Source organism: Plectropomus leopardus, chromosome 18 (genome assembly GCF_008729295.1).
Source record: "Plectropomus leopardus isolate mb chromosome 18, YSFRI_Pleo_2.0, whole genome shotgun sequence".
Taxonomy (NCBI): domain Eukaryota; kingdom Metazoa; phylum Chordata; class Actinopteri; order Perciformes; family Serranidae; genus Plectropomus; species Plectropomus leopardus.
Genome location: NC_056480.1, coordinates 29,188,279 through 29,298,370, shown reverse-complemented (window position 1 = coordinate 29,298,370; position 110,092 = coordinate 29,188,279). Strand labels below are relative to the sequence as shown.

At 40.1% G+C, this 110,092-nt stretch overlaps 2 protein-coding genes across 4 annotated transcripts in view; one reads left to right on the top strand and one right to left on the bottom strand.

Moving 5' to 3' along the window:
- The first annotated feature begins 21,923 nt into the window (after positions 1-21,923).
- kiaa1522 (KIAA1522 ortholog) lies at positions 21,924-87,208 on the top strand. Of its 3 annotated transcripts, none has more exons than XM_042506545.1 (10): positions 21,924-21,991; positions 23,472-23,865; positions 78,059-78,217; positions 78,611-78,654; positions 78,794-78,932; positions 79,854-79,961; positions 80,054-80,214; positions 80,304-80,501; positions 80,633-84,086; positions 86,377-87,208. In XM_042506545.1, the coding sequence occupies exons 2-10, from the start codon at positions 23,634-23,636 to the stop codon at positions 86,415-86,417; spliced, it is 4,536 nt and encodes a 1,511-aa protein (XP_042362479.1). In that variant the 5' UTR covers positions 21,924-21,991; positions 23,472-23,633; the 3' UTR covers positions 86,418-87,208. The 3 variants fall into 3 exon arrangements, with proteins under 3 accessions (XP_042362479.1, XP_042362478.1, XP_042362480.1); XM_042506544.1 differs by having other exon boundaries at positions 80,301-80,501; XM_042506546.1 differs by lacking the exon at positions 86,377-87,208 and adding an exon at positions 84,532-84,746 and having other exon boundaries at positions 80,301-80,501.
- Positions 87,209-102,220: 15,012 nt separating this feature from the next.
- yars1 (tyrosyl-tRNA synthetase 1) overlaps positions 102,221-110,092 on the bottom strand; it is a 10,971-nt gene continuing 3,099 nt past the window's right edge. Inside the window, exons 3-14 of the mRNA XM_042506866.1 lie at positions 109,947-110,092; positions 109,685-109,860; positions 109,443-109,572; positions 107,910-107,990; positions 107,483-107,575; positions 107,268-107,403; positions 107,078-107,163; positions 106,860-106,995; positions 106,590-106,714; positions 105,581-105,774; positions 105,343-105,484; positions 102,221-103,011 (exon numbers count right to left, since the gene is read on the bottom strand). The exon at positions 109,947-110,092 is cut by the window's right edge and continues 1 nt beyond it. Coding sequence (XP_042362800.1) covers positions 102,901-103,011; positions 105,343-105,484; positions 105,581-105,774; positions 106,590-106,714; positions 106,860-106,995; positions 107,078-107,163; positions 107,268-107,403; positions 107,483-107,575; positions 107,910-107,990; positions 109,443-109,572; positions 109,685-109,860; positions 109,947-110,092 — 1,556 coding nt within the window. The 3' untranslated portion in view covers positions 102,221-102,900. The remainder of the gene's footprint in view (positions 103,012-105,342; positions 105,485-105,580; positions 105,775-106,589; positions 106,715-106,859; positions 106,996-107,077; positions 107,164-107,267; positions 107,404-107,482; positions 107,576-107,909; positions 107,991-109,442; positions 109,573-109,684; positions 109,861-109,946) is intronic.

Genomic DNA, 110,092 nt, shown 5'->3' with positions numbered 1-110,092 from the left:
ATTCTTTCAAAGTATCACATTAGTTTCAGTTTAAGATGAATGTGAAACTGCATGCGAAATAACAAGTGAGTAATTAAATGGACAAAAGATAGATGTTACAGGACTTGTGGTAACATCAGCTCTATCTGCTAAACTAAGCTAAACTATAGCTCCCTGCTAAGCTAAGCAGACTAAAAGGTAGCTTCCTTACAAATGTGTTTTGGGGTTGGGGAATTATATGTATATAACCTTTGTGGATTGTATTTTGTGGGAACTAAATATGTGAGAAAAACAGATGTTTTTCACCATTCTTGATAGTTACTCCAAAAGATGTAGCAGGATCAAGGACAAATGTAATTTTGTTTTTTAAACTTTGTTTTGAACCTTCTTACAGGACTTGTGATAATGTTAGCTCTACCTGCAAAGCCAACCTAAGCTAAGCAGGCCAAAAGAGAAGAAAGAAAAAATAGAGGGGTTATCTAGGCATAGTTATCATGGGCCGTCATTAAGTGTTAGTCCAGGACCACCACCAAGTCACATTCACTCTGGGCCATCGTTAAGTATTTGCCCAGGACTACCACCAAGTCACACTTGCCCTGGTCGTTAAGCCCTAGTTTTTGTCACAGTCATCCTGGATACCCTTCTTATTTTCACAATTGATTGCATTAGCAATTTTATGCACGTGAATTGAAAAATAGAAGGGTTAAAGCACACATTGCTGAAGTGCGGGTATGGTCGTTCAGACACAGGCTTGGCTTCCATACAAAACATATCAGCAGTAAGCTGCCTGCCTGCTTAGCTTAGCTTAGCTTAGCAGGTAGACCTAAGAAATTTACCTGCTAAAAGGAAAAATCTAACTGCATGTGCGGCTTAGGGTTCTTATTTCAGAGCCAGTCTTGCAGCCTTTACAACATTATCGAAATGAGCTAAATATTCAGCCAAGATATTAAAAATCTTTTAGATAACATTAGACAAGGCAAGTTTATTTCATCATCACATTTCAGTGACCAGGTACAAGGTACATAAAGCATCAAAAGCGTTGAGACAGTGCATAAGAAACACATTTTAAAATGACATATAAATGCAATTAAAAGCTTAATTAATTCAAGATTTAGGGAATAGAAAATAAAAACAAACAAAAAGAAATACTAAGGTATCAGTACAAGCATAAGAGTTACAGTCCAAGTGAGAGAAATGAAGAAAATATTTAATTTAATAAAAGGCAGCAGCAAAGAGAAAAATCTTCAGCCTTGATGTAAAAGAACACAGAGTTTCAGCAGACCTGCAGTTTTCTGGGAGTTTGTTCCAGATATGTAGTGCAAAAAAACTTAACACAGGTCCCCCATGTTTAGTCTTGACTCTGGCCAAGAAGTCCTGAGAGTTCTGGATGGTTCAGACTGTAGCAGAAGGTCAGAAATGTATTTGGGTCTTAAAGCATGCAGTGTTTTATAAACTAACAATAGTATTTTGAAATTTGAGCAGCAGTCATCTGCAGCTGTCTGATCATTTTTTATTGAGAACTGAGCAGACAAAAGTCATTTTATCCTTGATACTGTATGTTCTTAAGGTGGTTGTAGGCTGACTTTGTAACTGTCTAAATGTGGCTGTTGAAATTCAGGTCTGAGTGCTTGACCAAACCAAGATGTCTGGCTTGGTATGTCATTTTATACATTGCTAATTGAAGCTGAGCGCTGACTTTAAATGGTTCCTCCTTGGCTCCAAAAAGAATTACTGTACTGTACTTCAGTTTTGTCTTTTTTTTTGTTTAGTTGAAGAAAATTGTGGCACATCCAGTTGTTGATTTGTTCAATGCAATCAGTCAGAGCTTGTATTGGACAGTAGTCCCTTCAACTATGGTAACATTGTTTTGTTAATTTTTGTAATCTGAGCCAATGAAAGCATGTAGATGTCAAATGAAAGAGGCCCCAATATGGAGACTTGGGGAAGTCTGCATGTCATATTTGTCTGCCCAGACGTATAATTAACTATAGACAGAAGAGTCAAACACTTTGATTCACAGTCTAAGTCACTGGTAAAAACAAACTTCTAATGAACGTAAATTGGCGCTAGACTATTTCATTTCATTTATTTTATCTATAAGGACAGCACACATTACTCAGCATTATTGTAAATGTGCCAGTGTTAGACATCTGGCTAATTTTAAACTGTAGTCCTTTGGCAAGATGTTTTGAAACCTGTGAAATTATAAAAATTCACATAGCAATACCAGCAGAACATCATGAAGACATAAATGGCCATGCATGCAGCATGAAGCCATGACATACAACTATGCATATCATGCAGACATGCAGAGCAGCAATAGCAAAAAGTTATGGTGTGAGTGTTGATGATTAAAGAGAACATGGCTCCAGGATTCCACCCGTGCCTCCTCATTATCACAGAGTCTTTAAATAGCACCCCTCACTTTTCTGCAAGCTTCCCACGGGAGGATAGGTTTTCGCCTAAACTTCTGACCCCAGCAATGGAGCACAGGTGCTCCTCTGTAGTCTAAGGAGAGGGCAGAGAGGATGAGACAGGGCTGAAAAACATGAAAAGATGTGGCAGATATTGACAAAAGGGAGAGGGATCCAGGGATAAAGGAGGAGACGATGGATATATCAGTTGAAAGATTTCTTGTATCTTGATTGACATCAGACCTAGATTTTATTCCACAAGCAGACTTTCTTGTGGGTAATGAGAGTTTATCACTAATTTTGACATCTCTCTGATAGCATATAATTAGGTTTTGTACCTTACTATGCATTAATCATACCTCTGATTTTACACTATTTTGAATATTTTTCATATATATGAAGAAATATAACAGCCAGACACCACTAGGTGGCCTCATAGCTTAATTTTAACACCACTCATCTAGAGGGGTAAGGTAAGAAGTGTGTTGACTGTCTAACTTTGAACAACCAGTTTAGTTAAGAAACCTGAGGCAACATCTCTTTTCCTGTGCTGCTTTTCAAAAGTATTTTAGCCTTTGAACCCTGAGCAATTGGTGTGATTTCTTTCAAAAACATGAGGAAAAAGGCAATAAGCAGCTTGGTAAGAAATGTTCCTCAAATTATGATTAATAAGTAGATTTTTTAAGATTGTTTTTGTTGTTGTTGTTTTGTTTTGGTTTTAGATTGTTGTTTTTTTTTTTAAGCTAGGGAAAAATTTCTAAGGAAAAAAACCAAAAAAGCCAGGGGAATAATCTATTTAATAATTATAATTACATATTAAAAATTATGTTACCACATTATTATACCTTTTTAACCACTAAAAAGGCAGTCTTGTCTGCCTTTTTTACTTTTTAAATTGTATTTATCCTAAAGGGTTAAGACATAGTTTTAACCTCTAAACCCAGTCTACAGCAATTACATCACAGATATTACCTTAAAGTGATGAGTTCATGATTTTTGAAGTAGGACTGTATGAGATATCAGTGTATAGACAATGTAAGACACACAGTAGCTTGCGGTCAGCATGCTCCCGGTTTACCACTCTAAGTGGACACTGTATTTAGAGTATTTTCTCCACTTTACCATGCCTTTTCCTTTGGCCCCACATTTCTCATCCGCCACTGCTCAGCTGTTTGGGTCAGAAAGTGCTGTTAGCGGCTGTTGCGTGACCCGACTGAAGAGAAACTTCATGTTAAAAACACTGAATACAGCGTCACCTTAGAGGGATATTGTATTTTTTAAGTAGGCTCTTTTTAAAGTGCCTAAAACGTTTTGATATTAATCCCTCTATACAGCCGGGCAATGCTGAGCCGTGGGGTGTGCACATCCAATACAGCCCCACTTCAAAAATCCAGAACTATCCCTTTAACACTGTCTATCTTAGACGTTATTTTTCTCTAATTTGTTATTGATCGCTGCTTCCTGCCTTACAAAGGGTTCCAGAGGTGGAGGGAGAATGATGGATTCCTGTTTAGTCTGTGTGTACTCTAAACTGAACAAAACTATCTCAGATTATTTACTGCAAAGCCTCCTTCAGAGTACTTGCAGGACCCTTTTTACTAAATATACTTTTATTAGCAGTTAACACCCTATGAAATAATGACAGTTATTCCCTTTAGATTCTGATTCAGTATTTCCATGATAAGATTTTGTCCCTTGTGCACAAGATGTAATGTTTATCTCACTCACTGATGTCAACCAGTGTGACTCTGTGTTTTGGCAAGTCTAAGCTTTGGGAGAGAGACAGTGATTTACAAGTTATGTCCAGGAATGAACTGGTTCAACACATTGATGTGCTGATGCACACCTACACATCCACTGGGGTCTAGAGAGAGACTTTCAGACTTGCCTACCATAAAAACCGTCATCTTTTCAGTCTTTTTGCAATCATTCCCTTCGTAGTGAATGGAGAGATCATCAGTTTGTGTGTGGGTGTAGAGCAGGACAAGGGGGAAACCAAATATTTCAGGGGGCGTTGTGGTTGAGGACTGAATGTCCCACTGAGACAGGCCATATGCTGGACATTGATTTGGACCGGTCTGTTAGCGTCTGCTCCAATCTGCAGCACTGTCCAAACTCACCGGAACATCCTGTCAGTGTGTCCTCCTCTACCTCCTGTTTCTCTTCTCTTCTCTCCATCCTTTAATCTCAGTCACACATCAACTCATTAGTGCTTTCTTTTTTTAAGATGTATTTTTATTTATGTCAGTAGTTTCCTTTGGAATAATGTAGATGTGAAACATAAAGGGTTTCTTAATAACATATTGACTTTTTTAAGATCAGTCTTTAGAGTGAAGGGGGCAAAAAGAGGGGATGATATGCAGTAAAGCACTAAGGTTGGGTTCGAACGCGCAGCCACTGTGGCAAGGACATAGTCTTTGTACATGGGGTGGCTGCTGGGCGCCCTTTACATTCATACTGTTCAAATTTCAAACAGGGATGAACAATAGAATGGTCATGTCATCTGTATTTGTATTTGCTTTAACCCTTAGGGCCCGCTTCCATTATTACACGGACTTGTATCGCTCTGCACACAAAATGGGCTTTTCAAAATCAAGCTTTAAAAAATATTATACACCAAAATTATTTTCTTCTGTCATTGAGTTAATTTTTAACCAACATCAGTCCTAATCAAAAATATCAAATATTCATTAATTTTTAGAATTTTAACCCTTTAAATGCCAGATTTTTGTCATGATGCCACTATGTTTTTCAATTAAAAAAACAACAGCAAAAATGAATTATTGTCAGTATACTACGTGCTGAGTAGATTTCTTTTATCATCACAGTCTAGGATATGTCAGTGATTAGCAGCAGCAATGATTTTTATACATTATCTTTTTTTTTGTGCAATGTCAGATATTCGCACTTACATCGCTCTGCACACAAAATGTACCTTTCAAAATCAGGCAATGGAAATGTTATACATTCATATGGTTTTCTGCTTTCATTGAGGTTATTTCTTTAATAGTCTTCAGTGGTGCATATTTTGCAGTTAACAGTATGAATGTAACAATTTAGTTTCCACAGTGCATTTTAGACACAGCCAAACCTATCAAATGAAAAATGAAAAGTGGGTGCCAAACAGTCCCTAAAGGTTATTTAAAAATTGAAGGATTTTTTCCCTTACAGGTTAGAGGGGAAGGATTACAGTGTGCACTAGCCGCTTTTGGGCACTCACACATCTGATGAGCAGAATCACCCGGTCATTGCCAGCATTCAGCTACCCAACGATGATGCCCAGTTTGAAGCCTCACATTATGACAGTGAGAAAGGAGGTAGGTGATCAGTACTGGCACATGCTGAGGAAGTGTGAATATTCAGTTAATCTGTCTAAAATTTATGCCATATGCATGAACACAGCCAAAATGATAAAAAAAAAAAATGGAAAGCTCATAAAATGCACTAAACGGTCTCTAAAGGTCAGTGACATTTCGGAATCAGCCAACATGCTTATTTCTGCCATTACGACAAACTGACTAAGTTAACATGTAAAAAACATCAACCTTTTCTTGAAGTATTTATGCATATTTTATGCAGAATATAATGTTTATGACACTACAGAAGAGACTTGATGATCACTAAAATTAGGTGAAGAAAAAAAGTGAATTTATTGCTATTGGTATTGGTTACCAACAAAATTAATTGGGATATACTGGCACACTGGATATTGGCAAACAAAATCAAATGTAATGCATCCCTGATTTCAAACCTTTTTTGCAACTCAGGTCTGCTAACACAGTAATTTGTGGCTTAAAATTGGATTTTGGCAGACGACCATCTTTGCAGAACACTGTAGAGTGTTCTATTCACATAAATTGGCTCAGGGATCATTAGCTACCTGACTGGTGGACACAATAAGTGCATTTTCATAAGACACATCCCATTCAAAACAAAAATGTGCATATGGTATACTGTCTGCTCTAAAATGTTTTGTCCAGGAGTAGTTTGAGGAAAGGAACCCTTGTGTTTCATCTGAATGTGTCCCTTATGGGTGGTTCCATTCTGGTTGCACTCATGCTTTTGTTCAGTTTAGGTGGTCTCACCACATTTTGCCAGCAGAGATTTTCATTTTTTTCCTTGTGTGATTTCGAATTAAAGGGTAAGACACTGACATAAAATGGTAGCAATAAAAAATAATGTAGTACACATCTAACAGCATAACAAACTACTGTAGTTACACCAGAAGCTCAACTGGTCTTTTACTTAGAAAATGATTTAATTAAGAAGACAATGAGGTGGTAAAAGTTTTTGTTGTGTGTTTTTGAGACAAAAATGGTTGTACATAATATATGGCCTAAAATATGAACTACCTGCCCACATGTAAATCAAAAATACAAGCAGCCATCGTTTTTGACTTCATACAACATGCATTCACAATGCTCACAATCTCAATTTCACGCAGGTTTTTCTCATACAACCAGTGTTTAACTGCTGATTTAAAAAAAAAAAGTATTGCTCAATGGCTCACTGACAGCTTATTGTGGTACAACAAAACAATCCCTCAATTCACCCAGGAACATTCTGTCAGCAGGTCTGTGAATTTGAATCACAGAGAATCCCAGTAATGAGTCCTAAAACCTGGAGATAAGTTAGCATTTTAGCACTTCTGGTTACCTCATCCTAAGTTAATGTTTTTTGAATGTGTTTTTGGTTAGAAGCCTGAAATAAGGTTTGAAGACACTTTCATGTTTTGTTCTATGACATAAAATATGTCAGTAAATACTTTATTATGAACTTTTAAGCTTCTATGTGTCTTAAAAAAGGTGGTTGCTAACAAGTGGCTATATGAGACTACAGAACATCATCATGTTGAACAGGGCTTTACAGCCTCGTAGATGGTGGCGATTTTTAATCATGCGACTGTGGTGTAGTTTGTTTGTGGCCTAACATTAGCTTTTTACCTCTGGCAATTGCATTTGGGCCTCATATTCTAAAAATGGCATTTATTTGTGGAGATTATCTTGCTAAACAAAATATGCAAGTATCATATATGTTTGTTTATCTATTTCTGACATAATCCAAAATCCAATGGAAAAATACCGTAAGCTTTTTGACGTGGGAACTAGGTTTAAGCTAACTTCCGTGTCGGCCTACAGAAAAACACAGGCCCCGGAGCACTTTTCTAACAAACACACTTTTCCAAACTCAACATCTGTTGTCTCCCTTTGTTGTTCCCTACCGCCTGTCATAATGAGCATCATACAGCATTGTCTCACCAAGGCTAAGTGTGTTTTAATGACAGTGACCTTATCGGGTGTTTATTTTAAGGAGAGTGCCTCTGCCACATAATTGTCAGCCGCCATCTTCTTACTGTCATCAGCCACCTTGTGTTTTTACCAGCTGGCTTTTCATGGTCTTAAGGGATCACTTAATATAATGAATAAGGGGGCCCGATGTCCTTCCTCAGTGTGCTTTTCCACCGTTCTGGATTAAGAATGTCCTCTATTTAAAGATGACAGACACGCTTGTCCTTAAAAAGATAGAGCAGCTTTGGCTTGTTCTCATAGCGCTTTGATTAGATTTTTTATCTCACCCAATACTCCTTTCAAATTAGGCTACTTCTCCACAAAATTTAGTCTTTGTTTGGAAAGTTTCACAGCATTGGGACAGGACCCAGGTTTGTTAGCTGATGTAGAGAGAGATGAGATGAGCTGATAGAAATGAGATCACATGTTCAGTCTGTGAAGATCATACTTTGGCTTCAGTCATGGCTGACAGACTTCACCTACAGAGTGAACTGTGTCAACAATGAAATCATTAGGTGATAGTCACTGTTTATCTGTCAATCTTTAACCGTGGAGACTTGTTTTGCACCGGTGTATTGCCACTTATGTGCTGAAAGGGCTGTTTGTGTCTTTGCATGTGTGGAAATAAATCCTCCTACTTCAAGAAGTTTCTTGGAACCGACCTACATCAGTTGGGGTGGGAGGATTCATTGACTGCAGAGTCAGTGTGGCAAGAGCCAGATGCATTGTTCACTTGTTTGAGGAAATGTTTTTAAATTTTTAGCCAGCTGGTGGTTTTGCTCTAGTCCTATTCCTTTGTCCAGACTGAAATGTCTCAGCAACTGATGGATGGATTAAGACGAACGTTTGAAAATTCCTGATTCCTAGAGGACCAAGCTCTCTGACTTTAGTGATCTCCTTACTTCTCCTCCTGACTTCTCCTTCTGACTTTTCTTCCACCATGACTTTGACAGTGTTTGTTTTATGCACAATATCTTGCTCAGAAATTTGATACAGATATCCATAATGTGCAAAGAAAAAATTCTAATAACTTTGGTGACCTGCTGATTTATCCTCTAGCCAAGTATTATTAAACTTCTCCAATCAAATGATAGCTGTGTTCAATTAAGCAATATCACAAGAGAGGGAGTGATGTTGTGCTAAATCATCAGGGCTGTGATTCGGTCACAAGCTCGCAGGCCGAGTGCCGAAGATAATTACAGTCGTGATGATATACAGCACAACACATGACCATACAACATTTTTACAAGTGTCTTTTATTTGTTAATATTAAAAAGCGACAACAGATTATGATTTGTTTGTTTAATTAATGTTTTTTCTGGCTCTGCCGACACAAGTAGTTCCGCAACTGCTGGACGTAAACATTTTCCTGCATGCTGCTTGCTAATCTGTGTTAGCTCAGTCTTCATGTTATGCACAGACCAGATGCTTAGTATCATAAACATTTATCTCTGTGTTTTCAGTGAAATCAGAATCTGTTAACAGACACTTTGGCGGCCTGTGAGATTCAGATGAGTTAGTTTGATCTGACAGTTCGTCTCTGCAGTGTGTGTCCGCTCACTACTGTGATCTCCGTCACCTCGAGTCTCTTATCAGACAGTGTGTGTGTGTGTCAGTGTCTCTCAGGCTGCGGTTAGTATCAGACAAGTCTGTCCCTGTCTCACTGCACATCCTTGTAACATCTGTAACAGCTGGCTTACTTCCAGTTAACAAACATTTACCACAACCCGTCAAAACTGCCTCCTCCGGGGCTTCCTCATAACTTTTAGTAACTCCAATGCATGTACAGTCAGCTCAACACACACTTAAAAATTCTCATCCTTTCTCGCCCCAAACTCCTCTCTCTCTCTCTTTCTCTCTCTCCTCTCTTCTTCTCCTCCCTCAACCTGACCAACTGACAGCTACATGAACTGCGGCAACTAGCTGTTTGAGCCTGTGCTTACACCGTACTATAAACATATACTTCTTTTAAAACATATCCCACTTTCACTCTTACACTAATAAACAGATTTTGAACAGCCGTTAAGCAGAGTGATACATGCAGAGTTAAAAGTTTACGGTCCCAGTGATGTTGTACTCCTATATGAGTACTCATGGAATGCCTCCCCACCAATCAAATTACTTGGTCGGAACTAACTGTTGTATAATCCTTTTTGTACCCAGCTCTAGAAAAAAATGACGATTGCATTGCGTCGCTCACAGCCAATCATGGCAGATTCTCTTCAGTTTAATGTTGCATTAAACATTAAATGAAATGTCTTGACAACTATTGAGTGAATTGCCATGAATTTTGGCACAAACATTCATGTATTGCTCTCTGGATGAATTGTACTTCATCATCTAGAGTCGTCATCACTTAAAATGAAAAACTAGAGACCATCTTGAGATGGACCCAACTTAAACTAAATGTCTGTCAGGGGTGTAAAGTGGGGAGGGCAATGGCCAATGTTCACGCTGTAGGATGTCGATACCACGATGTCAACAAATGCACACGGTGGGATGACGCAGCATTGTCCTTATGTTTACACAGCAGCACATGGCAACGAACCGGCGGACTGTCACAATGGTTAGGAGAAGGCGCAAAGTCACAGACTGTTAGGTTTAGGCCAAAGAGCCACATGGCAAGGTGTAGGGAAAAAACTACACATCCATACAGGACATAAACTCCAGACTTCCATACGAAAGTCAGTTGTTTGTGGGACCCGTCCACCCGCCCAACCACACTATAAGTGCACTCACACACCTTATATTACATCGTTTGTTATATTATTTCCTGACATGTCCTTCAGCGTTTCATACATGTGACCGGTTCCGTCCGTCCGCACTCTTAAGTGGTGACGCCCTTGTCCGTTGCATGTGGATGCACCCGGTGCCGCCCAGCGCTTGATAACAGCGTCACAGATTCTGTCTGAGCGTGTTCTCATCCATTTGTGTTACGGTTGGTAGTGGAAGGGGCTTTTGGCGTCACACTCGTACGCTGAATGCACTGACAAATCAGACGTATTTAACTTGTTCTGAGTGAGAACAGGTTGAAACTAGACAACTGCTAAGTTTTGTCACTGCAGTCCTGCAATGTTGCATCATTATCATGCAGGCTGTTCTCATAAACTGTTGGTACTTTTTCTAAAAAAAAGTAATGCACCCAAATTTGTACATATCCCACGTAATCATGAGCCAGTAATTCTTGTTTGTGTTTAAGTTGTGTTTAACCGACATATTTTGGAGGGCTATGATCATGGAACTAATGCACTGACGGAGGAAAACAAGGACGGTGTCCCTTGTAAAGAGGCACGGGTTGTGAATGGGTCTCAAAACCAGACTTTCCCACAGAGATGCATTTTAGGAACCATGTGACCTTTGAGTCATTGTAAGTTATGCCCACACCATGTTTCTTTTCCTTAACCTTACCTCAGTGTCTTTACGTAAATCATGTAACTGTACATTAAGGATGCAACGTCATTTGTGGGGTGCTAATTCAAAGGATATCATACGAACTGTTGTCCGTGCATTTTTTGATATATATCATGCAAACCGTTTTATGAGGATACATTGTATGGTGTTAACAAAAATCTGTCCACAGACAGACACATATAAAAACACGTCAAAATATTTAAAACAGCATCTGCTGTAGTTCCTGCTACAGTTGGTGCCTGCGGGACCACATTTTGGTCACATTCTTCTAACATTTTGCACAAATTTCTGGACACACACACATATGCACACGTACAAAGTGAAAACAATACGTCCCAATGTCATCGCGGCTTTAGTAGACTACTAATTATTGTACCACATGTTACCATTTTCACACACCAAGCAGAGTTGTTTCAGCATTTAGCTCAAAGCACCACAGTAACTCAGTCCAGCCTGACTGAGCTGCTAGCATGGCTGCACACTCATAGCCTTGTTTCAACATTAGTATGCATGGATCTCACTTGGGTCCAGTAAGTACACCAACTTGTTATCCACCACACTAGTCAGTATGAATTTTAACATTCCTCTGGTCTTACTCACGCATCTCGAGTAAAGGCTCACCCAGCTCTTATTGGTGCCACTTTTAGCACATCATTATGGCTCTAAGAGGACACCCTGTTCATCTGAGGCTCGCTGTCAACCCAAACACATAAAGCTTCCATGTCAAGTTAATGTTGTTACTGCTAGGAATCACTGGCTTGTGTGTGTGTGTGTGTGTGTGTGTGTGTGTGTGTGTGTGTGTGTGTGGGAGCCTGTTGTTGTGATGTGCAGTTGGGTGACAAATTAAAGAAAGAACTAACATCAAGTGCTCTTTGCCAAGTCTGTGAAACTGTTGAAGTGATTAAAACTACTTCTTGAAACCTGGAGTGACATCACTTTTCTTGTGTTGTTTTTCACAGGCTTTCACAAGTATTTAAACCATTTGAAGGAGCAAATTAGTTTGCTTTATTCTGAAAACTGGGGGACAACGGCAATGAGCAGCTTGGCAAGAAAAATTCCACAAATTGCAAGAAATTAGTGGAAAATTATATTTAGTTTTTAATTTTATATATATATATATCTTTAAAATCTAGGGTGTATGAATTTTTTTTAATATTATTTCTATCATAAATATATATAGTTATTCTACAGATTTTTTTAATTTCTAAGATTTTAAGGTAATTTCTTCTTAAGTCTCTCTTTGCCTTCTTCCCAAGTGAAGGGAAGAAAATCAAGCATATATGCTTAGGTTTCAAGGGTTAAATTAATCAGGTAATCTCACTGAGATCAAAATCTCTTTTGCATGAGAGAGCCGAGTACAGCAGATAGAGAGAAAAACAAACACAGCCAAACATAGCCAAAGAATATACAGCACCAGAGATAGTGACAGAGATAGATTGGAAAAAAAAGTTTTTATTAAATATCATTTGATGTTGTGATGATGGTGGTGGAGAGCATCATCTTACAGGTTTGTCCAAAATCTTTCATAGGTGATTAACTGGGTTGAGAAATGATGACTTTAAAGGCTGCAGCTTTTTATTCACATTATTTTCATACTCATCAAATCATTCATTAAGCCCTGCTGCATGGAACCATCTGCATTTTGTATGTTTCTCCACTCCATTTTTTAGGTTTTTCCTTTAATTCGTCTCACGTCTGTAAATGTTGTTTGAGGCACAACAGTAAATATTAAGATTGCTTTTTTACAGTACAGCACCTTTTATGACTTTTCAAAAGTTTACAGATTTGTTCTTACACACTCCCAAAAGCCTTAAAGTTAAACTGCACAAATATGTTCCTAATCCATGTTGTTTGCACAAACTGTTTCACCAGAGAATCCCCACTCTGCTTTCAGCTCTCTTAATTAGATGTTGTGTGAGTGCCAATCTTGTTATTTTAATAAAGATTCGACAGAGGTCACCTCAGGTTTCCTGGCTGTGACGTCAGTGGATCGTTTAAACGACCCCCCTGAGATAGTGAAAACAGGCAGATAGTTCCTCTGCAAATGGAGAGAGAGAGAGAGAGACAAAGGAAGAAAGTAAGAAAGAGCGATGGTTGGATGGTTGGATGGAAACTTGTGGCCTGTTTTTGTCCAGTCCCAAACAAACCAGCAGCAACCACACCCTCTCTGGAATTCCTGCTGCAAAAATATTTCATGTCATGTTTTTAAAGGAGTAGTTCACCCTTACCATAACAAGTAATGTGCTTGCATAAAGCTTTGAAATAGCCACCATGTTGCATGAAAAGGGTATATGTGGAACTTATTGTATCGGTAAATTTTACTTTAGCGGTAAAGATTGTTTATGTAATTGTCTCTTTGACTGAACATATGTGCAGAGTAGTTATAGTGTTAAAGGGCTCTGTAAAAGGTACATCACAAGATGAATAAATGAGAATGGCAAGTTAAGTTTAGGTGACAAAGTCATTGATGGTTAGGTTTAGGACAAAAAGGCCCATGGTATGGTGTAGAAAAAACATCACATTCAGACAGGAAACACAAACACCAGACTCCCCCATCAAAGTCCAGCTCTGTTGGATCAATTCACCTCCTCTCCTGCCCGCCACCCTCGTACTCCTTATATTACGTCATTACTGGCAGCGGTCCAACCTAACGCCATCCCGACGCGTTTAATGCGTATGCGACAGGTTCCCTCTGGCTGCGTTCTCAAGTGATGCCTCCACTGCACATATCGCCGTGCACGGGAGGCTGTCCACCAGTGAATAATAATCATCCCCAGTTCTACCTGGTAATGTTCTCACCCGATCTGCTGGCATCCCATGCACACACGAAAGGTGCCTTTTAGTGTCACACACTTATGCCAAAAGCACAGACAGAGGCTCCATGGTGGCTTTGACGAGAGTATGGATGGGGAACTGAAGCAGTTAATGGCTTTCTCATCAAAGCAGGCTATCTGATGGAAAGTTAAAGCATTTAAAATATCATAAATATAGCACATCTTACACTGATATTGATGTCTTTAGGTGCGACTTTAGATGGCTAAGACATATTTTGTTGCTGACTCCTCCACAGCAGTACATTGCTTTTCTTCCATGTCAGACTCCAGCCTGCTTCTCCAAATCGGAGGTATGTCGACTTACATCTGCTATAGGTAATGACCACACTGACCATGGATAAGTCCACCATACAACCCCACTCCCTTTCCCTTTGAGATCAAAAAACATGCTACCAACCAAAGGTCAAAGGGAAGAATAGCTCAAAAGAAAATGAAACAATAGCCGACTGTAGGCCAAGAAAAAGCAAAAACAAGGTTGTTGTTGAGAAACACTATCTTGTATGTAGGTCCAAATATTTCTGCGTGGTTTCTATTTGAGTAAATAGCGTGTATCAGTCTGTGTTTGTATCTTCATGTGCGTATGAATTGCCTGCCAGATGGCTCTGCACACAGCCAGTGTGTTTTGGCTCTCGGCACTCCTGGATTCTGAGAAATACTTCACTGTCCGCTGTGCAGACAGTTTCACTGTGAACACTGGACACATAGGGCTTTATATGTTTGATCTCACTTGCGTTTTATTATTTCATGTTTTAAGAAAAACACAAGACCCAGTGGAACTGTTCATGGACCATTTATTACGTTTACCGTTCCCTTGATCTAATTTATGTGTGTGTATGTATTTCCAAGAAGGGTCATGTCAACTTAAAGAAAGAACCACCAACAGGCCAGCTTCAACATGTAACAGCAGAAGCAAACACTGATTGGCTAATAAAATGTGATGGATGGCTTAAGGGTCACAGAGCTGATCTACGACGGGGTTACACACGCAAGGAGGTCCCACCTGGCTCCTCTTCTCTAGATACTATCAGACAGATAGAAACTGATCTGGGGTCAGCATTACATTCCAGTTTCTTCATTCCAACACAGCTTTAAAGTTTAGAGCACTACAGATGATAATAATGTGTGTTTAGATGCAGCTTCAAAGCAGTGAACATTATTTATAGTATGGCAGTGTGCACAGCATCGTTTTTTGACCACATGGATGGTTAGGAATAGGCAGCAAAGTCACAGATGGTTTGGATTAGGCGGAGGAGGCACATGGTAAGATGTAGAAAAGTGAAACGAACACTGAACTCCCGTAGTAAAGTCCGGGGTTTGTTGGACCCATCCACTGCCCCTGCTGCCTGACCTATAGGCGCCCTTGCACTCCTTATATTACGTTGTTACCGACAGCATTTCAACTTGACGCTGTTCTGTGGTGTATCTTGTGCATGCAAATATAAAATGAGACACAATGCGCTCACTTTCGATCAAACTTTTTGAGAATGGGTACTGAATCACTTAAAGTAGATATTAATGAAGTTAAGATCAGGACAGCAAACGGATTATAATTTTTTACTGATTGCCACACAAATGTTTTGAGCCAGATGCCCTTCCTCAGCATTTAGATCGCAACTTCCAATTAATCATAATCGGAGTGCTGTCTTCATCTTTACTTCATTAATATATCGCACATGCGACAGGTTCGGTCCAGCTGTAATCTCAGGTGATGCCCCCTTCTGCTATCAGGCTGACACGGCAAGTCCCCTCGCCCATCAAGTGGTGTATAACAACAACGCGACTGGCTCTGTCTAGCCGCATATTCAACTGATGCTGTACACGTACATATCATGCACACACAAAAGGTTCCTTTTGGCATCAGAATCGTACACCAAAAGCACTGTCAAAGCAGCTGTATCTGAAGAGTTTGGAATGATAATGGGCTGAATTAGCGCATTGTTGTGTTTCCTTCAATGCTGCCGCCAGATGAGCCAGATGTGAATGCCAATAGTACACATTGCATTAAAAACCCAGATGTTAGCAGGTGTTAGTGGGTTTTCTTTGCAGTGGGAATAAGGCTTAAGAGCTGTTAACTGCAGTGTTTCAGTGCTATTCTTTGTTTTAGGGTAGAACTAACAGCTAGTCAGGAGATGACCCTCCTTTAGCCTTATTGTCTCCGTCGTCTGGCTCTTGGACAAAATTGCTCCCCAGAGGCACCACAAAAAAAGAAAACAGCTAGGTCTTCCAGCTCCATTTTCAGCAGGTTCAGCCCATGTTTTCTCTTTCCTGTCCTCCTTATCTCACACTTATTAGTGATGACTCAACAATATCTCCTTTACTTTCCCCCTTGTCTAGTGAAGGTAATGAAATGCACACCTTATCCCAGTCTTATAACCATATAACCTCATCTTTTGGTGACTCTATTAAAGGCAGATCAGAGGAATGTGGTGGGGACGGTGAGCAGCTGCCCCTACCACCAGGGGCAACAACATGTCTGGACAGGGAAAAGTTGAGTGCAGTGGGATAGGACAGTAGTTTTTTACCTCTTTCTTTTTCTTTTACCTTACACTTTTTGAACTACTTTGGTTTATATTTTAGTTCATTCCTCTTTCCATACCCCTTTTTCAACCAGAGCTCTCTGCCAACAGAGACTGTACATCTATTCTAGTCGTATGCTGGTGAGACAAAGCTGTCTCTGTTGCACAGAGGAATCCCCTCTGTGTGTTTTACAGCTGAGTATCAACCTGGAACCTCTCCCTCTTCTCTCTAAAACTATTATTACATGCCTCAATTCTCTGTCTGTCCTCATTTCTCTTTCTCTCACCTCTCTTTCCACCCCTCCCATCCTCGCTGTTATAAATAGTAGACTGTGGAATGCAACTTTGGAGAGTTTTGTTCTTTTTCAGAGCTTTCAGTGACTCTTAGTTCTCAGAAATGCGTTTCTAGAGGAAAAACATGAACACACTTGTTTTAAAGGTAACTAAATATAACAATAGAGAAGTATTGTTGCAACCTGTGTTAGTGTTTTTTGATGTAGTTTCAATATTGCTTGCTGTTGTTAGAGGAACACACAGAGAGAAGCAGTCGGTGCAGAAAGAATGTGTCTGTGGCCGGACAAAGGCAGGTCGGGAATGATAATACTGGTCCGAGAGAGCTGGGCTTATCCCAACCGGCAGTATGGATTTCCTGCCTGCAGCCTCCTTTCAGTCACATTCACCACAGCCACACACACACACACACACACACACACACACACACACACACACACTCAGGTCATTGACAGAAAGTTCATGTTGCTGTCATGACTTGATATCTGTTTTCTGTGTGATTTGTGGGTCTCAAGGCCTCAAATTGCTTTGAGCAGGGTGCCCAACTGCTCCAGTGGATTATTTGAGTTCAAGACGTTATCTAATTCAGTTGACCCTTTGCTAAACCCTGCCCCTTTGCGATGGCCCGTCAAGCTGCAGTGGCGAGCATAGAGCTCACACTGTAACTAATGGCACTCCCTGAAGAAATATTTTCTGATTTTGTGGAGAATGACAAAGGGATTTTACAGAGACACAGACAGAGGGGTCTGCAATATGTGTTCGAAGGATATATCCAGTATGTCAACCTCACACAGTAGCAAAAACAGATCAAACAAAGATAGAAGCTAAAGCCTAATGTACAGATCACAGTGTAAAAGTGAACCACCACAGCGCCTGTTTCTGTTTTGTTGACTATTTGAACATGTTTTGGAAAGTGGCTATAACTGATTTATATGCACGCAGTATTCCACATACTGCCTTATCATTCTGTGAAAATACAATGTTCTGCTGGGAAATCTTTGGTCCTCACAATCATTCGGATGCCTCTTGACATGTACCATCCAACACCGTTGTGGAACAAGTACCCCCCCCCTTAATGCACCATGCCTCATCATAAAAACTGTGCAGGTATGGCCTGAAGAATGTGTTGAAGTGCTCAAGGTGTCCACCTTGCCTTTGAATTCCCCTAATCCTAATTTGCTTAAGCATTCATAGAACATGCTGGTACACCATTTTACAGATAGGACTCAGAGGATCTACGGCCAACATCCCTGTGCCAAACACCTCAGGGTGCCCCTCAGAAGTCCTGCGTCCATTCCTTTACAGTTCAAAGACAAGTCCAATCCAAAAAGGCCCCACACTGGATTTGGGGTACCTCTGGGGTACTGACACATCCTACAAAAGCTCAAACAGATTGGTATATGGGAAATTTAGAGGCCAGGTGGATGCTTTGAGCTCTTTATCATGTTTCTTGAGCCATTCCTGAACAGTTTTTACAGTGTGGCATGGTGCATTATCCTAGGGACCTTTGCTATGATGTAGCGGTACTTGGTTTGTAGTAATGTTTGGGTGGGTGGTGCATGTCAAGTGGCATCCTCATGAATGCCAGGATTCAAGGTCTCCCAGCACAGCATGGCATTGTTACGAGAGGATTAATGTTAATCACCTCTCCCGCCAAGTGGTTTTAATGTTTTGGCTGGTGGGTGTACAGAATCAAGTTCAGAAACCGAAGGCTTATGGTCTGACAAAGATAAACCTCAGGGAATACAATGAAGCCACGGATGGATTACTATATGGCCCTGCAGGGCACAGGGGCCCAAAGTGTAAGGGGGCCTGACTGGCCTTTACATACAAAGCATCATTTAAATTAACATGTACCAACCACGAAAAGACTCAAAATGACCAGAAAACAGAAAGAAAATGACCATAAAGAGTTGTAAAGGAACTACAAAGAAACCCAAAATATCTACAAAAATGGAAGGATAACAACAATGCAACACAAAACCATAAAAAAAGACACAAAATGATCTCAAAGAGACACAAAAAATCCATCCATCCATTTTCATCTGCTTCTTAGTGGCCAAATTGTGGGCCAGCAGAGCAAGCAAAGTACTCCAGACATCCCTCTACCTAGCAACACTTTCCAGCTCCCTCTGGGATATCCCAGTGAGTTCCCAGATTGCATTTCAGTCACTGTGTTCTGCCTCAGACTGTTTACCTGCCATTCAAACATGATTGGTCAATACTACTTGGACTACAAATGGAAACCAGAAAGATACCATAATCTTGCTCCGTTGCTTACAGATTCTGTATACATATGTAGCTGTTTAGATAGATTACGTCTGGTTTGAATAAACAGAAAAATGCTGGATCTAAAATGTGTGCAGTAGTCCTATTCCCTTATAACTTATTTCACAACTATCTTTTATTGTTTGCATGGCGATCTGTCTTCCAAACAAAAGTATGACCATAGATTCAGTTAATCTTTTCTGTGGCAGGACTATGGTCATAGACATATGACTGCATGTAAACGCAGTGTAAATGTAGCAAGCAAATGAAGCTAACCATTGAGCTTGAAAAGTCGAGATGGAGACAAACAGGAAACAGAGGAAAACAGAGTTGGGGAGGATTGGTGATACATTCCCCAGTAGGCTCATAGTGTTCTGGCGGTTAATGATTTTGAGCCTCTCACTGCAAACATTCAGACACTCGCAGACATAGACAGAGTGGCTGTTTTCGATTGTATCGCCATGGAAACATTAAAACATTTCAATCTGTTAGGCATGAGTGAACTAAACCATGACTCATTTTAACCCCTCCCATCACACCAGAGCACACACACAGTATGGATTCACCCAGCACTCACACACACACACACACACGCACACACACACACACACACACACACACACACACACACACACACACACACACAAAACCTCATCTCACACACACAGAAATCATGAATCAGTACTTACTGAAAATAAGCAACAGGTCAGACTTTAGGAAGAAAAGAAAATTCCTTTTTGCCATTTTTTAAAAAGTGAATCTGCCACCTGATCTTCATTTTCTCCTTTTGATTCTCCATAACGTTTGCTCATGAGATATAGCAAGAGAATGCCAACCAGCACTGACAGTATGTGATCTAGTTGAGGAATGAAGGCCATTAAAGTTGCAGCATATGAGAACCAAACTGACAGTGACATCCTTGGGTCTTGTGCCAGAATTAGCTGAAGAATCTCAGTGGACAGGTAATTTAGGAACTAAATAAAGACAGTGACCTACAGCTTGCTGATAATGGATGAAGCCGACATGAATCCGTTCGGTATTATCACATATTCTATCACAAATATAAAGACTTATTTGTTCTTTTGATAGGCTTGCTGCAAGTGTACACAAAGCAGGGTATGCTATTTCATGAAGTTGTCACAAATTCGATACATATTCATCCTGAATACCTTAAACAGTTTCAAAACATTTTCTGCAATATTGATACATTTGTTTCAGCTGCACTTTCTTGCTTTCTTTAACTACAGTTAGCCGTTCTCTGCTACTAACCAGGAAAGGAACAGTCATTGTTGTCATGTTATAGCCTTCTTGTATTTATCTTTAATTTAAAAAAAAAATACATTGAAAAAAATACATTGTATGCCCTCAATGTCACTTTTCCCCATGGTAAAAAAAAATGTATTGAATATCAATATTTTCCAGCTATTGTACATTTCTGTACCATGATAACACAGAAATGCTCTCTTTAGATAAAGATATTACAAATATTTTGTTATTACAACGAGATAGCCTACTGTGCTGTTGCATTAGCATAGATTATTGGCACTCAACTTACAGTCCATGCAGATAGTGTGCCAGGTGGCACCCCTGAACATTTTCTAATTCACAATAAAAATAAAATGATTTACACTGGGAATTTCTTTTGTACTTTTAGTATACATAAGGTGCCAGAAAACTAACACCTAACCCTAAATAGATCCAATGGAGGATCCTGCACACCACCTGACATAGGTCCTAGCTAAGACCCTAATGTCCTAAAATCCAAGAAATATCCTAAAATTCTAGAAAAATCCTTTAATTCTAGAAATGCCCTAAAATCCTAGAAACATCTTAAAATCCTTGAACTGTCCTAAATCCGGCCAATGTCCTAAAATCCTATGTCTTAACATTTTGCAACTGGCCTCCTGTAGATCCCAAGCAAAGCAGGTTGAGTATCCCTGTCATAGATAAAACCATACATTTATTGAAGACTCTTGTTGGTAACTGACAGATTCCTCCAGCTCCTGATCCCCCTCCCTACCCCAGTGGGTTTCCTCCACATCCAAACCAGATGAGCCAGTCCTACGACACACGTGCACTCCACCCACTTCTGACAAGTGTCCCCCCCCCCCCCCACACACCCACATACAGTGATGTCAGCGTGTTTCGTCCCACCACAGAGCAATTAGCAACTCACTTCAAAATGTAGTGGCAAAGCTTGTATGGTGAGTACAAGTGGACAAAATTTAACAGTGACTGACCTCACCTGTCTGTCTGACTGTGTGTGTCATGTTTAACAAGGGGTTTCGGGTTTCCACCTGATAGGACAGAGCCACTCCCTCCTAACTGCACAGAAACTACTGAACCTCCTCACCTTTGCCAGGCCACCTTCCAACACTGGTCTGCTTCAGAGGGAAATCTGTCATTAGATTTCCCTTTTTTTAATTTTTTTTTTTTTTTAAATTTTGCTTCAAGAGACCTCATCTCAGTGAAAGCTACACCTGGCTCTCTGTTTTATATTTGGTTTATTAGGCGAATCCATTGATTCATTGGTCCATGCTGTGTGTTTTTCACTCCTAGCTGCCGTGATGCTTCCTCACCCAGGGGTTCCCGTCCTGAGGGACACTGGGATCACTGCACCTGATCCCCGGAAAGGAGGCTAGGAGGAAAGACAATAGGAAAGCTAACAGCAGGACTAGAAAATACTAATGAGCCGTGCAGCTGCTATGGTGGACTGTACTGAAGCTAACATGCTAAATGTCAGCTGTTTGGAAAATGAGGAGAAGCAGCCAGAGCTGGAATGGTGCTGCAAACTGCTCACAGCCCAGTGAGAGGTGGGAGGAGAGGCTGGCTCTCACACAGAGGGAGGGACTCAGAGAGCATGGAGCTTCATTCACTCTGCTAAACACACACACACACACACACACACACACACACACACATGCTCTGCAAAGCTGTTCTCAGGCTGAGAGGAACGAGGGTAGCAGGGGAGAGGACTGCACGCTCGCTCTGTAAGTTGAACACTGTTCTATTCTGTCCGACTGTTTTATAGCAAATATTTTCATGGTCTGCTAATGTGACAGCATGTAGCAAAGTGCATGGGTTCATGTGTGTTCTTTAACCCTTTGAAACCTCACCTAATTGGCTTGGTTTCTTTTAAAAACATGGAAACGAGGCAATGAGGAAAGAAGAAATGACCAAAAAATGAGAAAAAAGTACAAGAAAATCACCCGAAAATTAGTTTAAATAAAGTCAAAAAGTTTTAAATTATAATAATCATGTACCATAAGTATAAATACCTAATTATTATAATTATATATATATATATCCCTAGACATTTTCCCATGCTTTTTTCAAACACATTTTCCAAATCGACTTATTTCTTGCAATTTGTGAAACATTTCTTACCGAGTTACTCATTGTCTTTTTTCCCCATGTTTTTGGAACAAAAAAAAAAACATCAATTTGCTCAAGGTTCAGAGGGTTAAATACTTGTGAAACACACCTGACAGAAAAGTGATGTGGCTCCAGGTTTCAAAGGGTTAAATGTGTCTTTATAAAGTAAAAAGTCTGCTTTGTATTTGCCCACCACTAGTCTTATTGAACTGAACTTCTCTCTCGACTCTAACGCAGCCATACACACTTTTCTGCTGATGTGAACCACATGTCAAACATGCATGCGCACACACACAGACTGTGCAGAGGTCCAGCTCTGCTCCCCGGGGCTTCTCCTCTACATACACAAAAATGAGAGAATAGAAAAAGAGGCAGTGGGGGCGGGCGAGTAGAGGGAAAACTTTAGTAAGACAATGTGGGAATACTCATGTTTACAGTGAGGCTGGTATGTTTTCCTGTTTTATCTTTCTTTAGTTTTGAAATAACCTGATGAGTTTGATTTATTCCAGTTAACCCTTTAAAAACTGGATCGACATCACTTTTCTTAAGCTGGTTGTCACATGTTTTTAAACCTTTGGACCCTGAGCAAAGCGGTGTAATTTCTTTTCAGATAAAATGTAGAAAAAGGCAAAAAGAAACTTGACAAGAAATGTTTTTAAAAAAGTAGACTTAGAAAATTAAATTAAAAAGGATAAAAGTCCAGGAAATTATATTTAAAATGATTTATTATAATATAGTTCAATTTTTAAAAAAATGCTACAATATTATGATTATTTTTATTTTTATTATTTTTAAGCATTCAGGTCATTTCCTTGTTTGTTTTGTTGACCTTCCTTTTTTCCCCCCTATTTTTTATGTACATTTCTTGAACTTTTTTTTTTTACTAATTTCTTGCTAATTTCATTATTAGTTGCTCATTGCCTTCTTGCCATTTCTTTAAGCTAACTTGCTGAGGTTTCAAACAGTTAGTGTTCATATTCTAATAAATCTGATATTTTTGTTTTCTCTTTTTGCTTCATCACGTCTGTCTGGGTTTCATTTGGACCCTTTTTTTCTGTCTTTCATTCCATCCTGCTGATCTCACTGTTGTCCCAGGTGGTGACAGACAGGAAAAACAGAGACACTGAACGAGGCCAGAGAGGGACAGAGGGGTTCATGACACCCTGGAGAGCAGGAAGGTTTCACTTGTTCCCAACAGAAGACACACAGTTCTGGGTGGAGGTCCAGGGGCCATAGCTCCCAGGACCAACCTCCAGGATGTCCCGGAGGAGGTCTACAGGTGACCTGGTGCCCAGGGACATCACTGAGATCTTAGCCCGGGAGGCGAGGGCTCAGCGTGGGCAGAAGAAGCCGGGTAGCTCCCTTGGACAGGCCTTCAGCTGGTTGAAGGGGAGCCGGAAGAAGAAGAACCTTGGAAACGGGCTGAACCGAACTGGTGCTGGTGCGACAGATACCAAAGTGGGACTTCAGAACCATGAAACTGCAAAAGGTGAGTGAGCCAAGACATTATGCTTCACTGTTTTTCTTAATTCTCTGTGTTCAGCTGATTACAGAAAATGACATTCTATCAGACATGGAGCTTGTTTAAACCTGGTATTAGCATGTGTTTTGGTGTTGCGAAATCAAGTGGACAGATCAAACTCATCACTATTCACACCTCTGTCATGTGTCTCCTACTGATCTTCTGAGTTCTAATTTCGTTATTGCCTACGTGACTGACGTTAAAAGGTTGAAGGGCCCGGAGCATAGTTATTATGTCCACACTCTCACTAGCTGCTCGCTAGCATCATGTTAGCAGTTATGTCAGTACAGCTGGAGACACCACTGTCAACAGAATTCAACACGTTTCCTTCTATTGGACAAAACAATGTTTAGTCACACCTGGGCAAGTTACAGAGTATCACCACGCTGTCATCAAAACAATCACCATGCCTTGCACTGATGACATAGTCCTTGTTAGGGACACATTTGTGTTCGCACTGCAAGAGGTAGGTGGCGACATGTGTCCCAGAGCACCTCAGCAAGTGGTTTGAGTGATAGGATCACAATGCGTCTTGATAGTTTGGGTCTGGTCTTTATTGTTAATTAATGGTGTCATTATGAAGTCAGATTGGTCTGTTCTTTCTTGTTAGTGAGAACAATAATTAACAGTCCTATTTTTTGTCTGAAGTGCAGTTTTCAGGCAGCAGTTATTATGTTGTATTATTATTTTAATGTATTATCTAATACTACTCATTCTCTTTTTTAATTCATTTATCTTTCTATAAATTTGTGTATTGATTTGTATTTGTGCACTCATTAAATCATTGATTTACTCATATATTTATTTGTTTATGTATTTATTTTATCATTTAGATATGATTAACTGACAGTTAAATGAATGCAATTCACAGAACAAAGCTTTTATTTTGAAGTCGGTTCTTTGATGCTCTTACTGTAATACCTATCATATATATACGATCCACTAAACAAGGTGGTGGCTGGTTAGACCGTCTTTTATGGAGTGGAGGTTGGCTTGACTGCAGTAAAAGACACTTACATTTTAGGTAATTTTCCAGCACCAACAATGGATAGCTGACTCCAGAAATATAAGTCACAAACCACAGGAAAAACAGGCATGTCCAGGTGTGTGCTTCACGGTTAAATGTCCTCTGGAAACACTTGTTTTAAAGTATTGTAGCATGTTTTCTTAATGTGTTGTGTTGTGGTATTTGCAGCATGTTCTAGAAATGCTGTGCATGTGTCTTGAAATTAATGTTTTCATAATTTACTTCTGTTTTGTCTATTTGCATGTGTTGCTGTAAAGCCTCTGGAAATGTGGCTTGAAACAGTAAGAATGCACATTTGATTGACACCTTCTTGGATCCCCTCTTTGTCAACTGTCTCTCATCTCCATGACGACAGCCATGGAGCAAAGCAGAGTCGTCGTGGTACAGCTCTATCTGTTCCAGCTCTCTGACTTTGGCTGCGTTCCTAAATCCAGAGAGCTGCTGTTGGAGTGTTCTGTTTCTCCATGAATTAAAGAAGGGTTAAGTTCATTACACATTCACTTCACTCTGCATTTTGCTGCTCCTTCTCCCCAGACAGTGTGCCCAGAGTGCACTCTGACACACCCTGAGTGCACTGCTCTGGATAACTGAACGGTACATTCCAACAGCGCTCCGCCTTTACCAACAGTCCAGTTTGTGCCACAGTGCGCTCTAACACTCAGAGTTAGCGTTTCTGATCGCACCCTATTGAAAGGAGCTTTGAGGGATTTCAGTTTGGCATGTTAAATTAGTATCAACTTACAGCTGACTTCAAATTTTTCATTGTCTTTATCCACATTAGGTAAGGTAAAGTAAGGTAGATTTATTGGACCAAGGTGATATGGATCAGGGATAACCATGCCCAAATCAACACAGCTTCAGGACACTGTGAAAAAAACTAAAATGACAAGATTTCAAATTTGGATTGAGGCTAATGTCTGACCATTTTGATGCTTTTTATTATGCATGTAAGACCCCAAATGACATATTTAAAAAAAAGTTTTTGGTGATTTGGGTTCCTAGAGGCTTTAAATTCCCCCTGACGACCACTGTAGTAAGGTTATAAACATGATGTTAATGTTGTGTTTACAGCTTGTCACACTGCCCCCTACTGGCCAAAAAAAACCACGAAAGCAGGCTCAAGGGAAAAAAAACTCAGATGTGACAGACACATAAAAACAATTTCAGTAAACAACCTGCAGTTAGTATGGTTTTGATTCTCTGTCAGTCCAGTTGCTCTCAAGTTATTATGAAAGGATGATCTGCAGGAAGACAGTGGGATATCAGTGAGAGAAGACTCTGACTCTAATCAGAGATGCATACAAATCTTAGTGGCATGGATATTCTTGTCAGGGTTCAGTTTAGGTGAGGATCAGAGTTTTGGAGCCATGCTTTGCTTGTTTGGCAGCTTTGCTGTATAAATATGTTTTGTTTTGTCTGTAACGATCAGACTGTCTGTACAGTCATGAGGTTTCAGGGAAATATGCTGACTTTTGGATTAAGATGGAAAGGTAACAGGGATTTTGTTATCATCAGGACATCAGTCGGTACATTTATAACTTGGCAGAAGTGACACACATACACACACACACACTCAGACTGTCAGACTGGACTGACAGGAGTCTAATCCCCCTTTCTGTTTACTGATGCGTTTGCTTGGTCGGCAGCACAGAGATTACCCACAGTCCCCATTCCCTGTTTTTGTTTCACCTCCAAAGCCATCCTTTTCTCTTCTGTTACTGTGTGTGTGTCAGTGTGTGAGTGTGTGTGTTACTCTAGCAACTATCCAGCAACTCTTAGAAATCCTGATTCACAGTCTGTCTGACCTTGTTTGGTCTTTGTGGGTTTTGTGCTCATTCTGCCTTAGAAGAACCTCCATGATACCTCATTATGCCGAACATTGTGGTTGTGTAAGGTCTATGGAGAACCATGAATGCTGGATGGCTAACAGACAGTGGCTCCATTTGAAACCAAAGATTAACTAGTAGTAAGGCTAATAATTCCCCAGAATAGGATGTGGTCAAAGGCTGATGGTAAGAATGTGTGGGAACCTTAGTTTTTGGCTTGTTGTCTCAGAGATTTTATGATTTTAAAACTAAAGGGGACGACTGTCAAACATGTCCAACAAACAGATCGCACATCATAATGAACATTCAGGCGTTTTTCATAGTGATAGTGTGACTGAGTTGTTTGTTTTTTTTCTTTTAAACTTTACTCCCTTATTGCTTCACAGCATCGTGAGTTATGTTTGCGGCAAGATAATGACGTTTTTTTAAGAATTCTTTCTGTGTTGTTCTAGTTTGTTAACTGATTGTTCTTGGGCAGGTGGGTCCTAATCAAACTTCATTTATTTGTTTATAGGAGAGAAAATCAGTATATCTAAGCTACTTCTTTTTTTTTCCAGAGGATGGATGTCATTTCAATGTTTGAGAGGATAAACGAATAATTAAATACATCTTAAATCTTAGTATGCTCTGCTTCTGTGTCACAGGGCTTTGTCAGGTTATTATGAGGAGTTTTTGGGTCTGAAGTTATTTATCTATGATAATAAAAATTGTCACAAGCTGTGTAATGTCATGAAAGTGCTTCAAAAGGTCATTGAACATTGAACATCTCGATAGTTTGGAATGCCTTTAATCAGCCCCTCCAGTATTTCACAATGTTGCGATCACAACAATTCATGTGGAATCAGGCAATCCCTGTGAATTCGGCATGACCTTGCAATTTTGTCATCACCTCAACTTTACCCCGACTTTGACTTATTTCATTGCACAGCTGTGCACAGTATATTGATCCGCTCAGTCCCTCTCTCTCTGTTTATCATGAGACTGCTGCTGCACCTGTCACAGACGCTGACGGGAATAATAATAAATATAATAATAATATCTTAATTTATATAGCACCTTTAAAAACACAGTTTACAAAGTGCTTTGACAAACAAGGCAAAGCCGGCTGTAAGCAGGAATGATCATTTTACCCAACGGTTATTAACAGGTTTAATGACTGTGGCGACCCATTTCAAGGTACAAGGTAGATTTATGTAGATTTATTGTAATTAAATGAATCCCGCTACATCTTTTTGGCGTAAAAAGGAGGAGTTGAGGAGTCTTACAGTCTGGGGAAAGAAGCTGCTCTGTACTCTGGTGGTTCTGCAGCAGATACTTCTGTATCTTTTTCCAGATGGCAGCAGGGTGAACAGACTGTGGTGGCTGCTGTCTTTCAGTATCCTGTGGGTTTTGTGCAGACACCTCACTTCACCGAAGTCACTGATGATCTGTATATGGGAACCAGTGATGTTCTGGGCAGTTTAATCACCCGCTGTAGAGCCTTCCTGTCCTGGGCCGTGCACGAACCATGCCATCTCATCATGTTTCCAGTCAGTATGCTTTCTATTGCTCCTCCTTAGGAGTTAACCAGGATCTTGCTCTGGAATTTAGCCTTCCAAAGTTTCTCTAGGGCGTAGAGCCTTTTCTGTGCTTTTTTAACCTGGGTGGTGATGTGTGATGACAGAAATAGGTTCTCAGTAATTCCAAGGAACCTATAGCTGTTCACCTGCTCCACCTCAGCTCCACTGATGTAGATAGGGGTGTAGACATTTTGGTATTGAGCAGCACTGAACTCACAACTTGCTTGAGCCCCCCCACAGCTCATCTTGAGTGGAGCAATAGTAGCATCTGTTTCTACTATTGCTGTGCCTCTCTCCCCCTCTCTCAACCCCTCTCCCCCTCCCCCCTCTCTCTTTCTCTTTTTCTTTTTTGCCATAATTGTATTTCATTTGTTATTTACGACATCTATTGCACGTCTGTCCATCCCGGAAGAGGGATCCCTCATCATCCTCTACCGCTCTTCCTGAGGTTTCTTCCTTTTTTTCCCCCCGTTACAGGGGTTCTTTTTCGGGAGTTTTTCCTTGGGTGATGTGAGGGTCTAAGGGCAGAGGGATGTCGTAAACTGTACAGCCCACTGAGGCAAACCATGTTTTGTGATAATGGGCTCTATAAATAAAATTGACTTGACTTGACTTGACTTGACTTGCAGCATAGAGCAGATCTGTCTTCCATAGTGAATAGTTCCTTAGTGAAGAGACTTATTTAGAATGCTAGAAACAGATTTTTGTATTGCGTAATGGAGTTGGAGTTTTTAAGCTTTACAAACTATAAAGTGTCACAGCTGCTGTCAAGCTGTTCGAGGCACACTGGGCTCTCCCTCACCTGACACTGGAGCTCCGGGTTGCACTGTGTCTTTCTCTCACCTGACGCTAAAACTGACGGGGGTTGGGATCCCAGGCGAGATCCCCACACATCCCGCCCACCAACTGAAGCTTCAAATAATTGCTGTTGATAAATGCTGAAGCTACAGAGCCCAGAAAATGGTATTCAAGACAGCCCTGCTTTACTCCCTTACTGTTTAGAGCATTTTAAGATGTCGTTACTGTAAGATATCGTTGTTATTCAGAAATCATCCTTTGTTGACTGATTGTGATTGAGCAGATGGGTCCTAATGTAACAGCAGATATGTTTCCTATTGGCTAAAAGTTTTACTTTGGTGAGAAAATCAGTATAATCAGTAAAAGCAGGAAGCTGAAGGTGTTTTGTGTTTTGTGTTTCGCACAATTCTCACAATCTTTCAGAATGCAGCCATGAATCTTTGACTGGATCATTTCAAAACTTTTTTAAGTTTAGTTTTCGGGGACTAGTATTGTTTTTTTTATAGATAGAGCAGCTGGAGATGTAAAGGAAAGGGGGAGAGAGGTTATGACATGCAGCAAAGGGCCACAGGTACTTTAGCTAGCGGTCATATCTCGTTAAAGTTAAGCTGGTGTCAGCAAACACAGGTGCTCTACTTCACCAACATGAACAGCTGGTGCTTTCTGTCTCACCTGTTGTGTGTGTGTGTGTGTGTGTGTGTGTGTGTGTGTGTGTGTGTGTGTCATTTAATTGTTATGTTTGGATTGTTTTCTTTGGCACTTTTTTCCTTCAAAGATAATGAGCAAAGCCTTTTTTCCCACCAGTAAATACTAAGTGGTGTTTTGCACCTTTATATTCCTCTTGCTGCAGTTCAGTCTCTCTGAACCTGTTGAGTGACTTTACCAGCCTGATGAGATTAATGTTCGAAGACAACTGTCACACGTACACATACTGTAAGTATGTTGTCCTCACACACTACTTGGTCTCTCTGACTATACTGGTTTGGTTACCAGACACACATTTTGACAATTTGCGGAGACAAAGGATCGCTCACTAATGCAAATTTTCTATTTGACATCAGCTGTTTCAGCAGTGAGCACCTATCCTGTCCTGTCATGACACAGGTTTCAATAAAATGTCCTGAACCAGAGATTTCACACTGCCTATCAGTGACCGCCCTCAAAATCACCCACCCACAAGAGCATTTCCCTCAAAAGCAAAGCATTTTTTTTAAGTAACTGCTGCCACTACAGACCACAGCTGTGATGATGGGCAGGTTCTCCGGTGAACACTAGCCGAAGTGAAAGTTAGCTTGTAGCTGCATACTGTAGCAAGGCAACAGATATCACTGAAATAATGAAGGATTTCTACATATTTGGACAATTTACCAGCCATCTGAAGCTTGGTAGAAATGTTGGCCCAGTTTTTCTTCTGGTTGTCCTAACAAGTTACTGCCACCGTAATTCCAGGTACTAAGACAAGTGTTGATTTTAGTTGATGAAAACTATGACGAAAATCAGTCATCAATGATCTTTTTCTCCATGAAGAAAATGAGATGTTGAGTTTAAAAAAGTAATCAATAATAACAACTATGACAAAATAGAACTACTACTACTAACAACAGTCATATTTGCAATTATTCTCTCACACAGTATGAGCCATATGAGATCGGAGCTCCGACTAACTATAAAGTCCAGGACATAGCAGACTGAGAAGGACTTTTGGCTGAAATTAAATTATTTTTCTGCTACTGAACAGTGAGATCAGTTAGAGTTTACAGGTAACCTGGGCACAAAACCCACTTGTCTCATATTATTTATTAGTGGTGTCAAAGCATCTGAGACCATAAATAGAGATTTTGAGCTTTTGTAATTATGATCAGCTCTTGTGTACATGTAAATTATCAGTTAAGCCTGCCAAATATTAGTCCAACTGGATATATTTAACAGAAAACATCTTGAGGAAAAGTTGACTAAAATGTCATGAAATGACTAAAATGTGACTAAAACTTATAAGCCTTTTTGTCTCAAGATTGAGACTGAAGCTAAAATGGCAGCAGAAATTAACACTGATTCAGAAACCAACATTATCAATTCCTACATGCTGTCTTTTTTCCATTACATGTGATACCGGCTGTTTAATTGGTAAAAGCCAGGCGGTGATAGCCAGAGGTTCAAATCTGTGTGCGTACCCCAGCACCTTACCGCCATGTAGGAAACCGCTTCCCCTCTGCTGCTTTCCCCTCATTGAAATGACTGTAGGCGACAAATTACTGCTCAACGGTGTGAAAGCAGCTGTAGAAACAAGAGGAATCAAATCATTCAGTAGACATAAGATACACCTGAAATCAGCCCTGAAGGGGAAATGGTGTTTTCAGCCTTAACTATATTTTCCAAGGTTTTTGTGTTTAAGTGACTCATTGAGACAACAATTTTTGAATTGGTCCAGTATTGCGAGAGAGCACTGCAGCCATGGTAACAAAACAAGCTGCAATATAATCCCTACAGGCAGTTGTGCAGCAACAATTTAAGTCTGCTAAAAGTGTTTTATTAGTCACTTAGACATAAAAACATTTGAAAATAGGGCCCAGGTTGAAAAATACAGAGGTTTCCCACTAACTGCCACTTAGATGAAATGGTAGAGACTAAATGTCGTGCACTAAGTGTGTGTAACTGTAACATTTCTGCAACATGTAGTGCCCTCAAAAATTCCAGAGCAAAAAAAAAACAACAAAAAAAAGATGTATATCCTTTACCAGCCTGTTCTCATTCTTGAGTTGTTTAATACCGCCGCTTTTGTATTGATTTTGGCATAAGATCTGACACCAAAAGCCACCTCTCGTGGCTGTATGATACACTGAGAATAGGATTGACAGAACCAGTTTCATTGCTATATTTTGCCAATGGACAGCCATATGGCTCCTACTGTGGCAGCCTCATATGCGGATGGGCGGCGTCACTTGAAAAAGGACGGAACCTATCTCGTCTACATGATACGCTACCAGACAGCATCAGGTTGAAACACTACTGGTACCGACACAATGTAAGGAGCACAAAGGTTGGGGTGGGTTGAGTGTTGATGGGTGGATCAACAAACAAGCCAGAATGTGTTGTGTTTTTGTCTAGACATTACCATGTTCCCTTTTAGCCTAATCCTAAGCATGCACCTTTGCAACACGTTCTCATCCCAACTTGTCACATGGTGTCTCTCTGTCAATGACCATCTTTGTCTTCTTATGGCATTTTAGGTATCCTTCTGTTTCAGCAGTTTACGCTCTGGGATGCCATTACCGTGACGTTAACAATTACACATGGTGGAATGACACATCCTTGTTCACACAACAGCACATGGCAACCTGCTTAGGCAAAAGAGGCACATGTTAAGGTGCAGAAAAAAAACAGCACACATCCACACGAGAAGCAAACTCCAGACTCCCACTCAAAAGTCAGTTGTATGTAGGACCCATCCACCTCCCCTCCCTCCCACCCTATAAGTGCACTCAAGCTCCTTACATTATGTCATAACCTGCAGCATTATTACCTGCCGCCGTCCTTCTGCATTTAAAGCGCACGTGAACAGTTCCATCCAGCTGCTTTCTCAAGTGACACCGTCTGTGTGCGTTGCATGGGACGTGCCTGGTGCCGTCCAGCTTTCCCCCAACGTATAATAACAATGCCACCAGTTCTGTCTAAACGCATTCTCATCTGATGCTGTACAGCCGTGTTCTGGCTGGAAACAGGAGGTGGCTTTTGGTATCACGCTTGTATGCTGAAAGCACTGACAGAGTGGACATATTTGACGAGTTTGGGATGAGAATGAGCTGGCTTTTGTTGACATCACAATGTTTGTTGCCATGTGCATTTGTTGCCATGTGCTTTGGTCACATATACCCACCACGTGCCTTTGTTGACATCCCAGTGTTGAGAGCGGCATCTACAAGGTCAGCAGCAGACACAAGAGGATACCTTGAATGTAATATGTAGATGTGGAAGTCGCTACAAAGCGGCAACATGTGACGACTTGGAACAAAAGCGTGTTGCCTTTACTCAAATCATAAGAAATCTTAATCACAGTTATGCAAACTCTACTCCAGTAAAGCAAACTAATGATGATTTGTAAGTGTATCATAGAGGAAATGTTGAATGTATAACAAGGAAACTAAATTTCATACACTGCAATCATTCTTTTCATAGTCTACATTGATGAGATCTGAAGTGGAGATGCATATTTTTTGCAGTGTAGAGACAGTTGACATGACGTTTGACAACAGAACACAGTGAGGCTCCTCTCTCTTCCTCTTGTGAGCCTTCTTGTTTCTGTTGCAGTGACCTGTAGCTCTTACTAGAATGTGTCTTTGTTGCTGGGTTTACATTGGCTGTGTCATCCCTGCATGACTGGCTCCGACCTGCTCGTCCGTGATCCACGGCCCTGCAGTCCAGCGCTGACTGCCGGCTGTATTTTTCAGAGATTCCTCTACTGTATAAAAAAAAACCCAACAAAAAAACACTCTTTGATGTGCTGAATTCCTGAGAGCCGTGCATCAGAGCCGTTTGTGTGTGTGCGTCAAGGTCTTTCAGCCTGCATGTGTGCGTGCGTGGCATCCTGGATGCCAGATTGAAGCTAGAGTTATGCGATGGAGAGAGGAGATTACAATGAATCACAAAGCCACATTCAGCCCTGAGAGGACTCTTAGGAAACACTCTCTCAATGCTTTTTTAATTAGAGCGACTTCTTAGCACAGAAACACACACACCTATTTATCTTTGGCTCCAGTTTTTTCAGTCTCTTTGCCTATTCATTACTGGATATTACTGTTTTTGATTTGCTTCTCAGATTGCTTAATAGCCTGTGTTCAGCCCTGCTGTGGGTGTGTTGGTCTTCACTGCTCTTTATTGTGTAATCAGCGTGTGTTTAAAGTTGTTTGTGAACATCTACAGTGCTGCGTGAGGGTGTGTATCAGAGAGTTTCTGTGTGTTGGTGTGTCAGCATCATATTGCTGGGCTTAGGGCGGCGCCAAGCCAACGCCAGCACTCATTACATCACCTCCAGACTCACACACAAGGGCGCATAGAGCCCCCGCAACTACCTGCTTTGTCCAGCGCAGTCCATCTTCAGCTGCTGGCTGTTTGAGTGGTGAGGTCATCTTGCACGGTCCCTGGGATTCCGCATATGTGTGAAGTCATTGTTTTCTACACGTGTGAAGCCATGTGTTTGTGTGTGTCTGTGTGTGAATACTGTGTTACAAATGCAGGCCTTGTAAATGTGTTTATATTGGATCCCAGCAGGGCTGAGCCAGTGTGAATATTTTCAAACCGATTTGATATTAAGCTAAACACTGTACCAGTTTACACAATTTTACCAGGTGTCCCACATGATTCAGCAGTTCATCCTCATTGGAACATAACGACTCCATGTACCAATAGAAAGTATCACGTAGCATTGCGTAACATTGGAGCTCTCTGTGTACACTGAGTCTATCAAATATGCACCTCTGTTACTTAATTTAAACAAACATGTAGCTATCAACTGTGTGCTGTAGATCAGACTGGAGACATAAAAACTGAAAAGATAGTGTAATTTTATGTTTTAAATCAGAGAACACATGTTTTATATTGTGATATTTACTGGGAATTTCATAAATTGTAACCAATAGCAAGTAACATTAGCCTAGCTTGTTTTAGCGATGGTCATCTACTTCAGCAGAAACTCTTCCCAGCGATCTCCCCTCCAGCCAGCTGACACTGTGTTTAGGTTTTTGGTTGTGGAAAAAGGAGGTGTCCTGTAAATAATTCCTCATTTCAACTTCAAAAATCAGATGATCCTCGTCTACTGTGGCACTTTCTAAGCAAGCATCAGATATAAATGGAAACACAACGTCAAGCTAAAGTTCAGCTCACAGACCTGCAGCCATTGTGGACAGCTATTTTATCAGCCTCAGTTCCAAAATAATGTCACACTGATGCATTTAATCTCTCTCATGTTGCCAACACTGGCTGCCTTGCCTCAGCAGTAAATTACACACAAGCCTGTATTACACTAGTTGGTCCATTAGTAAGTTTCAAACATGATATTACATTAATCATGCTGTCATAGTGCTTATTACTAATGCAATTTGACTTGGATTTAGCACTCTGACTTAGGCTACTTTTAAAATTGGCAGAACGTAACATATAATGACAAATGTTGGTTTGGCCGGTTTGCATGAATCAAAGTGGTTTTGCTCATACACTGAACTAGACCAGGAAAACTGGAATTCAACCCAACTCTAGATAGCAGTGTTTGCTGGATTTTCTCTGTCCGCAGGGATGTGTGTGAGTGTGTGTGGGTGTGTGTGAGAGCGAGAGACTGCCACATCACAAAATGCAGTCAGGTTGTGTAGATTCGCAAACTATAATGCAGATTACAGAGCTTGCAGAGTAATTGAAGAGCAAACATCTCATTACACAGAGAACATTGTATAGAGCCTGAGCTCTATTACAGGCCACAACTCAGGGCTCCTTTAATACAGTGTGACAGGATGAAGGCAGAGAGTGGAGGGCAAAGAAAGGCGTGCAGCAGAGAGGAAGGAGTGTGAAAGTTTAATGCAACTTCACAATGTTCCCTGCGAACATAACTCACCGCTCTCTCTCTCACACACACACACACACACACTTTGATGAGCAAGGTAATTTTACCTGGGTAAGCAGATACCTCCAACCCTCATCCATCACTGTAGACCTAAAGCCATGCCGGTGAGGTAAACGTACCCAGGCAACGGCACTGTGAGGCAGCAATGCTGTGTGGCAGCAATGGGATCCCTGTCAGAGTGAAATATTAACCCTTTAAAACCTGTGCCGATTCGTTTGATTTTTTTTAAAGGCATAAAAGACAATGACCAACTTGACAAGAAGGTGAGGTATTTAAAATGTGCTACAGAAATAACTTTTTTTTTTTTTTTTTTTTTGCTTTAACAATTTCCAGCACTTTGGGGGTAATTTCCTCTTTTTTACTAACTTGTTTTTTTCTTTTTCTTTTTTTTCTTATGCTTATTTTCAGCATATTTTCTTGTAAGTTTTTGCTAATTGCTTTTGTAATTTTTGGCCATGTTGTGCTAAGTTGCTCATTGCCTTCTCCTCATGTTATTGAAAGAAATAAAACTAATTTGCCAAGGTTTCAAAGGTTGAATCATCTTTCAGGCTGTATTAAATATGAGGATATGCTGTTGAGCTGCCCGCAGAGATGAGCTGCAGCAGAGTGGGAGAATGAAGAGCGGATGGAGATCAGACGGAATGGAGAAGCATGATAGGAATTGAGGTCACACAACCCCCCACTGTTCATATGCCTGTTAATCAGATTTATTTCAGCCTCATGATGATTCAATTCAGCTACCCCCCCCCACCCCCACCCCCCCAAATTCGCACACACACACACACACCCAGCAGAAACAATTTTTAAAAAATGTTTGATAAATATATTTTGACCTTATTTGGAGAACCATGCACACACAGTCCTTCTGCCCACACAGATACACATGGACATGGATATGGACATGGATACACTATGCAGTACTCAGTTTATGGCACACAGGCCAAATCTGGCCTCTGAAAGGGTTCTTGGTGACCCACAACAGTATTCTATTTCCAATAAAACCAAAGTGATTCAGAATGGGATTCTTTTTCTTTTTTTTTACTTTTAGTATACATAAGGTAACAGAGTGCATAAATAGCATCCAAATAAAGCTTGTTTATCAAAAAAAGTGCCAGTGGCACAGAAATGTCCTTAGATCCTTACTGGGGCTGCTGTGACTGGTAATTTTGCAAAAGTGGCCCCCAAGCAAAGCAAGTTGAATATTCTACACGAAAGGAAGGGGTTTCTAAAACTGCTTGTTATCAACATCCAAAGCTCTTCTCCAGAGGTATTGTTTATGGAATCAGAGCTAATGGGTTGTTTTATAGGACATGGAGGGTGTTTGATGTGGCCGAGAAGCAGCTGGAAGACATCAGCATGGGACTGAGGGAGTGGGAGTCTGTATACACATGGATATACAACTGATTTAGCCTTAAGACTGTGTGTGTGGCTCCTCTTACATAACTTGTTGTAATAGATACACCTGTTGAACACAGTTTACCTGATCCAGCTGTGCAGTCTGTATTTCTGTGCAGAGAGGAACAGAGCAGATAATGGCAAAGCACATGAGGGATTCAGTCAGTGTTGAGAGAAGAGACATCGGGGACCTAATTGTTCTCAAGACTCGACTCGGTGGAACATCTCGGAACACTAGCCAGTGACTTTATCTAATCTCTAATATGTTTGTCTCTGCTTCAAGATGCAATGCCACACTGTGATTGATCATCTGACTGGCCTCTTGTGTCACAAGCTTAAACTCACAAGATTTATATATAGCAGGCTGCAGATCTCCATGAGAACCCTTCAGTGATTTTAGTCCATTCTACACACACTATCCCATGGCAAAGGAACAGCATGTTAGACCTGCAGGAAGTGAGCTATACAGCCAAAAATGCTGCAATTTCAAAATTTGCATCCATTTAGGTCCAGATTTTGAATAAGATCCCCTACCTCCTTCAATCATTTGACAAACCAGAGGGACTGAGGACTCACAGTGACCCACAGTACCCCCCAAAAAACTGTACAATTACAATTTGTGATTACTTTACTTGCCTGTAAATCCCGCACATTGGCTTCTGCATCATATGGCCCAAGTCGTCACATATTGCTGCTTTGCAGTGGGCTACCACGTCTACATATTATGTTCATGTATCCCTCTGAATCTGCTGTTTACATTCCGGGATGGCGCTACTGTGATGTCAACAAATGCAAATGTCAACACAAGCACATGGCAGCCAGTGTCACAACATCAAGAAATGCACATGCTGGCATGGATGGTTACACGCAGCAGAAGGAGGCACATGGTAAAGTGAAAGAAAAAAACTAAACATTCATTAGGGAAGTGAACACTGGACTCCCACATGAAAGTCCAAGGTTTGTTAGACTCCTTATATCACCGTCAGCGTTATACTGTGATGCCGTTCTGTTATGTATAATGCACATAAGAAAGATGGTTTTTGGCATCATGATCTTAGGTCAAAGCAGCAGTATGTTACAAGTTTGGAATGAGAACAGGCTGGTGACACCGGTTAGACTGCAGCTGCAGCTGATGTTATTGAACAGTTTTGAGTGCTTTGCATCAGTCACTGTCTGTCCTGTATTTGTACTGTGGTGGCGAGGCCTTGCCACAAGATGGGAGTGCAGCTCTGATGTTGGCTGATTGATTGGATGTGGAAATAAAACAGTGAAGAATGGAACTGCGATGAAGAGATGGAAACAATGTCATATAGGTCAACCTATAATGACTGCTACTGTTTTATTTTTTTTTAACTTCTTTAATAGAAATGTCCTAATTCACGCTCCCAGTCTCAGATTCTTGAGCACACACTCAGCAGTAAAAGTCTACACAGAAATATTTCAAAAGGTAGATTCTCTAATCCCGTCTTGAGGCCGTGGTGATGGTCACCCTGACAACCAGTGTCCCTGACGACTATTCCCTGACAACCGCATTCCTCCACACAAATGCACTTTAATGTACGCAGGGGTACATGCACACACACATGCACATAGCCTGACTAGCTACGTTCTCCTTTGAGTTCGCTGCAGCTGTCAAACGCTCAAATCTCTCCTGACAATGACATACACTTTGATCACACTCATATTTAAATGTATCTGGGGCATGTTTAGTAAGTTGTAGGTGAAGGCAGTGTACAGAGCGTCCAACACACACACAAGCACACACACACACACACACACACACACACACACACACACACACTGTGAGTGCACTCCCCCAGCTCTGTGACAGTTGAGACAGTGAGCTCAGAGTACTCCAGCAGCACAAATGGACTGGGTGTGGTTCTGGTGGGGCTGCATTAACACGCTGCATCTTTCTCTCGGAGCGTTTTATAGCAGATCATTTTACACTCTGTGATGGAAAGCTTTAGTGATGTCATGTCTTTCATTTCTCTTTCTCCAATGCAGATACACAAACACACAAACATGTAGATTGGGAAATTCCCTGAAGCTCCAAACACCAAATCGATTCCTGTTGTAGAAAAGCGAGGGATTGTAAATTCTTTGCTCCGTAGTGCAGCACATCTCCTCTTCCTCACGACTCCCCCAGCCAGTAAATCTGCTTTTTATTGGAGGCTTTTTATCTTCCAGCAGTTCTCTACGCACAAGAGGGGGTGGGGGACAGAGGGATGGGAAGAAACGTGATCAGGGTGGCCATGATGAGGAGCGTGTGGTTTCACTTTTTTCTTCTTCAACATAACACTCCCTTCCTCTTGCTCCATTTTCTTCCTGCACGTGATCTGAGTGGCGTGATGAGAACGCTGATGGTGTTTATGTTGTTCCTCTTCCTTTAAACGTTTGTCTGACCTCAGTGTGGATGACTGTTATCGATCCTCAAGCTCTGGGAGAGGTGTTATCAGCATTTAGTGACGGCAAAGGTCATGACATCATCACCGTTCAGCCCTGTTAGAAATGTACACTTTTAAGAAGCGAGGGAAATGGGAGGAGGCAGAGGGAAATGTAAGGAACGAGGAAGATGACAACTTCCTGTAAATAGAGGGGGTTGCTCAGTGTTGCCCATTTATATTTGCTTCCTCATGTTTGCTGCATGTTGTCTCACATCTTTGAGTTGGTGCTCTGTTAATCCTTTAAAACCCGGAACAGCATCAGTTTTCTGCATTCAAATGCCTTTCACATGCATTTAAATCTTTTAAAACCAGAGCAGATTGGTTTGATTTCTGTTGAAAACATTGGCTAAAAAGGCAATAAGCAACTTGGTAAGATATGTCCTACAATTTGCAAGAATTTAGAAAAAGATGACAATAAAATACAATTACCCAAAAAATCATTTTAAAAGGGATAGAGAGAGAGAAATTATTGTTAGTTACCCTTTGAAACCTGGAGTGACATCAATTTATTGTCCTGCTTCAGACACCTTTGACAAGTATATAAACCTTTAAACTCTAAGCATTTGGTGCAACTGGTGCAATTTCTTTCAAAAAAATGGGAAAGAAGGCAATTAGCAACAAATTGCAAAGTATTAGTGGATTTAGACATTTATTTCTAAAAGACTTTGTAATACTATTGTAATATTTTTTCTTGTTTATCTTGGTTTTTCAATATCTTGTTTTTTGTTTGTTTGTGTTTTAGCTTATTTTCTTGTACCTATGTACGTATGTATGTATGTATATGTATATATACATATATATGAACTCTTTCTCTTATTATTCTTATTTATTTATTTATTTATTTTTGCTTAATTTTCTTGTCATTGGTAGCTTGTAACGTCTCCCTGCGTTTTTGATTAAAGTGAAGCCAATTTGCTGAGGTTTCAAAGGGTTAAAGTGAAGTAACATTGCTCCTCTGGAATCCACCATCATCCCTGTTTCTGTAACTCGCCCGTCTGCCTCAGCATCTGCGCTTCCTCTCGCAGGAATCTCAACACAGCTTTCATCCATCTGATCGCTTGACGGGCATATATCCTGCTCTTTTTACTTTTCATCTGTGTCGATTTTTGTGCTGGTAGGAATTTCCAAAGGTGCCAGACACGAGAGCTGAACCTGTGAGCATCGCTTGAATTAGTGAGCATCCCTCTGTTGTTTTTAGTGTCTGCTTTTGCCTTTATCTCAGAATTTATCCCCTCTCTTTGTCACTCATAAAAATCACTGACAGCTTTCTTTGTGTGTGTGTGTGTGTGTGTGTGTGTGTGTTGTGGAGGACTCTGTGTTTTCTCCATCACCACGCTGTGTTGACTGGATGTGTCAGCAGTGCTTGGAATGGTTTGAAATAAAGAAAACTGATCACTGCTCGCTAACAGAGGAGAATAGGAGAGATACACAGCTGGAGAGCTTCATTAACCGTGACAGAGATGTGTGTGAATCATCATATGATCCGTGTTATGGAGATAAGTGTGTGTGTGTATCTATGTGTTTGTGTTTCGACCCCTCTTCAACAGTGAAAACGCTCAGCTCGGAGCTCAGCGATCACAGAGGCAGAGAGTGGGAGGGGCACTTACACACAGTCACACACACATGCATTCACACACACACTTGGTAGTGTCGGTGCTGGATGCTGCCGTTGCTTCAGCAGCTGGATGTACGGGACTGGAAGTGTGTCAGCTCGCAGACTAGGACTCATTTGAGTGTTTGTGTTGAATTTTTGGATCTGTGTGTGTGTGTGTGTGTGTGAGACAGCTTTGGAGCTATTTGTTTTATAGGAATGGTGTCAGTTGGTCTGTAGCACACACACACATTATACCGTAGTGTGTGTGTGTGTGTGTGTGTGTGTGTGTGTGTGTGTGTGTGTGTTTCAGCAGGACTGAATCAGCAGGATTTTTTTGACCAGAGTGATTCAGAAGCGCGTTACTGACTTTGACTTTGAGGGAGTGTTTTCATGCAGGAGAGCGAGGGACTGTGGGGTTGTTAGGGAGAGAATATAGATGTAATGTCACAGGATGCAACCATGATAGAGCTCCTTTAGGGGCTTCAGGACGGCCCCACAATGGGGAACAGCTTCCACAAGAAGAAAAAGGTCCAAACAGAGAAAAACTTCTCTGCACCCCCGTCCCCACCCTCAAACCCAGACCGGGAAAAACCTCAAGGGTTCTGGTTTTTTGGACACAGAGACAAAGTGAGAACAGGTAAGAGGAACGCAGGGTGTCTGGATACAGAAATGCTCATTTACAGTCTTGCTTTTGTGAGAGTGACTGTTGTTAACTTGGACTTGCTTGGAATGTGAGCTCTGAGAAGTGTTGAGATTAGTGCCCGAACACTGTTAGAACTAAAGGTTCCAAAAGGGTTCATCCTGATGGGCTGAGGTCCTACCCAGAACCATTTCCTCCTGAAAAAAACCTTTTTTATGGAAAGGTTCTTTGTAAGACTAGGGGCTGATCACACCGACACGCATCACTAGAAATGCGTTGCCAGCACAACCATTATTTCTCCATGGTACAGGGCACCTGTCAGGTGCTTCTCTCTTGATGTTTTGTGTGACAGATTTTGTGTGCACATAAAAGTTAAATATTTTCAGCTTTTCCACTCAAGGTGTGGAGTTATACCGCTCGTCATTTTTGGTCATGCACAAGTAGTATTAGCACGCAGCCAGATGCACTTCAAAGGTGTTTTAGGAGTGGTGCCGTGTGGCACAATGTATCTTGGTGTGATTGCCCCCTAAGAGTTCCATTAAGAACTAAAACCATGGTTCATGGGAGAGAGATCTGTGGGTAATGTAGTAAATTACTATTTCTACAGCCCCCCCTTCAATGGGTTCTAGATGAAACCTTTAAAATATGAAAGGGTTCTTGGTAGAAAACCCCTGGGTGGGTTCTTGTCAGCACCCTTAGGAGGTGAAAAGGTTTTGGATGGCACACCTAAAGAGGGTTCTGCATAGAACCATTACACCATAGAAACACCGTAGAAGGTGTAATGGTTTTCTGTTGAACGTCTCATTTGGGGATTCTGGGTGGAACCCTTCACAGATTTTCAGTATGTTGGGTTCCAGGTAGATTCCTTTGAAGTGTTCCAGTTGGATCCTTAAAAAAAGGTTTAATGGGGAACCAAAAAGGGTTCTCCTTTGAGAACAAGCCATGGAACTCTGTATGGTTCTAGTAAGCATTTTTATTTTTCAGAGTGTACTTAGCTGTGGCTGTGTGCTCAGGTGCATGTGAATTAGTTCCCACACTAAGCCCTTTAGATGCAGATTGACAATATTTTCATGCTGACTTCACCTGAGTCAGCTTCAAGGCTCCCTGCTTATTGCACGAGTGTGCACAAGAAGGTTGTGTGTGGGCAGGACTGTGTGTTTTTTCTCTCTTTTTGTTCTGGGGAATAGTTTCTCCTGCTGACGGATGAGTAGTAACAGAGGGTTTTAATTGAGGACAGACTCATACAGAATTTGCCTTTTTTCAGCCCCAAACCTCCATGCCCTCCAGTGCCACAGTGTGTGTTTGCGTGTGTGTGTGCGTGTGCGTGTGCGTATTTGTTGTGTGAGATCCTGTGCCTTATTGGGTCAGTTTATTTTATGTGAGTTGTTGCCAGACCACTCTTTCTGCAGTGGGAGACAGAGCTGAGTCTGTCCCACACTGATCATTGTAAGTAAGTAAGTAAATTTTATTTATATAGCACCTTTCATAGATAGAAATCACAAAGTGCTTTACAGTAAAAACACAGTGCTTCACAAACAGAATAAACAGTGATTTACAAAGGATAAAATACAACACAGTTCTTCGAAATAAGGCAAAAGAAAATACAATATAAACACCAAGTTAATAAAAGAGGTTAATTAAAAGCTTGTCTGTATAAAAGTGTCTTTAGCTGCATTTTAAAGGAGTCAATGGAGTTGGTGCAGCGTAGAGCCAGTGGCAGAGAGTTCCATAGTCTCGGTGCTACTGCCTGAAAAACCCGATCACCACGAGTTTTAAAATGAGTGCGTGGGACGAACAGCAAATTCTGGCCTGCTGACCTCAGAGCACGAGATGAAGAATGTGGTTGCAGCAGGTCAGAGATATATTGTGGTGCTTCACCATGTAGGGCCCTAAAAGTTAAAGCTAAAATTTTAAAATGAATTCTAAAATGTACTGGTAACCAATGAAGAGAAGCTAAAACTGGAGTGATGTGTGACCTTCTATTTGTGCTAGTTAAAAGTCTGGCTGCGGCATTTTGCACTGTCTGGAGACGATTTAAAGCTGACTTATTTAAACAGATAAAAAGACTATTACAGTAGTCCAGACGTGAAGAAATAAAAGCATGCATAATCATCTCAAGTTCTGCTTTTGACACCAGTAATCTGAGTTTTGAGATGTTCCTGAGGTGGTAAAAACAGTTTCTGACCAGCTGTTTAGAATGTTGCTCAAAAGACATTGATCTATCAAAGAGGACACCCAAATTTCTAACTGATATTTTATCTGAAAACCCTAAAAAGCTTATGTGTTTTTTGATTTCTGGGATTTCCCTGTCTGGAGCTATAATCAAAGTCTCTGTTTTTTCATTGTTTAATTGTAGAGAATTATTTTGTAACCATGTCTTGATGTCTGTCAGGCAGTGTATTAAACTAGATAATTTATGAAATTCAGAAGCTTTGAAAGAGCAGTATAGCTGGATGTCGTCCGCATAGAGATGATAAGATATAGCATTAAAACGTCTTATAATTTGCCCAAGGGGAAAAATGTATAATAAAAACAGAATCGGACCCAGAACGGATCCCTGGGGGACCCCACAGGGTAGGTCCGCTGTATCTGACATTATTCCATTTAGGCAAACACTGAAAGATCTCTTAGATAAATAGGATGTAAACCATTCTAAAACAACACCAGTAATGCCAAACAAATCTTTTAGCCTGTTTAACATGATACCATGATCAATAGTATCAAAAGCAGCGGAGAGATCGAGTAGAACCAGAACTGTGTACTCTCCAGTGTCTGCTGCCATCAAGATGTCACTAGAGACCTTCAGTAAAGCAGTTTCTGTAGAATGAAATTTGCGAAACCCAGACTGGAAAGTATCCATCACATTATTTTTTTCCAAAAAATATAAAAGTTGCTCTGCTACTGTTTTTTTCCAAGATCTTTGACATGAAAGGTAATTTGGATAGTCTGTAGCTGGTTGGCAGAGATGGATCCAAGTGAGGTTTTTTTAACAGAGGTTCAACAACAGCTTTTTTAAAGAAGCTGTTAACAGTGATGATTCACTGTGGGTCTGTTAACAGTCCCTAAAGCAGCAAAAAGCACCAGACAAACAGGTTTAACACAGACTGACACACACAGATTGTCAGATAATACTCTGCCACTGAGATTTACCTTCACACGGCTGCCGGTGACATTTTGTTTCTCAGGTTTTGCTTTCTGTCTCTGTTTTCCGTCCTCAGCCAGGACTATTTTTAGTCTACCTGTGTTTCTCATATAACACCTCCTCTCTCTTTTGGCTCTTTAAATGTTGACAAATTAGTGAACTTTTTGGACACTGGGAACTTGTACCAACTCTAGCCTTAGAGCTGGAATCACCCACATTTTTATATTACCAATGGATACAATAATTACGTGTGATGTGAAACAGGGTGCTTGTTATGGCAGACCCACAGTGAATCATCACTGGACTCTTAAGTTCCCCTCAGTTCTTCAGCACGTTTTAGAACCACAACTTTTCTGTTCTTGTTCAAGTCTAAGTCAGTGTGGCAAGTTTTGATAAAATATGTCAACTCTTGCAACACTGTTTGCTTCAAGTTGACATCTTCGTCGTCTGTGATAAACAGTTGTGTAAAGATGCTGATAGAGCAACTTGTCCACCACAAAGCCACCATAGTTCTGTGTAGCCTCTTTTCTTAGACAGATGTCATGGTTATATGGCCATTAGTTGAGGGAGGTGCATTAGAATATTACCAATAGCATCTTTCTGCTTGTGTCATCAGACAGCATTATAAATGACCAACATTAGCCGAACCAAACAGTAGTAACAATCAGACCAAGACTCATCAATTACTGACAGACTAACATTTTGCTTGTGGGTTCTTCATTGCTGTTAGATTTTCAGATGAGAAAAAAAAACACAACCATTTATTATTGTAGACAGTTCTAAAAAGCATGAACTCTTCCAGTCACCTCTCCATCAGCTCCACTAAATAAGTGCTAAATATATGCAATTGTATCTCTTTTGTCTATATCACAAATGTTGGTGATGCTTTTCGGGATTTGTGCTGGACACTGATGGCATATGGCTACTCAAAAGTAACACTCTCCTCCTGCCAAACTCTGCCCTTTTGGCCAGTTGGGGTTTTCAAATTTTGAGGTTTTCAAGATTTTGTCTGTGTCCATCTCGAATTCCATATGTACATTGGAGTAGGCACAGAGGCAAGCATGAATTCAACACTGGTTGCAATTCCAGCCACATGCTCGCTATTCTACAGGCGCTGGATAATAAACTAAACGAACTGCGTGCCTACATCAATTTCCTATAGGATAGAACTAGAACTGTAATGGCCTTTGTTTGACTCTACAATTCTACAATTCTACAATTTCATTTAGCAGACGCTTTTATCCAAAGCGACGTACAACACAAGCAAGAATTTAGACTTAAGGAAAAAACCCTTAGTAAGTGCAAAAAGACTAAGGGACTCAGTACGTTTCCATGCACAGCTTTGTGGAGCTACAGTTACAGCTTGATTAGGCCTTTTAATTGGACTCCTGTCCTTGTCCCAGTATACAAGCAGCAGAAGAGAATCCATTTATTGAAGCTGAAGTCTGTCCAACTCCTCCACAGCAGGTGGAGATATGCCCCCTTACAAGTGAGTGCTACTGGACCATCTTACTGTTGATCTATTACGTCACATAACAAACAAGTTAGCAAGCAGTTGGGTGATTAAAACATGTTTCACTTTTTGCCGCTGTAGATTTCGTATGGACTCTACACTTTGCTTTTACCTTTGTGTTGTTATGGTCAGTTCTCACTCCAAACTCATGAAATAGCTCCGCTCTGTAAGTGCTTTCGGCGTACAAGCCACCTTCCACGTCCGACTTGAACGCGGCTGAACGGCATCAGATGAGAAAATGTTTGGACAGAACAGGCGGTGTTGTGATTAAATGCTGGCAGAAGGCTGGGCAACACTGCGCACGTCCACTTGCAATACACACAGCCAGCGTCACTTGAGAGCATGACCAGACAGAACCAGCCACATGCGCATGAAACGCTGAGGGACAGCATAAGGTAATAATGTGGCCGCTAACCACATAACATAAGGAGTGCGAGTGCAGTTATGGGGGGTAGGAGGGGAGGTGGATGGGTCCCACAAACAACTGACTTTCATGCAGAAGTCCAGAGTTTGCTTCCTGTGTGGATGTGTGTGTGTTTTATTTCTAGACCTTACCATGTGCCTCTTTTGCCTAATCCTAACTGTTGTGACAGTCCATACTGTTGTGTAAACATAAAGATCGTGCTGTTTCATCCCAGCATGTGCATTTGTTGACATCACCATAACAGCATCCCGGAGCGTAAACAGCTGATGGAGAAGGATATCATAAATATCATAAGTAGATGCGGATGCTCACTGACAGAGCGGCACCATGTGACAAGTTGGAATAAGAACGTGTTGCTTGTTTTGTTTTCTTCCCTTCTTCTTCTTTTGTTTTTCCCAGCTTTTTTTGTACAAATTTATACTGTTCGACTTCTGGGTCAAAGCCAAACACAGGAACTATGGGCATGTACAAAACATCTAGGCCAGTTCAAGTCCGGTTGATGCATATACACGAAAGAGTAAATTGACCCCCAAATGCTATTCAGGCATGTTGGTCCCAGGTGACAATTTCCACTTCTTGCAATTTGTTAACATGTATTTTAAAAGTCCAGCTTGAGTCAATAAACAATAATTCAACTTTTTCTAACATCACTGACTGTATTGACTCCCTTTGTGTTAATGGTATGGAGATGCATTGGCTGTCAGTTAAACATGAGATCAATCAACTTGATATTGTTTTCTGTCAGGGTGGTCGGTGTGTGTGTGGGTGTGTGGGTGCTCCCATTGTCCTGTAATCACTACCTCATTCATGGGGAGTTTATTCAGAAACTTGGGGTGTGAATGCATTCCTACATTCCAGCTGATTTCCTTACGCATGAGCACCCATCCAGCACACAAACACACCGCTTCTTGAAATGGGCTCAATTCCTGTTTTTTGTAGGTGATTGCATCTTTTGTTACAAAATACCCTGAAAATGAAGGCAGGCTGAGCAGGAGAGAGGAGAGAGAGCATTGTGTTGCATGGATTTGTCAGTGCGCACATGTAAACCTCAGCTACTGGATTTACATTTTGGAACCTGGATCAACATCACTTTTCTTGTGCTCCTCTGAGTTGCCTTTCACAAATGTTTAAACCTTTGAACCCTGAGCAAATTTGTTTTGATTCCTTTCAAAAACTTAGACAAGAAATGTTTCATAAACTGCAAGAAAACAGAATTTAGAATTTAGAGAATTATTTTTTTTAAAGGTAGAGGATGTTAAAGATGTCTAGGTAAAAAAAGGAAAGCCAGGGAAAAATTATATTATAATGATCCTGATAATATATTTCAAATTATGCTCCAAAATAAGTTTAATTTTGGAAGGAATTTTCCAGGTCATTTTCATATTTTTTTAACTTTCCTTTTTTTTGTTATTATTATTATTATTGTTATTGTTATTGTTATTATTACTATTTCATTTTTTTAAATGATTTATTTACTTAAATATCTATTTTTAGGTAATTTTCTTGTTCTTTTCCTAATTACTTGCTTAATGTTTTGGGTCATTGTTTCTTTGCCTTCTGTCCATATTTTTGAAAAAAGCTAATTTTCTCAGGCTCCAAATAACATGCAGAACCCATACAGTCCATGGTGCGTGTGTGTGTGTGTGTGTGTGTGTGTGTGTGTGTGTGTGTGTGTGTGTGTGCGTGTGCGTGTGCGTGTGTGCTGTAGTAACTCAGCTCTTGCTGCAGCAAGCTACAGTGCAGCATGCAGGGAATGATCTCATCCTCACCTTTGCTCTGAAATATGTATCATGTCTAGTTTTGGTCATGTTCCAAACCTTACACTCTGCCTGTGTCCTTCACAACACAGTTTCGGGGAATACAACACTTAACACACCGGGAGGGTGGATGTCACACGTGAAATGCCTTGCTTTATCTGGTCATGGTCATCAATGGGTGTGTTTTTTCTCAAGTCTCCCATTAGCTTTTGCTTTGTTCTGAACTTTAACCCTAAAACAGTGCAGCAGGATTTAGAGTCAACTTTAATGTCATTTCTTCCTAAACCACGTTTAAGAAAAATGACAAATTAATCTACCTTGTACCTTGTGTCAGCTCAATGAGTTCCTGAAAACTAGTCCTAATTGCAAAGATGAGGTAGGTCTCCATGACAGATTTGCTCATAACTTAATTGATATTTTCTAAATTACAATAAAACACAATTGCAATTGTGACTGTGCCAAGAAGCATGGTGATAGATGTTTAAAACATTAGCAGCTTTATTTCTATTGCAGCCACCGCACTAGCCGTCATTATTTCCAATCCAAGGTCACGTAGGCATCTTATGGAGCAATAATGGAAAGGCAAGCCCCTTATATGTGGGAGCGGCCACTTATGAGGGATTTCTGGGAGCTGATAGTCCACGATTTCACAGATGAATTGTGGATTCAAAACTTCCGAATGATCCGTTCAACTTTTAAAGAGTTATGCGATTCAATAACAGCTCTTGTAGCTCATGCTGCATCATGAAGACAGAAAAGTGTTTCCATTGCAGTTTTGCCAAATATGGCCTTTCTGAATCGCCTCAAATACCACCTCGTGGGAGCGTAAAAACTTTTTTTGGCGATAAATGGGAGGTTTTTCAAAGTTGACATGTTTCCATTAGGCACATTTTATTTTCGCAATTTCAATTAACTTGCTCTTCTTGGTTAATTGTTTTTGCTGCCAAGTATCAGAAATAGTAAAAAAAAAAAAAAAAAAAAGCTCATTATAGTTTTCTAAAGTTAAATGTGACTTCTTAAAATCTCAATCTCAACAACATCACATTCACTGTCATATGAAATAGAGATGCAGCAAATCGTCAGAGGCCAAAACCAAAAATGACAGGTGGGAATCACCAGAGGCTCCCTGATATGATACTTAAGTCATGATACAATATTATTGTTGTTTTAAATGTTGTGCAGTATGCTGAGTATTGCATTGCAATATGTTGCAATTTATTACCTTCTTTCAACTGCAAATTAATGAAAAACACCCGTTCATATGGTGATGTGAGTTTGAGGATGGAGGCTGCAGTGGATAAGATTAGCTCACTGTAAACTCACTGTACTGCATCTACAGGTGCTCAGTGACACAGAAGGAGCCAGGTGCACACACACACACACACACAGACACACAGACACACACACACACACACACACACAGAAAGCTGCTGATGGGAACATATCATCTGTACAGACACACAGACTCTCTTTGCACTGTCATCCTTTCATTCTTTTAGATTTTATGAGCTACACTCATCATGCTGATAGCTCTCCAGATGTTTTGATTACCTTTTCATAAGTGTCCACTGTGCAGGGGGAACCTCAGCTGCTGTCATCACCGTGTGTCTCAAACATCCATCTAATAAACTAGTGTCACTGACTATGGTTACGTGCACAAAATATTCTGGTTTTTGACATTATTCCAAAAAATATATTTTTTCTGACCCAACTGTTTACATTGCTAATGAAATGTAATATTCTATTCATACACCAGTTTAGCTGTGCTTCCTCTGATTCTTGCGTCCTAACATATTTTTATCAAGTCACAATATAGGAAAGTGGAACAGCTATATGGACTTGTGCCATTTTGCTTTTTTGCATCAAAATAAAATATTTTCAGTTTTTGTCAGGTGGCAGACTTGTTAAAGTGTGTCAACACACCCTCACACTTTTATTCCTTTAACCACCTTCTTGAAAGGTCGATATCATGATGTTTGCACATATCCAAAAACCTGTTGATACCCGAGACTTTCATGTTTAAATGTAGATGTATTCTTCTGACATGTGGGCTTTCATTGCTGCACACCTCTGCTAACTGTTGCTTTATGTACAACACATCCATGACAATGCACAGATCAAACCCTAAACAAACAAGAGGCTGTGTGTGAGTAAAAGTATGGTAAAAAATTGAGACGTACTTTCCAAATGTGCTGTATGCATGTCCAAAGAATGCTCCCGAAACAAGAATAGTGCCAACATGTCCAACATGTCCTCATTAGAAAATGCTACATTTGGAATAAGGCCTGATTTGGAATGTCCAAACAAAATCTGACGCTAACACAACCCGTAACAAATACAGAATGTTGTCAAATTTGTAATAATAGTGTGTGCATGTAAATGGAGTGACTGTAAAATTATTGTTAAAATCACATAACTGTAAAATCTCTAGGAAACCTTGAAAAATGTAAGTAAATATAACTATTAATTTTAATTCATGTTCACTTTATACCTAATTGTTAAGTTTACTTAACATTTAGTTACATTTACTAAATATTGTGAAGTTGTTGCAACTTAAAAATAACAAGTTTAATTAAATCAATCTTTCTAGGTTTTAGCAACCTTAGTAAACCAGGTTCACTGAGCTATATATCTGTATTCTTCAGGTTGCAAACTATCATATTTGTATTTTCTTAAACATGTTAGCAAAACAGAACTCACAGATCTCCTAGCTTCATCATTGGCTAAATCCTCTTTGTGATAATCAACTTAAGTCAGACTAACTTGCTTTACTGAAGTTGTTTACACTTAGAAAGAACAAGGTCATTTCACTTGTTATTTTAAAGTTGCAACAACTTCGCAAAATTAAGTAAATACAGGTATATTTTAAGTAAACATATCAGTTAGATATAAAGTAAACACAAGTCAAGATTCATAGTTATATTTACTTTCCTTTTTCAAGGTAGTCAGTTTCCAAGATTGTTTTAAGTAAGATCAAGTTGTCAGGTTTTAGTTAGATATTTATTCCAAACATGCCAAATAAAAAAGAGAACAAAATAAAATATAAGCAGAAAAACAACACCAGAATGCCAATTGGACATATTCTGTAAACAAACCTAAGTATTTTATGTCCAAAAATGAGTAGGAGGAAATTAATACTTATCTTTTTTTTCAACTTCATTTTTATTAATTTTAATTTTAAATTTTTAAAATTTAAATTAATTTTAAACATTTTACAGTGTACCTTCTCTGCCTTTTACTGTAACCTCCTTCCTTAACAGTCCCCTCTGTTTCTTTCCTCCCTTCTTGACCTTGGACTGCTGGCTTGTTATTATATCTCCCAGAATTCCAAAGTAGAGATTTGCCCGTGTATAGGGTAAGATTTACACTGACTACATGCCTTTGACTGCATAAATGGAAAATAATAACTTTAATGGCAATGAAGGATTGGCAGGTGAAGTAAAATAGAGCAATGACAGAATTAGGAAGGGAGAGCAGAGAGAAGGTGACTCCGGTCAAAATATAAATGACAGAGAAGAAGACAGGGGCATGTTGTGTGGAGGTGTATATAATTGGAGAACAAAGCTAGCAGCAGATTTCCCTACCATTTTCATTACGACTGTCTTGTGCGAGTTGTGATATTCCATATTCCATTATACTGCTGCTGGGTGAGGCTCGCCTAAGCCTTTTGATTTCTGTAAGCTGGGCTAAGATGCTCTGTTCTTGGTCCTCCTTTGAAGATCCCATTAACTGTGTGCCACTGTCAAAGTCGTGGACTCCCTGCAGAGAGCTTAGGCAACATACAGTAGGATAACTCTCCGTCTCTGCTATCTATCCCTCCTACGCCTCACCCCATCTCGTCTTCCAGCCCTGATCTCTTATGTTGTGTTTCTGTCTCTCTCTTTACATCTTACTGCTCTGCTCTGCTTTTCATACAGGGAGGGAATACCTGCAGACACAGGTGCATCCCAACAGCATGTAAACTCCATCCCACTGGTTCATCTTGACCTGGATTTCCTACAAAAAGAAAAATAGGAAGATTGATCTAATTACTGTCCTGTAGGGTCAGGTGATAAATCGATTTCATCCACTGATGCACCTTTGTGGTTTAGGGCAATTTTTAAAATTGAAATTTCCTCCACTGTTCTCTTTGGGTTTCCAAAGTTCATAGTGGGCTTCCTTCTCTATCTCCAGTTTCCTCATCTGTTTGTGCTCTACACTTAGTAAAAAAGCCTCAGGTCTGTTTAACTTTTTGAAACCTCAGCAAATTGGTTTGATTTCATTCAAAAACATGAGGAGAGGGCAATGAGTAACTAAAGAAGACATGTCCCAAGCAAGAAAATACTTTAAAAGTATCAGCAACAAAAACCTGAAGATAACCATTCAAAAAAAGTTTTAAAAAAAGAAAAGAAAGACAGAAAAAGAAAGAAAGAAAGAGCTGAAAACTGTAAAATATAAGTGTATTTTTTTCTGTAACATAATTTTTAATTTATGATTATTATGATACTGTTCATTTTTCCTATACTTTTAATTTCAGTTTGCTCAGGTTTCAGTGGGTTAAACAGCTTGTAAAAGGTGTCTGACTGCAGCACAAGAAAGCTGATGTGGATCCATGTTTCAAAGGGTTAAAGCCAGTGAAAAGGCTCTGTCTGTTTTATTGTCATCATCAGTGTTTCACCTGCAGCATCATGTTCTGGCCTGTTGCACCAGAGTGTCAGCACTGAAGCTGAAGGGGGGCCGTTAACCTCTGTCCTGTGCTCTCATGCCCTTTAGCTGTAGGAACTTTTGTTTTCCTCCTCTAAACGAAAGGACGCTTTTGGCAGCATGTAATTGTGGTTTGCCTGCATGCCCTGATTCTAAATGTGGCATTATGGGAATTTTTTAGCCATTGGATAGCATCTCAAGGACCCTTTACACTTTAGGAAGGTTAACCCTTCTCTTGGATCCACAATCCAATTGCAAGTTTTATGCATGTAAACAAGAAAGTGTTTTTGGAGTAATCCTGAGTTTGCTCAGTACGGACTTGACTCGATGAAATCCTGTTACAGAGTGCTGCAGGGACGATGTTTTTCTGTGGGCCGACATAGAACATTACATTACATTACATGAAAGGGACATTTGCCTTTGGCATTCTGACAACACAGTGTAAAAACAGACAGTAAAGGACAGTTCAAATACATTAATACATAATATACACTCACCGGCCACTTTATTAGGCACACCTGTCCAACTGCTCGTGAACGCAAATTTTCTAATCAGCCAATCACATGGCAGCAACTCAATGCATTTAGGCATGTAGACATGGTCAGGACGATCTGCTGCAGTTCAAACCGAGCATCAGAATGGGGAAGAAAGGTGATTTAAGTGACTTTGAACGTGGCATGGTTGTTGGTGCCAGACGGGCTGGTCTGAGTATTTCAGAAACTGCTGATCTACTGGGATTTTCACGCACAACCATCTCTAGGGTTTACAGAGAATGGTCCGAAAAAGAGAAAATATCCAGTGAGCGGCAGTTCTGTGGGCGAAAATGCCTTGTTGATGCCAGAGGTCAGAGGAGAATGGCCAGACTGGTTCGAGCTGATAGAAAGGCAACAGTAACTCAAATAACCACTCGTTACAACCAAGGTATGCAGAAGAGCATCTCTGAACACACAACACGTCGAACCTTGAGGCAGATGGGCTACAGCAGCAGAAGACCATACCGGGTGCCACTCCTGTCAGCTAAGAACAGGAAACTGAGGCTACAATTCGCACAGGCTCACCAAAATTGGACAATAGAAGATTGGAAAAACGTTGCCTGGTCTGATGAGTCTCGATTTCTGCTGCGACATTCGGATGGTAGGGTCAGAATTTGGTGTCAACAACATGAAAGCATGGATCCATCCTGCCTTGTATCAACGGTTCAGGCTGGTGGTGGTGGTGTAATGGTGTGGGGGATATTTTCTTGGCACACTTTGAGCCCCTTAGTACCAATTGAGTATCATTGCAATGCCACAGCCTACCTGAGTAATGTTGCTGACCATGTCCATCGCTTTATGACCACAGTGTACCCATCTTCTGATGGCTACTTCCAGCAGGATAACGCGCCGTGTCATAAAGCTCGAATCATCTCAGACTGGTTTCTTGAACATGACAATGAGTTCACTGTACTCAAATGGCCTCCACAGTCACCAGATCTCAATCCAAAAGAGCACCTTTGGGATGTGGTGGAACGAGAGATTCGCATCATGAATGTGCAGCCGACAAATCTGCAGCAACTGTGTGATGCTATCATGTCAATATGGACCAAACTCTCTGAGGACTGTTTCCAGTACCTTGTTGAATCTATGCCACGAAGGATTAAGGCAGTTCTGAAGGCAAAAGGGGGTCCAACCCGGTACTAGCAAGGTGTACCTAATAAAGTGGCCGGTGAGTGTACATGAATAGGTGTCAAACAGCATTGGTGCTTCATCTTTCTACAGTTGCATCCTAACATTCTAAAACTGTATGATTACACAGTTCCATGATAACATTCTGGAACTGTATCATTCCAGAGTTCCATCATAACATTCGAGAACTGCATCGTTCCATAATTATATTATTCAATTCTAGAACTGTATCATTCCACAGCTCCATCATAACATTCTAGAACTGCATCGTTCCATAATTATATTATTCAATTCTAGAACTGTATCTTCCCACAGCTCGATCATGACATTCTGGTCTTTATCATTCTGCAGTTCTATCACAACAGTCTAGAACTCTTCATTCCCCAGTGCCATCATAACATTCCAGGACTTCATGGAACTGGAACTATCATTCCATCGTTCTATCATTAACATTCTAGAACTGTATAATTCCACAGTTACGTCATGATATTTTAAAACTGTATCATCCTATAGTTCCATTATAACCTTCTAGAATGGTATCATTCCACAGTTTCATCATAACATTCTAGAACTGTATTCTTCCACAGTTTCTTCATGACATTCTAGAATTGTATCATTCTGTAAGTACATAATAACATTCTTGAACTGTTTGATTCCATACTTACATTATTAAATTCTAGAACTGTATCTTCCCACGGCTCCATCATGACATTCTACAACTGTGTCATTCCGCAGTTCTATCATAACATTCTAAAACTGCATCATTCCACAGTTCCATTGTAGCATTCTAGAATGGTATCATTCCATAGTTCCATCACAACATTCTAGAACAGTATCACTCTACAGTTCTATCATAAAATGTTGGAATGGTTTCATTCCACTGTTCCATCATAACATTCTAGAACAGTATCACTCTACAGTTCTATCATAAAATTTTGGAATGGTTTCATTCCACTGTTCCATCATAACATTCTAGAATGGTATCATTCTACAGTTCCATCAAACTATTCTAGAACTGCATCATTCTGCTGTAACATCATCACCTTCTAGAACTGTACCGTTCAAAAGTTACATTCTAACATTCTGGAACTGGATCGTTCTGCAGTTCCATCATAACATTCTAAAACTGTATCATTACATATTACCATCATAACATTCTAGAACTGTATCAGTCCATAGTTACATCATGATATTCGAGAGCTGTATCATTCCACAGTAACTTTGCAACATTCAAGAACTATATCATTTCATAGTTTCGTCATAACGTTCTAGAACTATATCGTTCCAAAGTTCCATTATGACATTCCAGAATGGTATCATTCTACAGTTACATCACAACATTCTCCATATGTTTGATTTCATAGTTACATTATTACATTTCAGATCTATATCATGCCACAGCAAAACAGCATTTCAATCCTGTCTATGTCCTGTATATACGGCAAAATATAAAACTGACTTTCACTTTGACAATAAACAACTGATGTTAGTGACTAGCTGGTGAACATAGTAGAGGATTTAGCAGCTTGAAACACTGATGTTTATATTGTTGGCCATAAACATAATATATAACATGAATTCTAACATCGCCCTTTGTCTGTTTAATATATAACAGGGAGGGAATACTTTTCAAATTAAATGTAGATGATATGACAGGACTAACTGCATATCTTTTGAGTTTGACTCACTGGGGCGGCTGTGGCTCAGAGGTAGAGTGGGTCGTCGTCTAATCATAAGGTCAGCAGGTCGATCCCCACCTCCAGGCAACTTGTTGAAGTATCAGCTGTTTCGAAGTATTGGGCAAGATACTGACCCCCAAATTGCTTCCAATGCTGCGTCATCAGGGTGTGAGTGTGTGTGAATGATTACTGAGTAGCAGGTAGCCTCAGCCACCAGTGTGTGAATGGGTGAATGTGACATGTAGTGTTAAAGCGCTTTGAGTGGTCAACAAGAATAGAAAAGCGCTATACAAGTATAGTCCATTATATAATGTAAAGTGGCTTGTGCCAGCTTTTCTGGCCATTTTGAGTCATCTTTCAAGACCCACAGAATATTTGGTACAAAGACTGAATAGCTCAAATGGAAGAAGAAACTCCCTTTTTCGTCATGGAAAAAAACCTTTTGTTTGCACCTGTTTCCATTCTTGATTTATTTAAAGTTGAATAGAGGCTAGTTTCATCAAAAAGACCACTTTTTTTTCTAGAAAGCTAAGAAAAATGCATTTTTGTGAAAGGGAGTCTATCAAGCAAAACCGTGATTTGAATGTTATAATTTTATCTTCAATGACATAAAAGACATCTGAAAATTGTATTACAAATGTTATTTTATTGTAAAATAAATATGCAAAGTACAGCACAATGCAACAAATCATGGCCCCAGTTCAGAGAGAGAAAACCCACAAATTAGAACCTGGAGTCCTATTCCATTATTCCTACCTGCAGTATTCAGCCGGGCCTGCTTTGAACACTTTTTTTTAACGGAAACGCTTTGGATCCCGCAGGACACTGGTGGAGATAGTGCCAATGACGCTTCCAGCGTCCACTGGCGAAACAGGCCATTTGACCCACTTCGTTTTTTTGGGGGGCATTTTATGCCAATATTGAATTGATGTAGCTTCGTTGCTGTAGTTTCGAATCACCTCTGTACAGATCGCTCTGCTCTCTGATCCTGGCTAGTCCACTTCATGCTTTGATCTACCACCCTTTGTACTACAACTACAAATCCCAGCAGCCCCCCCAATTACACACAGGGAGCGTAAGAGCACCCCCTTGTGCCAGCCGCCGAAAACACACTTTGATGTATATATACGTCAATGGCACTCACTGAGTTAAGTTAGGCCAAGTTCTGGCCATGTGGCTGTTCATGCTACTGTTCATGTTGCCGTTGTAGCTTCAGAGAATCAGAAAGCTCTCTCTGTCTCCAGTATAAAAGGACTCAGTGTTTGGATTGCTCTGTAATGGGGTTCAGTCCACTGGCTTCCTGCATTGCAGCTAAATTGAATTAAAGCATCAGATCATACCATTAAACAGCACACACACACACACACACACACACACACACACACACACACACACAGACCTGCATGTGACCTTACCATTCAAAGGTCATTATTTGAACTCTGGCCATGTCTTGGATTTGATCGTTATCAATTTAAAACAAGAACAAAATCATCTTTATTGCTCATGTTAGCCTTCTACTTGTAACATCACTATGTCCGATGTGTAATCTGGATCTTGTGACAGTAGCTGAGCATGTCCTGCCCGGCCCACAGACAAGAGATCAGTATCAAACCTAAGATTAGACTTTGCTGGAATTAGTTTATCCATCAATCAAAATTGCTTTTTACAGGTTGTCTCAAAGCATTCAGTTAGACCAAACCATCAAACCAAAATCAACCCTTACCATCTGCTCACTTACAGCCCAAAACTCTCACAGCGTACACAAGGCTTTATACATATTAGGGGAGAAAATTGTTAATTGAAAATAAGATCTCTTTCATTTTTACTGAATTACACACAAAAATATATCTTTGTAATTCACCTGCTCCTACATTCTTATTGCAGAAAAAAAAAACAATAAAACCAAAATAAAAAATGATAATAAAATAAAATAAAACTAAAGATGCCATGAGATGGGCTGCAACAAAATAAGAATGGCCACAAAATCCTCGAGGGACTGACAGTCTTATATAATATATACAGTATATTTGTTATGTCAATCAGTGTAATGCTTGACACCAGCTATAATTAACCTCAACAACTCCAGTTATGTTACTGGTGTCAGGAGACCTTGGACTCATGTTGGCTCTGCTAGGGAGCTGTGTGTGTGTGTGTGTGTGTGTGTGTGTGTGTGTGCGCACGTGCACGCGCACGCCAAGCAGATGGTGTGGAACCAGCGCCAGCCTCCAGCACTCCAACATTTGGCAGCAGGTTTCTTCAAACACGCTGGCATCTTTTCTCACAGATTTACAAGTGTTTTCAGAGTGATTCAGTCAAAATGGTTTCGACTTGTTTACTAAAGGGAGGCTTAGTTCATTGGCCGTGCATAATGGGATTTCACTGAGGAAGAGTGATGAGGAGGAGTGTGTTTCTGGGACTTTAATGAGGGTTCACAATTGGCAGAGTGAGATGTTGTTTTCTGTGGGCAGGAGAAACACACAAACACACGCGCTTGTTCACTGCATATTTCTCTCTCACACACACATTGTAGCTCTGATGTTGCTGATGAACAAACTGGTACTTTCACTGGCTGTACATTTCTGTTTGTTACATATGTGCTGTGCTGAAAACAGGCTGCATCTGTTCAGCTGAATGTGTTGAGTGTGATTCCAATCAGCTTCTAGTCACTTGTAGCTCACAGCTCAGCGCTGAGGACATCAGCACATTTGTCTGTCTCAACTCTGCTGCTCACTCCTTGTTAGCACACTTGATATCAATGAAAACCATCAACATGTCCATGTAGACACTTCATTCTGAGTGCAAAGTTTAATATTTCCCATTTTAACAATGAGATATGGTAAACTATGCTTATAGGCTATATCAGTCCTTCTGTATTTCACCAACTTGTGTCTGAATCCCATGAGATTAATTCACAATAGACAGAGTATGCATGTACAGAAAAGGACAAGAGACAGTTGTCTCACAGAAATGTCCATGTGTGGAAATCTTTACAGTAACTTCCAGAGGAGGATGAGAACATGCATTGAAGTAAATGACATTTTCGTGAAAAGGAAAGTCAAATGCAGACATTCGCTAATGAGAGGAACCAGACTGTGACATTTGGATTTTATATCATTATAGCAATCGAGAAAAGGTCAAGGAGGTGGGGAGTTTGAACAGCTGCCACAATTTATGCCTGAAAGATACACATCTGTATCTCAGTGGATACATTACAGTCTTTTGCTTTGGCATCCATCAGTGTGAGTCTCACACCAGTCCTTGACAAAGTTTTTTTAATGTTTTTTTTTTTTTTTATGACAGGATAATTTTATCTTAATTCTATTTTATCTTATCTTAATTCTTTTTTAATTGGTTTATTTAATTCATCTGTTTATTTATTTATTTATTTATTTTTATCATTGAATTTATTTATTTATTACTTATTTTATTCTGCCCTGGAAATGTTTAAGTCTATAACAAGTACTATTAATTCTGTGTTTCTTCAAACAGCATTTATTCATACTAGGATGGTTTGCTGTTTTTTTCTGTTTTGTGATTGTTTCTCTCATTTGTCTGGCTTTAGTTCGGTGTTTCTTTTTGGCTCTTTTTTGTCATGTTACTAATGCGTGAAACTCTTCTTACTTTTGCTTTGCCTTGTTTGTCAAAGCACTTTGTAAACTGTTGTTGTAAAGGTGCTATATAAATAAAGTTATTATTATTACTTGTGCAGTTTGAGTAAGTACTTGTAATGGTGAACAAGAGTGACATGGATGAGCTTATGTAAAGAAATATTGCAGAGAGGTAGGCCTTTAGATCTTTGTTTCGCCTAATATAAAGCAATGGTCTGCTAGTGAGATACAACATAATGATATTCCCAAAACAGGTGAAATTGTTATAGGTTTAAATCCTGATTTACTGAAACTAATTAAAAGGCACACCTCAATATGATTTGTTTTTCTTGCTGAGAGTATGTTAAGAAGATCACCAACATTTACATGTGCATATTTCTCCAGTTTCTGCCATGCAAGCAAAGCCTCCTTCATTTAGTCCTATATCCATATTTAAAGCCTGTTGATATCTGAGTCTTTCCTCATGTTTAAAAATGGCTGTTTTTCCCCTCCAGACCAGAAATGAGGGATTTTCTTTTGGGCATACATTTCACACCGGCTTTACAAACTGTTAATTAGTTTGGTTGAGTACATCGCATAGAGCTGGCTGTAAACAAGCAAGAGGCTGTGTAGTAAACAGTGACACACACATATACTGATATGATGTAGTTATACAGACGTGATACACAATGTGTGCTCCGGTCTAGAGAGGAAGGCTGCATGTAGCAGGATGAAGGTGTGCTAACAAATGGTAACATTTATGTTAAATTATGGTAAATTGCACATGATCCTTTTTTAGAAAAGAAAGATACAAAAATAAACTATTATAAGTTCATGCTGCCCTGCGGTAGTCTGGCGACCTGTCCAGGGTGTACCCGCCTTCTGCCCGATGAAAGCTGGGATTGGCTCCAGCCCCCCCATGACCATTACGAGGACAAGCAGTTACGGAAAAGGAATGAATGAATAGTTCATGCTGTGACTTATTGCAAAACTTCAATATGAGATTATATACATGGCAAAAAAAATGTAAGTTATGCATTATTTTTCTATTTGACTGTTTTTGTTTTTTTGTCGGTGGACACCAGCTGATTGAGTCCTCACACTTAACTGAGGAGGGATTTTAGGTGGGACGGAGAAATCAGACTTGAGGGCCCTGGGCCTGTCTTGTCTTGTTCCACTCAGAGATGAGTCTGTGCGGAAGGCAAAAGTCTCTCATTAACTCATAAATCACACTAAATGAGTCCATTCACCATTAGGGAGACATGCCCTGGAATAACCTGCAGCACCCATGCCTTTTTCTCTCTCCAGCTGTTGACTAGGTGCTCTTACTTTCTTGACCACAGAGTTCATTTAGAGAGTGTTTTCAGAGCTGTGTGCTTTGCATCGAGGTAGTATCTGTGATTCTGCATTGGAACCAGCAGATTTGTATTTTATTTTATTGAATTACACCCTACACTTATACTCTGTGTGTGTTCTCTCAGTCAGGGTGGTTTTACCTTGAGGTCTTTGTGTCTCTCTTTACCCTCTAATTTCCCAGGGTCACCCTGAGGGCTCCTGTGCTCACTCCCACTCCAACTGGCAACATGCTGATGTATTATCTTGTTTTAAGACTGCAGATGAGTGTAGCAAACAGTGGATCATTTGTGTCTCCACTGTGAGGCGTCTGGATCTGTGTTTGCAGAGCTCTCACTCAGAAAAGCTCAGAAAAAGCTTTTCATCCCCCATGAGAAAAAACACCCACAATCCCCTTATCAGGAGGGGCGAGAAAGAACAGCAGGAGAGGAGGTGATGGGGATAGTTGCAAAAAGAGAGACAGTTACTATTTTGAAGCACAGTGGGTGCTGCAGCAGTGGAGATTAGCTCCATGTTTGTGTCATGAGGTGAAATCAGTCAGCTCAGCTCAGGTGTGCAGCCTGCAGGTCACGATTAACAACTGAGCTCAAACTGGTTCAGTTGATGCTGAGGTTTATTTCACTTCACATGTAGTTGAGCAGTTGGCTATTTTTTTTTAAATGTTAAATGACACCCAGCAAAAATAAACATTTTAATTATTGATTACACACAGTTCTTTGTTTTCCACTAGAGAATGTTTACATGCTTTTATGTTAAGAAAACACATTTTTCTCTCTCTGGTTGCCTGAATATAACTGTAATTACCATCAGTCTGATGCTCCGATTTAGTGCCTGTCGCTTTAAGGCCCCTTTTCAAAAAAGTCCAGTCTGCTCTGCTTGGTCAGTGTTTCCAGATCTCTCTCACCGTCTCTGCACCATTATTGCACCCAGAGAAATGATTTAGCGGCAATTTCTACCTTTATATAGTATAGTTGTGACCATAGTTGTGACTAGAGACATCCTATACTATACCTTAACTATTTTTTTATTGTTACAAATGTCTAGGTTAATTATGTTTGCTTAAGTTTACTACACTGAACCCAACCCCGGTATGGTAGGAGCTGGCGGTGCAGCTCATTACTGCCAATAATGCCATCCTTACCCCACAGCCTCAGTGTGGAAACATTGTGCCCACCCTCTGGTCGCCACCCAACTTGCCCCGGTGAGTAAGTGGCTCAGTTTTGAGCCTTAATCCCCCATTGGTGGCTATCACTGTTAGCTCTGTTACCACCGTTATCAGTGTCAGCACAGGTGATTACAAAGTTAACAATGCTAAAGGGGTTTTGTGGTCAAAATGAAGCCATTCAGTCACCAGTGTGACCTGGGAGGAGACTGAAGTTATGCATAATGTTCCTAGAGCTATGCATTCTCCAGGACAGCATTAGCAGATGATTGGTGAATTTGCACTGCCATTAGCAAGCTATTGCCAGCTCCCATCCAACCTGGTGGTGTGCAGTGCAGAGCAGCTGAGGAACCAGTGGAGACCTGAGGCTGGGCAGTGGGCATGTTTCTACATGTTAACACGACTGGCCAGCTGTTTGTCAGCAAAGCCAACTGAAAATAAACATTAAGACATTTATATCATAAACATCAATATTTCAACACCTTTTAATAGATACAGCTTTGAAATGCAGCACTAAAGCTCACAGAGACAAAGTAGCACCAGACTAAAAGGACAGGCCGTGGAACATTTCACATCTTTTCCTCTCAAAAATGAGCCAGTTAGTTATCAGTTAATGAGCCTCTTGAACAGGGGTGTCAAACATACGGCCCGCGGGCCGGATCAGGCCCGCAAACAGGTTTAATCCGGCCCGTGAGATGATTTTGTAAAGTATAAAAATGAGCTGCAATTTTTCAATAAAAGAAACTGCTGTTCTAATTGCGTCCACTGGATGGCGTAATAGCAATTGTGTTAAGCAAGCAAACTGTTTATACCGGGGCAGAGCAAGTAGGTCAAGCAAGTGCAGCCAGTCCGGATGAGCTACTTTGTGTTTTGCCCGCGCTATTTATTACGACTTCTACTTTTAACATTATGTGCTTTGGCACCCTCATTGCCCCAATATGTCTCTGTCAAAAAAGAGAAAAGTGGACGCAGAGTGCAGAGTATTCCAAGAAAAATGGTCATCCTCCTATTTATTCACGGAAGTGAATGGGAAAGCCATATGTTTGGTGTGTTCACAGCATGTTGCAGTGCTGAAAGAATATAACCTTCGTCGCCACTATGTGAGTCTTCATGCCGACAAATATGACAACCTTCAAGGACTACGGAGAAGTGAGAAGGTGAATGAACTGTTGGCGGGTCTGAAGAAACAGCAGTCTGTGTTTACTCACAGCTGAGACATCAGTGACGCTGCAGTGAAAGCTAGCTACCTTATTGCTAATGAAATCACAGTGGCTTCAAAACCATTTAGTGAGGGTGAATTTGTAAAAACATGCATGATGAAGGCAGCGGAGATTGTGTGCCCTGAAAAGCGCCAGGCTTTTGCAAATATCAGCCTTACAAGAAACACAGTTGCAGACAGGATTTCGGATCTTTCAGTGGATTTGGACAGCCAGTTAAAGCACAAAGTAAATTCATTTATTGCGTTTTCAGTTGCAATTAATGAAAGCACGGACATTACAGATGTTGCACAACTTGCCATTTTCATTCGCGGAGTTGATGACACATTGACCATCACCGAAGAGTTCGTGGAGATGGTGCCAATGACAGATACGACAGCAGCTGATATTTTCACCGCACTCGTCAGCTCGCTGGACAGGGTTGGAGTAGACTGGTCTCGTGCTGTCAGCCTGGCTGCAGATGGTGCGCCCTCAATGATCGGAAAAAAAGCAGGTGTTGTGACAAAGTTCAGAGAGAAAGTGCAATCTGCAAATGGAGCACGTGATTTTTGGACTTTTCACTGTATTTTGCACCAGGAGGCTTTGTGTTGCAAGTCATTAAAGATGGATAATGTCATGAAGGTGGTCATCCAAACTGTTTATTTCATCCGATCCAGAAGACTGAATCACCGTCAGTTTGACGGCCTTCTCAGAGAGAAAGACCACATCTATGGCCTGCCATACCACACTGAGGTAAGGTGGTTAAGCCGAGGTGCTGTGCTGAGGCATTTCTTTGATTTACGAGAAGAAATTGAACAGTTCATGGAAGAAAAGGGCAAACCAGTGTTAGAATTTCAGTCCACAGAATGGATGCAGGACCTTGCATTTATGGTGGATGTTACAGAGCACCTGAATAACTTGAACAAACAGCTGCAAGGGCGCAACAAAGTTGTTACGCAGTATTATGACAGCATACGCTCTTTCAAGTTGAAGCTGTCGTTGTGGGAGACGCAACTCACTGGTGGTGATGCAGCTCACTTTCTCTGTCTGAAAAATGTGTGAGCGACCCAACACGTCGCAGACATGAAGCGGTTCAAAGACAAAATAACGGGACTGTTACGGGAGTTTGAGCAACGCTTTCAGATTTTTGGTGAACTGGAGAAAGACTTCAAAGTTTTTTGCTCGCCATTCACCGTAAATTCCTCTGATCTGCCCGTCAACATCCAACTTGAAATAATAAACTTGCATTGTGACTCGGATTTGAAGGGCAAATTTGCCGCAGCTGGCTTGGACACATTTTATCAGAATCTCTTGCCAGTTTACCCCAACTTGACAGCCCTCGCTGCAAAACTGTTGTGCATGTTTGGAACCACATATCTTTGTGAGCAAGTTTTCTCTGTAATGAGCATGAATAAATCAAAGCTGCGCTCAAGGCTCACGCACAAGCACTTGAATCACATCCTGAAGTTGGCTGCCACTTAGGATGTGACGCCTGATATTGATGCGTTGGTGAAAGCTAAAAGATGCCAGGTATCAGGAGTCAAATAAACAATGCAATCCCACTTAAAGAGCTGCATGAGACACCCTGATATAGTTCTGTGATCTGTGATACAGTTCTGTGAATCACTGAGGCATTGTGTGTTTGTGTGTTCTTTTTCCTCAGAATTTTCAAAAAACTTGAAGTGTTTTATGATTAATAGTGAGGTTGTGCTTGTACTATTTTGGACCGTATTAACACAAAGAAAACAATCGGAAGTTGTTGTTTTTAAGTTATATACCATGATTTTACCGGTCCGGCCCACTTGGGAATAGATTTTCCTCCATGTGGCCCCTGAGCTAAAATGAGTTTGACACCCCTGCTCTTTAAAGTAAAATGAACAGAAAGTGTCATCCTCAGTTGTGACATCACAACTTCACAGAATTCCTGACGGCTTGTTTAAAGGCACATTCTGTGAATAGGACCTGTGTGTGTTTCTCACTGGAATTAGTAATTTGATTCTTTTACAGTGTTTATATAGCACCTGTACCTGTTTTATATATATATATAAAAAAAACAGAAATCTGAGTTTTCACAATATGGAACTTTTAACTAAAGCTGAAGCTGCCCATAGGAAAAGCTGAATTCTATCAAAGCTCTTTTTTATTTGCTCAAGTTTGGCTCATAAGCCTTTAGTGACTCATTTCTCTTTTTTTCCTTTGCCCTCTTTGTCCTCCTCGCCATTTCTATTTAACACACTGTTTTCCTTTCTTGTTCCCTTTTTATCTCATTCCCTCTGTGACCCACTCAGAGGAAATCAGAATTGCAGGGCTTCATGGGTAGTGACAGTTGCTGTACTCAGTGATTTATGTCCTCCCTCTCCCTTGTATGCTCCCAACCTTCTTTAATTTCCTCAGCCCCTCCTCGCCTCCTCTCAGTCTCCTCCCTCATGTCTCCGCCCTCCTGTCTTCTGTCATCTCCATGTTCTTGTTGTACAAGTTTTACATTTGGTATGTTTTGTTTTTGTGCTCCCTTTACAACTATTAGCTCTCATCAGATAGATGCAGGAAGCAATGAAGTCTAATCTCACAGCTCATATTTCATTATGTGCAGACTGCCTGAGCACAGGCTGCCAGATATTATCATAACAAGATACATGAAATATTCCACTAGATGTGTGCCTGAGGATGAGGATGGATGTTAGCCTGCCCCTCTCTGTCTCTGCCTGGTTAATACTACACCGCTCAATGAGGGGGAGCTCATAACTCAAGTCCACTACAGCAGCCCCAGAATACCAATCAGCTGAATAATGACACTCTCTCTCTGTGTGTGTGTGTGTGTGTGTGTGTGTGTGTGTGTGTGTGTGTGTACGTGCGTGTGTATTGGGGCAAGGTTTATTGCTGGTCACATTTTAACCCTGTACTCTGGCAGTTTGATTAGCTCTGTCTGAGGGGATGGAAAGACTTTGGGCCAATTATTGTGGACAGCAGACAGAGCCACAGATCCTGTTTACACCTGCTATTACCATGCGTTCTGTGTGATAAGATTCTTCTTAGTCCAAGCTTGTCAAATAGCGCCGCTCTTGCTTTTGTCAGTGCTTTTGGTGTACAAGCATGAAGCCAAAAGCCACCTTCCACATCAAACCAAAACGCGGCTGGATGGCGTTAGATGAGAACACGCTTCAACAGAACTGGTGGCTTTGTTATTAGAAGCTGGCAACCAGACATACATCAGTGGGTGTGTCCACATGCAATGCGCACAGGCATTGAGAACGCGGGCGGACAGAACCGGTTGCATACGCAGCCTCAGGTAATACCGCTGCCAGTAACAATGTAATATAACATGCACAAGTGAGCTGATAGGTCAGGTGGGTGGGGAGGTGGATGGGTCCCACAAACGACTGACTTTTGTGTGGGAGTCCAGAGTTCACATTCTGTGTGCAGGGGATTTTTTTTCTACACCTTACCATGTGCCTCTTTTGCCTAAACTTAACCGTCAGTGACTTTGCTGTCTAATTCTAACCATTGTGACAGTCCATGTTGGTTGCCATGTGCTCATGTTGTGTAAATATAAGGACCATTCTGCGTCATCCCATCACGTGCATTTGTTGACATCACTGTAACAGCATCCCAGAACGTAAACAGCTGACGTAGAAGGATACTTAAAATGTCATAACTAGATGCAGAAGGTCACTGACAGAGTGGCACCACGTAACAAGCCTCTCTGTCTCTCTCTGTTTATCATGAGGCTATTGCTGCGCCTGGGACTGAGTCCCTCACACACGGCTGACGTTACCCAGTGTTGATCAAAGCATTTAATGACTGAGTCGATTCGTCTGTGGCATGAGATTGTTGAAACTGTTTAATGGCACAGTGTCCGATGTTCATTGTTGATGTCGTGTTAGCTTGTGCCAAGCAGAGAGAGCAGGACAAGAGCAGCAGCAACAGCTGAGTATCAACCACCCTACCATAACAAATGTATTCTAATTCTGAGAGAAACACTGATTGCTCATTATAATAAGCTCTGAATCTGAGACAGCGTCACAACTATTTTTGCAATTCTCACCTCAATTTTATTGCAAAAATACCTCAAAAGTATTGAAGCCATCATAATTTTTTCAGAAAAGCTTTTGTGAACTCAGACATTTCAGGTCACAACAATCACAGAAACAAAAACTGTAGTCCTGAAAGGACTGAATAGAGCACCAACTGTGTATTAATCCACAGCTGAAAATAGTCCCCAGAAACTGCATTTACTCCTGTTTGAGGAACATTTGCTAAAAACTAGTGCCCAGCTGTTTTAGGTTGTAATTATGGAAAGAGGAAAGGAAGCCCTGAACCTCTGTCTTGAACAGGCGCCTGTTGTCCTGGTGAATTCCACAGCTGTGACGCTCTGCAGGTGTTCCTGAGACCTGCTCTACAACACTGATGATCAGTATGTTAACTATGTAGTTCATCCTTATTTACGTCCTCACAGCTCTGTCTCTGCATTCACCTACTTTTTTCAAATAAACCTAGAACATACGCACTGAACCACACACACCACCTAATAACACACACACCTAACACACACACAGTGGCCGTTTTCAGGCCCAGTGGGGCATGAAGTGGAAAACCTGCTACTTGTCATGGCCCAGTGGTCTGAACGCTCACCTGATACTGATGCTGAGGTTATGACAAAGGCAGCTATCACAGCTATCACTTTATATTCTCTCTCTGCTTCTCTGCTTACATCCTTGCTCTTGCAGCACATGAGAGGTTGAGCTGAGGACATGACATGAGCTAATACTCACAATATACTCTCCATATTGCATTTTCCAATAAGTGTGTGTGTGTGTGTGTGTGTGTGTGTGTGTGTGTGTGTGTGTGGGGTGTTAGCGCCAGAGTTTGGGCTTGGTCAGTCTGCTGGGAGTCATATTTTACATTTGGCTGCTTAGTGGTGGTCATCTGTCCAAACATGGCTCTGTGTGTCTGCAGTAAATGTTTCTATCACAGGAGCGGCTGTTGTTGCAGCCTCATGCTTGCAGTGCAGACACTCAGAGCTGATGCAGCAGTGCTCTCTCTAGTGGAGAAACAAGTTATATGTGTGTGTACATGAAATGGCAGTGTTGATGTAGAGCAGCTAACCTATAATATCTGTCCTTAGAGAGACTGATATATGTGGTTTTTATTGAATAGGTCCCTTAGTGTCTATCAGTCTCGTCTGGTTTGTTTGAAAATGATTGAGTTAAGTTTTTTTTTCAGTGTGGATGTGTGGTGGATCACTTTGTCTTGAACAGTGAATCCGATTAGTTTGGTTTTGAAGGGGCACTTTATCATAGGAGACAAAAGAAACTATACAGTTTACATCTTTTACCCTTTGAAACCTAGAGCAACATCCCTTGTCTTGTGCTGCTTTCAGACACCTCTCACAAGTATTTAAACATTTAAACCGTGAACACATTGGTGTAATTTCATTCAAAAACATGGAAAAAGGTAATTGGTAACTTGGTGAAAGGTGTTCCACAAATTACAAGAAACCTGTAGATTTGGGAAATTATTTTTTAAAAGCTAGGTGGAAATGTCCAGGGAAAACAAAAAAAGCTAGGGGAAAAACTTTTCTTTTTCTTTTTGGCTAATTATCATAATTTCATATTTTAAATTGTCTCAGAATTTTTCCTTTTTCCCCTTTTTTTTTTTTTTTTTTTTTAAATTTTTATATTTTCTATAATTTTCTTTTTCTTTTTCTTCTGTTGTTGCTTATTTTTTTTATTCAGCATTTAAAAAAAATGACAGCTGACTAGCCAAATGATCAACTTCTCACCTAAGCACTTCAGGCAGTATCTATCTACACCAGCAGAGTTTAAATTTAGAAACACAATAGATTTCAGCAATACTGACTAGATTAGAAATCAGAAAAAGAGAACGGCGTGTCAGATCATTATGGTTATTTCGAGTGTGACTTGTATTGATGAAGAGATTGTCTTTTGGCCTTTGACATTTTAACAAGGCTGGTTAGTGGGCTGCCTGAACTCTGATTGTTCTCTAACAGACACTTGGATCAGCTAACAAGTCCAGCTGTCTAGCAGTTGATTTATAATATTATCTGTGAGGCAGCACATGAGTCACTCTTATCCTTTGAAACCTGGGCATTTCAAAAACAAAGGAAGATGGCAATAAGCAGCTTAAGAAATGATGACCCAAAAAAATCAGCAAGAAATTAGTAAAAAGTACCAAAAAAAATACCAGAATTATTTTTTTAAAGACAGACTTGAATAAAGACAATTAAGATTTGGAAAAAGTGGTAGAAAAAAACCAAAACAAGACATTATTTTACAAAAAAAAAATAAAACAAGCAAAAAACTAACAAAAAATACAGAAGTATCTATCTACAATTATATATATATATATATATATATATATATATATATATATATATAATCCGGGTGGCATATAAGAAAACAGCGAAATGACCTTAAGAAACTAACTTAAAAATCACAATTTTGTAAAATAATGATAATAATGATTTAATTTTGATGGATAATAAATATGGTTCTATGGGCATATATCTCTAGCTCTTTTAAAAATAAATTTCTAAATCTACTAACTGTTGAAACTACTAACTGTACTACTACTAACTACTAACTGTAACAAATTGCAGGACATTTCTTGTCAAGTTGCTCATTGCCTTTCCTTTTTTTGAAAGATATCACACCAGTTTGCTCAGAGTTCAAAAGTTTAAATAACAGCACATGGACAGTGAAGTGGATCCACGTTGCAGAGGGTTAAAGAAACAGTGTTTGATTTAAAATTGTTGTATTTGACAGTTTCAAGTTGAATTGTGATGTGCAATGTTATTTGGCTGCTGTAGTGGAACACTTTGTTGTGTGCTCTGAATCATAGGCATGTGAAGCCCCTCTCTCCCCTCTGCCCTCTCCCCCAGCACCAGATGGTGTCTCTTTAGGCCGTCTAATGAATATTGATATGAGGGGTCTCTGCTAACAACAGGAGGGTACACAGACCGGGCCACAGACCCCAAAACTGGCACTTAGTAAAGGTCTGCACTGGGGAGACTGGGTGTGGAAGGGATTTATTTTTCCAAAGAAAAGAGTATTTGGAACATAAAGGGACACATTGCCACCACAGTCAGAGATAGATCAAGTACCTGAAAGTCATACTTAAGTAAAAGTACAGAAAATGTCTTTGGTTGAAGTTAAAGTCACCTATTAGGATGTAGTATGTAATATTTACTGTACTTAAGTATCAAAAGTATTTTTATGATATGAAATATAACCTAGGACTGAAGTACAAGTAAATACTAGTAATAAAAACGAAAGCAGTCAGAATTGTACTTCATTGTAATATACACCTCCCTTAAAACGGAAGCTTTTTTAAAAAAAATTAATTTTTTTTTACAACTAGTACGATTTAATCATTTCAGACTTGGATCAGCATCACTTTTCTTGTGCTGCTTTCAGACGCCTTTCACAAGTATTTTAACCTTTAGACCAAATTGGTTTGATTACTTTCAAAAGCACGAGGGAAAGACAATGAGCAACTTGGCAAGAGATGTTGTAATATTATATTTAAAAAACTAGGAAAAAATGGCCACAAAATTGTATTTTTAAATATCACAATTAGATTTTTTTTTTTGTTTCCTTTTTTGTTGCTATTTTTAAGGTAATTTTCTTTTTACTAATTTCTGATTTTTAAGTTAATTTCTTCTCATGTTGCTCATTGCCTTCTTTCCATGTTTTTGACAAAAATCAATCCAATTTGTTTTCCAAGGGTTAAAGAATAAAATACATATTTCCTTCCCTCCCAATCCTTCATTTATATTAACTTTTCTTACTTTGTTACATTCCACCACAGAGTACATTATGCAGATAAGCTCCCACGTGTCCGAAATGAGTAAACTGTCTAGTACAAATTAATATGGATTAGGTGCTAATAAGTATTAACTAGATGCCTGAGTGACTTCATCCAGAAGATACATAAAGTAAAAAAAAATGTCAAAGTGAGTGAAAATGTCAAATGGAAAAGATGTTTATGAAGGCTGAGGTGAGAAGCGCTGATAGAGGGGAAATGAATGCCAGGTGTGACCTGAGGTGAGGAGATGAACAGGTTACGTCCCTGGCACAGTTAATCCTCTGGCATGACTCCCATGTCTAAAGCTGCTCTCCTGCAGGCCGCAGCTTATTCCAGTCCCCGCTCAGCCCGGCCTGAGCTGCCGCCAGCACCCCAGGCCGGGCTGTCTGACCCTGGACACCAGGCTGGAGGGTTCTTCACATTCCCACCCAGAGTGAGGAGGCATGGTGGGTGTGTGGATGGAGGTTATTGTGTTAGGAGGACCCTCCAGCTGGTGCGGGTGTATGGGCCAGCTGTAGCCCCCTGCCATGCCACTTTATGAGGAAGAGCCATCCATTCAGAGGGCAAATGCTGCTTCCATAGCAGGGAAATAACCCTGGAAGACTGCAATGTTGTTTGTTTGAATCAGAATCAGCCTTTTTAGTCTCTATTTTTTCCCCATAGGCGTGTTGTATTTCATCCCCTTTGCAGTTTGTCAGGAAACATCAGTAGGTGCCAATGAGAGCTGCGATGATGAAGCGAGGCTGTGTCAGCTATTTATAACCCAAGCTAGACCTCTGTGGCTGCAAGGCAAAGGGACAGACAAGAAGAGAGAGACAGAGATGCAGAGAATTGTGAAGGAGCAGAGATTGGCAGAGACAGAGGCAGGAGAGAGCGATGCAGTGATCGTGCACTGACTAGTTGTGGTTTAGCTTTTTCACTGCGAGGACTCAACCTCTGCTGTCAGCTGTCGCCCTGTAGCCCTGAGATAATGAGACAGAGCGTCAGACATAGGACCGCTGCTGAGGGCTTTCATGAGGGACAGGACAAAGACAAATACAAGTATCTAACCTTAAAATACATCAGTGATACTGTGTAGGTTTTGCTGAAGCTGAAGAATACAAGTGATAATATTGATAATTTTTTACCTAAATTAATATGTTTTTCTGTTTTTGTTTTCTCACCCCACCCCACCCCAAAAAGTACTAGAAAATTTCCTGAAAATTATATAAGAAAAAAGAATATATATATATTTTAAATCATATAAAAGAAAGTTTAAAAAAACACCAACAAAGAAATGACCTGGAAAAATAGAATTTTGTAACGTAATTTTAAATATGAAAATATACACATATACATTTAGTCTTTCCTTAGCTTTTTTCTTTTTTCCATGGACTTTTTCCCCTAATTTTTTTTAAAATAATTTTAAATCTACTAATTTCTTGCAGTTTGTGGGATATTTCTCACCACGTTACTTATTGCCATTCATCCATGTTTTTGAGGGAATCATACCAATTTGTTTAGAGATCAACGCTTTAAATACTTGTGAAAGGCACCTGAAAGCAGCACAAGAAAAGCGATGTCGCTCCAGGTTTCAAAGGGTTAAAAACAGGAATGGCGGCCAGGATCACCCATGATTAATGTGATTTTTTAAAAATGAACCCTTTATGTGCAAACTTTAATTGCATCACGATTGACAAGTTAATGCTGATAGCCCTAGTTTTATGGTTATTTCATTGAATATCAAGGTAGTATTTTACAGAAAGATTTTGTGAAATTGTAATATTACAAACCAGACAATAAGCAGTCAAGGTAAACCCCTAAAATAAGGGTTTCCAATCACAGACCCTCAGGGGGTCTCAAAACAAATCTGAAGAGTCACAACATGATCGTTAAACGGGATGCTTTTGTCATATTTTTCTTTATTTGAAACTTTTTCCTGACATTGTTTGATATTCCAGGCACTGGGCATTCACATGCATAGTGTGCGTGCATACACACAATCACACGTGTCGCTCTATACTGAATGAAGTGGGGGTGGATGGTTCTGTTCTGAAAAGCCAAACTTTGACAGCCGTTTTGCCGGTGGGGGGGGTCTGCATTTGACAAAAGAGATGGAATACCATTAGAGAGAGCCAGCGTGAACGACGGAGTGAAATAGAGGCAGAGAGAGAGAGAGAGAGAGAGAGAGAGAGAGAGAGAGAGAGAGAGAGCAGAAGGGGGAGGGAGGGTATCAGACTCAGGGATAAGGCAGCTGGGACAGGCTGCTTCGCTGGAAGCGGATCTTATTGTGTACTTGTCCTTCCCAAGTCACTCAGACATAGTGCAGAGGGAGGAGAGAGCTGACGACAGGCCAGCCACGGTCACACTCAACATTTCCATCATGGATCTTCAGTGTGAATCCAACTGATTTCTCTCAGCACTGACAGGAAGAGGACTTGTTGTACTCCGCTTTGCTTCACCACAGTCTTTAGATGTAGTGTCTGTGATGGTGTAGGCATGGTGATCTACTTGAGGAAGAGCATCCACTCTCTGCTGTCTGTCTTCAAGAAGAAAGGTGAGTGCTGACTCACATGGCGTTTGGCAGGCTGTAGCTTTGACTCCAGACTGCTGACAGGAGGATCAACCCTGGTTAGACCACAGTAATACTCTTGAACTTTGCTTTGATTGAGCATTCTGGAGTCAAGCTGACATACAAAGTTAGTGTTGCATGGTTGAGGTTATGACTTGATGCATTAGCAACATGTTTTTGATGATGATTGCTGTTTTTGTGTCTCTGTTGTCTCACACACACAAACACAGACACACTGGCACAAAAAAACTAGTGTTGAAGGCAATTTGGGGGTCCTCTCTAATGAGATAAAAGGCTTAACTGATTTTTTTGCCAATTGTCTTAGTCAACCCAAAGCTCTAAACCTTCTGTGGGAGTCTGGTGGAATCTGAAGGGCTGCTTTTCCAGTTAATCACAACTGGTAGTTTGAGCACATGTTACATGTGAGTTGTCTGTAGCCTGTGGTGGTGTTTTGTCATGGAATTCATCTGTTCTTTGGATTGCATCACGCAGTCACAGGTTCACAATGACCTGAGATTTCCCACAGCCACACACAGGGGAGGGCATTGTGTCTACGAGTACAGTGATGTACAGTGTGTACATCCACACTCACACAGTGTTACCTTACCAGGTGAGACTGAGAGCCACAGTGTGCAGAGTGACAAAGGAGGGAAAGCAGACACCTCATGCTGACCTTTGATTATGTCATAACAGACAACATATAAATTAGGTAACTCACATAGCCTGCTCAGCCGTACGCAAACAACATGCACACTAATAATAATAGACAGAAATAAAATATATGTTATTCCATTAGTTTTCTACACCTGGGGCCATATTCACAACGCTTCCTAGCACAAAGAGTTGCTCCTAGTGACAACATTCTGAGAAAATTCTTAGAATTATGATGTTTTTTAAGAATTAAACACTAGGCCCTGGTAAAAATTGTTATTCAGTGTCATAGCCCTTAAGCAAGCCTCTAAAGTAAAAAACTGTGAGGAGTAAGGCAAAGGACTTTTATGAGGCATGAGAGTTTTTTAAACAGAGGAGAAAATAGCAGGAAGACAAAAGGGAGGAGAAATATTGTCCTAACACTGCATGACAGTGGGGAAATGACTACTACAGATTCAGTGGTGAAGGAATAGTGTTTGTGGTTGATCTCATTAAGGATACACATGTTTCCCACCCAACGCAACAATATATGAACAAATAAAGTGATGACAAACCTAAGTAATTTGCCACTGGAAAAATGCAACAGAGCCACAGTGTGATCACACAAACACTGTTTTCACTATTTCATAATGTGACGCAGTTCATTTTATTTCCTCTGGGTGTCCACACCTTGCAGGCTCACAAAAGGGCGTCTGTGACAACCAATCACATCTGTTAATGGAACGTGTCATACCTAGCAACGGGGTCAACCAGACCTCCTCACCAAGGTCAAAGTTTCTGTCCCTTCCTTGCTTAGAGTTGCTCTGAGAATTTTCCTGCATCTCTCCTAAGCTTTGACTCCTTGCTGGAAATGGGGAGGAGTTTCTTTGATTGTTTGTGAATATGGCCCCTGGTGTTTAACAGGCAAACAGAAAGCCATGTAAGTCCAACTTTGTTTAGTTGTGACATCAAAGATGAATTTGTACAATAGTATTTCCAATTCACCAAACACTGTTTGTGACATGGTTCCCACAGTCATGGAAAGTTATGGATTATCACAATCACATTTTCCAGGCCAGGGAATGTCATGGAATTTGGTTAAGTGTAATGAATTGTTTCAGTAATCTTCCATGTATAACCTTCCATAATGTAACATGATGGCAAATCTGTTTTCTGTAGATCAACATCAGGTAGCTCTAATATGTGCCAATGTTTCATTAACCATCACTTATGTTTCTCCATTTTCTCCTTGCACACATTTTCTCCTTTGAATTATGGATGCACGATATTAGTTTTTGTTTGTTATATATACACACATATATACATACATATATACATATACATATATAACATCTGAGTTGGCAGATAACTGATATTGATGTTAATATATCCACTTTTTCCCCAACCAATTTTCATGATCATCAAGTCTCTTCTGTAGTGGAATAAACATCATATTATGCATACTCTTATCATGATGGGTCACCAGCAGATTGAGAAATATAGAAATAGAAATACAATGCTTTTCAATGTACAAAATGTCAGAAAAATACTTAAACTTACGGTTGATGATCTGTACATGCTCACTTTGTCAATTAAAAAATATATCCCTCTGTGATATCTGCAAAAATCAGCACTTTGGCCAATTCCGATATTATATCTGAAAGCCAATATCTGCCAATAACAATGACATGCTGATATTTGATACATTTGAAAAACACTAGGCAAGTGGGGCAAGAAATAGGAGTTGTATAATGGGTCCTTGAAAAGTCATGGAAAAGTATTGAAATTTTGTCTATTTGGCAAATGTGGGAACCCTGTTGTGTGCACATACAGTAGAATATAAAGCTTACAGTCTCTTGAACACTGTAACTGACCTTAAACTGACTGGGTTATTGCATCAGTTGGTCCTGCCAGCTTTCCCCATATTAACTGTTGTGCAGCAATTTTTTGACATTGGATGGCTTTACATTGAGTAAAGCCATCCTAGAGGGAGATCCTGGTTTAGTTCCCACGCAGGAGGTCCCACAGCAGGGGGTCCAGCGGCATCTTTACAGGAGGACAATCCAGATTATCTAATCCTCCATGGACTAGTGAGGAGGAGAGATACTGCAGGAGATTAGCCGGGCAGTAGTTTAGTACTGAGAGCCCGGTCAGGCTGGGACGTCTGCCCACCAAACTGCTCAGCTGAGGAGATTTGAAGAGTGTGCTGCGTCAAAGGTGGACAAACAACACACTCGTGCCAGGTGGAGGCGCAGAAGATTCCCTGTAAAGCTGATAAATGTTTTGGCAAATGGACACCTGTTGAGTCCCGAGTTGATGTTAGTATCCTAAGAGACCTGTGGAAAGACTCCACAGTGGAAAATAAGTTAGAGTGAACTGGAGAAAGCTGATGTATTTCAGAGCAAAATCTGGTGCTTTAGTCCTGAAAGCGAAAATTCACAAAACAGTATAAACACTGTAATCAAGAAGAAAGTGTAACAAGTTGCTTTGAATTGACATTAACAAGGTAGTAGTATAGCAGCAGAAATGGAATTTAATATTCATAACTATGTTGTTATCACTAACAATGTTTTCGATATGTTATCGTCACACAGCCGTCCATCAGCAGGTCGGTGCATGGAAAATCAGCATATTTTGCACGATGTGGCGCACTCTGTGGTGCGCACTTTGTCGCGCACTTTATGGCTCGTCCTTGTCCAGAATGTGGAGCACTCTGAGGTGCGCACTTTGTGGCGCACTTTGTGGCTCTTCCTTGTCCAGAATGAGCCATTTATATTTACATATGGAGTGGGCCCTCATCAGAGTCCGCTGGTTTGGTTGTTTCTCCCAAATACCAGCTTTTAGATAGGACCATTTGCATTTTCACATCTGCCATCGTAGTTCTCCTATGGCCTGGTACACAGGTGAAATTTCAGTTGGTTGCAATCTGCAACCTCGCCACTAGATGCCTCTAAATCCTACATACAGAACCTTTAAGATGAGTGTATACATCCTAGCCTTTATACAGTGAAATGGCTGTAATTTTCAGCACATGCTTTAAGACAGAACTGCAAGTTTTTTAATCATAATTAAATTTGTCTTCTTTTCTGTTTTCCCTACCAGCTGGCCCAAAAGGAAATGATGACCAGACAAGGTTGGCCGTCCACTACAGAACATCTCAGTACTACCAGGAGAATGTCTTCATTGAGGGCAGCCGGCCACAGTACCTGGAGGACCTGCACACTGAGGCCCAGGAAGGGCTCAAGATACTACAGCAGGAAGGTCAGACGTAGCACTGTGAATATTTAATCATATTAGTTTATACTGCAGACATTTACATACTGTGTATTTCGGTTTAATTATCAAAAAATGAAGAATAAAATGCACACACATCAAAATAAAGTGGACCCACAATACCTACATACTACATGCAAATATTGCAGTTTATGTTAGTGGGGATAAAAGTCAAGTCATGTGTATATAAATAAATTAGTAATATTAGTAAATACAGTAGTGATTTCTGCATGAAGGTCATCAGGAGCCTAAGGTTTACCTTTTAGCTATGATTGTATTACTATATATTGCTACTACTGATACTACCTATATCCATGTATACATGATAATAGATGAAGTTTGAGTTCCTCTGTGTCTGATCCTTGCTGATTTTGTTCACAGAAAACACAAATGGAATGAACTTCCCTGATGATGAGAGCGTTGCTGTAAGTGCCCAGCTCTGTGGATTATAACTTTTCATTTCCTACACACAAAGAATGCCACGTACTGAAAACTGCTGTGTGTGTGTGTGTGTGTGTGTGTGTGTGTGTGTGTGTGTGTGTGTGTGTGTGTACACCCCTGCAGTCCACTGATACTCTGCGTCCGGAGCAGGATATCAGCTCCAAGGACGGAGTTGGCTCCCCAGAGCCGAGATCCACCACTGGGAGTACTGATACCACAGTAACTTCTGCTGTGTCTTCTCGGCCTGTGCTCACCCGCCAAGGTAAACCACAGCTGTTTGTGTGTGCTTTTGTTTAGAGAGACACTTTGAAAAGAAGCATCCATATCTCTTTCATCTTAGGGAAATAGGAGCTAATCACAGTGCTCGTGCTTGTGAAAGCAGTCTGAGCTTTGTTCCTGGGTTTACTGCTTTATAGCGAGTCATAAGTATGTACTTATTTAGCATGCACGTCTCATTCCCAGCTGCTTGGTACCTCTGCAGCTATGGTATGAAATCAAAGGAAAAGGAACTTAACACACACACACACACACACACACACACACACACACACACACACACACACACACACAGACACACACACAGCAGAAGCTTTTTTTGGTTACTCAAAAGTTCCAAGCATCTGAAGACAGCACTGCGTCTGCCTCTGCATATCATAGCTGTAAGGCAAAGTATGCTGTTGTGTGTGTGTGTTTGTGTGCGAGAGAGAGAGAGTGTGTGTGATTGGTATTCAGGTCTCTATTTTAAACATCCTCTTTAAAATCCTGTGAAAAAGTCAGTTCCCAATATACTTTACTGAGTTTCAAAGCATTTTAGTTCATTGCTCCCACTAGTTCACCCTTTTTCCTCTAAAAAAATAAAGGCCTCTTTTGAAATGTAGTTACTGTAATGTAGGCTTGGGTGGTACATAATATATTTCACCAGGGTATACAGGGCACTAACCCTGCCCCAACCCCCCAAATTGCGAGTTCTCTACTTACTCTCGGGTTTTCAGAGTAATAAGGAGACACCATTAGGAGACACAACTGTATAGCTTTTGAATTCAACTCTCTTTGTACATCATAGAAGACTGACAAGGCTTAATTAATTTATTTACTGAAAAACATACCTTCGAGATTTCTAAAAACCCTGTTATACTGTAATACAGTCCAAATCTACTGTAATGACAGTTTTTCTGGTGCTCAGGTTCTACATTCAAGCCTCTAAATCCAGTGAAAAGATTAGATAAGAGCAGGAAGAGGAGCAGGAGGACCACCATCATGGGTATTCCAAACCAGGTCCAAAAGGAACTTGGTATGTCCACACCATCATCTTTACTAAATTAGTAGACACCATTTATCCTAGGTGGTCAACATGTTATTGAAAGTGATCTGCCTTCTTCTCAGCATTGCACAGAAGCTCAACCTTCCAGCAGCTTGTTTCTACACCTAATCATGACAGAGAGATCAGTGACAGCCAATCAGGTGTTGTTATCATTCCTACGGTTGATGGAGGGACTCCAGTCGTGAATAAGGAGGGAGCGAGGGTGCACCTTTCAGAGCTGGAGGTAAAGGGTTCTTCATAACAGTTTCAACATACAATACAGGTTTTGTGTTTCCTTATCACTAAAGAATGGTCCTCTCCACTCCTAAGCAGGCATCTAAGGATGAACAGCTGCTTAAGAAGCACCTTGAGGCAATGAACCAAGATGAGCAGCCCTTCAACCACCAGAGCTTTGGCTCCTATTTCTGTCCCACGTCAAACCTGAGACCCAAGTCTCTTGCAGTACCTGGTATGACTACTTCCTCCTCCTCCTGTGCTTCTGCAATGTTTAACTTCCTCCAGGAACCCCAGGTATGAAAGATATCAGTTCATTTAGAGTATGGCTTTATAAGTTACGTTTTTGAAACTTCAGTCTTCAGTATCTTTCCTGATTCTGTCTCAGCTATTTGTGACACTTCATATTTCTATGGGGGTTTTTCTAGGGCCCAGTGATGTCCATATCTCCTCAGGCCACTTACTTGTCTACAATCATCCCTAATGCTGTATTGCCAGCCTCAGTTGAAGTGATAGAGATCGACCGTGGCAGCAGCCGGACACGTGGCAATAGTGTAAACCATGGTGGTAGTGTCCGCACTGTAAGCAAGAACAGTCTGGCTTCCGGGGACTTGTCGGTCAGCCCTTTGTTGTCCAGAAGATCAGCTGGGGATGGTTCCCAGACTGACAATTCACAAAATGACTCTACACTAATGTCCACATCGGCTTCTGGTTCCAATTGGAGCGAGTCACAGTCTTCAAAGACTATTTCAAACTCCCCGGTATCATCTAAGGGTAGCACGCGAAGTGGCAACTCACAAAGAGCGGGTCTGAACAGGCGGGAAAGCCAGACAGAGCAGTCTATTGGGGACCAAGACCTTATCAGTCTCCATAGCTCAGTAAGCATGATAAGCAGCTCCAGCAGTAAAAGGGATATTGTTGTTACAGGTCAAGGACCCGAGTCTGATATTTCAGAGTCAGTGGCTGCAGTAGATGATCCAAAAACCAAACAGAATTTTACTCGCAGTCTCTCGGTTATGAAGACTAAGCAACCGCCTGCACCTCCGCGGAGGACAAACTCTCTGCATAGTAGTAAGATCAGGAGCAACTCCAGCGTCCTGGTGGATCTCAATGACTCTGTATCTGGAGAGGTGGCAAATGCTACAGAAAATATATTAGTAAAGAATGTGATCAAATCAGTAACTGCAGATACCAGTAATATCCCCGCCCCAGTATCAAACTCCACTGAGTCCAGCTGTCTGGATGGTGCCTCCACACAGGCCTCTTCCACTGAGGCAGGAGGAGCAACACAGCCTCGGCCAGAATCCAGCAGCTCCTCTCCACAGAAAACTTCCTCAGAAGGGGGAAAATTTGAACGGACCATGTCCCCTTCCAGTGGCTATTCCAGTCAGAGTGGCACTCCGACACTCTCTCCAAAGGGGATCTCCCCAGCCTCACCTGACAAACAGAAGAAGCCTGTCAAACCAGAGAGATCCATGTCTCTGGCCTCATCTGCAGCAGCTTCTCCTTCCTCCTCTCTTACCTCTCTATCATCTGCAACATCTGAGCCTGTCAATCCAGATGTTTCCACATGTAGCTCCATTCTGCCTCCACAGGGATCTCCACCTACTCTTGCTGCAAAACAACGCACTCCAAATCATGTTTTCTCAAATTTGGGAGCTGAAGTCAGAGAGCTTTTAAACATCCCACCACCTCCCAAAGTCAAAGCGCCTTGTCCTCCTCCTCCGGAGACATGGGCTCACAACAGACGCACCTTTCAGCTCTTGTGTGAGCCCTGCCCTAATGTTAGCAAAGTACCCCAAAAACAAGCACAGAGACAAGAAAATACTGTTAAACAAGCAGGAACCCAGACTGAAGCCAGCAAGGAAATGCACATTTTAGATCAGAAACAATCAACTATAAACAAGTCTGTCCCACAACTGTCAGAGAGCAAAGCTAAGCCTAAGACATTATCAAGTGACCCTGAAGGTGTTCACAATGAGATGGAGAATAGGGAATGTCCAGGTACTGAACAAGAGAGGGTAAGTGCAGATGTTCAGAAACAAGACCAGAGTAGTAGCCCTGTAGTGAAGGACCCTGAGAGTCCAAAGAAAGATCCTCCTCCTGTCATGAAGAAACCCATGACAGTACTGCACAGAGAAGAAGTGGTGTCAACAGAACACTTAGTGGATCAACAGAAAAATGAAATGAGTAGCAGTGTCATGACAGATGTTGATTTACTTGTTGAGAACCATACAACCTCCTCACAGCAGGGGGTTATCATTTTAGTTGAGAAGTTGATGAGTGATAGTGAGATGGAAAATGAGGTCACATCCATGCAGACTCTTATTGCAGAGGTCCCCAAAATTAGTAAGGCCTCACCGCCACCTACCCCTCCCCCAGCATACCACCCAACACCTCCTCCATCAAGAAAGACACCTCCTTCATCAGTGTCTATACCGCCAGAAGAATTACAGAGGGTACAGGAGGAGATCCATGTTGTAGAGTCTTCCTGGCCACCTCCTCCACCTCCTATGGAAGGGGACTCGGTCTTTGATGGAGGAGATGAGGTTGACTTTCCTCCACCTCCTCCACCTTTTGTGGCAGAGAGTGTGCTAAATGTGATGGACAGTTGTATCACAGAGCTGGATGTCTCAAAAATACCCACAGAGGAGATTGGAGAAACAATCGAGGATTCCAGTGAAGCTAAAACATCTGTACATGTGCAAACAGCAGATTTGCCCCCAGCTGTTCCACAAACTACAATTGAAAGCAAACAAGAGGTTATCCTGCAAGTTTCAAAAGTTAACACCACTGATGAGATATCTTGCAGACCAGAGCAGAATGTATCTGTTTTGGACAATGTCCCACCTCCACCAACAGAGGTAACCCCTTTGCCACCCATAATATCAGAGAGCTCGGTGTCAACCTCTGCTTCAGCTCCTCCCAGCAATTTCCTGAAACGAGACTCCTTGAAAATTGAAGATCAGACTCCCGCCAAACCTCCTGTCAATGCCCAACCTCCAATCACTGTCCCAGTTGCCCCACCTTTACCAGCAGAGAATTTAACCCATGGGGTAAATTTCAGAAGGCAGCCCAGTGTACAAAACCGAGACGCCAAGGGCAAGGAGCTCCTTTCCCGACACAAAAGTGTACCCATTCCCAAAGAGGATGCTAACATACCTCTGGTCACCCCTTCCTTGCTTCAGATGGTTCGTCTCAGATCAGTCAACATGACCGAAGATCAGGTGAAAGCTCCATCGGAGGACAAATCAGGAAACCAGGAAGCTTCAGTTCAAGAGAATTGCCCGATCTCTATCCCAGGACCTCAAAATATTCCACAGAAGCCCATCCGCAAGTCTCTGACACAAAAACTTCCCCCTCAGACAGTAAAGACATCCTCTTTGGCACTAAACACTCCTTCCATGCGCTTACAGGAAGCCATACGTATGAAAACTGCAGCCATGTCTTCAAGAGATGGTCTTCCATCCCGACTGGGTGTGAGATCCACTTACAGCTTTGTCGGTGAACAAGGGGCTCTGTCCCTGAAATCACCAGAGGCATGTGACATGCACAAGTCCCCTGCCTCTACCGCCAGCTTTATCTTCTCCAGGAGCACAAAAAAGGTTGTCATAGAGACTGCAGCTTCCTCCTCCCCTGATGCTCAGGCAATTTTGAAGCAAAGCTTGGCGGCTGAGCTCATGCAGGTGTCTGACCAGTCAAAGACCAGTGCTTTCTCTAATGGTGGGATGAAGTCGGACAAAGTTCCTCCACCAGTAGCAAAGAAACCATCCCATGGGAGCAACAGTCCTTTACAGAATCTTCCTGCTTGTTCAGCAAAGATGGACTTCGGTGTTGAAGGAAACGGAGTAAAAGGAGGAATAACGCTTCCTGAGACTACAAGTAAGAGCAGCAGCATTAATCCTAACCATGATTTTATGTCATCTGCGAAGGTCATGAAAGATAACAGTTATGTTTTTGTATTAAGACTCTTTAAAAGAACCAAAGGACAGACAATAACATTTTGTTGCTTTACTGTACACATTTTCTGTTTTGCAGATTTTCACAATGCAAGCATTTCACATAGTATAGAAGCATACTGTGCAATAGTTTCATCAAACTCTTGTCTCTTAACAATATATTGTTTAGCTTCTGCACAAAATGTGCTTGCAGGGCACCCACAGCATGATTATAACTAGTACCAGTTTCAGCCAAAGTGTAGAAAATTCTTTGCGCTTTGGGTCCAACACTGTGCAGCAATACAGCTCATTGTCGGCTATTTGGTCATTTGGCTCCTTTCAGTCGCAAATAGGTAGCTTTTGAAAATTATCAACCATGTTTCAAACAGCACTGCAGATTCTACCAGACACTGTAGGAAAGTGAGAGCCAATGGAGTAGCAGCCACAACCATCCTCATGACCCAATAACCACCAGACAGAGGATAATGTTTTATGTGACTTTACGGTGGGTGTGCATTTTTAAAACAACACACACTGCATCTTTTCCTGTCTTTTTTTTGTCCTAAAATCTCATAACAGCAGTAAAATAGCACCTGCTATTGGTCTGGCATAGAGTGAACCACCAAGACATTGTGCAAAAATCACTTCTGGGTTAAAATCTGACCACTGTTTTGAACTATAGAGATATGTAAATGTTGTCATTTTCAGTCATAACTATAACAAATAAAAATATAGTCAAACACAGTGGTCCGAGCTGTTTAACGCTTCTGTTCATTTTACGAACTGTGCTGCTTCGCTGACGTCTTTGTTGGACGTAGCGCCAGCAAAACATATTTTTGCCACCTAAAAAAAACCCAATATCAGTTTCAGTGTACATTACATTTATATATTTATTCTTCTTAACCTTAAACAACAGCTGATGGGGGCAGTGGTAGAGCAGCAACTCAACTCTTCAGTGGGGTAAAATGACTGTTTTTCTCTCTTTCTATAGACTCTGGTGTTTTCCCAGGTAGCAATTTTTGGTTCTAAAAACGTTTGCAAATGGTACGATGCAATGCAATGTTTTAGTTACATTTTCAATAGCAAGTTTTCTTTAAATTCCCAGAATGTTATTCATAACACTTGGGTAACATTCTTTAAAAACATTTTTAAAAAAATGTAAAAAATTTTCTTGGTTGTTTTGGATTATTTTGGCTTGTGATATAACATTACATTACAAAAATGTAATGTAAAAATTTAAAAAATGGTCTATATTCTCAGTCAACAATAACATGGTCTGATTGTTGCTTTGAAAATGTTCTGCCTTTGTTGTCATGTAACATTGTGGGAACGCTTTATAAAAAAACTTTCTACTCTCTGTCACCTCTTAACATCACCAAAAAATCCTCAGAATGTTGCAGTCATAACGTGACATCTTAGTCAGCCTTTAACCTTACAGGGACATTAGCTGAAACATCCTTAAAATGTTCCTTCAACATTAGATTAAAATGTTTTCTTTAAATTATTATTGGAACTTGTAGGCAACTTAAGCCAATGTTGTGGGAACTTTCACTGCTAGCTGGGTTGACATGTTGGTCTGCAAGGGTAGGGTTGTTTTATGGCAAGGTAAAGTGGTGAAAATACTCTAAATGTAGAGTACACTTAAAACTGATACTGGTTTTTTTTTCGGTGGGTCCTTTTTGGGTGGATGAAGGCAGTTTGCTCAGCGCCATTCGAATATGTATGTGACACTGGGTTTTCTACCCGGACGTTCTTGTAAATAAACAAATATTTGGTCTATAGGATTTGCTTTTGGAGCATAAAAACTGTCCTCATCAGTGCACTGCTGCTGTGTAAACCCAATACGGCTGATTCAGTGCTAGCATAAATCAATAGTTAATGTGGCACTGTCTTGTCATGAAAAAGCAAAATGCAAATTCTAGCATTACCATGATCTGGAACAGCAAAGCAGTTTAAGGCTGCCTTAAAGACCATATTTCCTGCTTTCCATACCAACAAGCGCAAACTGCACACACACGCCACCTTCACACACTCACACACACACACACACACACACAGGACAAACGCTGCTGGCTGGCCTTCAGCTTTGTCCAGTCAGATGTTCAGTCAGCTTTAACCTGAAGCTCATGATCATGTCTCAGGGACTGAATTAGATTAGGACAGAACTGTCATTACATGTGTTTCTGTAACTGTATTATGCTAATGTCAGACCTCCTCTTGTCTTTCTCCTTCAGCTACAAGAGTGACAGCGGACACAATTGAAACACTGTTTTGAAAGATGTTGGACTGGACTCATGCCAGAGGAACAAGGAAAGACTGCAAGCAAGTCAAACTCACAGAGACGTAGAACTCCACTATCAGAGTGTTGTGTGTGTAAAGACTTCTCCAAAAGCCTTAGCCTGTAATGGCCTTCCCACATATTTATGCAAAAAATGTCACTCCTAATTTCCTACCATAGCTTTATTCTGGAGTATTTTTCTAAGCTAGAGTTTATCTCTCACTGAGGCCCCTCAGGATGAAATGGTGTACACTGGCTGAAGGGTAAATATTTGGCTTGTGTGAGATTGCCTCCCAGAGGTAGAATTAGGTAGTGTCACTGCAGCTCAGAGAAAACAATTTGTCTCAACAAAGCATTTCTGTACAGAGGTTTACTGTCTGCTAGGTATCTTTGCCCTGTTGTAATATAACACCATTTTCATGGAGACTGAAGCAGAAAAAGCTGACGATGAAATCCACTGCAGGATGAATCAACATTTTTATCACCTTGTTTGCTTAAAGATCGGAGTAAAAACAAATAGTCACTCCGTTTCAGTCCTGCTTTTCACTGTGGATCTGGAATAGTGTTTGAGAAAAAGGGATGCTGCACATCAACAACAATGACAGGATAATATTTTATCAATTTGACACGATAAACCATTCAGACGTAACACAAGAAAGCATCCCAGTACAGCACTGCTAAAATGGCAAATAGCTGCTTCTACACCATCAGCACAATCTCCTATTAACTCTTTGAAACCTGGAGCAACATCACTTTTCTTGTGCTGCTCTCAGACATCTTTCACAAGTATTTCAACCTTTGAACTCTGAGCATATTGTTGCAATTTCTCTCAAAAAGATGGGGAAAAGGTAATGAGCAACTTGGTAAGAAATGTTCCACAAACAGCAAGAAATTAGTAGATTTAGAAAATTATTTTTAATGGGTTTTTTTTAAGGCTCAGGAAAAATGCCAAGGGAATAAAGAAAAAAGCTTGGGGAAAATAAACAACTATACTATAAATATCATAATTACATGTTTAATATGACGGCATAGTGGTGTTCAGCACTGTCGCCTCACATCAAGAGAGTTTCAGGTTCAAACCCGGAGTGGAGGGCCTTTCTGTGCGGAGTTTACATGTTCTCGTCGTGTCAGAGTGGGTTTTCTCCAGGTTGTCTGCTTCCTCCCACAGTCCAAAGACATGCAGGTTAACTGGTGACTCTAAATTGGCTGTAGGTGTGAGTGTTCGTGTGAATAGTTGTCAGCCCTGTGATAGTCTGAAGGGTGAACCCCTCCTCTCGCCCAGTGACAGCTGGAATAGACTCCACCCCTCCACAACCCTTAAGAGGACATGCGGTTGCTATGAATTAATGAATAACTTATTTAAAGTAATGTTCCAAAATTATTAAAGTTCCTTAAGACTTTTTCTTTTTTCTTTCTGTCAACTTTTCTTTTTTCAAACTAATTTTCAGGCAATAATCTTCTACTTTTTACTAATTTCTTGCTAAATAGAGAGGTGAAGGGATGATGTATTTTGTGTATGCCAACCTGGAAGTTAGCATCACACTGGTTCCCTCGTCAAAAACCTTATGGGATTTTTGATTGGCAAAAAAAAAAGTTTATGAGACACGCTTTGTTTAGCATGATATTTTAGCATTATTTTAGCATAATAACAGATGAACACCACTTTTGTGTGTTTTGAAGCATAAATGAAATCCCTAGAAGCAAAAAGCTAATGTTAGGCTAGAAATATCCTATATTGTGATCGCACAATTAAACGTCACTACACCAAATCGTTCAACTTCTGATTTGATTTTGCGCGCTTCATTTTCTACAAAACTCTTTCCTGTTAGCGTGACCTGATCTAGCTGATCATGGCTATGTCAGCTGCTAGTCTTATTTCCTTTTTCAAAGACGATCAAGAAAGTGTGTGTATGGTGTGATGACGTCTAACGTCCTTGAAGTACACTGTAGTCCAATTTAGCCTCATGTTAGCGACTGCCTTTTTTGAGATGCATAAAACCTTAAAAGTTCAAAAATCAGGTTTATATGGATGCATTTTATGTTGCAGAACAAAACGTCTAAATATATTTTTAATAACTTATTTAAGCCATTTTAGTGAAAAACTGATTCAAAAAACCTATGGACTTAAAGACGGGGGAAACTGAGGTGCAAAAATGCTAAAGGACTTTCACGTTTTAGGACTCATTACTTAGCCACTTTATTGGGGTCATTTTTTCTTTTGTTGCTCATTGCTTTCTTCCCATGTTCTTGAATGAAATCAAGCCAATTTGCACTGCTTTCAAAGGCTTGAGGTCACCACATTCTGAAAATTCTTTTAGGAAATCAGTAACACAAGTATCCTATTTATTCATGTGTGTTTTTTTCCACTTGTAGCACTGTCAGTCACCATTCCTTCCAAATATGACATATTTAAGGATCTATTTCATGTGACAAACCACTCTGAGGGCTGTGAATGTGCTGGCCCTGGATGATTGATACACTGGAGTAGACATAGTATGGGGTCAGTGTTTTTTTTAAATGTTGTGTATCTAAACTTTGGCCCATGACTTTTTGGTGGAAAATCCAGCTCATCACTATTTGCACAAAATGCTTTTCCCCAGCTAAATCATTGGTGAGTGAATTATACTGACTCCTTGTAACGGGTCGAAAATCGACATGTTGATGATTATAAAGAATTCTGTACAGTTATTACTTCTATAAATAAAATTTAAGTGTATTAAAAATACAGTTCTGTGCTTTCTTTTTTTTCAATGACATAAAAATGGACTGCACTTGTATAGCTCTTTTCTAGTCTTTTTGACCACTCAAAGTGCTTTCACACTACATGTCACATTCACCCATTCACACACACATTTACACACAGGTGGCTGAGGATACCGTACAAGGTGCCACCTGCTATTTGGTAACCATTCACACACACTCACACCCGTTGCATCAGGAGCCATTTGGGGTACAGTATCTTGCCCAAGTGGATTAAACCACTGACTTTCCCATTAGAGAAAGATCTGCTCTACCTCTGACCTTCAGACGCCCCATGATGCTTGTTTTTTTATTTTTTAATAAAATACTATACTGTTACATTTTTTTGCATTTTTTAATGACATACTGTTATATGATGTTTGGAACAGGAAACCCAACTACATACTACTATGATGTTTTCTATGATTTTTGAAAGAGTTACTATACTATGACATTTTTCGTGATTTTTTGGGAACATGACTTTATTTTATGGGTTTTGAACAACATAATATGATTTTTTGTATTTTTTGTATACATACATATTTTGTATTTCTGGAGGACATACTCTACTATGACATTTTGCATGATTTTCAGATGACATACTATACTATGACTTTTATTATGATTTTTCTAAGACATACTATACTGTCACAATTTTTTTAAATGATATTTGGACAACATAATATTTCATGACTTTTTTTAATGATTTTTTAGGACGATGTACTATATCACGATGTTTTTCATGATTTTTGGCTGACATACTATACTGTCACAATTTTCAAGATTTTTTGGCAACATACTATGCTATGACTTGTTTTATGATTTTTGGAAGATATACCATACTATCATGTTTTTGTTATGATTTTTGGACAACATACTATGCCATGACATTTTTTTATGACTTTGGAGACGCACTATACTATAGTATATTTTTTTATGATATATGGAAGACATATACTAAGAAGTTTTTTTTTTTAATGATTTTTTTTGTCAACATACTATACTATGACTTTGTTACTGATTTTTTATTACATAAAATCCTATTACGTTTCTTTTTTTAAATTATTTTTGGAAGACATACAATGCTAAGACATTTTTCATTATTTTTTTGAAACAACATACTGTACTATGATGCTTTTTAATGATTTTTTGATGACACGATAATATGATGTTTTTCATGATTTTTTAAGGATTTTGGTCAGTGTAGTGTAACCCACGTGAAGTCAGCCAGTAGAGATAACCCTATTGATCCCACACTGATTGCTAGGGAAAGCAGTGTAATGCAAGTGTTTTTTCAAATGAAATTGTAGAAAGGAAGGAGGCAGAAAAATAGAAGAAAAAAAAAACACTGAGACGGAGAGAGACACCACACATGTGCTCCGTAGAAAAAAACACTGCAGAGAAGTTTCAGAGAGCTGTGTCTGGAGTTTATAAAACACCCTGTTCAATTTTCTTTTCATCATAATTTTGGGAGTGAGACCGGAAGACTAATTTGCTGTTGATGTGTCTGTTTGGGGATTATTCTGTGAATCTCTAGTTGGTTTTTCTGAGTCAGAGAAAATTTCGGCGGAGACCATTTTGGCGAGCCAGGACCCATTCCAGGGGGAGCAAGAAGAGGATTCAGGGTAGTTTCCACGATACCAGGAGTGACATCAACCTTGCTTCAGGACAGATTAGTGTATGAGATCTGTAAAACAAGAGACACTACCCAGGTAGCAACGACAAAAATGTACACACTTTACACCTGAACTGATAACTGAAAAGAGCTGAAGACTGAACTGTACAGACTGAAAAACTAAGTACTGAGAAAATTTGTGCTGCAAGGGCCAAGTTGGGGTTTAAATATTGTTATTGTTTTTGTTGTTGTGCTGTAATAAACCAGCTGTTCACTTTAACCCCTTATTAGCTGTATGTCTTCGCTCATGAGGCGACCCCAGAGAAGATAGACCCAAATATCTTTAAAAGATCTTAGGTCAATGTATTTTCTATAGTGGTTAAGTCAACAGTGTTACAGTAGTATACTAAGATGTTATTCATGATTCTTGGTCGACATAATACACTATGACATTTTTCATGATTTTCGGATGACATATTATTCTATTGCATTTTTTTAAATTATTTTGGGATGACATACAATACTATAACATTTTTAATCATTTTTGGAGGACCTACTTTGCTTTAATGTTTTTTATGATATTTGGAGGACATATTACACAATGGCGTTTTTTCTGAATGTTGGATGGCATACTATACTGTAATGGGTTCTTTGAATGATGTTTGGACAAATTACTATAATATGTTTCTCAGGATTTTTGGATGACATATTAACTATACTATGCAGTTTTTATGACTTTTGGTCAACGTATTATAATATGATATAGATATATGTATCATATATATATTATTTTATGGGTTGTGGATGACATTTATATACGTTTCATATGTAGATGTTTCTCATTATTTTTGGACAACATACTACACTGATGAATTTCATCATTTCTGGACAATAAAGTATACTATGACGTTTTAAAATATTTTTGGTTATTGTTACTTTTCTTAAGATTTGTCATTGACATACTATACTATGGTATTTTTTTCTGTTTTTTTCACATACTATACTATCACACTTTTTTAGGATTTTTGAGTAATTTTATATATTTTCTATATTATTACATTTAATGGTTTTGGACATCATATGACGTTTCTTCATGATTTTGAACAACAGTAGTAAAATATTTTTCCATGTTTTTGGACAACATTTTGCACAACTATGACATTTTCATGATGATTTAAGTCAACATGATGACAGTTTGCATGATTTTGGACGACATGCTATACTATGACGTTTTCTATGATTTTTGACAATATAATACACTGTAGTTTTCATGATTTTTGGAAGTCATACTATACTATGTTAATTTTATGATTTTGGAATGACATACTATACTATGCCGTTTTTCATGATTTTTGGACATCATACAATACCATGATATTTTTTATGATTTTTGGACAATAAACTATACTATGGTGTGTTTCATGATTTTTGAATGACATATTACACTATGTCATTTTTTATTATTTTTGGGCGACATACTATACTTCGTCCCTTTTAATGATTTTTGGACAACATACTATGTCGATTTTTTATGATTTTTGGACGACGTACTATACTTTGTTGTTTTTATGATTTTTGGGAGATATATTATACTATGTCGTATTTTATGAGTTTTGGATGTCATATTATACTATGATGCTTTTTGTGATTTTTGGACGATATACTATATTATACTATACTGTGTTTTACGATTTTTGGGATGTCATACTAAAATATGTCTTTTTTTCAGATTTTTGGATGACATACTATACTATGTTGTGCTTTATGATTTTTAGAAGACATATTTTATGATGTTTTTAAATGATTTTTGGACAACATTCTATTATATGACATTTTTTCTTGATTGTGTACATGTTTTTTCATGATTTTGGACAACATAATATACTATGACATTTTTTTACCATTTTGGATGACATGCTATACTTTGCATTTTTTCATGTTTTTTTTTTTTTTTTTAAACTTCTTTTTATTGGGGTTTTACATTACAAAACATACAAAAATAAAATATAAATGCATGGTTTCATACATAAACATTTTGGGACAACAATAAAAAAAAAAAAAAATTAAAAAAAAAAAAAAAGCAAAGTAATACTAATAATATCGTCATGTTACATCCATTTTTTTTTTTTTTCTCATTCAGTCATTTTCTCCTACATGGGTCTTTCTTGTTAAAATAATCCATGAAAGGTTGCCATATAGAGTAAAACATGTGTTCTTTCTCCTTTAATGAGTATCTTATTTTTTCTAACTCCAAGTATTGCATTACATCATTTAGTAAAGCTGCATGGGTTGGGGGTTTTCTCTGTTTCCAATTAAGCAATATCAATCGCCTTGCTAATAATGTTACAAACCGAATCATGTTATCTTGGTTAGTTGAGAGTCGTACATTAATAGGTTTCACTCCAAACAATGCTAGTACGGGATCAGGTAGGATCTGTTTCTGTGAAACCTCAGATAGAGTTTGAAATATCCTATTCCAATAATTAACAATTTGTGGGCACTTCCAGAACATGTGTGCTAGAGAAGCTAGATCTTGTCCACATTTGTCACAGGATGGACTCACTGAAGAAAACATCTTTGAAAGTTTCAGTTTGGACAGATGCAGTCTGTGTAATATCTTAAATTGCAGAAGTCCATGTCTTATGCATACAGATGAGGAGTGCACATTGTCCTGGGCTTTTGTCCATTGGTTGACCGAGATTTCCACACCCAGATCCTCCTGCCAGGCTTCTTTTAGATGATCCAGTGTAGCTGTACAGTCTATTTGAAACAGAGTGTCGTGTATTTTGGATATTGAACCCTTTTTTAAAGGGTCAGATTGGAGCAATGTTTCCATGATGGATTCAGGGGGTTCATGGGGAAAGGACGGAAATGTTTTCTTAACAAAGCTACGGATTTGTAAGTATTTGAAAAAATCTCTATTATGTAAATGAAATTTCTCCTGCAATTGTTGGAATGAGGGAAATATTTTTTTAATATATAAATCTTTCAAGGTGTGTATCCCATTATGATACCATTGGATAAATGTTGGATTAACAAGAGATGGTCTGAGTGTATGATTATTAATCAGCGGTGTCAAAACGGAACCTTCCTTTAACCCAAAATGTTTTCTAATCCGAGACCAAATTTTTAATGAATGTGAGACTACTACATTTCCGACTTTTAAGTTAGAGATAGGTAGAGGTGAGTAGACCATTGCCTGTAGCGAAGACGGATGACAGCTATGATTTTCCATCCTTGACCAATCAACCCCCTGTGGTTGACACCAAAAAGACATAGATCTTAAATTACATGACCAGTAGTATAGTTGAAAGCATGGCATTCCCATCCCCCCCAGCCTTTTAGATCTTCGTAAAAACACTTTTCTAATTCTGGGAGTTTTACCATTCCAAATGTAATTGGAAATTAAAGATTCTAGTTTTTTGAAAAATGATTTATTTATAAGGATAGGGATACACTGAAATAAAAATAAAAATTTAGGTAAGATATTCATTCTTATAATATTTATGCGTCCTGCTAATGAGATTGTGTTCTTAGCCCACCTTTTGAGATTATTTTCTGTTTCTTCGTAAAGTTTCGAAAAATTATGTTTGAAAAGATGCGAAAATTCCTGACTAATATTGATTCCAAGATATTTAAAATGATTAGAAATTGCAAATGGGTAAGAACTGAAAGTATTTAAATTTTGTTTTGCTTCTGAATTGATGGGAAATAATATGCTCTTAGATAAATTCAGTTTGTAACCTGACACCAATCCGAATTTTTTGAGGAGTGTAATGATAGCTGGTATTAATATTTCAGGATCTTTGATGTACAGTAGTAAATCATCCGCATATAAAGATACTTTGTGCTCTGTTCCTGCTCTTCTCACTCCTGAATATTCCTTTGCTGTTCGTAAAGAAGTGGCCAAAGGCTCTATGGCAAGCGCGAACAATAGCGGAGATAAGGGGCAGCCCTGCCTAGTAGAGCGACTTAGAGGAAAAAATTCAGAACACACATTGTTTGTCCGTACTGAGGCCTGTGGTTGAGCATATAGTAATTTTGTAAAGGCAATAAATTGAGGGCCGAATCCAAACCTTGACAGGGTCGAAAAGAGGTAGTCCCATTCGACCCTGTCAAAGGCCTTCTCTGCGTCTAAAGAAAGCAATATTTCTGAGGTTTTACAATCTGCAGTTTGTGTATAAATGATATTTAGCAATCTCCTAATGTTAAAAAACAATTGTCGGTTTTTTATGAATCCTGTCTGGTCTTGACAGATTACTGTTGGCAAAGTTGTTTCTAAGTGCAATGCAAGAATCTTAGCCAATATTTTGTTGTCCACGTTCAGCAAGCTTATGGGCCTATATGATCCTGGTTCTAAAGGGTCTTTATTTTGTTTATGAATTAAAGAAATGCTTGCCTGATAAAAAGTAGGTGGCAAGCAGCCCTTAGCAAGTGCTTCATTGAAAACTGCTAATAATATTGGTGAAAGTTGACACTTAAAAGCTTTATAAAATTCAGAGGTATAACCATCAAGGCCAGGAGTTTTGGAATTTTGCATTTTATGTATTGCCTGTTCTATCTCTTCTTTTGTTATAGGTCTATCTAATTGTTCTCTATTATCTGGACTAATTGTTGGGATACTAATGTTTTCCAGAAAATTTTCTATCAGTGATTGATCACCCTTAGATTCTGATGTATATAATTTGGTGTAAAAGGTTTTAAAGGTGTCATTAATTTCTTTTGGATTTATAGTGATTTGTCCTGTATCGGTACGTATCTCAGTAATTGATCTTGATGCCGCTTGTTCTTTTATTTGATGTGCCAATATCCTGCCGGCTTTTTCTCCATGTTCATAATATTTGTGTTTTGTTTTAATCATACGTTTAGTTGTCTCTTTGGTATAAAGTAAACTAAATTCTGTTTGGAGTGCCAGCTTTCTTTTATGTAAATCTGCCGAGGGGCAAGTTGAATACTGGTTATCAATATTTTTTATCTCATCAATTATTTTAGCCTCCTTTTCTTTTCGTTGCTTGCTTACTAAACTAGACCATGAAATTATATGCCCTCGAATATATGCCTTTAGTGCTTCCCATAACGTGGATCTCGAGGTTTCTGCATTATCATTTATAGACAAATACAGATCTATTTGGTTTTTAATTCCCTCAACTGCTCTCTGATCAGAGAGTAAATTATTATTGAATCGCCAGGATTTTGGCATTTGCTTATTTCCAAAAGTTAATTGTAAGGTAATTGGGCCATGATCAGACAGTACTATTGCTTCATAACCACACTGTCTAACTCGTGGTAGAAGCTCACAGTCTGTTAAGAAGAAGTCTATCCTTGAGTAAGAATGGTGGACTGGAGAGAAATAGGAATACTGTCGACTGTTAGGGTGTAAAGCTCTCCATGGGTCTGTTAATTTGTATGTTTTAATGAATGTCTGAATGTACTTAGCAGATTTGGAGATGATTGCTGGTTTACGTGATGATCTGTCCAAGTTAGGATCTAAGGTTAAATTGAAGTCCCCACCAATTATGAGCTGATGGGAGTCTAAATTTGGTAATACTGCGAAAAAAGATTTGATAAATTGTTCATCATCCACATTAGGAGCATATATATTTGCCAGTGTAATTGGATTATTGTGAAGAGTCCCTGTCACAATGACAAATCTGCCATGAGGATCTGAAATCGTTTTAGTTGCTATAAATGGTATCGTTTTTTTAATCAATATTGCTGTGCCTCTACTTTTCACATTGAAATTGGAATGAAATAACTGTCCTATCCACTTGCAATTTAATCTCTTGTGATCCTGATTTTTTAAATGTGTTTCTTGTAGGAAGCCAATGTCTGTTCCTAATCTTTTAAGGTGGGCTAATACATTATTACGTTTGATGACGCCATTAAGTCCTTTACAATTCCATGAAACAAACTGGACCAAATTTTGTGATACTGTTTTTACAGATTGATCATGTTTTCCTGCCATGACTTTTTTAGTAATCTAATAACAGACAGACCCATAGTATTATATTTTTCACATGACCTCCACTTAAAATAAAATTTAAAAAAAAAAAAAAAAAAAAAAAATCTGACAAAACAAACTAAAAAAGACCCCTTGAAACGTAACTTGAACCCCTCTCTATCTTTACCTGAACAAAAGACAAAGAGGTAACCTAGAAAAAGAACAAATTCTGTCCACTTAAACTTCGAGAGGAAAGAGGACATTTGTCTTACCACTAAGCTCCTTTTGAGCACTTATATTATTCCTTCTGGACCATATTATTCTTTCTTGAAACTGATAACTTAAAATTTTAGGCCTAGCATTTCGCATTTTAAAATAGCAATAAAAAATGAAATTCAACTCCTTTCTCCCAAAATTGTTTGTAACATAAAATAAATAAAAATATAAATAAATTAGATGAATAAGTAAATAAATATTTAACTTAATTGACCATTCAAATTCAATAGGATTTGGTGGTGGTAAAGGGTAAAAAGGAGAGAAAAACCATTAAATAATAATAATAACATCATAATATGTGTATAACTAACGTACAATCAGACCTGTCTGCCTAAGAGGCAGTTTTTATAAACCTGTTAGAGTCTCATCAGTTCCAAGAAATCAATCTTTAACTTCACATGTCCTGAGTAAATATGTGTTTCACCTGATCTCCCTCAATTCAGGGTTTCTGGAAGCATCATCACCTCAGTTCTCAGCCACGGTCAGGTTGTTGGAGTTCAGGAATTTTTCAGCCTCTTGTGAATCAGTGAATGAGTGCCTGGATCCGTCAGTTGTTATCACCAGTCTAGCCGGGTAGAACAGGCTGTAAGGAATCCCAGCGTTGCGCAGCCTCACCTTCACCTGGTTGAATGATGCACGCAGCCGGCCAACCTCAGGGCTCATATCCGGGAAGATGTGCACTGGGGATCCTTTATACATCAGACGGCCTTTGTTTCTGGATAGCTTTAAGATTTTCTCTTTGTCTGAGTAGTAGTGGAGGCGAACCACCATGGCTCGTGGGCGTTCTCCTTTCCGCGGCTTCGGAGCGAGGGTTCTGTGGGCCCGGTCTATGATGATGGGAGAGTCGAAGTTTTCCTCACCGAGCACTTCAGTGATGAATTCCGCTATGAAATGGCTTGGGTTTCCTGCTTCGATGCCTTCAGAGATCCCGATTATACGCAGGTTCTGTCTGCGGCTCCTGTTTTCAATGTCCATACACTTCTCCTGCAGTTTCTTATAATCGTTAGAAAGAGTTTCTGCTGTTTTCTCTAGCTGCATTATCCTGTCAGAAGCATCGCACAGGGACTTCTCCATCTCTTTCTGTGTGTTTGCAGTCTCTGTGTGAGTTTTATGCAGCGTCTCGATCTTCAGTGATAACTCGGTACGCAACATATTAATGTCGGCTTTGGCTTCATCCCGAAGGGCAGAGATATCTTTACGTATTTCCTGGTGCATGTTAGTAATTTGCGTTTTAATGTCTTTCATCATACCGTCACGATAAGTTTGTAGTTCGTTTCGCAGAGTCCTCACGGAGATCTGTGAATCTTCCTCATTGGGACCCGCCATCTTGCTTCTCATTTCAGCCGGTGAAGTGGCCGGTGGAGTTTGCAAAGTTTTCTGCGTGTATCTTGAGCCGGCGTTCTTATTCATGGCGGATTTCTGTGTTTCGGGGGTTTACAGAGTAGTCCTCTCAAAAATATTACTATTCGGTTGGTCCAGAAGGAGTTTTTTATATCGAGGTTCGGCGGAGCTGCCACTGTCTGCTGCTCATTCCATGTCGGCGGAAGCGGAAGTCGCATTTTTTCATGGTTTTTGATGTTCTTTCATGATTTTAAACAACATACTATAGCATAATGTTTTTTCATGATTTTGGACGACATAGGTATCTATGCCTTAACACAGGGCAACATTTGTTGTGATTAGGCCTCACGCAAAGGTCACCAATTGATTTTTTAATCAAGCTGAGCAATTTACCCTAAAGCTAAGCTAAACTATATTTCATTTGAAAGCCTTTTCCTTAGTCTTTCTCACCCATCCTGGAAAACTCTACAGCCAATTCTATTTGTCATAGTGTACCGCGCCCCCGGCCCATACTCTGAATTTCTATCTGAATTCTCTGAGCTTATATCAAGTTTAGTGCTTAAATCAGACAAAGTAATTATCGTAGTGGATTTTAACATTCACATGGATATTAATAGAGACACCTTAGTTCTGCTTTCTCCACACTTTTGGATTCAATTGGCTTCAGTCAGTGTGTGTGTTTATAGACCCACTCATCACTACAATCACAACCTAGATCTTGTCCTTGCATACGGCATTGATATTGAAGATTTATTAGTCTTCCCTGAGAATCCCGCTGTCTGATCATTATTTAATAACTTTTAATTTTTTACTACTCGACTACAAGCCTCTCAGCAAGAGTTACTAGTCTAGATGTCTATCTTATTCAGCAGTGGCTAAATTTAAGACACTGATTCCTTCTGCATTGACCCCATTACCATGTTTCACAGTGACTGAGAACGCTATTACTAATTTAAGTCATTCTCAAATTGATTGTCTCTTTGATAATGCTACTGGCTCACTGCGATCAGCTCTCGACTCTGTTGCACCTTTCAAGAAGAAATTAATGAAACAAAGGAAATTAGCCCCATGGTTTAACCCCCAGATCCGCAAACTGAAACAAACATCGCAAAAATTTGAAAGAAAGTAGCGTTCAACCAACCTGAGAGTCCCGTTTAGTCTGGTTGGATAGTCTTAAAATGTATAAGAAGGCCCTCCGCCATGCCAGGGCAAACTATTACTCATCATTAAATGAGGAAAACAAAAACAATCCCAGGTTTCTTTTCAACACTGTAGCCAGGCTGACTCAGAGTCACAGCTCCATAGAGCCTTGTATTCCTTCGGCCCTAAGCGGTGATGACTTTATGAGTTTCTTTAATGATAAAATTATACTAAAACTACTTAAACTATTCGAGATAAAATCCTCCACCTCTTGCCCTTAACTCAGGTAGCTTGGATATGGCAGCAAGACCTGGAATTTATTTGGACCATTTTTACCCCATTGACTTTTGCCGACTCTGTACTTTGATTTCTGCAACTAAGCCATCAACATGCCTGCTAGACCCCATCCCAACTAGGCTACTTAAAGAAGCTTTACCATTATTAGACAACTCTTTATTAGATATAATTAATGCGTCTTTATTAACGGTCTGGTCTCTGTTTTAATCCTTTTTGATTTCAGTGCCGCGTTTGACATCATTGACCATCAAATCTTTCTGCACAGAATGGGACAGCTAATTGGCCTTAAAGGAACAGCACTAACCTGGTTTAAATCTTACTTATCAGATCGTTCCCAATTTGTTCACATCAATGACCAATCTTTTTTACTTTATATATGCTTCCTCGAGGCAACATTATTAGAAAACACTCCATAAATTGTCATTGTTATGCTGATGATACACAAATGTATCTATGAAACCAGATGAAACTGATCAGCTATCTAGACTTCAAACATGTCTTAAGGACGTAAAAGCCTGGATGAGCCGTAATTTCTTGATGTTGAATTCAGACAAAACTGAAGTTATTGTTCTTGGCCCAAAACACCTCAGAAACTCCTTTTCCAACAATGTAATTTCTCTAGATGGCATTACCTTGGCCTCTAGCACAACTGTAAGGAACCTCAGAGTTTTATTTGATCAAGATTTATCTTTTGCCTCCCATATAAAACAAACTTAAAGGACTGCTTTCTTTCACTTGCGTAACATCGCAAAAATTAGACATATCCTATTCCAGATAGATGCGGAAAAATTAGTACATGCATTTGTCATCTCTAGGCTGGATTACTGTAACTACTACTATTATTCAGTCACCCCAACAAATCACTTAGGTCTCTCCAACTGGTGCAGAGCGCTGCAACATGTGTTCAAACGGGAACCAATAAAAGGGATCATATTTCTCCTGTTTCAGCTTCTTTGCACTGGCTCCCTGTGAAATCCAGGATTTTATTTAAAATCCTCCTCCTTACTTACAAAACTCTGAGTGGTTAGGCTCCATCCAATCTGCCACAGCTCATAGTTCCTTACCAACCCTCAAGATCACTGCGCTCTGAAAAGGATTACTTGTGGTTCCCAAAGTTTCCAAATGTAGGATAGGAACCAGAGCCTTCAGCTACCATGCTCCTCTCCTATGGAACCATCTTCCAGTTTCAGTTAGGTAGGCACCGTTTCCACTTTTAAGGGTAGACTTAAGACCTTCCTCTTTGATAAAGTTTATAATTAGGGCTGGCTCAGGTTGCCCGGACCAGCTCATAGTTAGGCTGACATAGGTTTAACCTGCCGGGGGACTTTCTATAGGGGTCAGAGAGCAGTGGGGACTAACACTGCTCTCTGACCTTTCTATTTAAGCCATAATAGCAGTTTAGTGACCCTAGTTTTGTTAGTGTGTATATTCCTGGAGCACAAGTTTCTTGTGCTCAGTTGAAATCCCTGTACGAGTGACGGGGAGGAGGGAGAGGTGGCAGAGCTTTCGGCCCAATCCGGCGGGGGTGGTTTTGAGTCCGTTCAGACCTGCCACTCTGGCTCTGCTTCCTCTCTCTGTCTTTCTTTTCTATTACTGCTCTCTGGCATTCATATTTAGGTTGTAATTGCTGATCAGTGACTCTAGGATCCTCATTGAGTGCTTATCCTTTTTACTGCTCACCACCTTGGGTCTGTTGAACTGCACTACGCTAAACACGTTGCCTCTCCGGAGCATTCCTGCTCCCTTGTTTCCTAGCTCTTCCGGATCCTGGCCGCAACCCTGGCTGTGCCTGATCGTGGTGATATCTGTGCTGGTGCTGTGACTCTGCCTTTGGTTGTGCTCGTGCTGTGGCTGCACTTATACTGTACCCTCCACTCGCCCTGATCGTGGTCTTGGTGCTAGTTGCGCCGATGCTGTGATCATGCCTTTGGACACCTCTCCCCCTCTCTCTTTCCCTTTTTGCCATGATTGTATTTCATTTGTTATTTACGACATCTATTGCACGTCTGTCGTCCTAGAAGAGGGATCCCTCATCATCCTCTGCTGCTTTTCCTGAGGTCCCCCCCCCCCCTTGGGTGATGTGAGGGTCTAAAGGCAGAGGGATGTCATACGCTGAGGCAAACCATGTTTTGTGATAATGGGCTCTACAAACAAAATTGACTTGAAAATTCACTTTAGCAATTGTTAAGAGTATGGCTATCACACATAATTAATAATTATTAATAATTACTTTTTTTTCATTTATAATGACATACGGTGCTATGACTATGATTTTTAAAGATCATACTATACTGACTTTTTATGATTTTTAAGGATCATACTATACTATGACATTTGTATGGACATATTTAAATTCTTTAGTGACATAGTATACTATGTTTTCATGATTTTTTTGTCACAGAAAATGTGATGACACACACAGTCTCATCTAACACAAACACAATCCATTTCTGCAGACCAGAGATTTCAGTTTATTTCATATTGGAGATTTTGCATCATTTCTTTATATGACAATGTTCACATATACCCTGTGCGCTACCCTTCAATGCAACTGTCTGATAGCACAAGACATCTTGATTTATATATATGTATGTATGTATGTGTGGTGTCTAAAGCCCATAAAACATTGTTTTGTTGTTAAGAAAGTTTGGCAGATTAGCCACTGCGCTGACATTTCACATGAAGGCAATTCGAACCCAGACAAGTAGTGAAACATAGAGTCCCCTTTTAACCCTTTTATACCTTACATTCTTATCAGAGACCTCCAGGGACAAGCAAGCAGTACTGCAATACTCAATGAAGTCATCCGTCATTATCTGAGCAGCAGTATGTCTGTTGTATTTAAGTGTGTTAGAAACAACATACAACACCAGAAAACAGAAAACCAGTAATGAATCACAGATTGATTAGTGACAGTTTGTTTTGAATTAAACATACTTTCCTAATAAAGTAAAGGTGAAAGAATCTGTTGCAACCGGTCCAAACCATCTGAGACTTCTAGCATCAATGTCCCATCATTCTCCAAGAACACCCTCAGATGAAGTTTGACCGTAGTTGTCATAGTGATTTTTTTGATGAGAGTATTCTGGTTGTAATGTGGCCGGCAGCAGCAGCTTCAGTGGGAGGTGGATCTAACTGATGTTGCCTCCTTTGAGTGTCTTACATGTGATCTGTCCCAGTTTAGTCATCAGCTGCTTGTCTTTCCACTGAGCTACGCACTCATCTGAGATCTTCAGGTCAGCCTGAGAGACAGAAAAATGATTCAATCATTATGTCAACAAATGTGATTCCAGTATGAATTTATTCTATTGGAGGGAAAGTGTGCAAACTTCAACACTTTGGCACATATTTGAATAAAAGTTAAATTTTGATGGAACAGATAAAATCTGTTTAATTAAATCTTACTGATCAGTCTAAGCAGAGCAAGGGCTCATTTATGCATAAGCTGCTTTCATGTGATGTCGGCAGGTCGTAGTTTCCGAGTTATGAAGTCGTTCTTCCGACTTTGTTGTGTTCATGTGCTTTGAGCTCTTAAAGTGGGAAGAACACGGAAGCTACAAAGAAGATGGGTTGCATTTTAATGCTGAGAGCTTTTAAACAAGAGGCTGATGGCTATTTCCAGTTCATTTGTTTTTTTATAAATTATTTAATTTTTTATACATTATTCAATATATTCTATTTTTTTATTTAATCTGGGTCACTCTACATGGACAGCAGTTAACATTAATACCATATTACTTTGCCCGCCATGTTTATGCATTTACGACGTCGAGTCAGCGACTCGTGTTATAAAATAACGTTGTTATCAATGTTAGTATACCCGCCTGGCATGCTTTCTAGTTCTAGTTTGCTTGCTTGCGACAGCTAACTACTAAAAGTAAACCATAGCTATGGGGAACAAAATAACAAAATAAATCATTTTTTACTGTCAATTGTTGACACTGTTTCTATTTCTGCTGCTCTGAAACTTCACGCAAACATCACAACTCGGCAACTCAGGTATCATCCAAATTTTCCAATTTCCCACTCGTAAGTCTAACTCATGAGGGCCGTTCATGTGTTTATAACTTTTGCCCGTGCAGAGCCTTCTGCCTGTACTCTGTGTTAATTTTTTCTGTATTTCCTGGGAGCTTACAGATATGGATAAAATGAAGCAGGACCACCAGAGATCGTACGGGCAGTGTAGTGTAGTTGAAACAAGATAAGACTGCAGAAGATGAGGAGGTTTTAATATAAGAGGAGCAGAAGAGTTTTCATTTTTATTTTTATCATCAAATTTCCAAGACTTTTCCATTACTGTGAGATAAATTTTAGAGACCATACATTCTCTGAAACGACCATCAGTACTTCTTATCGGCTCCTTTTCATTATTATATAATAGCTTTTTAAAATATATATTATTCAAAATATAATGAATTCGGAACAGGATTAGAGCTGAACATTTTAATATAACTGAGGGACTGTTACTTATTCAGGAGAGGGAGGGGGTATTGCAAAAAGGGGCAAACATGTCAAATATTTTTTTGAAGCACTGGGGAGGGACTTATGTTTTCTGTTTTGGCTTTAGGTGAGAGTACAGAGGCCCTGAGGGTCAAGTAGGAATTTTTTTTTCTGATGATCCATTTTCTAATTTTGAAAAAAAAAAAAAGATTCATGTGTGAAATGCAAGAAAAAAAAACATTTTCAGTAACATTTTTTTTCTCCATATGTGGAGCCCAGTGAATTTTTTTCCCAGGAGAAAGTGTTTCTTTTTGTAATACTCAAAACACAGTGACCACTATGCCCATAACCATTTATGTAACATGAAAGTGCTCATATGTCAGAATTTGAATAATAAGAGATGCATGTTGTGTTTAGAGTGTAGAGAGAAATGAAAAGTCCCCTGGGGGTGCACATCAGCCTCTTGTGGTCAAAATGAGTATTACAAAAAGAAACACTTAAAAAAATCATGGAGAAAAAAATTAATTATCACCATTTTTTTTTGTTGCAAAAACAAAAAAAAATGTTCATGTGTGGAACCAAGTGAAAAAAAATCTCGCCCAAAACATTTTTTTCTTGCAATTTTTTTCCCACTCTATTTCACATATGAAGATTTTTTTTTTTTAACTTAGAAATGAATCACCAGAAAAAAAAAATCTAACTTGCCCCTCAGGGCTTCCATATGAGGCCATACTACTTAAAATAGCTGCATTTTGTATTTAATTCACTTTACCAAAACAAATTTTGGTACAACAAGTATACTTAGCTTTCCAAAACTTTTCCAGGTTTGGAAATTGCTGTTTCCACATGTCAGGATGTGTATGATGGCCACACAGACCAGCGCCATCGTCAACGCTGCCTCCTTGTAAAGACACAATATTACAGCCTCCTCTACTGTCACCTCCTTTGTTGTTGTTGTTTAAAACTTTTGACTCTGCCCTCTAGTGCCATCTATCATCTGTATTTATGCCAACATAAAGGATGCATGGAAATATGAGGGCAGTGAAGTTTACAACATTTGAAACAAAGGTATCTATTTTCATCTATATAGGCAGCATAAACAAGCTCACCATTACCATCAGACTGAGACATACCTGTACTTTCTCCCACACCTTCTTCTTTGGGTTGAGTCTCTCGTCTGGTTTGCCTGTCTCATAACCCTCAACAAAGACCCGTTCACCAGGTGACGAGCCCTCTGGAGGGTCCAGAGGCTCCACCCTCCTGGGCTCCCCTTCACTAAAAATCAGAGTGAGCAGAGGAGTGTTGTTTTAAAAGAAGTCGAGGGATGTATCGTGTGTGTGTGTGTGTCTGTGGAACATGAACAACACTTACATGGAGGCACACAGCAGCATGGCTTGAGACTCAATCCCTCGCATCTTCTGGGGTTTCAGATTGCACAGCACCAACACCATCCTGTCCTGCAAGTCCTCCTGAGAAACGTAAGCCACCAGCCCGCTCACCACCGTCCTCGGCTCCAGCTCTCCCACGTCAATCTTCTCCAGGTACAGAGAGTCGGCATCGGGATGCTGGAGGATGGACAACAAAGAAGCACGTGTGAACACAGAGGAGCTTTAAACACTGTTCGTGCTTCTGTGTAAGTAGGTGTAGGTATGGACAAAAACATGTTTTATGAGGTCACTGTGACCTTGAGGAAATTCCCTCAAGGCCATCTCTAGATATTATGTTCATGAAAATGAGATGGATGCAAGGTCTCAGTGACCTTGACCTTTGAACACCAAATTCTAATTCAGTTCAGTTCAATTCAGTTTTATTCATAATGCCCACTATCACATATCAATTTACCTCAGAGGGCTTTACAGCATGCATCATCCCTCTGTCCTTAGGAGGGGGGTAGATGACAAAATGACACCAGCTCATTGTTTGGTCCAAGTGGATGTCTGTGTCCGCTTCAAGGTGTTCTTGAGATATCACTCTCACAAGAGTGAGACGAATACAAGGTCACAGTGACCTTGACCTTTGACCATCACAATCTTATCAATTCATCCCTAAGTCAACTCGAACATGTTCTTGAGATATTGCATTAACAGGAATGACACAGACAAGTCACAGTGACCTTGACCTTTGACCACTTAAATCACTAAATCCTTAATTCCAAGTGGACATTTGTGCTAAATTTGAAGAAATTGTCGCAAGGCATTCCTGAGATAATGCATTCACACGAATGGGCCGGATGGACAGAGGAAAACCGGAAAACATAAAGTGTCCAGCCTCAGCTATTGCCGGTGCGACGGTGTAAAAAGCTGTGCGGATCGATCATCACCTGAAGAAAAGCTGCACTGATCAGCTGATCAGATATCAAGTGACGATACAGCCATCCTACCTTCTCAACACTTATGATCTTGCCCACCCTGATGTCCACTCTGGAGGGGGCCAGCTCATCATCTTCTCCTCCTCCACCACCACCACCTCCTCCTCCACCTGCCTTAGCACCTTTTCCTGCTCCTTCTGATCTCACACACACACGCACACACACAAAGGACAGCAAATCTGCACATGAAGCTGGCTGACATCCCAATTTATGAAGAACTAGTCACCAGTTAGAACTTATGGATGAAAGGATGTGAGAGAGGATGATGGGTAAAGTACTGACTCGTCTTTGAGGGGTCGGGGTAGGCGTTGTTGGTAAGCTTGCGGAGCTCAGGAGACTCAAACTTCTTTCTGATTGGCTCCAGCAGCTGGTTGAGTGCGACTTCCACAGAGGCCTTCAGGTCTCCAGGATGGATGAGCTGACAGAGTCACAGATCACCAACAGTGAGATCACAGCGTCTCAGCCTCCTCAGATAAAGCAGCTGTGTGTCTGTACTGTACCTCCTCTGCAAAGTCCTTCTCCACCTCCTCAAAGACAGTGTAGACTTTGTCTCCACCCCACTTTGGGTCTCTTTTGATGCAGAACTCTGAAACACAATGATACTTATCATCAGTTCTTTTTATTCTCACTGAATGAGTAGAGCAAAAGTCTGAAGCTGAAACAGATGGAGGTTCGGCGTGAGTTTCTTACCTCCGCGCAGAGGGAAGACAACATATTTGACGAAGGAGAGGACTCCGTTGTTCTGGATGTTGCCCGGCTCACAGAAAGCCTTCTTCAGCTTCTTCTTCACGTCTCCAGCAGAGTCAAGCAGATCAATCTTTGACTCCTGCAGCCCAAAGAGACAACAGTGTCACCAGGAGGATTCAAAGAAACAAATATGGACTAATTCTTTCACTGTGACCTACTTCTTCTGAGGAGCTCATTTTGGCGCCAGTAAGACCAGGTACCATCGGGTTCATCAGGTGGGAACGCTTGGCGTAGCCGAGAGAAGGCAGGTACTGAGAGACAGATGACAGGATTCAGTTACACTTGATGTTTTACAGAGCTCTTATTCTCAAAACTATTTAATGGAATATACAATTCATCACTTCTATAAATGATCTTCATTATCTGCTCTTTCAGTTTCAAGAGCTGAAACTTAATGCAGCTGGAGTAAATAAATTAGCATTGTGAATTTTAAAAGATCCCTCATAAACTAATCCTTACATTAAACAAGAGTTGAGGGGACACAGTATGTACAGAAATGAAAGAGAGGCTGTAGCAGGTCAGTAATGAAGGAAAGACAGAGGCTGAAGCACTGATAGACAAGTTATAAGCAGAGGGAGGTGGTACCTTCTCAGCCAGAGTGAAAATCTTCCTCTGGTCAACTCCTCCAAACTGAGCGTCCACCTTGAGGTACTCCTCATCCAGAGCCTGAGGGCCAACAGAAATCCCAATAACTACTCCTATCAACCAGAACAGCACATACAATGTTTGACAAAAAAAAAGTTGTAGGGGCCATTACCAGAACTTTCCAAGCTGTCACTGTGGTCACTAAACTTTCAAAATAAAATAAAGTAAAATAAAGCTCATCAGTGTCCCAGCAACGCTCTGAGCAAAAAGTCCCATGACCTCTTCAAGATGTTGCCTTCATGGGGCGGCCTCTAGCTCACCTGCTAGTGTGTGCCCCATATGCCGAGGCCCTTGCAGCGGCCCAGGTTAGATTCCAACCTGTGGCCCTTTGATGCGTGTCAACCCCTCCCTCTCTCCCATACTTCCTGTCATTCTACAGCTGTCCTGTCAGTTTTACCTTCCCCTCTCTAATCTGCATGCCCAACCAGCAAAGATGAGTTAATTAACCACACGGATGCGACCTGTAATCTACCATCTTTACAGTAGCACAATTAACCAAAATTTCAATGAATTTGCACACTTGTTTAATGTATATGAGCTTGTAGTATGCTATTCTATGGATATATTTAATATTTTTGTATTTTTAGGATTTTGCATTTTAGAATATTTTGTGAATTAGAGTATATTCTTTACATATTCTATAGTTATACATCTTATTATCACATAATATATGAAAATTGTTATTTTCATATTTCTTTCTCTCTTTTAGAGTGAAGTAACTGCTCCCATGTAATCCCTCAACCTGCTGCTGTAATGAAAGAACATCCCAACTCCAGACCAATGAGGTACATCCAACTATCTCTCTATCAATTGTCATCGTGTGTGTGTGTGTGTGTGTGTGTGTGTGTGTGTGCGCGCGCGCGCACGCGGGAGAAACAGAGAGGAAGGTGGAAGGTGGACTATTGCACGTTTAATAACGTTTCTGTAAATTAATAATAATTGATAAGCCATGATATTTTCTAGTCATCTTACCCAAACCCGTCCTGCAGTCTATGGCTCAATAACAAGCTAATAATAAGATGACAGATGGATCGAGAACAACTTTAGTATCTGTGGCTCAAATGCACATATTTGGGATTGGTAAATCATTGCTGGTGAGATTATTTCCATTTCAATTATTTTTGGGGTTGCTTCAACACACAAAGAAAAAAAATATAGATATAATAACTACTGGATTACAGGTTTTTCTCCTCTAATTTTAGGAATTGATTATTGTTCTGTGGTCCAGATGGAAAATGTGGCCTGCGGGTCGCCAGAAGACCGCTGATCTATTGAGTTAAAGATGTGAGGGTGGACTCCGTTAGCTGCTGTAGTTTTAAAACTGGAGTATTTTTGTCACCAAGTGTGGACATTTGGATGTAATGAGGTAATTTTATCACTGAGGTTATGGAGAGACTCAGATCATTATTTTATCAGTCAGCAGCAGTGTGATAAGTCTAGCTGTTACTCCTCCATCCTGGGCAATGTTGTTACCTGCAGTCCAGGGTAGAGCAGACCACTCAGCAGGGGATGCTCCACTTGTTTGACCACCTCAGCTCCGGCCTTCTTAGCATCATGCTCTGTCACCATGGAGGACAGACGGTACACATCCAGAGTGTACTCTCTGTCGAATAGAAAAAAAAAAGACCTGAAACACCTGTTTGAGACTGCAGCTACCAAGTCTGGTTCCAAGTGTAAAGAAAAGTGTAAAGTTTAAAAAATGCACATTAACAGACCTACTAAGCTGGTAGTCCGTTCCTTTGACAAACTTGAGTTTCTCCAAAGGCACACAAATGCTCTCCAACATGGCCTTGATGACCTGTTCATAGTACTGTACCCTGAGCTCCAGCAGCTCCCAGGGAGCCTTCATGTTGTCTAGGTAGGCATGCAAGTCTGCAAACAGAATAGTGACCTGACAAAACAAAGAAGGAACACTCTTTGATTTAGCACGAAGCACAGTTTAAATCACAGTATTTATTCACAGACTGATGTGCCCACCTCACATCCAGCCTTCAGGAAGTCTGCTATCTTGGACATGGGGACAAAGTACGCTACGTGTGGTTTGCCGGTGGTCGCTGTGCCCCAGTACACCTTCAGCTCTCTCTCTTGAAGAACTTGCTTCAGCTTCTCCTCTCCAAGGACCT

What these genes read in the sequence shown, in the direction of transcription:
- kiaa1522 (XM_042506544.1), top strand. Translation starts at nt 23,634, where the DNA reads ATGTCCCGGAGGAGGTCTACAGGTGACCTGGTGCCCAGGGACATCACT. An exon ending in CAAGATACTACAGCAGGAAG is followed by an intron (nt 78,218 to 78,610) that starts GTCAGACGTAGC and finishes TTTTGTTCACAG; the next exon opens with AAAACACAAATGGAATGAAC. An exon ending in AACGCTTCCTGAGACTACAA is followed by an intron (nt 84,087 to 86,376) that starts GTAAGAGCAGCA and finishes TTTCTCCTTCAG; the next exon opens with CTACAAGAGTGACAGCGGAC.